Here is a 137,043-nt window from a genome sequence, read left to right as displayed (position 1 = left end):
GCATCTTGCAGTAGAATGTATTACATTCTTTAGTAACAAATGTAGAAGTGGGTGCACTGCAAAAGAAAAATACCGCACTGCTTACTGGCTAGAGAGAAAACTCCCTTGGAAGTAAATAAACTGAACCCAAAGTCATTAGAGCCTGTGCAGCTGATTCTTGAGTAACTAATTGGTCAATGAGGTTGCTATGTATCAGTGTCAAGAGGAACAGGGCCTCCTTCCTTGCTCATCTCAATTTCAATTGGCAATTCCAAAAAGTGTACATACATATCAATCTAGGATTTAGTAGCAACTGACCAGCAAAGTCGGAAAAATACAGAAGCAACCCCCAAAAAGCTATGAACCCAAGAAATACCCTGATATGTGAAAACAAGTAGACCTTTGTAATTTAAGCTATGCTTTCGATTTTATTGGAGGAAAAAAAATGTAAGTAATTAAAATCCTGAAGAGGGAAATCCAAATGTTGAAAGCAAAAAAATAAGGGATCCTCACCTCTGCATATGGTTCGGAGCTTCAGTTCTCATGAGTACAGGGGGGTGATTTTAACTTTGGGTAATGGTGTCAAATGGGTGATATCGAATTAGCCACTCATTATCTACCATATACGATTTTCCTTTCCATTGAAGTCAAGCAAGGGGAAATCTGGGAAGGTGTATAATGGGCGGTTAATTCGATGTTGCCCATTTTACACCATCAACCAAAGTTAGAATTAATCCCCAGGAGTTCCCACCTACAGTGTGCAATCAGGCATTCCTTCTAATAATGGCAGTAATGGGGAACAGCATGGAGAGGAGATGGGTCAGTCTATTAGTGGCAGCAGCTCTCAGGGACCAATGTTGTTATAAGAAACATAAGGCAGCGTTTTCAGAGGTTGAAAACTTAGCAGATGCTTCTTTCTTGAAATTTGACGTGGGTATATGGTGTATACCCCGATTTCACTCTTACAAAAATACAACAGTGTTACCTCCTAGTCGTTTCTTGTAGCAGTGACTTAGGGTCCAACTTTGCTCCTTCCCTAACAATGGTAGTGGTCCTATAGGAAATAACAAGGTTAGGAAACACAGTTTGCAGGCGAACCCTCATATTCGATCAATCAGTCACCAGCCTGGAGAAGAGAGCTTAACAAAATATGATCAAAAATCTGTGTAGCTGCTGCATAGATAAATTATATTAAAAAAATTATAAAAGCAGATTCCTCAAAAGCTCTAATTGTCATTTCCTATAGGGTGCACTGTGTCTCAATAAAAGAAGCAATCTTCTTTCACCAGCTGAGAAGTTGGGAGAGCATAAACAGTGAACAGCTAAGATAAACAGACACAAGAAGGTCTCAAGTTCACTCCCCAGAAGACACGGCTGAGTTAGCTGATCTCAGCCAGTACAATAGCAAGAGTGCTCCAATTGGCTTCAGTATCCCTGGGTTAATCAGTCAGTATTCCTGATCATTATTTAGCATCCCTGTTGGAATTGCACACAATAAAATGTCAATTGAGAACCGAATCAGGCTCAGCCGTGACGTTCCTGCAAGTGATTAGCCTACAGATACAATTTAGCACTTCTGGTGTAGATCTTCATGGGGTGGAAGTGTACATCAGGAGTTTGGACAAGATGGGGAGCATGCCCCTGTCGCAACTCATAGGATTTTCCATCCACTGACCTCCATGCCTGAACTTCTGCTCTCATCATATGGAGCTCTGCACTAAGGACAGTAAATTGTAAAATTGGCCCTTTACTGTTTATACAAATATTTGAAGAATGACTCTTAGACGAGGTACTGGAGGACAATGAGCAACTGTGGAACCATATCCCGGCAGTGAATCAATCACTTTGTGGGTAGGGTTGGTGGGGTGGGGGGCAGTGGGGTTGCAGGGGAAAGGAAATTGGCAGAAAAAAAGAAAAACACAAATACTTTGTGAGTGATCATTCCCAATGGTTTAGTATTAATGCTCAGAGATGTCCCTATCCAGCTCAGGAAATAAATGCTGCAAAATGTCTGATTGTTTTACATTATATGCTGAGTGTGTTCTTTGTCACTCAATAGTTCTGCAAAGATGGTCTCTGAGTGTAGTTAATCTAGTCTTGTGTGACAAATTCCTGAGATGAATTGAATTGAGCATTAGGTGCTGTATAACAAGATAACAAAGGTAATACCAATGTCAGTCCCAGAATGTCCTTATGACCTGAAAGTGACAATCCTTCTTGGGGGAAGATAGGGTTGGAAGATAAGCAGTGTCTCTGTGGGAATCACGTCCGGAATTTGCCGCTCTCTATACTTTGTATATCTTCCATTACAAAGCTTGCACATTTCATTTTTTGTGGCCCACAATGAAGAAATGCTTGGAGTGCTTCATTCTTTATCCATATTGGGAAATACAAATTTAAACATCTCAGTTGCATAATTTTTTACTTTCCTTTGCATGTTCTCATTATTTTGGCACAAAACACTTCATCAAATAGTCTCGTTTTTCCACAGAGTTTTGTCTTTGCATATTCTGCAGTTGTGAGTTCCATTTTATATCCCATATTTTACAGAAATTATTTTAAGCTGAATGTTGTGGTGTTTTCTGAATTGAAAGTAACAAAGACCTTCTCTGCATTTACATTTTATTGATGCTTTTTGTGATTTTTAGATGAGGGGTATTGGTGATGGGAATTGGAATAGAGTGTTACATTTTCCATTTTGTGCACCGTTAATTCTACGGTCTCTCTGAGTGATATTGTCAAATATTATAAACATGCAAAGAAGAGAGGCCTATTACAAAAAGTAAATTAAATAAACAATACCACATTGTACATGTACATTTACTATCCTCTTCAACAGTAGATGAAAGAGGAACAAAGGTAATACCAATGTCAGTCCCAGAATGTCCTTATGACCTGAAAGTGACAATCCTTCTTGGGGGAAGATAGGGTTGGAAGATAAGCAGTGTCTCTTTGGTATCAAGTTGGCTGCAAGGTGACATGCCTGCCAGTGGGAGATTGGAACTCAGTTGGGGCTCGAATTTAGCAGGCCTGCGGGTTCCCAGCGGGTGGTCCTCCGGGAGCGTGGAAAACGCGGACGGGTAATTGTGCGCGTCCCCCACGCGATCGCGGGATAATTGGACCCATTAAGGCCTGCTTCCGGGTTCTGCGCTCCCCAGCTGCGTGCCGGCCGGCTGCGCATGCGCAGTACCGTCGACGCGATGTAGGAGCTCCAGTTAAAGGGGCAGTCTCCCAAAGCCCCTCCTGCTGCAAGCAAGAGGTCTGGGAGAATGGCTCAACAAAGGGGAAAGGCTGCGCCCCGTTTTTCAGATCTGGCACTGCAGCTGATGCTGGAGGGCGTGAGGAGGAGGAGGGAAACACTCTTCCCTGAGGATGGGCGCAAGTTCCCTGCCGCCGCAACCAGGAAGGCATGGGCAGAGGTGGCGGCGGAGGTGAGCAGCAGGGGCAACACCCCAAGGACTTGGGAGCAGTGCCGCAAGCGCTTCAATGACCTGACTAGGTCTGGCAAGGTGAGTACACCAACGCACCCTCCCACATCCCGTCCCCACCATCACGCCAAGCAGATCACAACCCCCTCCTGCACAGCCACCACTGCGCTCCATCAGCAATCCTCACAGCCACTCATTCACCATCCTCGCCGTGCACGCAAGTACCCACCGTCCCTGACCCCACCCGAACACTACCACACACCCCAATCCCCATGCAATGGGATGGGCACGTGGCCCACACTTCCTCCCATCCGTTCCGCGCCACGCTCAACCCAACCACACCGATGCTCGATGCGTCTCACGATGCAAGACGCACCCACTCACACATCTGTGTTTTGCCTTCACAGGAGAAGAGGCGCAAGAACAACCGCGAAAGGGCACGCACCGGAGGTGGGCCGCCGCAAGTGGTGGAGCTCACCGACGCAGAGGTGGAGGCGCTCGACCTCGCCCGCACGCGACATTGCCTGTCGGTGGCCGATGGCGAGTGTGTCGCTGCCGAAACGGCCGGTAAGGGAAAGCTGACACTCAACACCCATGATCGCGAGTGACCGTATCATCACCTGCCATCAGGCGCACTGTCAAGTTGGTCCACATGCCTCAAAGTGCCCTCTGTTCTCTTGCAAGTCCGTCTTTGGATCAAGCGAGCGTGGAGGGCGATTCCTCAGAGGACATGGCGGTCTCTGAGGGTGCATCGTCACATCAGAGCCAACCATCCACCAGCGCAGAGACACGCACCTCGGTGGGTCCCCCTCGCCAACTAGTTGGGGTAGCACTTGGTGAGTCACTGCGCACGAGTGAGCATGAGCAGACCCTGGTGGCAGGGGCAGCCGCGGAGGGTCCGCGACGGAGGGAGCACTCATCTCCAGGCTCTGCTCAGCCGGACCCAGATGCTGAACCCAGGGGGCCACCAGAGAAAAGGAGAGTCGTCGAGGGCCACCAGCTAATTGCTGAGGTGCTGGCAGAGGTGCCGCGCGCATTGTCCACAATAGCGCAGGCGATGGAGGAGTCCACCTCCTGCATGTGGGCATTGGTGGTGCAGGCACAGGAGGGTACCGGCGACACAGTGTCGCGGGTAGGTGCGGGACTGTCTGCGGTGGAGGACAGCCTGGCCTCCCTCGAGCGTCACGCACAGCTCCACTTCGAGTCCTTGCAGGCCCTCACAACGTCTGTACGGATTCAGGGTGAGCAACATTCCGACGCCACCAACAGGCTGAGGGATACACTAGGGGTGGCCTTGCAAGGCCTCACACATGCCATCCAAACTGCCGTCCAGAAGGGTGGAAGGGGTGATGTGGGCCGAGGCCAAGAGAGGGATGATGGTGACCGGGGACATGGAAGCGGGGACGCCTCTCAAGGCGTCCCCACGTCCCACCCGTCGCCCACCTCTCGACCAGCACCCGCAATGGTGCCTCCTCTCCAGGTGGCCGAGTCTGCCCCTGCCCCGGTGCAGGAGGAGTAGTCTGTGGAGGTGCCCTCACGGGCACCGAAACCCAGGGGCCGTCCGCCAAAAGCATCTACCCGGTCAAGGCAAGAAGACGAGCAACCTGCCACTACCTCTGCTGGAGCCACAGGGGTAGCACCACGTAGGGGTTCCCGGAGAAGAATTCCAAAGGCCTTATAATCACAAAGGGAATACACCAGGGTGTTTATTATTTTGTACTTTGTTTCTTAAATGATGTCACATTCCAGATATTAAATAGTCTATTCTCACCACTCCTGCCACCTCTCGTCCATTCTTCCGCGGCTTGTGCAATAGTTGCGTTCCGTGGAGGCCATCATGACGGCGAACACCTGCTGCCACCCATTGGGCACACTGCTGTGGGTGCAGGATTACTGGCAGCACTCTTCAGTGGAGGGGGCTGGTATGGCCGCTCGCATGTGCAGGTGAGGAGATGCGAGCGCATCGCAGTGTCTGACTCTAGGAGAACCGTTGACGTATGAGTGCGTCCCTGGCCTGGCGACCATCCCGGTGAGTCGCGGCTCGGCGCATGGGTCGTCCAACATCCTCGGGCGCGTCCTCCTCCTGCTGTGCAGGTGGGTGTGCCGCAGCACCGTGTTGGGGGGCCCCACCTCTCCGAGGCGGACGGCGTGGACTGCGAGGCTGCTGGGGCTGGTCATCCTGTTCGTCCTCCGACGATGTCAACGCACCACCCATCTGGCAGGTGTTGGTCTGAGGGGTTGTGCAGGGTAGGTGGGTGGGTCCTCGGACTGGGGCTGCGGTTTCGTGTCGGTCTGTCCTCTGGCTTGGCGGGGGTTGGTGGAGGGCAGGGGTTGCCCTATGTGACGCGGTGGCCTCCTGCGTGGGTGAGGGCGCTCCCCCGTGGAGCGCACCTTGGCACCTGCCACAGGCTGCTGGCTGCAACACGCCTGGTTTGAAGGGTCCTGTTTCCCCCAGTGTGGGAAACTGACTGCTTTGAACGTAAAATCCCACACTTCCTCTTTTGACAGCTGCTTCAGCTCATTAACTGACCTCAACAAGCAAGTTAAGTGCTCTCAAGTGGAACCCCGCTGGCTTTAATTGCCTGCGGGATTCCCACCAGTGGGGCTTGCGCGCGCAGCCCCGCACGTCAGCGCGGTACCCGGAAGTGGCCGGGATTTCGTCCGAATCCGGTCACGTGATCGGAGATCGGAATTTTCGGGGCCCCCCCGCTGGAAACCCGCAGGTAACCCGACCCTAAAATCGAGCCCTTGATCTCTGTGGCAGATTCAACAGTCTGATATTTTAGCTAAGCAGATCTGCAGTACTGCAGAGCACTGTTGATGATTAACTAGTCAACCCTGCTCCTTCTAAGCCCAGTGGCTAATGTACTGGAAAGGACCCGCTTTTCTTCTTTGTACCAATCGAGGGTTGTCGCCTCTGTACACCGTTGCTTTGAACTCTTGTGAGAAATGGAGTTCTTGCCTACAGTATACAGAGGCATCAATCCGGACCATTTGTGCTGGAAGCACACAGAGAAGGGGTAGAACCTGACTGGTGCACTAGACTCAGGTAGCAGTGAGCACCGAGAAATGGATGCCAAAGAGAGGGGCGATGAGAGAAAGCATGGCAAGGGAAGGAGAGGGGTGTAGCGGGGAAAGATGCAAGAGAAGGGGAGTGGGCATAATGCATGGCGAGGGCAGAAATGAATAAGGAGGGGGGAAGTAGTTTGCATTGAAAAAGGGGGTGGACAAGATGGTAGTGAAGGGGGTAGTGGACAATGGTGAAGGGAAGAGGAAATCAAAGGGGTGAGGGAAGGAGAAATCAATGACAATGAAGGGGGATAGAAATGGATAGCAATAGAGGTAGAAGGAAAGTGAATGGTAATTAAGGGTAGAGGGAAGGGAGCAGAAGCTCTGAGCAGTGCTCTAAGATGGGAAGATGGGGGAGGAAGCAGAGTACAAGCATTAACTGGCAGGGAGTGAGGTGAGACAGTGCATGAACTGGGAGCGAGGGAAGGTTACCATGTTGAATAGAAGAAGGGCACTAACTTAACTAGAGAAACATATTAAGTTGAATTGACAGGAGACAGGGGGGAGAGTGTTAAAATAAACTGGAAGGGTTGGAGAAGATAATGGCTTAGGTTTTCCACCTCTCCTCTCCCAATTTTTGGCTTACATAAGGGCAGGCGGAGGAGAAAAGCAACTCAGGGATATGTTCCGCTGCATCTTTGCCTGCTCACTGTTTCCTGGTGGACAGTCTTGTTGGCTGAAACTACTGTGGATGGCCTTATGAGGGTGGATGCATGGAAAATACATGCAAATAAGGAAAACACAACCTCCACTGTGTTTCCCGCCATTTGCACTCTTTGAATACTGGATACAAGAGCTGCCTGTTATGCACTGGTTCCAAGTGTTCAAAAATTGGTAGAAGGGAACCCAGAGCAAAAATTGAAGTGGGATCTATGAGGCCTTATTGGTAAAATTCACATTTTTTAGGTACAAATAAACCAATTTACAGTCAGCATCATGTCAGCTACCCTTTTCTCCCACGGTGCCTCCCTGAGGCTGCCGCAAAATATCTCCAACGCCCCCATGGCAGGACTCCCGGAAGACCCCTTCTCCTGCATGTAAATGACTGCAGGTTAGAAGTGCAACCAGGATAAGTGGGGCATCTCCATGGTGGGTGGAGGACCCACACTGCCAGAGGTGCGTCCCGATCAAATTGGACATGGGAAGCCTCTGTGAAAGGGTGGGAGTTGGATTCAGTGCATTTACTCTGTGAACTAAGTCCAGAGGGATAGAGTGCTTTTTTGAACTGGGATAATGGCGGCGGTGATGGTGTTGGTGGGTGGTTGGGGTGGAGACGTTGTAGTTGCATTTACATGAATAACTGCTAAGGTAACTTTGGGGAAGTAATGGTCTGGTTAGTCTGTTGAAACTCCAAATGTCAGTTTGTTTTTCCTTTTTTGAAAATTAAAAATATATTAATTGTGAAGTATAAAAGTGCTTAAAATGAATCTCTTCCTGACACCTCCCCCATCCTTACCCCTATACCCTTAGTCAGAACAGCTCTTCTCTCCCCCTCCACTTTCTACCCCACTCCCTTTCTTCCTCTCAGTCTTTGTCTTCCCTCCTGTCCCTATCCCCTGCCTCCTCCACTCGCACAATCACCTTCCTGCCTGTCCATTCCCATTCTTCCCCTTCTCTTCCTTTTTCCCTGTACCAAATGCCAAACATTGGTACAATGCTACATTGCAAAGTAATACTGCATCATGGCACTACACTGTTTCATACCACACTGATGTGGGACTTGGAGAATGACTGGGATAAGTTATGAGATAAATTGCGGGGAGCTCGATCTTTTTTTAAATTGGAAAAGGTTAAGAACAGATACAATTCAGCTACTTATATATATGAAAGGAATTTATCAGCAACATATATTTATATAGTGTACTTTACAATCAGAAAGGGATATCAGAACACTTTATAGAGCTGTGGAAAACGATGTATGGTAAGCAGGAAGGAAAACAGAAAACAGTCAGAATGTAGGGTAGAGGCTGAATTTAGGAGTGATTTGTAGAATATGAAAAATCCTTTGTGCAGAACCAGCTGCAAATAGTTAGATATTACAAGATACCTTAAAGGCTTTGTAAAATATAATCTATAATAAAAAATAAAAATTATATTTAATTTTTTTATTGTTCATATAAATTAATAAATTGATGTAGATACTTTTTTCCAGAATATGATGTTACTGTGGTTGATCAGAGCATTCTGAAAAGTTTTGTCCCTCAAGGAAGCAAGGGCCAGATGGTCCGAGATGGGAATCAGTACTAACAGTTACAGTATTATAAACAGCATCCTCCCCCCCATCATCTCTGTCAGAGCGTACAAACAAAAGAATGCAGTAACAAATAGGGTCCGGGTTAAGAAAAAATGGTAATAAGACAAATAAGGCCATAGTACAAAAATTTTTTTAAGATGTCTAAAAATGTTAAAAAGACAAATCTAAAGGCACTATATCTGAATGCACGAAGCATTCGAAATAAGGTAGACAAATTAATAGCGCAAATAGATATAAACGGATATGATATAATTGCGATTATGGAGACATGGCTGCAGGGCGACCAAGGCTGGGAGCTGAATATCCAAGGGTATTCGATATTTAGGGAGGACAGGCAAAAAGGAAAAGGAGGTGGGGTAGCATTGTTAGTAAAGGATGAAATCAGAGCAATAGTGAGAAAGGATATTGGCTCAGAAAATCAAGATGTAGAATCAGTCTGGGTGGAGTTAAGCAGCACCAAGGGGCAGAAAATAATGGTGGGAGTTGTCTATGGGCCTCCAAACAGTAGTGGTAATGTAGGGGACGGCATCAAACAGGAAATTAGAGATGCATGTAACAAGGGTACTACAGTAATCATGGGTGACTTTAATCTACATATAGACTGGCCAAACCAAATTAACAATAATACTGTGGAGGATGAATTCCTGGAGTGTGTACGAGATGGTTTTTTAGACCAGCACGTTGAGGAGCCAACCAGGGAACAGGCTATCCTAGATTGGGTATTGTGCAATGAGAAGGGGTTAATTAATAATCTTGTGTGGGAACGTTTAGGGAAGGGTGACCATAACATGATAGAATTCTTCATTAAGATGGAAAGTGAAGTAGTCCAATCCGAAACTAGGCTCCTAAATCTAAACAAAGGAAACTACGAAGATATGAGGAGTGAGTTGGCTATGATAGATTGAGAAGCTTCATTAAAAGGCATGACGGTGGATAGGCAATTGCTAACATTAAGGAACAAATGCATGAATTGCAACATTTATGCATTCCTTTCTGGCGCAAAAACACAAAAGGAAAAGCAGCCCAACCATGGCTAACAAAAGAAATTAAGGATAGTATTAGATGCAAAGAGGAGTCATATAAAGTTGCCAGAAAAAGTAGCAAGCCTGAGGATTGGGAGCAGTTTAGAATTCAGCAAAAAAGGACCAAGAGATTGGTTAAGAGGGGAAAAATAGAGTATGAGAGTAAACTTGAAAGGAACATAAAAACAGACTGTAAAACCTTCTACAAGTATGTAAAAAGAAAAAGATTAGTGAAGTCAAATGTAGGCCCCTTACTGTCAGAAATGGGAGAATTTATAATGGGGAACAAGGAAATGGCAGATCAATTAAACAAATGCTTTGGTTCTGTCTTCATGGAAGAAGACACAAATAACTTCCCAAAAATGCTGGGGAACCAAGGGACTAGTGAGAAGGAGGAATTAAAGGAAATTAGCATTAGTAAAAAAATAGTGCTGGAGAAATTAATGGGACTGAAAGCCAATAAATCCCCAGGGCCTGATAATCTGCATCCCAGAGTACTAAAAGAGGTAGCCATGGAAATAGTGGATGCATTAGTTGTCATCTTCCAAAATTCTAGTGATTATGGAACAGTTCCTGCAGATTGGAGGGTGGCAAATGTAACCCCACTATTTAAAAAAGGAGAGAAAACAGGGAACTACAGACCGGTTAGCCTAACATCAGTAGTAGGGAAAATGCGAGAGTCTATTATAAAAGATGGGATTCGACAAAGTCAACATGGATTTATGAAAGGGAAATCATGTTTGACAAACCTACTGGAATTTTTTGAGGATGTAACTGGTAGAATAGATAAGGGAGAACCAGTGGATGTGGTGTATTTGGATTTTGAGAAGGCCTTTGATAAAGTCCCTCATAAGAGGTTAGTGTGCAAAATTAAAGCACATGGGATTGGGGGTAATAAATTGGCATGGATTGAAAATTGGTTAACAGACAGGAAACAGAGAGTAGGAATAAATGGGTCTTTTTTGGGGTGGCAGGCGGAGACTAGTGGGGTGCCACAGGGATCAGTGCTTGGGCCCCAGCTATTCACAATATATATCAATAATTTGGATGAGGGAACCAAATGTAATATTTCCAAGTTTGCTGACGATACAAAACTAGGTGGGATCGTGAGTTGTGAGGAGGATGCAAAGCGGCTTCAAAGCGATTTAGACATGTTGAGTGAGTGGACAAATACATGGCAGATGCAGTATAATGTGGATAAATATGAAGTTATCCACTTCAGAAGGAAAAACAGAAAGGCAGAATATTATTTAAATGGTGATAGATTGGGAAATGTTGATGTACAAAGGGACCTGAGTGTCCTTGTACACAAGTCAATGAAAGCAAACATGCAGGTGCAGCAAGCGGTTAGGAAGGCAAATGGTATGTTGGCCTTCATTGCATTGGACACGCATTTTATACCCCACCTGATTTCACTCTCCATTGACTGCAATGCTATTGTAGAATGTAACATTGAATAGAGTGTCTGCTGTTTTTGTGCAAAAACTCTTCAATGTTGTACTGATTTAACACCACAGATGGATTAAATATAGTTGTGCTTTGTCAAACACATTCCTTTTGTAAAGCTTTTATTTATATTATTTATATAATATTTACAACCATGCATTGTTTAGCTGCCGAGAGCTAAGCCAGTGTATAGATTTATAGTGCATTTTGGCTGCAGTTTCAAAATAAGTCAGATTGTTCAGCTCAGTGATTGATTGTGCAATATTTTTGAACCTACTGTATTTCTTCTCCCTGTTCCAAGAACACCACTCACAAATGGTCAGAGTGCAACCATTGGTCAATTTCACCCCACTAACCTCCATTATTTAACCTGATAGCTGCCAATTTAAACTGAATCTTTCTCCTTGCGAAGAAGCATTTATTTAAAAAGTGTGTATTCACCTACTGTACTATTAATTAAATGAGAAAAGTATTAAGATTAAAATAATAATTTCTAAAAGCTTACCAAGTCTAAACGCTCTAAAAATATAAAATATTCGGAGCATGAATGAAACATGGGGCTCGATTTTAGCGTCGGGTTTCCTGCGGGTTTCCAGCGGGGGGGGCCCCGAAAATCCTGATATCCAGTCACGTGACCGGATCGCGCCGAGATCCTGGCCACTTCCGGGTACCGCGCTGACGTGCGGGGCTGCGTGCGCAGGCCCCCGCTGGTGGGAATCCCGCAGGCAATTAAAGCCAGCGGGGCTCCACTTGAGTGTACTTACCTTGCTTGTTGAGGTCATTAAATGAGCTGAAGCAGCTGTCAAAAGAGGAAGTGTGGGATTTTAGCTTCAAGGCAGTGAGTTTCACACACTGGGGGAAACAGTCTCCCTTCAACCGGTCGTGTTCCAGCCAGCAGCCTGTGGCAGCTGCCAAGGTGCACTCCACAGCGGGTGGGAGAGCCCTCACCCACACAGGAGGCCACCGCGTCACGTAGGGCAACTTCTGCCCTCCACCACCCCCCGCCAAGCCAGAGGACAGACCGACGTGAAACCGCAGCCCTAGTGCGAGGAACAACCTACCTACCCTGCACAACCCCTCAGACCAACACCTGCCAGATGGGTGGTGCGTTGACATCCTCGGAGGACGAACAGCATGACCAGCCCCAGCAGCCTCGCAGTCCACGCCGTCCGCCTCGGAGACGTGGAGCCCCCCAACATGGTGCTGTGGCACACCCACCTGCACAGCAGGAGGGAGGGCAACCGCAGAGAGAGATGCGTCGCAGGAGGCACTACCCTCCGCACAGGGTGTACAGACCGAGGCTCAGCTTCATGGACCTCTCCGAGGAGCAGTGCATACGTCGGCTCAGAGTCAATCGGCAGGTAGTCGCCGACATCTGCAGCCTCCTTAACGACGAGCTGCTCCCTGATGGACCAAGCAGCATCTTCCTACCTGTCGCCGTCAAAGTCACCACTGCCCTCAACTTCTTTGCATCCGGATCCTTCCAGGGTGCCACCGGGGACATCACCGGGGTCTGTCAGTCCTCTGCACACAAGTGCATAAGGCAGGTCACCGATGGGTTGTTCCGCAGGGCCTCCCACTACATCAACTTCGCCATGGACGAGCGCAGCCAGATGGAGAGGGCGGTTGGTTTCCATGCCATGGCTGGCTTCCCACGGGTACAGGGTGTAATCGACTGCACCCACATCGCAATACGGGCACCTCCGCATGAGCCAGGGCTGTTCATCAACAGGAAGGGGTATCACTCCATGAACGCCCAGCTCATCTGTGACCACTGCCAGAGATTCCTACACGTGTGCGCCAGATACCCCGGCAGCTGCCACGGTGCCTTCGTCCTCAGGGAGTCCGCCGTCCCGCCCATCCTGCAGGCACCCAACGCCGGCAACGGCTGGCTCCTCGGCGACAAGGGGTATCCCCTACACACGTGGCTCATGACGCCTCTGAGGAACCCCATCACCGAGCCGGAGCGTCGGTACAATGACAGCCACACTGCTACCAGGTCTACAATTGAGCAGGCTATAGGGCTTCTCAAGATGCGCTTCAGGTGCCTTGATCGTTCTGGGGGAGTGCTCCAATACACACCATTCAGAGTGGGACGAATCATAGTTGTCTGCTGTGCCCTGCATAACGTGGCCCAACAGGGAGGGGTGCCGCTGGAGGAGGCCCCATCCACACCCGCCACCCACATTGAGGACGGCGATGAGGAGGAGGAGGAGGAGGAGGAGGAGGACGCGGATGCGCCAGAGGATGGTGGACGACCCATGCGCCGAACCACGACTCACCGGGATGCTCGCCGGGCCAGGGAGGCACTCATATGTCAATGGTTCTCCTAGAGTCAGACAGTGCGAGGCGTTCGCATCTCCTCACCTGCACATGCGAGGGGCCATACCAGCCCCCTCCACTGAAGACTGTTGCCAGTACTCCTGCACCCACAGCAGTGTGCCCAATGGGCGGCAGCAGGTGTTCGCCGTCATGATGGCCTGCACGGAACGCACCTATTGCACAGGCCGCGGAAGAATGGACGAGAGGTGGCAGGAGTGGTGAGAATATAGTATTTAATATGTACAATGTGAGATAATATAAACAAAAAGTGTACAAATTAACAGACACCCTGGTGCATTCCCTTTGTGCTTATAACGCCTTTGGATTTCTTTTGCGGGTACCCCTACGTGGTGCTACCCCTGTGGCTCCAGCAGAGGTAGTGGCAGGTTGCTCCTGTTCTCGCCCTGACCGGGTAGATGCTTTGGGCGGACGCCCCCTGGGTTTCGGTGCCCGTGAGGGCACCTCCACAGACTGCTCCTCCTGCACCGGGGCAGGGGCAGACTCGGCCACCTGGAGAGGAGGCACCATTGCGGGTACTGGTTGAGAGGGGGGCAACGGGTGGGACGTGGGGGCGCCTTGAGAAGCGTCCCCGCTTCCATGTCCCCGGTCACCATCATCCCTCTCGTGGCCTCGGCCCACATCACCCCTTCCACCTTGCTGGACGGCAGTTTGGATGGCATGTGTGAGGCCTTGCAAGGCCACCCCTAGTGTATCCGTCAGCCTGTTTATGGCGGCGGAATGTTGCTCACCCTGAATCCGTACAGACGTTGTGAGGGCCTGCACGGACTCGATGTGGAGCTGTGCGTGACGCTCGAGGGAGGCTAGCCTGTCCTCCACCGCAGACATTCCCGCACCTACCCGCGACACTGTGTCGCCGGTACCCTCCTGTGCCTGCGCCACCAATGCCCTCATGCAGGAGTTGGACTCCTCCATCGCCTGCGCAATTGTGGACAATGCGCGCGGCACCTCTCCCAGTACCTCAGCAATTAGCTGGTGCCCCTCGACGACTCTCCTTTTCACTGGTGTCCCCCTGGGTTCAGCATCTGGGTCCGGCTGAGCAGAGCCTGGAGATGAGTGCTCCCACCGACGCGGACCCTCCGCGGCTGCCCCTGCCACCAGGGTCTGCTCATGCTCACTCGTGCAGGGTGAATCACCAAGTGCTACACCAACTAGTTGGCGAGGGGGACCCACCGAGGTGCGTGTCTCTGCGCTGGTGGATGGTTGGCTCAGATGTGACGATGCACCCTCAGAGACCGCCATGTCCTCTGAGGAATCGCCCTCCTCAATCGCATCGCTCGCAGACGGCCCTGCAAGAGAACAGAGGGCACTATGAGGCATGTGGACCAACTTGACGGTGCGCCAGATGCCAGGTGATGATACGGTCACTCGCGATCATGAGTGTTGAGTGTCAGCTTTCCCTTACCGGCCGTTTCTGCAGCGACAGACTCGCCATCGGCCACCGACAGGCAATGTGGCGTGCGGGCGAGGTCGAGTGCCTCCACCTCTGCGTCGGTGAGCTCTACCACGTGCGGCGGGCCACCTCCGGTGTGTGCCCTTTCCCTGTTGTTCTTGCTCCTCTTCTCCTGTCAAGGCAAAACACAGATGCGTGAGTGGGTGCGTATTGCATAGTGAGACGCATCGAGCATCGGTGTGGGTGGGTTGAGCGTGGGGCAGATGGATGGGAGGATGCGTGTGCCACATGCCCATCCCATTGCATAGGGATTGGGGTGTGTGGTAGTGTTCGGGTGGGGACAGGGATGGTGGGTACTTGCGGGCACGGCGAGGATGGTGAGTGAGTGGCTGTGAGGATTGCTGCGGGAGCGCTGTGGTGGCTCTGCAGGAGGGGTTGTGATCTGTTTGGCGTGATGGTGGGGACGGGCTGTGGGAGGGTGCGTTGGTGTACTCACCTTGCCAGACCTAGTGAGGTCATTGAAGCGCTTGCGGCACTGCTCCCATGTCCTTGGGGTGTTGGCCCTGCTGCTGACCTCCGCCGCCACCTCTGCCCATGCCTTCCTGGTGGCGGCGGCAGGGCACTTGCGTCCATCCACGGGGAAGAGCGTTTCCCTCCTCCTCCTCACGCCCTCCAGCATCAGCTGCAGCGCAAGGTCTGAAAAACGTGGCGCAGCCTTTCCCCTCGGGTGAGCCATCATCTGTAGCCTACTGATTGCAGCAGGAGGGGCTTTGGGAGACTGCCCCTTTAAGTGGAGCTCCTACATCACGTCGACGGTACTGCGCATGCGCTGCCGGCCGGCACGCAGCTGGGGAGCGGAGAACCCTGAAGCAGGGCTTAATCTGTTCAATTATCCCGCGATCGCGCGGGGGACGCACGCAATTAGCCGTCCGCGTTTTCCACGCTCCCGGAGGACCACCCGCTGGGAACCCGCAGGCCTGCTACAATCGAGCCCATGATCTCAGTAGCTCACTGGAAAATGGTGCTTGATATTTATTAATCTGTTTTATGTCGTCTCTCCAAGGTTTCTGCGCGTTTCCGTCAAAGTCTTGGCAGACAAGCGAGAGAACCCTCCGGAAATTCCAGACTTTTAAAATTGGCGACTATGAAACTTTAACAATGAAGCAACATAAAGATTAACCGCAAGAGTTGTCTCCTCTTTAGAAATGGCTCTGCAATGTAAGGCAGTGATCGGTCAGATAAACTGAAAGTTGGAATACATAGCTAGGTGGACAGAGCTTAAGTTCAAGAATATGATAGGAGGCAGACCATATATGGAATACTCTGTAAAGTTCTGGAGAACATTAAAAAAGGTACATTTTAGAGCTCACTAAACAAGGCAATAAGTATAGTTCTAAAGCGTAGACCATTAGTTCACAAGCGTAGACCATTAGTTCACAGTAGAAAAAGATTTAACTCAAGATGTGATATTTTCTCCCCTACTGTACTGTCCCTGTGTTTCTCCTCCCCTGAAGGTGGCAGTTCATGTTTGGCTGTATCAGCAGTCCTCTGATACCTCACGCAGCTAACTATTCTTCGGTTGTGCACCTGGACAGTGGCCCTGAAAATCCAGGGCCCACGATTTTAGTAGTTACGTTGGGATGGTGTCCATTGGTGCCCTCTGGCGCTGACTCTGCTAAGATTGTGGGCTCAGTGGAAGGGCACTTCATTTGCGTTGGGCCGGCAGGTGCCTGTCCCACTATAAGCACATGCAGCCCGAAGATCCAGTGCCTGCCTGCTTGCCAGGTATGTCCAAGACCATTGTCCCTGACCCCACTGAGTACACTCTCAACCCCCAAAAAATACCAGTCTTTGGGTGGTCCCAACTGCATCTTTGGCCTGGACACTCCCCTCTCCCCCACCTCTGTGGGCCCTACTTATGTCATTCTGGAGGCCAATACATCTCATCTCACTCGACATACCACCCTCCAACCATACACTGGGTCCTGACTGAGCTGAGCAAGCGGGAACTCCAAGTACAGATAGTCATGGGCCTACCTCCAATGTTACTGGCCTTGTAAGGGTCAGACAGAGATCCAATCAGGAAATCCCAGAATCGGCAGAGATCTTACTGTTTCCTGGTGAGCCCTGTTGGATTCCCACCAGATTTATGGCAGGAATCCATTGGAACCCCCCAAGGAAATTCAAGGCCAATGAGTGATGACAGGATATTTGACTGTATGGTGTAGTTTCAGCTACTGATGAAATAAAGCACTAGAAACACTTGTATTTATATAAGGCCTTATAAAATCTTCTAGAACCATTCCAACACAAAATCCTGATGGTACTGCAGGGCGGACACTACTCCAGCACCAGAAGTTGCATTAAAGGGACAAAAGCACTGTAAAGATGGAGCAAAGCTCCCACTGAAGGCTTCAGCCGAGATCAAGGCCTTCAGCAGACAACTGCTGAGCCAAGATTGGAGGGGTAGGGGTCCAGATTTCTCCATTGGGGGAACTCAGGACCTTTATCATTACTTTCCGGGGCCTCCCATCACCTGCCACCTGGCCACTGAAAACAGTGGTAAGCGGGGAGAATGGGAGAGAAATCTGCTGGGGACCAGGACCTGGGCACGACTCCTCTGACTCCATTTGCATGCGATGTGTGAGAAAGGAGTGGTCAGCAGTCGACTTGGGTGGGGAGAGGGAAACTGCAGTTGGAGCAGTGAGGAGGAGGTAGGATTCACTGCCTGAATTTTCCCTCATTCTCTGCCATGGTACTGCTCGAAATCAGGTGCGACTGGGGAGGAGAAGCCCCTTCATTTAAATGAAACCCTTCTCCATATATCCTCATTTCCGTAGGAATTTCAGGCTATACGAAATCAGAAACAACAACGGGCAAACCCCAAAGATATCTTCCCCCCATTTTACCTCTGATACTCTTCAAAGGCCCTGTCCGCCAAACATTTACCCATTATCTTTATAAAATTTATGATATCCTGTTTTCATTGCCTCCCTGGGTAGACACATCTGAAAGGGAAACAACAAAGGATTTGTTTCACAGATTGGCAGGGAATGGCTAGTGAGGTGACCCAGGAAACATTGCAGGGATCATTTTTGTTCTCCATATGTATGAATGATGTGGGTTTAGACATAAGGGCCCCGATATTAGCGGGCAGGCGGGATGGCAGCAGGGGGGCGATTGGGCACGTGGGTAACTCACGGGTAAATTGGAGCCACTTAACGTGGCTTTCGGGTTTGCCGTCAGAAAGCTGCACAGCGGGCGGACTGCGCATCCGCATCACAGGCTGTCAGCTGGAGGAGGTCTATTTAAAGGGGCAGTCCTCCAATGGCTGCTCCTGGATCAAAAACCCAAACAGCACAATGGAGCAGAACAAGGGAAAGGCTGCTCCTAGATTTAGTGATGCCTCACTCCAGGTGCTATTGGATGGGTTGAGGAGGAGGAGGGATGTGTTCTACCTGGCGGACGGGAGGAAGTGGCCTGCCTCTGCCATCAAGAAGGCCTGGCTCGAGGTGGCAGAGGAGGTCACCAGCAGCAGCAACATCTCCCGCACCTGGATCCAGTGCAGGAAGTGCTTCAGTGACCTAACTAGGTCAGCCAAAGTGAGTACACTTACTCATTCCCCTACACTCCGTCTTCCACATCACCGCCCCCACCCCCTGACTCATTCTGTACTGCCAACACTACTCTATCACATCACTCCTCACACCCACTCAAACCTCACCTCCCCATTACTCACCCTACGACTACCACTCACCCCAATCCTCATACAACGTCATGGCTCTGTCTCTGATGCATCTCTTTCGCAGTCAACCACACCCAAACCAATGCATTCATCGATTGGCCGCGTCACCATCACTCACTCGCGCATCTGTAGTTTCTCCGCTTATAGGGGAATGGAGCCCAGAATGCATGGGAGAGAGCGAGGATCGGAGGGGGTCTGCAACAGATAGTCGTCCTCACAGACACGGAGAAGGAGGCGCAGGAGCTGAGCCGCACCCTTGAGTGCCTGTCCACCGGGGACGTAGGTGACAGAACTTTAACATTTAGCACACACAATATGAATTGATGTTAACATGCCTTGCCATCTTCAGCACCTCAACATCTGTCATCATGCTTAATATTGCCTTCTGTTCTCTTACAGGGCCTTCAGCGGAGGGCGATTCCTCAGAGGACCTGCCGGCCTCTGAGGGGGCACCATCACATCTGAGTGATCCATCCACCAGCGCAGAAATACACATCTCGGTGGGTCACCGTCCGCAGTTAGTTGGGGTCGCACATGGTGAGTCACCACACACACGTGATCACGAGCAGACACTGGTGGCAGGGGCAGCTGTGGAGAGTCCGCGTCGGTGGGAGCACTCATCTCCAGGCTCTGCTCAGCTGGACACAGATGCTGAACCCTGGGAGCCAGCCGTGAAAAGGAGAATAATTGAGGGGCAGCAGAACATTTGCGAGGTGCTGGAACAAGTGCCACGCGCACTCTCTACAATCGCGCAGAGGATGGAGGAGTCCAACTCCTGCATGAGTGGAATGGTGGCACAGGTACAGGAGGGAATCTCTGAGATACTGTCACAGGGACGTGAGGGCATCTCTGAGATAGTGTTGCGGGTAAGTGCGGGAATGTCTGCGATGGAGGGAAGGCTAGACTCCATGGAGCTTCAAGTACGGCTCACAAATGAGTCCATTCAGGCCCTGACAATGGCCGTTCGGACTTAGGGTGAACAACATTCTGCCGCCTTAAACAGGCAGGCAGATATACTATACTGGCCTTACAAGGCTTCACACATGTCCTCCAAACTGTCGTCCAGCAGGATGATAGGAGTGATGTGGGCCTGCCCCAGGGGAGGGATGATGGCAAAAGGGGACATGGAAGTGGGGACGCCACTCAAAGCGCCCCCGCGTCTCACCCATTGCCCCCCTCTCAACCAGTACCCGCAATGCTGCCTCCTCTCCAGGTGGCCGAGTCTGCCCCTGCACAGGTGCAGGTGGAGCAGTCTTTGGAGGGGCCCTCACCGGCACCAAAACCCAGAGGGCGTAGGGCCAAAGCATCTAATCGGTCAGGGCATGAACAAAAGCAACCTGCCACTACCTCTGCTGCAGAGACAGGGGAAGCATGACATAGAAGTAGTCGGAAGCGAAAGGCGAATGTTTTGTAAACACAAAGGGGATGCACAAGGGTGTTTGACGGTTGGCCATGTTTTTTATTTATATTTGCTTTTTGTTAAACGCACATTAAATATTATTATTGTCACCACTACTGCCACGTCTTGGCCATTCTTGACTGGCTTCTGTAATAAGGTCCTTTCATGGGGTTCACCATGGACGTCCACACTTGATGCCACCCATTGGGTCACTCTACAGTGGGCATATGTATAGTTGCAGGATTGTTTTGTGCAGGGAGGGGTGGGGGTGTTGTAATGGCCGCTGCTCTATCCAGGTGGTGAGGACTGGACTCTTCACACTGTCTGATGTTAGGGGAACCGTTCACACATCAGTGACTCTCTGCCCTCACGAGCAGCCAGGTGAGCCACTGTTCTGTCCATGGGTTGCTCACGCTCCTCCTCCTCCTCCTCCTCCTCAATATGGGTGGCAGATGTGGATGTAGCCTCATCAATCCGCACCCCTCTCTGTTGTGCCATGTTGTGCAGGGCACAACACACGTCTATAATGCATCCCATTCTGTCTGGTGCATATTGAAGAGCTCCCCTAGAAGGATCTAGGCGCCTGAAACGCACCTTGAGCAGCCCCATAGCATGCTCAATTGTAGACGTAGTAGCGATGTGGCTGTCGTTATATCGACACTGTTGCTTGGTGATGGGGTCCCTCAGAGGTGTCATAAGCCACATGTGCAGGGGGTATCCCTTGTCCCCGAGGAGCCAGCCCTTGCGGGTGTTCGGTACGTGGAAGAGGGGCGGTTGTTGGACTCCCGGAGGTTGAAGGAACCATGGCAGCTGCCAGGGTATCTGGCGCACATGTGAAGGAATCTCTTGCGGTGGGCACAAACGAGCTGAGTGTTGATGGAGTGATAGCCCTTTCTGTTGATGAACAATCCTGGCTCGTGTGGAGGAACTCATACAGCTATATGGATACAATCGATTACACCCTGCACCCGTGGGAAGCCAGCCACAGAGTGGAATCCCACTGCCCTCTCCGTCTGGCTGAGGTCATCCATGGGGAAGTTGACATAGTGCAAGGCCCTGTGAGACAAGCTGTCGTTGACCTGCCTTATGCACTTGTGTGCAGACGACTGAGAGACCCCGGTGGCACCCTGGAATGATCCAGAGGTGAAGAAGTTGAGGGCAGTGGTGACTTTGACAGCGACAGGTAAGGAGATGCTGCTCGGCCCAGCTGGGAGCAGCTCGGCATGAAGGAGGCTACAGATGTCTGCGACTACCTAGCCACTGACTCTGAGCCTCAGAGAGGTCCAGGAAGCTGAGCCTCAGTCTGTAGAACCTGTGGCGAGGGTAGTGCCCCCTGTAACGTCGCTTTCTCTGTTGTTGCCCTCCGTGCTGTTGTGTGCAGGTGCCTGTGGCGCAGCACTGTGTTGTGGAGCTCCACGTGGCGGAGGTGGATGCCGTGCCTGGCGAGGCTGGAGATGTTGCTCGTCCTCGGATGTAGTGGTGAATGCAGCCATGGCGCCTCCCATTCTGACGGTGTGAGTTTGAGGGGGTCCGCAAAGTGGGTAAATATGTTTGCACAGTAGAGTTTTGGGTGGAAAGTAAGAATTTTGAGTGAAAACACAAAGGTCTTGCAGCCAAAACTTTGTCTGAAGTGACAGAGTGCCCTGCTGCAATAAATGAGGTTTTCTCCCCACCTGTCAAATAATCCTTTGCATCTCCCACTGGCTGCTGGCTGAAACACGTCTATTGCAAAAGGGAATGTTTCCCACAGCACGGGAAACATGCTGAGGATCCTTCAAAATTGCACCCCTGCCAAAATGTCTACTCAATCAAGTATTTCAAATACTTCAACTATCTGTCAAACTATGTAAATTATCATCCTGCTGGCTTCAATTGTCAGTGGGACTCCTGCATTCGGGAGTTGCACTCAACGGAACATGTCACTGGGGAACTCGGAAGTCAGCGGGTTGGAGCCGGGATCTGAACCCGCTCCGGATTTCAGCGATTTTTGGAGCCCCCCTGCCCCCAATTCACCCACTCCGTCTTCCGAAAATGGGCCCCAAATTTTGTTGATGATAAAACATTATAACATTTACAATAAAATGATTAAACTTAACTGTTGAATAGCACTTTCTGTGATTCTAAAGACTCTAACAACATTTTCGATAGGGGGCCTGTTCCTCTCTGAGAAGCTTGAAGTTTGAGTTGATGGGCCTTTCCAGTGTTATCTCTCTTTCAGCTCAAAGGAAACCTCAACAAGGCAGTCGAGTACTGCTCCAGGCATGCACCAGCGTGACTATGTGTAAATAGTCTGTAGAGAAAAATCCTATCATACACTGAGGCTGCCTCCCTTCTACACCTAATGACCACAACCACATTTTGAAGCTTTGGGGATTTTTTATGATTCACAGCAAGATTGGCTATTCACATAGTATGCTAGGTGTAAGGAAACCTCTTAATCTTAATTAAATGATTCCTCGTGGTTCAGGCTCGAGCGTATTGTCCAAATGCAAGTTTATTACTCAGACATCAATAGTATAATAACTATTACGATTATACAGTAAACTCATACAACCTGGTTTCCTCCAGACCCAAGGTGATCAGGCTTAGCTTTTGTAGGTTGGACTTCCGACCATCTCGTCAGCTCAGCTCCAAAAGCCCACTTATATCTTCCCCTATATGTCCAAAAACTTTCTATTTAATGTGAGTCATCTCACATGATGCCCAGAATATATATAATGAAGTGAGGTTCCTCCAGACCCCGACATAATGGCCATGTTGATAGTTTAAATGCTAATCAGTTGATGTCTCCTTTCTGGCAACACAAAGGACTGGAGATGCCCTGGGCATCCCAGATAGATAATGTGATGATTAACTGGTCTTCATTGTTCCAGCTAACCTCTGATATTAACACATATCCTGATCTGATAATCACATTGAGATGTGATTAACTTTGATGGGACACAAAGCAAATTCTAACATTGCCCTCTAATGAACCTTAGTTTTAAACTCTGGTTTATCTTTTTTTTGTTTCTTTCCTCTCCAATCGCATTCACCTCCCAGTCTGATCGCCTTGAGTCTACAAACTTACAAATCACACAGTACCAACTTATTTACTAATAATTTTGTGGATTTTGCTAATTGCGTATGAGCTTTGCATACTCATGGGGACCCTCCCAAAAGGCCCACATAAATAGGCAGAGCCTGCAGCTGATCCTCCAACCTGTGACACACGCCGCGTAAATATATCAAAGTAATAATGACAGTAATGGTCAACACAAATTGAACAACTATGAAAGCATAAGAGGGCATACGAGGCCAGACGGGTTGCCTCACATTATATACTGCGTCCCACCATTTGTGGCCTCCTAAGGTTTTGATTCCTTTCTCACTATCTTTAGTATCCTGTTGTATACAAACCAAATGTTCTTCTGAGGTAGCTGTATGTTGAAGGATTGACTTCAGACTAAGTGCCGGGGTGGGTGGGGGGTGGGAATCGGGTGGCTGAAGTGGACCACCTTAGAGCTTCCTCCTGAAAGGGCAGCTCCAACTGTATTTCTGTAATGTTGTGCAGGTGAGCTGGTAATAACACTTTACCTCCAACTTTGACCGGTTCAACTGGGAAGAGCCAGAACATAGGGCTATTAATGGGGCAAAGGATTTCCCCATGACGTACTTGTGAGGCACTGGTTGTAACGCAGTACCTTCCACTGCCCACGTAGACAGTTCCCGCCTGGCCAGGACTCTATTGGCTTAAGGCGACCGTGCAGTTTGGAGAATGCTCGTCCAATGTGAACCCACATGCGGGTGTAGTATGCTGGTACCCACCCACTCCTTTCTAACTTGTGGGCAACGCTCCAGGTCTGGGGTTAACCACATGCCCTTTTTGTTAATCAACGATCGAGGATGGTCCCGAGATTCCTTAAAGATGGTATCATCATTGGAATGTTCAATGATTCCTCTGGATTCCACCTTATACAACCGGATGGGAGGGGCTGTGGAGTTCACGATGATCAGAACTGCCAATATCACTGGGATTTGGCCATCGCTGCCCTGAGAGGGGACTCGAGGGGCGAGAAAGGCCAGGCCATGCCACCTGATGCATTTATAGTCTTCCTCCGTGTTATTGGTCACTAACCAGGTGGTTAAATGGCGATTCTTGACAAAGGCAGGAATACAATTAGAATAGAATCATAGAATCATAGAAAGGTTACAGCACGGAAGGAGGCCATTTGGCCCATCGAGTCCGGGCCGGCTCTATGCAAGAGCAATCCAGCTAGTCCCACTCCACAGCCCTATCCCCGTAGCCCTGCAATTTTTTTCCTTTCAAGTACTTATCCAGTTCCCTTTTGAAGGCCATGATTGAAATTATCTCCACCAACCCCTCAGGCAGTGTATTCCAGATCCCAATCACTCACTGTGTAAAAAAGGTTTTCCTCATGTCACCTTTGGTTCTTTTGCCAATCACCTTAAATCCATGTCCTCTGGTTCTTGACCCTTTCGCCAATGGGAACAGTTTCTCTCTATCTACTCTGCCTAGACCCTTCATGGTTTTCAATACCTCTATCAAATCTCCTCGCAACCATCTCTGTTCCAAGAAGAACAACCTCAGCTTCTCCAGTCTATCCATGTAACTAAAGTCCCTCATCCCTGGAATCATTCTAGTAAATCTCTTCTGCACCCTCTCTAAGGCCTTCACATCTTTCCTAAAGTGTGGTGCCCAGAATTGGACACAATACTGCAGTTGTGGTCAAACCAGTGTTTTATAAAGGTTCAACATGAATTCATACTTTTGTACTCTATGCTTTTATTTATAAAGCCCAGGATCCCGTATGCTTTTTTAACTGCTTTCTTAACTGCCCTGCCACCTTCAACGATTTGCGCACATATACCCCACGATCTCTTTGTTTCTATATCCCTTTAAGAGTTGTGCCCTCTAGTTTATATTGTCTCTCCATGTTCTTCTTACCGAAATGTATCACTTCGCATTTTTCTGCATTAAATTTCATCTACCATGTATCCGTCCATTCCACCATGCGGCACTTCATTAAACACCATTTGAAAGTCCATATAGAGTAGCAGAGCAGTGCTGACTCATCTGAGTCACAAACAGTATAAATACAGGGGCCTGTGTGTGCAACCAGCACTGAGTGCAGCGGGCACAGAGTGACAACATGGGAGTTTGGTAAATGTGGGAGTTTGGTGAAGTGGGGGAAGGAGGTGCTCCTTTGCTTTGCCTTGCTTTTACTAATTTTTTCTGCAGAGCAGCAGCGGACCTGAGCAGCAGCAGACCGAGGCCCGAGAGCGGGGATAAAAGCAGCAGCAGACCGAGGCCCGAGAGCGGGGATAAAAGCAGCAGCAGACCGAGGCCCGAGAGCGGGGATAAAAGCAGCAGCAGACCGAGGCCCGAGAGCGGGGATAAAAGCAGCAGCAGACCGAGGCCCGAGAGCGGGGATAAAAGCAGCAGCAGACCGAGGCCCGAGAGCGGGGATAAAAGCAGCAGCAGACCGAGGCCCGAGAGCGGGGATAAAAGCAGCAGCAGACCGAGGCCCGAGAGCGGGGATAAAAGCAGCAGCAGACCGAGGCCCGAGAGCGGGGATAAAAGCAGCAGCAGACCGAGGCCCGAGAGCGGGGATAAAAGCAGCAGCAGACCGAGGCCCGAGAGCGGGGATAAAAGCAGCAGCAGACCGAGGCCCGAGAGCGGGGATAAAAGCAGCAGCAGACCGAGGACCGAGAGCGGCGATAAAAGCAGCAGCAGACCGAGGCCCGAGAGCGGGGATAAAAGCAGCAGCAGACCGAGGCCCGAGAGCGGGGATAAAAGCAGCAGCAGACCGAGGCCCGAGAGCGGGGATAAAAGCAGCAGCAGACCGAGGCCCGAGAGCGGGGATAAAAGCAGCAGCAGACCGAGGCCCGAGAGCGGGGATAAAAGCAGCAGCAGACCGAGGCCCGAGAGCGGGGATAAAGGCCGCAGCAGACCGAGGCCCGAGAGCGGGGATAAAAGCAGCAGCAGACCGAGGCCTGAGAGCGGGGATAAAAGCAGCAGCAGACCGAGGCCCGAGAGCGGGGATAAAAGCAGCAGCAGACCGAGGCCCGAGAGTGGGATAAAAGCAGCAGCAGACCGAGGCCCGAGAGCGGGGATAAAAGCAGCAGCAGACCGAGGCCCGAGAGCGGGGATAAAAGCAGCAGCAGACCGAGGCCCGAGAGCGGGGATAAAAGCAGCAGCAGACCGAGGCCCGAGAGCGGGGATAAAAGCAGCAGCAGACCGAGGCCCGAGAGCGGGGATAAAAGCAGCAGCAGACCGAGGCCCGAGAGCGGGGATAAAAGCAGCAGCAGACCGAGGTCCGAGAGCGGGGATAAAAACAGCAGCAGACCGAGGCCCGAGAGCGGGGATAAAAGCAGCAGCAGACCGAGGCCCGAGAGCGGGGATAAAAGCAGCAGCAGACCGAGGCCCGAGAGCGGGGATAAAAGCAGCAGCAGACCGAGGCCCGAGAGCGGGGATAAAAGCAGCAGCAGACCGAGGCCCGAGAGCGGGGATAAAAGCAGCAGCAGACCGAGACCCGAGAGCGGGGATAAAGGCCGCAGCAGACCGAGGCCCGAGAGCGGGGATAAAAGCAGCAGCAGACCGAGGCCCGAGAGCGGGGATAAAAGCAGCAGCAGACCGAGGCCCGAGAGCGGGGATAAAAGCAGCAGCAGACCGAGGCCCGAGAGCGGGGATAAAAGCAGCAGCAGACCGAGGCCCGAGAGCGGGGATAAAAGCAGCAGCAGACCGAGGCCCGAGAGCGGGGATAAAAGCAGCAGCAGACCGAGGCCCGAGAGCGGGGATATAAGCAGCAGCAGACCGAGGCCCGAGAGCGGGGATAAAAGCAGCAGCAGACCGAGGCCCGAGAGCGGGGATAAAAGCAGCAGCAGACCGAGGCCCGAGAGCGGGGATAAAAGCAGCAGCAGACCGAGGCCCGAGAGCGGGGATAAAAGCAGCAGCAGACCGAGGCCCGAGAGCGGGGATAAAAGCAGCAGCAGACCGAGGCCCGAGAGCGGGGATATAAGCAGCAGCAGACCGAGGCCCGAGAGCGGGGATAAAAGCAGCAGCAGACCGAGGCCCGAGAGCGGGGATAAAAGCAGCAGCAGACCGAGGCCCGAGAGCGGGGATAAAAGCAGCAGCAGACCGAGGCCCGAGAGCGGGGATAAAAGCAGCAGCAGACCGAGACCCGAGAGCGGGGATAAAGGCCGCAGCAGACCGAGGCCCGAGAGCGGGGATAAAAGCAGCAGCAGACCGAGGCCCGAGAGCGGGGATAAAAGCAGCAGCAGACCGAGGCCCGAGAGCGGGGATAAAAGCAGCAGCAGACCGAGGCCCGAGAGCGGGGATAAAAGCAGCAGCAGACCGAGGCCCGAGAGCGGGGATAAAAGCAGCAGCAGACCGAGGCCCGAGAGCGGGGATAAAAGCAGCAGCAGACCGAGGCCCGAGAGCGGGGATAAAAGCAGCAGCAGACCGAGGCCCGAGAGCGGGGATAAAAGCAGCAGCAGACCGAGGCCCGAGAGCGGGGATAAAAGCAGCAGCAGACCGAGGCCCGAGAGCGGGGATAAAAGCAGCAGCAGACCGAGGCCCGAGAGCGGGGATAAAAGCAGCAGCAGACCGAGGCCCGAGAGCGGGGATAAAGGCCGCAGCAGACCGAGGCCCGAGAGCGGGGATAAAAGCCGCAGCAGAACGAGGCCCGAGAGCGGGGATAAAAGCAGCAGCAGACCGAGGCCCGAGAGCGGGGATAAAAGCAGCAGCAGACCGAGGCCCGAGAGCGGGGATAAAAGCAGCAGCAGACCGAGACCCGAGAGCGGGGATAAAAGCAGCAGCAGACCGAGGCCCGAGAGCGTGGATAAAAGCAGCAGCAGACCGAGGACCGAGAGCGGCGATAAAAGCAGCAGCAGACCGAGGCCCGAGAGCGGGGATAAAAGCAGCAGCAGACCGAGGCCCGAGAGCGGGGATAAAAGCAGCAGCAGACCGAGGCCCGAGAGCGGGGATAAAAGCAGCAGCAGACCGAGGCCCGAGAGCGGGGATAAAAGCAGCAGCAGACCGAGGCCCGAGAGCGGGGATAAAAGCAGCAGCAGACCGAGACCCGAGAGCGGGGATAAAAGCAGCAGCAGACCGAGGCCCGAGAGCGGGGATAAAAGCAGCAGCAGACCGAGGCCCGAGAGCGGGGATAAAAGCAGCAGCAGACCGAGACCCGAGAGCGGGGATAAAAGCAGCAGCAGACCGAGACCCGAGAGCGGGGATAAAAGCAGCAGCAGACCGAGGCCCGAGAGCGGGGATAAAAGCAGCAGCAGACCGAGACCCGAGAGCGGGGATAAAAGCAGCAGCAGACCGAGGCCCGAGAGCGGGGATAAAAGCAGCAGCAGACCGAGGCCCGAGTGCGGGGATAAAAGCAGCAGCAGACCGAGGCCCGAGAGCGGGGATAAAAGCAGCAGCAGACCGAGGCCCGAGAGCGGGGATAAAAGCAGCAGCAGACCAAGGCCCGAGAGCGGGGATAAAAGCAGCAGCAGACCGAGACCCGAGAGCGGGGATAAAAGCAGCAGCAGACCGAGACCCGAGAGCGGGGATAAAGGCCGCAGCAGACCGAGGCCCGAGAGCGGGGATAAAAGCAGCAGCAGACCGAGACCCGAGAGCGGGGATAAAAGCAGCAGCAGACCGAGGCCCGAGAGCGGGGATAAAGGCCGCAGCAGACCGAGGCCCGAGAGCGGGGATAAAAGCAGCAGCAGACCGAGGCCCGAGAGCGGGGATAAAAGCAGCAGCAGACCGAGGCCCGAGAGCGGGGATAAAAGCAGCAGCAGACCGAGGCCCGAGAGCGGGGATAAAAGCAGCAGCAGACCGAGGCCCGAGAGCGGGGATAAAGGCCGCAGCAGACCGAGGCCCGAGAGCGGGGATAAAAGCAGCAGCAGACCGAGACCCGAGAGCGGGGATAAAAGCAGCAGCAGACCGAGGCCCGAGAGCGGGGATAAAAGCAGCAGCAGACCGAGACCCGAGAGCGGGGATAAAGGCCGCAGCAGACCGAGGCCCGAGAGCGGGGATAAAAGCAGCAGCAGACCGAGACCCGAGAGCGGGGATAAAAGCAGCAGCAGACCGAGGCCCGAGAGCGGGGATAAAGGCCGCAGCAGACCGAGGCCCGAGAGCGGGGATAAAAGCAGCAGCAGACCGAGGCCCGAGAGCGGGGATAAAAGCAGCAGCAGACCGAGGCCCGAGAGCGGGGATAAAAGCAGCAGCAGACCGAGGCCCGAGAGCGGGGATAAAAGCAGCAGCAGACCGAGGCCCGAGAGCGGGGATAAAAGCAGCAGCAGACCGAGACCCGAGAGCGGGGATAAAAGCAGCAGCAGACCGAGGCCCGAGAGCGGGGATAAAAGCAGCAGCAGACCGAGGCCCGAGAGCGGGGATAAAAGCAGCAGCAGACCGAGGCCCGAGAGCGGGGATAAAGGCCGCAGCAGACCGAGGCCCGAGAGCGGGGATAAAAGCAGCAGCAGACCGAGGCCCGAGAGCGGGGATAAAAGCAGCAGCAGACCGAGGCCCGAGAGCGGGGATAAAAGCAGCAGCAGACCGAGGCCCGAGAGCGGGGATAAAGGCCGCAGCAGACCGAGGCCCGAGAGCGGGGATAAAAGCAGCAGCAGACCGAGGCCCGAGAGCGGGGATAAAAGCAGCAGCAGACCGAGGCCCGAGAGCGGGGATAAAAGCAGCAGCAGACCGAGGCCCGAGAGCGGGGATAAAAGCAGCAGCAGACCGAGGCCCGAGAGCGGGGATATAAGCAGCAGCAGACCGAGGCCCGAGAGCGGGGATAAAAGCAGCAGCAGACCGAGGCCCGAGAGCGGGGATAAAAGCAGCAGCAGACCGAGGCCCGAGAGCGGGGATAAAAGCAGCAGCAGACCGAGGCCCGAGAGCGGGGATAAAAGCAGCAGCAGACCGAGGCCCGAGAGCGGGGATAAAAGCAGCAGCAGACCGAGACCCGAGAGCGGGGATAAAAGCAGCAGCAGACCGAGGCCCGAGAGCGGGGATAAAAGCAGCAGCAGACCGAGGCCCGAGAGCGGGGATAAAAGCAGCAGCAGACCGAGACCCGAGAGCGGGGATAAAAGCAGCAGCAGACCGAGGCCCGAGAGCGGGGATAAAAGCAGCAGCAGACCGAGGCCCGAGAGCGGGGATATAAGCAGCAGCAGACCGAGGCCCGAGAGCGGGGATAAAAGCAGCAGCAGACCGAGGCCCGAGAGCGGGGATAAAAGCAGCAGCAGACCGAGGCCCGAGAGCGGGGATAAAAGCAGCAGCAGACCGAGACCCGAGAGCGGGGATAAAAGCAGCAGCAGACCGAGGCCCGAGAGCGGCGATAAAAGCAGCAGCAGACCGAGGCCCGAGAGCGGGGATAAAAGCAGCAGCAGACCGAGGCCCGAGAGCGGGGATAAAGGCCGCAGCAGACCGAGGCCCGAGAGCGGGGATAAAAGCAGCAGCAGACCGAGACCCGAGAGCGGGGATAAAAGCAGCAGCAGACCGAGGCCCGAGAGCGGGATAAAAGCAGCAGCAGACCGAGGCCCGAGAGCGGCGATAAAAGCAGCAGCAGACCGAGGCCCGAGAGCGGGGATAAAAGCAGCAGCAGACCGAGGCCCGAGAGCGGGGATAAAAGCAGCAGCAGACCGAGGCCCGAGAGCGGGGATAAAGGCCGCAGCAGACCGAGGCCCGAGAGCGGGGATAAAAGCAGCAGCAGACCGAGTCCCGAGAGCAGGGATAAAAGCAGCAGCAGACCGAGGCCCGAGAGCGGGGATAAAAGCAGCAGCAGACCGAGGCCCGAGAGCGGCGATAAAAGCAGCAGCAGACCGAGGCCCGAGAGCGGGGATAAAAGCCGCAGCAGACCGAGGCCCGAGAGCGGGGATAAAAGCAGCAGCAGACCGAGGCCCGAGAGCGGCGATAAAAGCAGCAGCAGACCGAGGCCCGAGAGCGGGGATAAAAGCAGCAGCAGACCGAGACCCGAGAGCGTGGATAAAAGCAGCAGCGGACCGAGGCCCGAGAGCGGGGATAAAAGCAGCAGCAGACCGAGGCCCGAGAGCGGGGATAAAAGCAGCAGCAGACCGAGGCCCGAGAGCGGGGATAAAAGCAGCAGCAGACCGAGGCCCGAGAGCGGGGATAAAGGCCGCAGCAGACCGAGGCCCGAGAGCGGGGATAAAAGCAGCAGCAGACCGAGGCCCGAGAGCGGGGATAAAAGCAGCAGCAGACCGAGGCCCGAGAGCGGGGATAAAAGCAGCAGCAGACCGAGGCCCGAGAGCGGGGATAAAGGCCGCAGCAGACCGAGGCCCGAGAGCGGGGATAAAAGCAGCAGCAGACCGAGGCCCGAGAGCGGGGATAAAAGCAGCAGCAGACCGAGGCCCGAGAGCGGGGATAAAAGCAGCAGCAGACCGAGGCCCGAGAGCGGGGATAAAAGCAGCAGCAGACCGAGGCCCGAGAGCGGGGATATAAGCAGCAGCAGACCGAGGCCCGAGAGCGGGGATAAAAGCAGCAGCAGACCGAGGCCCGAGAGCGGGGATAAAAGCAGCAGCAGACCGAGGCCCGAGAGCGGGGATAAAAGCAGCAGCAGACCGAGGCCCGAGAGCGGGGATAAAAGCAGCAGCAGACCGAGGCCCGAGAGCGGGGATAAAAGCAGCAGCAGACCGAGACCCGAGAGCGGGGATAAAAGCAGCAGCAGACCGAGGCCCGAGAGCGGGGATAAAAGCAGCAGCAGACCGAGGCCCGAGAGCGGGGATAAAAGCAGCAGCAGACCGAGACCCGAGAGCGGGGATAAAAGCAGCAGCAGACCGAGGCCCGAGAGCGGGGATAAAAGCAGCAGCAGACCGAGGCCCGAGAGCGGGGATATAAGCAGCAGCAGACCGAGGCCCGAGAGCGGGGATAAAAGCAGCAGCAGACCGAGGCCCGAGAGCGGGGATAAAAGCAGCAGCAGACCGAGGCCCGAGAGCGGGGATAAAAGCAGCAGCAGACCGAGACCCGAGAGCGGGGATAAAAGCAGCAGCAGACCGAGGCCCGAGAGCGGCGATAAAAGCAGCAGCAGACCGAGGCCCGAGAGCGGGGATAAAAGCAGCAGCAGACCGAGGCCCGAGAGCGGGGATAAAGGCCGCAGCAGACCGAGGCCCGAGAGCGGGGATAAAAGCAGCAGCAGACCGAGACCCGAGAGCGGGGATAAAAGCAGCAGCAGACCGAGGCCCGAGAGCGGGATAAAAGCAGCAGCAGACCGAGGCCCGAGAGCGGCGATAAAAGCAGCAGCAGACCGAGGCCCGAGAGCGGGGATAAAAGCAGCAGCAGACCGAGGCCCGAGAGCGGGGATAAAAGCAGCAGCAGACCGAGGCCCGAGAGCGGGGATAAAGGCCGCAGCAGACCGAGGCCCGAGAGCGGGGATAAAAGCAGCAGCAGACCGAGGCCCGAGAGCGGGGATAAAAGCAGCAGCAGACCGAGGCCCGAGAGCGGGGATAAAAGCAGCAGCAGACCGAGGCCCGAGAGCGGCGATAAAAGCAGCAGCAGACCGAGGCCCGAGAGCGGGGATAAAAGCCGCAGCAGACCGAGGCCCGAGAGCGGGGATAAAAGCAGCAGCAGACCGAGGCCCGAGAGCGGCGATAAAAGCAGCAGCAGACCGAGGCCCGAGAGCGGGGATAAAAGCAGCAGCAGACCGAGACCCGAGAGCGTGGATAAAAGCAGCAGCGGACCGAGGCCCGAGAGCGGGGATAAAAGCAGCAGCAGACCGAGGCCCGAGAGCGGGGATAAAAGCAGCAGCAGACCGAGGCCCGAGAGCGGGGATAAAAGCAGCAGCAGACCGAGGCCCGAGAGCGGGGATAAAGGCCGCAGCAGACCGAGGCCCGAGAGCGGGGATAAAAGCAGCAGCAGACCGAGACCCGAGAGCGGGGATAAAAGCAGCAGCAGACCGAGGCCCGAGAGCGGGGATAAAGGCCGCAGCAGACCGAGGCCCGAGAGCGGGGATAAAAGCAGCAGCAGACCGAGACCCGAGAGCGGGGATAAAAGCAGCAGCAGACCGAGGCCCGAGAGCGGGATAAAAGCAGCAGCAGACCGAGGCCCGAGAGCGGCGATAAAAGCAGCAGCAGACCGAGGCCCGAGAGCGGGGATAAAAGCAGCAGCAGACCGAGGCCCGAGAGCGGGGATAAAAGCAGCAGCAGACCGAGGCCCGAGAGCGGGGATAAAGGCCGCAGCAGACCGAGGCCCGAGAGCGGGGATAAAAGCAGCAGCAGACCGAGGCCCGAGAGCGTGGATAAAAGCAGCAGCAGACCGAGGCCCGAGAGCGGGGATAAAAGCAGCAGCAGACCGAGGCCCGAGAGCGGCGATAAAAGCAGCAGCAGACCGAGGCCCGAGAGCGGGGATAAAAGCCGCAGCAGACCGAGGCCCGAGAGCGGGGATAAAAGCAGCAGCAGACCGAGGCCCGAGAGCGGCGATAAAAGCAGCAGCAGACCGAGGCCCGAGAGCGGGGATAAAAGCAGCAGCAGACCGAGACCCGAGAGCGGGGATAAAAGCAGCAGCGGACCGAGGCCCGAGAGCGGCGATAAAAGCAGCAGCAGACCGAGGCCCGAGAGCGGGGATAAAAGCAGCAGCAGACCGAGGCCCGAGAGCGGCGATCAAAGCAGCAGCAGACCGAGGCCCGAGAGCGGGGATAAAAGCAGCAGCAGACCGAGGCCCGAGAGCGGGGATAAAGGCCGCAGCAGACCGAGGCCCGAGAGCGGGGATAAAAGCAGCAGCAGACCGAGACCCGAGAGCGGGGATAAAAGCAGCAGCAGACCGAGGCCCGAGAGCGGGGATAAAAGCAGCAGCAGACCGAGACCCGAGAGCGGGGATAAAGGCCGCAGCAGACCGAGGCCCGAGAGCGTGGATAAAAGCAGCAGCAGACCGAGACCCGAGAGCGGGGATAAAAGCAGCAGCAGACCGAGGCCCGAGAGCGGGGATAAAGGCCGCAGCAGACCGAGGCCCGAGAGCGGGGATAAAAGCAGCAGCAGACCGAGGCCCGAGAGCGGGGATAAAAGCAGCAGCAGACCGAGGCCCGAGAGCGGGGATAAAAGCTGCAGCAGACCGAGGCCCGAGAGCGGGGATTAAAGCAGCAGCAGACCGAGGCCCGAGAGCGGGGATAAAGGCCGCAGCAGACCGAGGCCCGAGAGCGGGGATAAAAGCAGCAGCAGACCGAGACCCGAGAGCGGGGATAAAAGCAGCAGCAGACCGAGGCCCGAGAGCGGGGATAAAAGCAGCAGCAGACCGAGGCCCGAGAGCGGGGATAAAAGCAGCAGCAGACCGAGGCCCGAGAGCGGGGATAAAAGCAGCAGCAGACCGAGGCCCGAGAGCGGGGATAAAGGCCGCAGCAGACCGAGGCCCGAGAGCGGGGATAAAAGCAGCAGCAGACCGAGGCCCGAGAGCGGGGATAAAAGCAGCAGCAGACCGAGGCCCGAGAGCGGGGATAAAAGCAGCAGCAGACCGAGGCCCGAGAGCGGGGATAAAGGCCGCAGCAGACCGAGGCCCGAGAGCGGGGATAAAAGCAGCAGCAGACCGAGGCCCGAGAGCGGGGATAAAAGCAGCAGCAGACCGAGGCCCGAGAGCGGGGATAAAAGCAGCAGCAGACCGAGGCCCGAGAGCGGGGATAAAAGCAGCAGCAGACCGAGGCCCGAGAGCGGGGATATAAGCAGCAGCAGACCGAGGCCCGAGAGCGGGGATAAAAGCAGCAGCAGACCGAGGCCCGAGAGCGGGGATAAAAGCAGCAGCAGACCGAGGCCCGAGAGCGGGGATAAAAGCAGCAGCAGACCGAGGCCCGAGAGCGGGGATAAAAGCAGCAGCAGACCGAGGCCCGAGAGCGGGGATAAAAGCAGCAGCAGACCGAGGCCCGAGAGCGGGGATAAAAGCAGCAGCAGACCGAGACCCGAGAGCGGGGATAAAAGCAGCAGCAGACCGAGGCCCGAGAGCGGGGATAAAAGCAGCAGCAGACCGAGGCCCGAGAGCGGGGATAAAAGCAGCAGCAGACCGAGGCCCGAGAGCGGGGATAAAAGCAGCAGCAGACCGAGACCCGAGAGCGGGGATAAAAGCAGCAGCAGACCGAGGCCCGAGAGCGGGGATAAAAGCAGCAGCAGACCGAGGCCCGAGAGCGGGGATATAAGCAGCAGCAGACCGAGGCCCGAGAGCGGGGATAAAAGCAGCAGCAGACCGAGACCCGAGAGCGGGGATAAAAGCAGCAGCAGACCGAGGCCCGAGAGCGGGGATAAAAGCAGCAGCAGACCGAGGCCCGAGAGCGGGGATAAAAGCAGCAGCAGACCGAGACCCGAGAGCGGGGATAAAAGCAGCAGCAGACCGAGGCCCGAGAGCGGGGATAAAAGCAGCAGCAGACCGAGACCCGAGAGCGGGGATAAAAGCAGCAGCAGACCGAGGCCCGAGAGCGGGGATAAAAGCAGCAGCAGACCGAGGCCCGAGAGCGGCGATAAAAGCAGCAGCAGACCGAGGCCCGAGAGCGGGGATAAAAGCAGCAGCAGACCGAGACCCGAGTGCGGGGATAAAAGCAGCAGCAGACCGAGGCCCGAGAGCGGCGATAAAAGCAGCAGCAGACCGAGGCCCGAGAGCGGGGATAAAAGCAGCAGCAGACCGAGGCCCGAGAGCGGGGATAAAGGCCGCAGCAGACCGAGGCCCGAGAGCGGGGATAAAAGCAGCAGCAGACCGAGACCCGAGAGCGGGGATAAAAGCAGCAGCAGACCGAGGCCCGAGAGCGGGGATAAAGGCCGCAGCAGACCGAGACCCGAGAGCGGGGATAAAAGCAGCAGCAGACCGAGGCCCGAGAGCGGCGATAAAAGCAGCAGCAGACCGAGGCCCGAGAGCGGGGATAAAAGCAGCAGCAGACCGAGGCCCGAGAGCGGGGATAAAAGCAGCAGCAGACCGAGGCCCGAGAGCGGGGATAAAGGCCGCAGCAGACCGAGGCCCGAGAGCGGGGATAAAAGCAGCAGCAGACCGAGGCCCGAGAGCGGGGATAAAAGCCGCAGCAGACCGAGGCCCGAGAGCGGGGATAAAAGCAGCAGCAGACCGAGGCCCGAGAGCGGCGATAAAAGCAGCAGCAGACCGAGGCCCGAGAGCGGGGATAAAAGCAGCAGCAGACCGAGGCCCGAGAGCGGGGATAAAAGCAGCAGCAGACCGAGACCCGAGAGCGGGGATAAAAGCAGCAGCGGACCGAGGCCCGAGAGCGGGGATAAAAGCAGCAGCGGACCGAGGCCCGAGAGCGGGGATAAAAGCAGCAGCAGACCGAGGCCCGAGAGCGGGGATAAAAGCAGCAGCAGACCGAGGCCCGAGAGCGGGGATAAAGGCCGCAGCAGACCGAGGCCCGAGAGCGGGGATAAAGGCCGCAGCAGACCGAGGCCCGAGAGCGGGGATAAAAGCAGCAGCAGACCGAGACCCGAGAGCGGGGATAAAAGCAGCAGCAGACCGAGGCCCGAGAGCGGGGATAAAGGCCGCAGCAGACCGAGGCCCGAGAGCGGGGATAAAAGCAGCAGCAGACCGAGACCCGAGAGCGGGGATAAAAGCAGCAGCAGACCGAGGCCCGAGAGCGGGATAAAAGCAGCAGCAGACCGAGGCCCGAGAGCGGCGATAAAAGCAGCAGCAGACCGAGGCCCGAGAGCGGGGATAAAAGCAGCAGCAGACCGAGGCCCGAGAGCGGGGATAAAAGCAGCAGCAGACCGAGGCCCGAGAGCGGGGATAAAGGCCGCAGCAGACCGAGGCCCGAGAGCGGGGATAAAAGCAGCAGCAGACCGAGGCCCGAGAGCGGCGATAAAAGCAGCAGCAGACCGAGGCCCGAGAGCGGGGATAAAAGCAGCAGCAGACCGAGGCCCGAGAGCGGGGATAAAGGCCGCAGCAGACCGAGGCCCGAGAGCGGGGATAAAAGCAGCAGCAGACCGAGGCCCGAGAGCGGGGATAAAAGCCGCAGCAGACCGAGGCCCGAGAGCGGGGATAAAAGCAGCAGCAGACCGAGGCCCGAGAGCGGCGATAAAAGCAGCAGCAGACCGAGGCCCGAGAGCGGGGATAAAAGCAGCAGCAGACCGAGACCCGAGAGCGGGGATAAAAGCAGCAGCAGACCGAGGCCCGAGAGCGGCGATAAAAGCAGCAGCAGACCGAGGCCCGAGAGCGGGGATAAAAGCAGCAGCAGACCGAGGCCCGAGAGCGGGGATAAAAGCAGCAGCAGACCGAGGCCCGAGAGCGGCGATCAAAGCAGCAGCAGACCGAGGCCCGAGAGCGGGGATAAAAGCAGCAGCAGACCGAGACCCGAGAGCGGGGATAAAAGCAGCAGCAGACCGAGGCCCGAGAGCGGCGATCAAAGCAGCAGCAGACCGAGGCCCGAGAGCGGGGATAAAAGCAGCAGCAGACCGAGGCCCGAGAGCGGGGATAAAAGCAGCAGCAGACCGAGGCCCGAGAGCGGGGATAAAAGCAGCAGCAGACCGAGGCCCGAGAGCGGGGATAAAAGCAGCAGCAGACCGAGACCCGAGAGCGGGGATAAAAGCAGCAGCAGACCGAGACCCGAGAGCGGGGATAAAAGCAGCAGCAGACCTGCAACAACAAGGGAAAACTGCAGTGTGATGTCACAGGTGAGGCAGATAAATGATTGGTAGTGACTGTGGGCTAAGTTTTAAGTTAACATATAGCATATAACTAAATTTTAAAAACTAAACTTAATTTATTTTAATAAATTTAACGAGGTAAATAATTTGATTAACTCTTAACTAATTAATTAAATAAATAAAATAATGGGAGATGTGTTGCTGCTGCAATATGTGGGAGCTTGCGGACATTTTTGTTCAGGGCGACTCCATCTGTGGCTCGAGGAAATTCGGCTCTGAGTTGAGGAACTGGAGTCCAAGCTGCAGACACTACGAGACATCAGGGAGGGAGAAAACTACCTGGGCCTTTTGCTACAGGAGGCAGCCACACTCCTTAGATTAAATACTTTAGAACTGACACATGGTCAGGGACAGATAGGTGTCACTGCGGGTGAGGAAGGTTCAGAGATCCAGGAGGTAGTATTGCAGGAGCCTCAGTCCCTGCACTTGTCCAATCGATTCGAGGTTCTTGCAACCCTTGTGGACAAATGTGGGGACTGCAGGGAGGATAAGCAAACTGACCATGGCACCATGGTACAGGAAGTGGGGGGAGTAAAAAGGAGGGTGGTAGTTGTAGGCGACAGTATAGTTGGGGGGATAGACACTGTTCTCTGCAGCCAGGAGCGTGAGTTCCGAAGGCCATGTTGCCTACCCGGTGCCAGGATTAAAGACATCTCCTCCGAGCTAGAGAAGAACTTGGAGTGGAAAGGGGAGGATCCAGTTGTCGTGGTCCACGTAGGTATCAATGACATATGTAGGACTAAGAAAAAGGTTCTGCTGCGAGAGTTTGAGCAGTTAGGGACTAAATTAAAAAGCAGAACCACAAAGGTAATAATCTCTGGATTATTACCTGAACCACGAGCAAATTGGCATAGGGTCAATAGGATCAGAGAGATGAATGTGTGGCTCAAAGATTGGTGTGGGAGAAGTGGGTTTCGATTCGTGGGGCACTGGCATCAGTACTGGGGAAAGAGGGAGCTGTTCCATTGCGACGGACTACACCTGAACCATGCTGGGACCAGAGTTCTAGCGAATCGAATAACTAGGGAGGTAGATAGGGCTTTAAACTAAATAAGGGGGAGGGGAGGGTCCCAGTGGAGAGAAATCTAGAATGTTAAAGAGAAAAGACAAGGAAGTAGTGCAGGAAAGTGATTGGGGTAAGGATAACCAGATTGGACAGAGCGTACAAACAAAAGAGTGCAGTAACAAATAGGGTCCAGGTAAGAAAAAATGGTAATAAGACAAATAGGGCCATAGTACAAAAAATGTTAATATGTCTAAAAATGTTAAAAAGATAGATCTAAAGATAGATCTGAATGCACAAAGCATTCGTAATAAGGTAGATGAATTAACAGCGCAAATAGATGTAAACGGATATGATATAATTGCAATTACATAGACATGGCTGCAGGGTGACCTAGGCTGGGAGCTGAATATCCAAGGATGTTCAATATTTAGGAAGGACAGGCAAAAGGGAGAAGGAGGAGGGGTGGCATTGTTAGTAAAGGATGAAATCAGAGCAATAGTGAGAAAGGATATTGGCTCAGAAAATCAAGATGTAGAATCAGTCTGGGTGGAGTTAAGAAGCACCAAGGGTCAAAAACACTGATGGAAGTTGTCTGTAGCCTCCAAACAGTAGTGGATATATAGGGGATGGCATCAAACAGGAAATTAGAGATGCATGTAACAAGGGTACTACAATAATCATGGGGGACTTTAATCTACATATAGACTGGCCAAACCAAATTAACAATAATACTGTGGAGGATGAATTCCTGGAGTGTGTACGAGATGGTTTTTTAGACCATTATGTTGAGAAGCCAACCAGGGAACAGGCTATCCTAGATTTGGTATTGTGCAATGAGAAGGGGTCAATTAACAATCTTGTTGTGTGGGATCCTTTAGGGAAGAGTGACCATAACATGATAGAATTCTTCATTAAGATGGAAAGTGAAGTAGTCCAATCTGAAAGTAGGGTCCTGAATCTAAACAAAGGAAACTATGAAGGTATGAGGAGTGAGTTGGTTATGATAGATTGGGGAGCTCCATTAAAAGGCATGATGGTAGATAGGCAATGGCTAATGTTTAAGGAACTAATGTATGAATTGTAACAGTTATACATTCCTTTCTGGTGCAAAAACACAAAAGGAAAAGCAGCCCAACCATGGCTAACAAAAGAAATTAAGGATAGTATTAGATCCAAAGAGCAATCATATAAAGTTGCCAGAAAAAGTAGCAAGCCTGAAGATTGGGAGCAGTTTAGAATTCAGCAAAAAAAAACAAGAGATTGATTAAGAGAGGAAAAATAGAGTATGAGAGTAAACTTGCAAGGAACATAAAAGCAGACTGTAAAAGCTTCTACAAGTATGTAAAAAGAAAAAGATTAGTGAAGACAAATGTAGGCCCCTTACTGTCAGAAATGGGAGAATTTATAATGGGGAACAAGGAAATGGCAGAGCAATTAAGCCAATACTTTGGTTCTGTCTTCACTGAAGAGGACAAAAATAACTTCCCAGAAATGCTAGGGAACCAAGGGTCTAGTGAGAAGGAGGAATTAAAGGAAATTAGAATTAGTAAAAAAATAATGCTGGAGAAATTAATGGGATTGAAAGCCAATAAATCCCCAGGGCCTGATAATCTGCATCCCAGAGTAGTAAATGAGCCATGGAAATAGTGGATGCATTAGTTGTCATCTTCCAAAATTCTACAGATTATGGAATACTTCCTGCAGATTGGAGGGTGGCAAATGTAACCCCACTATTTAAAAAAGGAGAGAGAGAGAAAACAGGGAACTACAGACCTGTTAGTCTAACATCAGTAGTAGGGAAAATACTAGAGTCTCTTATAAAGGATGTGATAACAGGACACTTAGAAAATATCAACGGGATTAGACAAAGTCAACATGGATTTATGAAAGGGAAATTGTGTTTGGCAAACCTACTGGAGTTTTTTGAGGATGTAACTGGTAGAATAGATAAGGGAGAACCAGTGGATGTGGTGCATTTGGATTTTGAGAAGGCCTTTGATAAAGTCCCACATAAGAGGTTAATGTGCAAAATTAAAGCACATGGGTTTGGGGGTGATATACTGACATGGATTGAAAATTGGTTAACAGACAGGAAACAGAGAGTAGGAATAAATGGGTCTTTTTCGGGGTGGCAGACGGCGACTAGTGGGGTACAGCAGGGATCAGTGCTTGGACCCCAACTATTCACAATATAAATGATTTGGATGAGGGAACCAAATGTAATATTTCCAAATTTGCTGACGACAAAAAACTGGGTGGGATTGTAAGTTGTGAGGAGAATGCAAAGAGACTTCAAGGCGATTTAGACAAGTTGAGTAAGTGGGCAAATACATGACAGATGCAGTATAATGTGAATAAATGTGAAAAGGCAGAGTATTATTTAAATGGTGATAGATTGGGAAATGTTGATGTTCAAAGGGACCTTGTACACCAGTCACTGAAAGCAAATATGCAGGTACAGCAAGCAGTTCGAAAGGCAAATGTTATGTTGGCCTTCATTGCAAGAGGATTTGTGTACAGGAGCAAAGATGTCTTACTGCAGTTATACAGGGCCTTGGTGAGACCGCACCTGGAGTATTGTGTGCAGTTTTGGTCTCCTTACCTAAGAACAGATATACTTGCCATAGAGGGAGTGCAGCGAAGGTTCACCAGACTGATTCCTGGGATGGCAGGACTGTCGTATGAGGAGAGATTGGGTGGACTAGGCCTGTATTCACTTGAGTTTAGAAGAATGAGAGGGGATCTCATTGAAACGTATAAAATTCTGACAGGACTAGACAGACTGGATGCAGGGAGGATGTTTCCCCTGGCTGGGGGGTCTAGGACGAGGAGTCACAGTCTCAGGATATGGGGTAGGGCATTTAGGACTGAGATGAGGAAAAATTTCTTCACTCAGAGAGTGGTGAACCTGTGGAATTCTCTACCACAGAAGGCTGTGGAGGCCAAGTCACTGAATATATTTAAGAAGGAGATAGATAGATTTCTGGATACAAAAGGCATCAAGGGATATGGGGAGAGAGCGGTAATATGGTATTGAGATAGAGGATCAGCCATGATCATATTGAATGGCGGAGACAGGCTCGAAGGGCCGAATGGCCTACTCCTGCTCATATTTTCTATGTTTCTATGTTTCTATATACACCACATCAACTACATTGCCCTCATCGACCCTTTCTGTTACCTCATCAAAAAACTCAATCAGGTTAGTTAAACATGATTTGCCTTTAACAAATCCATGCTGGCTTTCCCTGATCGATCCAATATCATTCAAGTGACTGTCAATTCTGTCCCAGATTATCATTTCTAAAGGTTTCCCCACCACTGAGGTTAAACTATAATTGCTGGGTTTATCCTTATACCTTTTTTTTGAACAAGGGTGTAACATTTGCAATTCTCCAGTCCTCTGGCACCATCCCTGTACCTAAGGATGTTTGGAAGATTATGGCCAGTGCCTCCACAATTTCTACCCTTACTTCCCTCAGCAACCTAGGATGCATCCCATCCGGACCTGGTGACTTATCTAATTTAAGTACAGCTCACCTTTCTAGTACCTCTTCCTTATCAATTTTTAGCCCATCCAGTATCTCAACTATATCTTCCTTTACTGAGACTCTGGCAGCATCTTCTTCCTTGGTAAAGACAAATGCAAAGTACTCATTTAGAACCTCGGCCATCCCCTCTGCCTCCATGCGTAGATCTCCTTTATGATCCCTAATCAGCCCCACCTCTACTCTTACTATCCGTTTACTGTTTACATGCCTGTAGAAGACTTTTGGATTCCTTTTATCTTGGCCGCCGGTCTATTCTCATACTCTCTCTTTGCCCCTCTTATTTTCTTTTTCACTTTCCCTCTGAACTTTCTATATTCTGCCTGGCTCTCACCTGTGTTATCAACCTGACATCTGTCATACGCCCCCTTTTTCTGTTTCATCTTACTCACTATCTCTCTTGTCATCCAGGAAGCTCTGGCTTTAATTGCCCTACCTTTCTGCCTCCTGGGAATGTGCCTAGACTGTACCCGAACCATCTCCTCTTTAAAGGCCACCCACTGTTCAATTACAGTTTTGCCTGCCAATCTATGATTCCAGTTTACCCAGGCCAGATCTGTTCTCATCCCATTGAATTTGGCTTTCCTCCAATTGAGTATTTTTACTTTAGTGTGGTCCGTGTCCTTTTCCATTGCTATTCTAAACCTAATGATACTATAATTGCTGCTCCCTAAATGCTTCCCCACTGACACTTGCTCCACTTGGCCCGCCTCATTCCCTAGAACCAAGTCCAGCAATGCCTCCTTTGAGGTTAGACAATCCTTTTTGTAGTAAGGTATACTCAAAGTTTCCATACATACTACAGGTGATTGCTTTGGAGATGTTCTGCTGCGTGTACTCCCCAGTAATCTGCTTGACCTTATCCGAGATGTACTGCACGGCTGCCACTATCTCTTGGGTGGATAACAGTTTCCCCTTGTTCGTGGATTAGGTCCCCGCTTTGGTCATTTAATTTGGTCAAAAGCCCATTTAGTTGCCTCTGCATGACTTCATCATGTTCTCACATAGATTCGACGTCTATACGATTCAGGCTGGCCACACCAGCGGTGGCTCCTGTCCCCACCCATTCGGCTAGACCTCTACCTTTGCATCGGGCCTTCGGCCCTTCACCATGTCTGGGTCAGGGCTCCTCCAATCTGTCCTTTGGTTCCTCACCTGCGAGTCCCCCTATCACTTCCTTCAACATGAGGTGAAACAAATTAACATAGCTACAGTGGCACAATCCGTCAGGCATATGCAGAGAGGTTAAATTAAAAACAAACGGAACAATTTCAAAGCACACATCATCATATAACAAATCTCCTGATTCCATCACTTCTAACCCATTTGTTTGTGGATTAGGGAGTAACCTGGGACAAGGGGGACCTGGCAGTATTTTTACCTGGTTTCCCAATAGCCTCTAACCTCACGGGAGAGCAGCTATAGGCACTGTCATCACCCAGTTCACAACAGACGTTACCACTGTGCCTATGCCAGAACTGGGGCCCGTTTATCATTTGAATTAGTACCTGGCCATTCTTTCCATCAGGTTGTTGGGATATTTTCCCTTATAGGGCACCCTGATGTCCCCTACAGGAGGGTCAAACATGCCAAATTGGTCTTGAAACCACCGCCACCGGATCCCCACCGCTGTTCCATTCCCATTATAGATGCATTTTACCCGAATCCCAATCCCTTCCTCCACGTGCACTCCAATAGTTCAATTCCCATACAAAAGTTCTTCCATGTAACCAGGGCTTGCCACTTCCCAGCAACAATTCCACCATCGACTCAGTCGTTCCGCGATTTCTCTCACCCTTTCTTCTCTCGTCTGATTATACTTATACCATTTATCTTGAGGGCCATGCCGGTACCAACCCTTAATCACTGCTGAGTGTAACATTTGAAGGTGCCCAACTTGATTATCAAACGCATCCACCCAACGATTCTCGCCATACCTGGGAAGTGATCAAACACAGTATCTGGTTACTTATCAGTTTGTTTGCTGTTTCTTCTGGCCTCGTCTCCTGTCCTGTTTTGGCCAGTGTGAGGATAGCTGGGGTGAGGGAGAGGGTCCCAGGGCCATATAGTCACTGGACCCCACCCATGCGGGCTGGATAGTTGGACGGGGCTGCTGCTCCCTGTCAGTAACGGCCATTGGTTCATCATGTGGCCACCATTCATCGGCATTATCCAGCATGATAATCTTTAAACTGTCGACTTGTCCCTTAGTACCTTTATACGGTTTCAGCTGGTTAACATGGACCCACCGGTCCGCATTTTTCGACTTAGATCCTTGACAGTGTATTTTTTACACCTGTGGACTTAATTTGTCAATTATAGGATAAGGACCCTCGAACTTTGGGTTCCATTTCCCTCTTAACATTTGACCTGGGCCATTACCTGGTCTCCCATCTGATAACCTTCAGAATCGGCTGACGAACACCCAGGGGACCCTATTCTGGCCATACCTAAGTAACGGTCTGTGGACAGCTGCACCTGCTCCAAATGATTTTGGAGCAATTGCATTCTTTGATCCATGCGGACTCCTCTCACCTGGGGGCTGGACAGACATCCAGCCACCCACACTTCTGGCAGCCGCATTATCCTTCCAGTCATAATTTCGTAGGGGCTAAACTCTGTACTCGTGGAGGGAGTTCCCCTAAAAGCCATTAGAAAGAGGGGTGGCAGGCTGTCCTCCTTCCCTGAATCAGTCAGGGCTTTTCCTGCTACTTGGGGATTATATGGGTTGTGGAATCGTGATTTAATCCCCAACAATTTAAGAGTTTCTTTCATTACCTGACCTGTAAAATGGGAACCTAGATCAGATTTGATATTTTCTGGCAGACCCCACCGGATGAAAAAATGCTCAAACAGAACCCTTGCAGTTTGATTTGCAGTAGCCTTGATGACTGGGAAATCTTCTACCCATTCTGAAAAACAATCTACTACCACCAGGGCAAACGCTTTGCCTCTAGAGGTATGAGGCAGGGGTCCAATATAGTCAATTTGGAGTGTTTGCCATGGACCACTTGTTGTTTTTACGTGAGCTGGTGGGACTTTGATTTTTGGGCCAGGATCGTGCTGGGCACAGACAATACACTGATCCACCACTTTGTCACCATTTGCTTTATGTTAGGCCACCACATATTTTGGAGTAACCTCTATTTAGACTCACTCCCTTCTGATGTCCATTGGACAATTTCGGTTCATAGAGAGTTGGGGATTATCACCTGGTTTTGGAATCATAGTAATTGACCTGGTTCCCATGTGATGTCCTCTGTTTTTGGGAGACCCTGGGGGCCATGGCACTGTGCCCTTCATGGCTTGCTTGATTGTTTCAATCCAAGGGCCCTGGATCTGCACTTCTACCAACATCGGGCTATTCTGACGAGTGGATAGCACCAGAGCCATAGGAGCTTTAGGCACGGTCGGGGCCCATTCCTCCCTATTGTCCCAGAAGCCTCTGGCCAATTCATCAGCCTTTCGGTTCTCATCTGCCCAGAGGGTGTTTTTAGAATCTGCTTTAACCTTCACTATGGCTACGGGATGTTGCCGCTCCCTCGCTTGGCTAAGGACATATTGCAGTAATCCAGCCACGGGGAGTGGTTTGCCATCTGCCTCTCTTTTCCCAGATGGGTAGATAATCGGTCAGGGATAGACAGGTAAAGTGACTATCAGAGAAAATAGTTGAAGGCTTTTCCCCTACTGGCATTTGGAGGACATAGGCTACTGCCACAAGTTCAGCTTGCTGTGCCGATCAGCCTCCTAACAATTTAACCGATTTTCCGAGGCCCTCCTTGGGTTCATAAACTCCAAATCCTGACACCGGTCCCTCTGGTGTAAGGATACTAGTCCCGTCCACAAAGACGTGCAGTGAATCAGCTATAGAGTGGGTGCCAAACGGCCCTTCACCCGGTTCTGGTATCACCAAAGTGCACTCGTGCGATTTCCCTGGTATCAGATGGTCAGCCGCTAAATACAAGGCGGTGGCCGTATGTCTGACTATCAGGTTACGATGCTGCAAACCTAACGTCCATCACGCAACCCTGTTACTGGATACCGTTCCGTCTCGCAACAACTCGAACAGTAACAGTTCAGTGGGAGTATGAGCAGTGAGAAGAACCACCTCCTCCAAACCAGTAATGTATGTGAACTTGTTAGTGGCCCAGTACACAGCCAGTAGGTGTCGCTCATGTGCATTATATGTTTGTTCCACAGGCAATAGGCCACAGGAATCAGTGACCCATGTCTTTCCTGCAAAAAGGACCGCTGATAGGGATATATCACGATCGCGCCCAGGAAAGGCTGCCTGAGAGTGATTCCATAATTGGTCTGCGAACACATTCGGGGGCTCACTGGCCTCCTGCTTACATTCCAGCAGGCCTTTTAGGGTATCACAATCGGATACCAACCCATGACCAATGGCTTTCCACACTGCCTCTTTCACCCCTCTCCAGGTCCCAGTGCTTTTCTTAACTGAGGCGAGAAGAGTCTTATACATGTCTGGATGACACACATGGAGCACCAATTTCACACTTTTCCCCCTCGTCGCAATTTTGTAGGTCAGCTACTTGTTCTATTGTGGTTATACTAGGACTTGGGTCCTCCCTAGGCTTAATCTGTGGGATATTCTGGGCTATTTCTTTTAATTGAAGAGCGTCAAACAATACCTTGGTGGTTCCCACATCCTGACCTCTTGAGACTTTCTTTGTTACCATAAGGGTCATAATCACCCCTTTTCCCTCTAAGCCTATGCCTCCACCGACCTCATCCAGGTTGCCCTGTGCTTCCTTTCTACATTCATATTCCCACGCAGCCCATGCGAGATCGTTGCACTCTATTTCTCCCGCTGAATCTTCCTGTTCCCCAATCCGTTGCCCCAATACAGTGAAGATAAGACCCCGTTGTTGCTTCAACTGATCTTTCAATTCCCGAATCTGTTTCTGACATACCTTATGATTGTCTCCCTTTCCAGCAATTTTCTGGTCCTCCACTGTTGCTTAAGAACACCTTTTAGGGCAGCACTCAGATCATCAGTTTTACTTTGGTATCGTTCTACCAGCCTCTTCTTTTCTCCCAGCTCTGCCTCACACTGCATCAATTTTATGATCTTATCACTAATCTCAATCTGTAAATAAGATAGTGATCTGGGCAGAGACTCGCAATGCTGGTTTTTGTCCTCTAACTTCTTCCCAATCTCGCTCAACCTACTCTGATTCATCTCCGCCACTCCTTTTTGTCCTTCTAATTCTTCTTTTAATTTGGTTATTTTCTGCTTTTGCCACGGATTAATCATGGCTTTCCAATCACACTGTTTAATTTTCTTTTCTTTCCATAACCTTTTCTGCAATTCTGACATCTGTCCCAGACTGTCTACCTCAGATACTAATGATTTGCACATTCCTAGCTTCTTGTGCACGTATTTCTGAATAATACTGACTAATTCTTCAGCCATGGTGCCACCCTCCTGTGCTCAACTTGTGACCGAGAGACCGCCCACTAATTTATTTCACTTAGTTGCAAACATCTCTCTTTTTATAACCCGAAGGGTAGTCCACCAAATTATTTCACTTGGTCGCAAGCTATTCCCCTTCCGTCAGAACCGTGTCTAGCAATCCAACTTACGTTTTTTTTCAACACTTTAACTTTTTTTTTTATTCGTTCACGGGATGTGGGCGTCGCTGGTGAGGCCAGCATTTTATTGCCCATCCCTACTTGAGTCCACCCGGGGACTCCAGTAACTAGGGAAACCTCTTAAACTCAATTAAACAATTCCTCGTGGTTCAAGCTGAAGCGTATTGTCCAAATGCAAGTTTATTACTCAGATACCAATAGTATAATACCCATTACGGTTTTACAATAAACTCATACAACCTGGTTTCCTCCAGACCCAAGGTGATCCGGCCTGGCTTCTGCAGGTTGGACTTCAGACCATCCCGTCAGCTCAACTCCAAAAGCCCACTACTTGTTCTTATATCTTCCCCCTACATGTCCAAATCATTTCCTTTTAATGTGAGTCATCTCACATGATGCCCAGAATGTATATTGAAGTGAAATTCCTCCAGACCCCGACATAATGGCCATGTTGATAGTTTAATTGCTAATCAGTTTAACCTGATGTCTCCTTTCTGGCAATTCTAAGGACAGGAGATGCCCTGGGCATCCCAGATAGATAATGTGATAATTGACTGGTCTTCATTGTTCCAGCTAACCTCTGATATTAACACATATCCTGATCTGATAATCACATTGAGATGCGAATAACTTTGATGGGACACAAAGCAAATTCTAACATCAAGGACTAACTTTTTTTCTTCAGGATGCCCTCGCTACATCGAGGGCATCCTGAAACCCATCGTACAGGGAACCCCCAGCTTCTGTCGCGACACTACAGACTTCCTACAAAAACTCAGTACCCACGGACCAGTTGAACCAGGAACACTTCTCACCACGATGGACGTCTCGGCACTCTACACCAGTATCCCCCACGATGACGGCATCGCTGCGACAGCATCAATACTCAACACCAACAACAGCCAATCTCCAGACGCCATCCTACAACTCATCCGTTTCATCCTGGATCACAATGTCTTCACCTTCGATAACCAGTTCTTTACCCAAACACACGGAACAGCCATGGGGACCAAATTCGCACCCCAATACGCCAACATTTTCATGCACAAGTTCGAGCAGGACTTCTTCACTGCACAAGACCTCCAACCAACACTATACACCAGATACATCGACGATATTTTCTTTCTATGGACCCACGGCAAGGAATCACTAAAGAGACTACACGATAACATCAACAAGTTCCATCCCACCATCAAGCTCACCATGGACTACTCCTCAGAATCAGTTTCTTTCTTGGACACACGAATCTCCATCAAAGACGGGCACCTCAGCACCTCACTCTACCGCAAGCCCACGGACAACCTCACGATGCTCCACTTTTCCAGCTTCCACCCTAACCACGTCAAAGAGGCCATCCCCTATGGACAGGCCCTGCGAATACACAGGGTCTGCTCAGACGAGGAGGAACGCGATGGACACCTACAGACGCTGAAAGACGCCCTAGTAAGAACGGGATATGACGCTCGACTCATCGATCGACAGTTCCGACGGGCCACAGCAAAAAATCGCATAGACCTCCTCAGGAGACTAACACGGGATGCAACCAACAGAGTACCCTTTGTCGTCCAGTACTTCCCCGGAGCGGAGAAACTACGCCATGTTCTCCGCAGCCTTCAACATGTCATCAATGAGGACAAACACCTCGCTATGGCCATCCCCACACCTCCACTACTCGCCTTTAAACAGCCACCCAACCTCAAACAGACCATCGTTCGCAGCAAATTACCTAGCTTTCAAGAGAACAGCGTCCACGACACCACACAACCCTGCCACGGTAACCTCTGCAAGACATGCCAGATCATCGACACAGATACCACCATCACACGAGAGGACACCACCCACCAGGTGCATGGTTCATACTCCTGTGACTCGGCCAACGTTGTCTACCTCATACGTTGCAGGAAAGGATGCCCCAGAGCATGGTACATTGGCGAGACCATGCAGACGCTGCGACAACGGATGAACGGACACCGCGCAACAATCGCCAAACAGGAGGGTTCCCTCCCAGTCGGGGAACACTTCAGCAGTCATGGACATTCATCCACCGACCTTCGGGTAAGCGTTCTCCAAGGCGGCCTTCGAGACACACGACAACGCAAAATCGTCGAGCAGAAATTGATAGCCAAGTTCCGCACCCATGAGGACGGCCTCAACCGTGATCTTGGGTTCATGTCACGCTACACGTTACCCCACCAGCGAACAAATGTTATCTGTTTTTAATATAACGGGTCAGTTGCTGTCTTTTCTATGTTTCTACCTCTCTATCTCTGTTTGTTTTTTGTTTGTTGGTTTTTTTTTTTTTTTTTTTTGGTGATTTGTATATTCTGTGAGACCTGGCAGGTAACACCTGTCTGTCTGCACACTGATTGCCTTGGCAACGGGCAGTTGAAAAAACTGTCTGTACTCACCAAGCATTGTTCTGTGAATTATAAATGCGATTTCATTTCGAGGACTTCATTTCACATCGTTCACCTGAGGAAGGGGGAAGCCTCCGAAAGCTTGTGAATTTAAAATAAAATTGCTGGACTATAACTTGGTGTTGTAAAATTGTTTACAATTGTCAACCCCAGTCCATCACCGGCATCTCCACATCATAACTTTTTTTCAACCTCCTTTCTTTCTCCTGTTCAGCAATGAATTAAATATCACTGAGGAATGATCACAATGAAAAGCAAGCAATTACTTTTATTTGAGCCAGTGGATATTTTAAAGGTGACTGAATTTGTGTATAATATCACAACCCATTGTAAAGCCTCCATTTTGAACTCTTTCTGAGGTAATGACATTCAAGTTATGTTTATTTATGTAGCTACAGCTATTACAACTATGTAAGCAGAAGATATTTCCTTATTATAATCTACCTGCAGCAGGCAAGGAAAGCACAATTTATTTTGTTTCCAGAAACCAATCAAAAGCACTTACGTCACTGTCTCTCACAAACGTCTTTACGTAGCAATATGCGCCCTCCCCTACCCCAGCAATCCTTACCGCAGCAGCACCTCCAGCTTACCAGGAGCAACACCACAGGAGATCAATTGGTGCATAGTGAATAATCTTTGCTCAGCTGAAGGTCCTGATGTCTCAGTATGTTTGGCCTGTTCTCAGCCGCGGGCCTGCTCTTGGCAACACAGTGCTTTCACCGCCCCCTGTTCTCAACTCTCATTTGGTTTTGTGGCTTTCTGGACCATTCTTTCCCAGCAGTGTTCCCATCCCACTCAGTGGATACTTTACATCTGTTGAGGGGGTGGGAGAATGGGGCCAGGAGTAAGAAAGACCTTGTTATTATTTAAATTCTGGATACTGCAGAGTTGGCCAGGGAAAGAAGTGAAGGTTTTGATTTGTTTCAGATTCCAGTTACTAGGAGCAGAGAATTCTGGAAGGAGCCTTTTGTATTCATTTCTCCTCTAGTACTTGCCTTCACCTACCCCTTACAAGACCAAAAACTTCAGGGTGAACTTTTCAGCTAAGTCAAGACCTGGCGCAGAACTAACGGAGTGAGATGAGGCGTACAGGCCTCCAAATGGGTCAAGAGGAGGGAAGCAACCTGGACTTCTGAAGACTAGCAAATTTTTATAAACACATCTGGATCAGTGCCCTTTCACAGGAGACCAAGAGGGCACTCAATGAGATCAGTGGGCAACCTTACCTTCATGGCTGGCAGGCGCCGAATTTTCCGGCAGCATGTGGCAGGTGTTTGCCAGAGATATGCTCAAAGTTTCATGGGTGCCTGCTGGCTCCATGCAGATTAGATAATCAGACCAAGTGATACATTCAATAATCTAGACAACATAAAAATAAGGAAAACAAATCTATTTTATTCAGTGAAACATGAACACTGATGGCAAACAAGGAAATGAAATATTGAAGATAAGCTAAGAAGCTTGCATTACAGATTCAGCAGTGGAAAGTAAAGAAGTGGAAAGAAGAAGTACGGGAAGAAAGAAGGAATACTTCAATTGGCTTTGGCATGCAACAGCAAGGATATAAACCACTAGTCAAGACAAGGTTCAGAGCAGAGCCCAGCAATATATAAAGAAAAGGACAGCGACTCTAGCAGGCTGATAAAATCCAGAGACAAAGAACAGTGGGGGTTAACCTTGACAAGCACATCACCCAGACACATGTCCCGCTTTCTTGCAGGAGAAGGTGGCACGTAACAGGAGGCAGCAAGTGGCAGTGGCATTTAGCCCCTTGAGCCTCTTCCGCCATTCAATGAGATCATGGTGGACCTGTGATCTAACTCCATATACTCGCCTTAGCCCCATATCCCTTAATACCCTTGGTTCACAGAAATCTATCAATCTCAGATTTAAAATTCACAATTTGAGCTAGCATCAACTGCTGTCTGCAGAAGAGTGTTTCAAACTTCTCCCACCCTTTGAGTGTAGAAGTGTTTCCTAACTTCACTTCTGCATGTCCTGGCTCTAAATGTTAGGTTATGTACCCTCGTCCAAGTATTCACGTATAGGAGACCTCCAAAAAGAGTTACAAATGCATCAGCAGCCAGAAGCAATAATCCAGCAATTAATCTGTAAATCCTGCATGGGCCCTTTAAATAGTGCTGGTGGGGCACCCTCCAGGCACTCTAAGACATTTTCAGATGGTTGCGGTTGAGACAGTATGTTGAGTGAAGCGTTAAGTCCCAAATGGTGTCTTCACCTTAAATCAGCGTTGCACACTGATCAAATGCATTTTCTCCTTACTTTACACACTGCCGGTGTTCATTATTTGCGCATCCGCTAGAAACGAATGTGCGCAGCCAAGACTTGGCATTCCTGGAGGCCGCATAGTGCCAAAACAACAGGCACTCGATGGCCCAATTTCTAGCCCATAGCGCTGGATGGAGAAAGACTCTGTCAACAGATTGAAAGGAAATAGGATTCTTGTCAGAATCAAGTACTGTCAAGCACCATGATAGCAGCAGGCAGATATTTTCTCAGGGAAAGGATGGAATTGTGTAATCTTTAAGAATTATATATTAGCGAGAACAATTTCAAACATAAACATATTAAATAAGCAGAACATCTGTCAGGAGTGCATGGCTTACAAAAAATGGAAGCTGTCATATCCTGAATTGACCCATGCATTAGAGAACGATTCCTTCTGTTCCAGATTTCCACAGACATGAAAAATAGTAGTAGAATCATAGAAAGGTTACAGCACGGAAGGAGGCCATTTGGCCCATCGAGTCCACGCAGGTTCTATGCAAGAGCAATCCAGCTAGTCCCACTCCACCGCCCTTTCCCCGTAGCCCTGCAAATCACATTAAATTTCAACTGAATTCCAATTTTTCAGGCTATCTTCCTGGACTTGTCCAAAACTGTACCTGGAGTTTTGATTAATTATAGGAACATAGGAATAGGAGAATGCCATTCAACCCCTCGTGCCTATTCCACCATTCAATTAGATCATAGAATGGTTACAGCACAGAAGGAGGCCATTCAGCCCATTGAGCCCGTGCCAGCTCTTTGTGAGAGCAATCCAGTTAGTTCCATTCCCCTGCTTTTTCCCTGTAGTCCTGCAAATTTTTTCCCTTCAATTATTTATCCAATTCCTTTTTGAAAGTCACAATTGAATCTGCTTCCACCACCTTTTCAGGCAGCGTATTCCAGATCGTAACTACTCGCTGCGTAAAAAAGTTTTCCTCATGTCGCCTTTGGTTCTTTTGCCAATCACCTTAAATCTGCGTCCTCTGGTTTTTGACCCTTCTGCAAATGGGAACAGTTTTTCTTTATTTACTTTATCTAAACCCTTCATGATTTTGAACACTTCCATCAAATCTCCTCTTAATCTTCCCTGTTCTAAGGAGAAAAACCCTAGCTTCTCCAGTCTATCCATGTAACTGAAGTCCCTCATCCCGGGAATCGTTCTAGTAAATCTTTTCTGCACCCTCTCTAAGGCCTTCACATCCTTCCTGAAGTGTGGTGCCCAGAATTGGACACAATACTCCAGTTGTGGCCAAACCAGTGTTTTATAAAGGTTCAACATAACTTCCTTGCTTTTGTACTCTATGCCTCTATTCGAGACAACGCAAAATCGTCGAGCAGAAGTTGATAGCCAAGTTCCACACCCATGAGGACGGCCTCAACCGGGATCTTGGGTTCACGTCACGCTACACGTAACCCCACCAGCAAAAAAGGGGGAAAAAAATTAATGTTTTTTAATATTCTCTCTCTCTCTGCCATTTTGAGTTTCTTTCTGCCTGCCTGTGTAATCGACACAATGTATATCCAGTGTACTGGGACGTGCTGTTCTCCGTGACTGGCCTGTTTGAATAACAACGACACCTTTTGATTGGTGTGATGCTGTCCCAACATAGTATAAGATATGCGATTTGAGAACCTTTTCACTCATTCATCTGACGAAGGGGATAATCTCCGAAAGCTTGTGATTTTAAAATAAATTTGTTGGACTATAACCTGGTGTTGTAAGATTCCTTACATCTATTTATAAAACCCAGGATCCCGTATGCTTTTTTTTAACCGCTTTCTCAATCTGTCCTGCCACCTTCAAAGCTTTGTGCACATATACCCCTACTTTGCACTTCTCTGCGTTAAATTTCATCTGCCATGTACACCCATTCCACTACTCTGTCTGTGTCCTCTTGAAGTCTATTACTATCCTTCTCACTGTTTACTACAGTTCCAAATTTTGTGTCATCTGCAAATTTTGAAATTGTGCCCTGTACACCCAAATCATTAATATATATCAAAAAAGCAATGGTCCCAGCACCGTATGGCCAATCATGCTCCTATATCTCATGTCCTTATGTTCTTAAAAGCCTCCGTCCACCCTTCTTCATCCAACCCTATCAGCATATCCTTCTATTCCTTTCTCCCTCATGTGTTTATCTAGCTTCCCCTTCAATGCAGCTATGCTAGTCGCTGCAACTATTCCTTGTGGTAGTGAGTTCCACATTCTAACCACTCCCTGGTTAAAGAAGTTTCTCCTGAATTCCATATTGGATTTATTAGTGACTATCTTATATTTATGGCTCCTAGTACTGCTCTCCTCTGCATGTGGAAACATCTTCTCTATGTCTACCCTATCAAAGCCTTTCATTAGCTTAAGGACTTCTATCAGCTCACCCCTCAGTCTTCCCTTTTCTTGGGAAAAGAGCCCCAGCCCTGTTCAGTCTTTCCAGATAGGTATAACCTCTCAGTTCTGGTATCATTCTAGTAAATCTTTATTGCACCTTCTCCAGTGCCTCAATATCCTTTTTATAATATGGAGACCGGATCTGTTCATATTACTCCAAATGTGCTCTAACCAAGGCTCTATACAAGTTTAACATAACTTTCCTACTTTTCAATTCTACCCCCCCCCCACTTGGACACTTATTTTCCAAGGAGTCTGTGGCCTCCTTATTCTTCCTGCCAAAATGTACCACCTCACACTTATCGATATTGAAATTCATTTGCCAATTACATGCCCATTCTGCAAGTTTATTAGTGTCTTCCTGTATTTTGTCGCAGTCCTCCTCAGTATTAACTATACCCCCAATTTGGTGTCATCCGAAAATTTTGAAATTGTACTTCCGATTCTCAAGTCCAAATCGTTTATGTAAATGGTGAACAACAGCGGTCCCAGCACCGATCCTTGTGGAACACCACTTCCCACCTTTTGCCAGTCTGAGTAACTACCTTTAGCACCTACTCTCTGTTTTCTGATTTGTAGCCAGCTTGCTATCCATTCTGCTACTTGTCCCCTGACTCCACATGCTCTGAGCTTAGTCATGAGTCCACTATGCGGTACCTTATCAAAGGCCTTTTGAAAATCTAAATATATTACATCTACTACACTACTCTTATCTACCCTTTCTGTTATTTGTTTAAAGAATTCAATAAAGTTGGTCAAGCATGACCAATTAGATCAGCCCCTAATGTTCTATACTCAAGGGAATACAAGCCTAGTATAGTGTCATAATGGGTACAGCACAGGAGGAGGCCATTTGGCCCATAGTGCCTGTGCTGGCTCTTTGAAAGAGCTATCCAATTAGTCTCATTCACCTGCTCTTTCCCCATAGCCTTGTAATTTTTTCCCTTCAAGTATTTATCCAATTCCCTTTTGAAAGTTACTATTGAATCTGCTTCCACCACCCTTTCAGGCAATGCATTCCAGATCATTAAAACTCACTGCGTAAAAAAATGTTTCCTCATGTTGCCTCTGGCTCTTTTGCCGATCACCTTAAATCTGTGTCCTCTGATTACCGACCCTTCTGCCACTAGAAACAGTTTCCTCTTATTTACTCTATCAAAACCCTTCATGATTTTGAACACCTCTATCAAATCCCCCCTTAATCTTCTCTGTTCTAAGGAGAACAACCCCAGGTTCTCCAGTCTCTCCACATAACTGAAGTCCCTCATCCCTGGTATCTTCCTAGTAAATCTCTTCTGCACCCTCTCTAAGGCCTTGACAGCCTTCCGAAAGTGTGATGTCCAGAATTGGACACAATACTCCAGCTGAGGCCTAACCAGTGTTTTATAAAAGTATAGCATAACTTCCTTGCTTTTGCACTCTATGCCTCTATTAATAAAGCCCAGGATCACATCAGCTTTTTTAACAACTTTCTCTACTTGTCCTACCACCTAGCCTATGCTACCTGTCCTCATAGTTTAACCCTTTTGACCCCCTATCATTCTGGTGAATCTGCACTGCACTCCCTCCAAGACCAATATATCCTTCCTGAGGTGTGGTGCCCAGAACTGAACGCAGTACTCCAGATGTGGTCTAACCAGAGCTTTATACAACTGTAGTATTCCAGCCTGCTTGAGAGATAAAGCCCAACATTCCATTAGCCTTTTTTTGAACCTGTCCACTAGTTTTTATTGATTTCTGTACATGCTCCTCCACAGCTCTTAGCTTCTCACCATTTAGAAAATACACTGATATTTCTTTCTTAGGTCCAAAGTGGATGACCTCACACTTCCCCACACTGTAATCCATCTGCCATAGTTTTGTCCACTCACTTAATTTATCAATGTACCTTTGCAACTTCCAGCTCCCATCACACTACTTACTGTGCCACCTAACTATATACGTAGTGATTCGTTTCTTCTTATATTTGACACTACTCTGACCTAACTTTTGAAAGTTCCAAACAAATCTCCCTGATTTGAATAATTTAACTTATATGCTCGATCACAATAGCCTGATTTTGATACTGACAACTCAATTCAAAAAGGATTGAAAGCATACCTGTAATCGAATGCCATAACGCTCTGTATATTTCCTCCTTTCTCTATTGCTTTCTCTCTGTTAAAGGATCCTCATGTCCACTGGCAGGAAGTACACCAAATGGCCCTTTATAGAAAAAGACATGGGCCCCAAATATTCATGGGCCGCAATCCTGCTGGTGCCTTCCAAGGATAATCCTGTTGGAGTGTGTGGGGTCAGCCGGAGGTCACCTCATTTACATGGGGCCAGTGGAGACACATGTTACTAAGGGTGTATCTCCAGCACATGCCTGACAATGACACCGGAAAATCTGGTGCCTGCCCGATTCCTCAGCCCCTCCCCCCAAGAGACTCCAGCCATCTTCCCTCTGATCCAATAAAAGTAAAAGAAAATCTTGACCATCTCTTCAGGGGTCCTGGCTGTTATTTCCAGATTTTTCTTCCCCTAAATTGGCCTTGGGTTTTTTATCTCCCAGGAGATTACATGGTTGCTGGTGGGTGGTGATTGGTAGGAATCACGATGCTAAAGGCATCATGACTGCATGGGGTATGCTCGATGGAGATGCTTGTCTTTTCCTGTCCATTATTTTGACATGTTCTTATGTTCGTACATTCTCCACTTACCATGTATAAAATATTCCATATGCTAAGTAATATTTAGGGCAGTATTTCGGCATGCAGCCCATGATAAATCCAGCAAATTTCTACATTTAACACAGGAAGCCTGATTATGTGTTTGTCCGCTAATGACAGACAGTAATTTCTAGATTTATATATTTACAAATATTGGTGCTTGTAGAACGATAGCAGCAGGTTGGGCTCGATTTTACAATGGTGGTGGGTTGGCAGCGGGGGCTGAAGGTGCCAAACCGTGGCAAACTTGCATAAACAAAACTTCCATGCGATCGCATCGTAATTGATGGTGATTAACGTGCTTTCCGGCATTTCGCACCTGGCAGCCAGCCTGATTGACAGGATAGCTGCCGTCAGGAGCTGCATTGTGAGGTGGGGGGGAGGGAAAGAGAGAGAGCGGGATGTCATCCAGCGCTGGAATGGAATACCGGGGAAGGGGGGGGGGGGGGGGAGAGTGGAAGATTGGGGGGGAAGGGGAAAATCGGGAGGGAGAGGGGAAGATTGGGGGGGAGGGGAAGATCAGGGGGACATTGGGGAGGTGAAGAGGGGAAGATCGGGGGGACATCGGTTGCTGAAGAGGAGAAGATCGGGGGGGAGTCATCGGGGGGGGGTGAAGGGGGGAGATGGGGGGGACATCAGAGGAGTGAAGAGGGGGTGATCGGGGGCATCAGGAGGGGTGAAGAGGGGAAGATTGGGGGGACATCGGGGGGTGAAGAGGGGGAGATCGGAGAGGGAGACATCGGACGTCGGAGCAGGGTAGGAAGATAGGTTGATCTTGTGTGTTAACGTTGTGCAATGGTTTTTTATTGAATTTATTTACTTCATTTTTGCCTGATCCGGCCATTTAGGCGTGAATCAAAAGCTGTGGGAAAGCCGCCCAGGTAAGTTAAAAATCGTTCCAATGACCTAATATGCCACAAGTAAAGTGCCTTAAGACCTCAACGAGGTACATTTGGCTCTTTAACCATCATTCCGCTGGCTTTATTTGCCGGTGGGACTTCCGAATTCAGGACGCCCGCGCGCACACGGGTGCATCCGTGGGGAACTCGGAAGTCGGCAGGTTGGAGCCAGCTTCTGAACTCGAACGGGATTTCCCCAATTTTTGGAGCCCCCCCCCCCAACGCACCCGCAATTTCCCGGGAAAATCGAGCCCATTGTGTTCAACGTGTAGTGCAACAATATCATTTCACTACTTGACAAAATGTCATCCGCATTCACTGCCGGGATTTTATTCAGTTAGCATGGTCTGTAGTATAACTGCAGTTTATGTCAAGCAATCTGAACACAAATTGATTTATCAGAGGCAATGTGAAATCACTTCAAGGAATATAGTCTCACATCAGTTCAACTTCAGATCAACTGCAATAGATCTGTAATCAGAAATGGTCAATTTGGCCTATTGGACTGTTTTCAAGTGCCTAATGTTAAGACATAACAAACTGTTCTTTTAGTTCTCTGGTAGCAATATTTTTTTAACCAGCATTAATGAGAGCTGAGGCCATGTATCTATGCACAACGCTCTGCATTGCCTAAATGTACTGGTGAAAGCAGGACAGCTTGTAACGGTCTAAAAACAAGTACCAAGGTTAAACTGGTAGCTGCAGTGTAGTCGCAGTGTGTACTAAATCTATAAGGCAGCTATCAGCCCTGACCCAAGGAAATGGGTTAGATTGGAATGGATTCTTGAGGACTTTTGTCTATTGATTGTGTCTTGTGTAGGGTGTTTTGGGGTTGTTCTCACCCTATTGATCGGTGCAGATATCTGGTCCCCGGTCTAGCCAAGGAACGCTTATACCTCACGGATCGGGGGTTCAGGAAAACGCACCTGGTGATGGAACACGTAGCCGAATAGCATAGAGAACACACAAACTCGGTGTTTGAATTGAATTGGAATGTTGGTTTTATTATACCGTCAACACGAAGAAGATAACGATACAAACGGTCCTACACAGTACATTGAGATACACACACCCACCACAGTACTTTATCCCGCTAAACTAAGAGGTTGGTGGGGACCCTGGAGACACCTATCACTCACACACACACACACACACACACACGTATGGTCGAGGCTCACCAATCCTTTGCACTTGCAGGTCTGGCTGACCAGTTCTCTCATGTAGGGTTCATTGGTTTCGCTGGAAGCTGCTCTCCTCCCTGGAGAGTTCGGGTGATAAAAAAAGAAAGAAGAGCAAAACAAGAGGAGCAGAACATGAGAAAAAGCAAGAGCAAGAGAGAGAGAACACAAGAGAGAAGAGAGAGGTTTTGAGTTTCCACTTATATATCCCTCCTCTTACAATGTCTTCATCACTTAAATGAGGTGCTAGATGTCTGTTTAAACAGTTCTTACAAAGTCCTTAAGAATCTTTGATGACTTTTGATGGTCTCTCATCTTGTTGCAATTGCTTTCTCGATGGGATATTGTTAATTCCGATTTGTAGAGCACTTGCCACAGGGCTCCTTTTGTATCCTACGTCCTAGGTGTTGATCGGTTTTGCTTTAAAACAAAGACATGGCCCCACCATGTCTGGAGCAGTTGCCTCTTTCAATGACCTATTGCCTTTCTGATCGTTGACCACCTGCTGTGGGTTTTGCATTAAAACAGAGACATGTCTGAAGCAGTATTTCTCCCACATTCCACTGTGTGTGTTGTTGATTCATCTGGTGACCTCTCACCTATCCTTCCATCTTAGGATTTTAGTCAATGGCCAAAGTTTACATCCTCAGGGAAAAGGTGGAATTCCCAGAATTCTTAAACTTGTCTGTTTTGGAAAAGCTACAAGATAGTTTATACGTTTGTAAATCTGTTTTGTTGCATTGAATGTCCATTGGAGTGTTTATAGAACCCAGATTATGGAACCTGCGGGCCTGTAAAATCCACGGATATTTGCTGCACATGTGGCATAAGTAACCAGAGGGGAGCGAAATCAAGACCTGGATGTGCCAGGTCCCAGCCTCCCCTTTCAGTTTCCAGAAGGACCTGCACCTCCGTTTGCCCAATAACATGGCCCCTAACTTCAGAGGAGGCAGGTGTTGTGTGGTGGGCGGGCAGGAAATTCCTGGGTCCTGGAATGAAGCCTCGCAGAAAATTTCTAGCAGCGCCCTGAAATTTTCCCCCTACTTCTGGTGGGCACCCAAGATGTGGCCATAGTGGCCTGCTACTGACACTGAAATTACGGGGCTCAATTATAAAGGGTGGCGGGATGGCAGTGGGGGCTCAATGGGTGCACGGCAAACCCGAATTAAAAAAAACTTACCTTTCCCCATGCGATCGCGAGGTAATTGATGCTCATTAATCTTGTTTCCTGGTTTCGCACCCAGCAGCCAGCCTGATTGATAGGGCAGGGCAATCAGGCTGGGGGAGAAAGAGAGAGAGAGACGTCATCAGGTGCTGGAACAGAGAATGGGGGGTGGGGAGGAACAAAGATCAGGGGGGGTCAAAGGTGGGGGGGACACAAAGATGGGGGGAACATCAGATATCGTCGGTGGTGGGGGGAGACATTGGGAGGTGAGAAACGGAGAAGAGACATCGGGGGGGGTGAGACATCGGAGAAGAGACATCGGGGGGGGTGAGACATCGGAGAAGAGACATCGGGGGGGTGAGACATCGGAGAAGAGACATCGGGGGGGGGTGAGACATCGGAGAAGAGACATCGGGGGGGTGAGACATCGGAGAAGAGACATCGGGGGGTGGTGAGACATTGGAGAAGAGACATCGGTGGGGTGGGGGGTGAGACATCGGAGAAGAGACATCGGGGGGGGTGAGACATCGGAGAAGAGACATCAGGTGGGGGGAGAAATCGGAGGGTGAGACGTCGGAGAAGAGACATCGGGTGGGGGGAGAAATCGGAGGGTGAGACGTCGGAGAAGAGACATTGGACATCAGAGCAGGGGGGTGCAGGTTACATTATTTTTTTAACTTTGTGAAATGTTATTTTATTTAACTTATTTAGTTTATTTTTACCTGATCCAGCCCAGGTGAGAAATGGAAGCCCTGGGAAAGCTGCCCCGGTAAGTTGAAAATCATTGCAACTACCTACTATGCAACAAATAAAGTACCTTAAGTACCCTGAGGTATATTTGCTTCTTTAAATATCATCCAGCCGGCTTTAATTGCCGGTGGGACTTCCGGATTCCAGAACCCCGTGCGCACACAGGTGCGTCCGTGGGAGACGCAGAAGTCGGTGGGTTGGAGCCGGGTTCCTTACCCGCTCCAGATTTTACCGAATTTTGCTTCCCCCCCCTACACCTCCCCCCTTCCCCAACATTTGAAAATCGAGCCCTATGTGACTGTACCCTGACTTGGGGTCAGAAGCAAAGGCAACCTGCAGATGCTCCATGACACTTACACCGCCGGAGCGATCCTGCAGATTACCAGTGCTATAATGACAATATTTGAACTCAGATTAGGGCAGATGTTATAGTACATTACCAGTTTGAAATCAGTGTCTTTAGAGTGCAAAATACAGCCAGCAATACCTGGGTTATTTTTCAGGCTGCCACCGGTTGTGAATTGCACTCTTACTGTAACGCAGTATAATTGCAACCTTAGTCCGTGTTCAATAAATTGAGGTTAGCATCTTTCTCAATATTAAAAAGGAGTCTGCTTCAGTTTATAAAAGGCTCAGGAGGTCTGCGGATTGGCTGTGCACTTTTTGGTTTGCACTTGGGGCCTGTAAATCCTGGGCCCTCACCATTTAATGACCAAAAATCCCAGGATTCTGAAAGTGACATAAGAGTAAGAACAAAGTTCACCCGAGCATTGGGAACAGTGTTTGAAACTTTTCTCTTCTCTTGTGACTTCCGATTCTGACATGCCCCACTGGCGGCACCTGATTTCCTTGCAGCTCAATGACAATGGCTTGCAATCTGTCCCTCTGAAGAAGGTGCAAAAAGTTAGGACTCTACAATTCCTGACCTGCCCACCACAACCCCAAATGTTTTCTGGATAGTGCAGATGAAACAGTCGGGAAAACAAAAACAAAATCTGACACTTGTGAACTGTCCACATCCTTGCCCACCGTTCACTGAGATTATTACAGCTGGTGTAACCGTTTAGCCCACTGTACTCTTGAGCAAATGTATGTAAATTCACTAATACCAAATGACAATGACTGAAGTGGTATTATACGTTGGCATGCTGTATAAAGTTGGGAACTCATATCTAGTAGATTCCACAAAACACCCTAAAGTGGAAAATGTACTCACCCAGAGAGTTTTAACCTTTTGGATTAACTAACCACCCATGTCTTTCTACAGTAAATCAAAATCCCGATCGCTAACCAGGATCCTGAGATTTGTGAGAACAAATTCTGGAATTACAATGTTTATCCAGGATTGCACACTTTAAATGCATTGCAGTTATAGTCCACATGTTGTCAGGACCTAAGGCACAAGTATGGAGTGTGATGGAATACTCTCAACTTGCTTGGATGAGTGCAGCTCCAACAACACTCAAGAAGCTCGACACCGTCCAGGACAAAGCAGCCCACTTCATTGGTAACCCATCCACCACCCAAAACATTCACTCCCTTCGCCACCAGCGCACAGTGGCTGCAGTGTGTACCATCTACAGGATGCACTGTAGCAACTCGCCAAGGCTTCTTCGACAGCACCTCCCAAACCCGCGACCTCTACCACCTAGAAGGACAAGGACAGCAGGCACATGGGAATAATACCACCTGCACGTTCCCCTCCAAGTCACAAAACATCCCGACTTGGAAATATATCACCGTTCCTTCATCGTCGCTGGGTCAAAATCCTGGAACTCCCTATCTAACTGCACTGTGGGAGAACCTTCACCACACGGACTGCAGCGGTTCAAGAAGACGGCTCACCACCACCTTCTCAAGGGCAATTAGGGATGGGCAATAAATGCTGGCCTTGCCAGCGATGCCCACATCCCATGAACAAATAAAAAAAAAGTTGAAGAATCAATCCTTAAGGTTATCTCACACCATTAACTTTAGCATGTTCTGGAGTCTGATAGGGCCTGACCCTCGAGTTATACTGCCACGTTTGTGTCAATGCACACCCAAAACCACTTTATATCGATGCAAAAGTTCCCTAACAGGCTAAGATATACTGGGACATGGAGAGCAGAATATGAATCCAAATTAAAGAGTTCCATTTTGAATCTAACCTTAAATTTATAAGATTAACACAAAGTAATGAATTGAAAACAATTTGTCTATTGTGTCATAGTAACACAATTCCGTATCACAAAAGCACTTGAGAGAATAATATTTATAATGATTAAATATGTTTGTCTTTAATATGACTAGACAAGTGAATATTTAGACCTAAACATAGGTTGTGGTTATCACAAACGGAGAAATACTTGATGTGAAGTGCTCAAAGCAACGAACTGAGAGTATATGTATTTGGTAAATTTTATTTGTTTCGAATAAGACAGCTAAAAATGGAAATGGCATTAGAGAAAAGGCTTGACATCTCATGCTGCAAAATGGTGTTACTACAAGAAAACATAATAATGAAACCCATACCTAACTTATGAAATATGACTAAAATTGGCTTACAAGCTGAAAAGACCAGACTGACAAAATGGTGCTAATCTACAATACTATGAACAATTTTACATTGGACATGGGCATTGAAAAACCTAATGGAATACCAATACAATAGCAGAGATAGGAACATATTATCACCTGATAGCTTTCAAAACTTCTTGATCAGCCTTGGAAGCATGTTCTTAATCTACTACCATTTTTTAAAAGAACAAAATAGACCAGAAGAAGTAAGTACCAAGTAACCAGTAATCTGTGAATATTTGAGATTTCTTTCAGATTCGTATGTCAGTAGCTAACAACGTGCACACTCATTTGTAGTGCTCATATCTCGATCACCCTTTTGCTTTAAATGAGCAGTACAGTATTTTCTTGCAAGCATGAATCTGATACCTGTTACTATCCATGATGAGGTAATTGAAACGAGGCAAAGATCTGCTCAGTTAGACCTTCATCTTATTAGAAAAATAGTTCAAGTTTGAGGATGGAGCCTTCTGCGTGAAGATTTTTCTTGATAGTTCAACCTGTTGTGAGTTAAAACTAAGCACCATACAAACAGAGTAACTTGTGCATCAAAATTATTTTGCTACAGATTTTCCATACTGATGTTTCCCATGATTTTACAGATACAATAAAAATCAGAAGTTGTCCCAGCATAAAGAAGTCACAATATAAGCATGTAGATAGCTGCAGTACAGAGATTCATCAGTTTATTGTTGACTTTTATAAACCTGATAATGATGATGTTCTTTGACCTTATGAGAAACAAACTGGTCCAATGTCAACACCAAATTCCTGGTCCTCAGCACCAATATCTATTGGTGCAATGTCCACAATAGGCAGACGAATAGTCTTCCGTGTTTTATACTCAAAGACAGTCATGTCCCACTCTCCTGTGTGTTTCTATAAGCAAAAAGAAATAAGGTTCCTTTCAATGACAGTTAAATCAATGCTTCTTATTGGTTAGCTTGGAAAGTGTGGCCATGTAATCTCACTGGTCTTTGTGCAGCCTTCAACAGTAGGAATCTTATTGAACAAAATGGGGATGTAACATCAGCAATGAAGCAGTGCAATAAATGTCTGATATCAAAGGTCTAAAGTTACAGGAAAGGTCTTTTATTTGTACATTTGTAGAAAAGGCATCTATTATAAAGGTTATAGGTATTTAATTGTCAGAAAATATAAATTGATACACTATTATTAATGCTAAAGCCTTAATCTGGTGATTTAGGAATAACAACAATTTGAACTTATATAGCACCTTGAACATAGAAAAACATCCCAAAGCAATTCACAGAGTTATAAGCAACAAAATGGACAGTGAGCCAAAGAAGGAAATACTAGGGGGGTGACCAAAACCTTGGTCAAACAAGTGGGTTTTAAGGAGGGTCCTAAAGGAGGAGAAAGAAATGGAAAAGCGGAGGGGTTTAGGGAGGGAATTCTAGTGCATGCCACCTAAGTGGCTGAAGGGAAAGCTACCAACGGTAGGGTGAAGGGAGGGGGGATGCAAAAGTGGTCAAAATCAATCAGAGGAATGGAGAGTTTGGGGGGTGGGGGGATGTAGGGCTGGACGAGGTTACTGAGATAGGAATGCATGAGGCCATGAAGGAATTTAAATAAGAATGAGATTTTAAATTTGAGATGTTGGGGGACAGGGAGCCAATGTAGGTCGGTAAGGACAAAGGGAATGGGCAAGCAGGACTTGGTGCGATGTAAAATATGGGCAGCAGAATTTTGGATGAGCTGAAGTTTACTGAGGGAGGCTGGCCAGGTCAGCATTGGAATAGTCGGGTCTAGAGGTGACAAAGACATTGACGAGGGTTTCAACAGCAGATGATCTGAGGTAGAGGGAGAGACAGGCAAGGTAACAGAGGTGGAAGTAGGCAGTCTTTGTAACTTAAACTTTCTGTTGGATGTTGGTGAATCAGTTTTATGCTCATTTTTCTGCTACTTACAGTGCAGCCATCTTCAATGACATTGTACATGTATTTTCTGTTGCCTTCAGCTTTAAGCTCAATGTCATCCCAGCCCATCAGCTTTAAAGCTTTCTTTACATTTCCGGTCTTAGCATCCAGGTAGGCCATGCTGTTCTTACAGTGGTAGGTGACATTCTGGGATGCTCGAGTGGAAAGCATTCGAAGGAATCCCATTTGGACTTCAACAGTATTTTCCGATAGGATGTTGTCACCATAGCTGAACTGTGGACGCAAGCATAGGTTTCCTTCAGTTTACCTGTTTATAAAAATATCTTTTCAAGCGATAGGGTACATGTTGTAGAGTTTGGACAAAATAATCAAGATTCAAATATCTTTTTATTTTTAAAATATCCTCACCAAAATGAGAAAGTACTTTGCATGTTGAACAATTTTAGAAAAGGACAGACGGACATTGAAAAGATCTTTACTCCTTACTGCCTAAAAGGTAACAGGGTGAAGAAAAATGTGGACTTTTGCTAATGAATGAGCATTAGTTGTAAAAGGGAGCCTCATACACATTTATAGAACTTGCTCAAAAATTCATCATTGTTCTAACATTATGAAATTTGTCTTTGGGATAACTATTCTCACAGTTAATGAATTTAATATCTATTCAATGTACATCTTGTTGTCTATTATGATAAAATATTAACCTAATTTCAATATTGATTATTAAATCCATTACAATTTGCATCTATTTTTATGCTACATTGTGCAATGATTTATTAAATAAAAGTCATCTATACTCACTTGGAAACCACCATTCATGGACTCTCCAAACCATACATGTTTCTCCCCAGGACTGTTCTTGTTTGTCCACCAGTTCCTGCGCGGGATGCTGCTGGGTTTGGAATACATACAGGTCTCACCAGTTTCCATGTTGCAATAAACCTTAATGGCATCCAGTTTGGAACCTTGATTAGGATCAATCCAGTACTCTCCTGGGAAGACAATTTGCAAGTTTACAACAATTTGTATTTAAAATTAGAATTTAAATTGTATATAACATATTGAAAGTCAAATAATCAAGTGCTTTCATTGCCAATTGCAAGAGAATTTAATCTTTGATAGAGCAGTCAAAAATTAAATATCCTGTATATTCTGCAGAGGACAGTCAAGTTTAGTAACATAGCCAGAAGATAGTGTTATAGTAGTGGACTGGTAACCCTGAGTTCAAATCAGTTGTAAAAAATAACAATAAGAGGTAGAGGTTACAGTCTGTGATGGGTCAAGAAGACCCACCACCACCTTTTCAGGGCAACTAATAATGGGCAATAAACGTGGACTTGCCAATGTCACCCACACCCCAAAATCAAACAAAATTGTTCATAGATTTAGTTAGTATTTGCCACATGCAATTTATTAAAAGGACATTCAGTAAAATAGTAAACCATCATTTTCATGCTAAGTGCCTAACTTCCTTACCACTCTTGAACTCTGGCTGGCAGTATTTTAGGTTGCGGCAATTTCGGGCTGGATTCTTCTGTGATCCGTCTGGAGTAATAATATCCTGTACCTGGCTGCTAAGTGACTTCACAATAGCCATTAACTCTGTGTCTTGTTGCATCACAGATTCACTGGGCTGATCTTTTTGGTAGTATGGATATGTTTGCAGTGGCCCTTTATCATTAAATGGTGTTCCACAGCAGGGACCAGGAGGACCAGCAGGGCCAGGCGTTCCAGGAAGACCTAATTCACCAGATGGCCCCTGTGAAGTTTAAAGCTGAATGAATGACAATCTCATGCTCTCAAAATAAGTAAATATATTTGTTTTTAATTGCAATATATGATATTCCAGGAATTAAAACAGGTAACCTACAGAAGAACCAGGCTCTCCAGGAGAGCCACGTGGGCCAGGAGGACCCATGGTGCCTGGAAAACCACTGCTACCATCTTTGCCTGGACTACCAGCTGGACCTTGAGGACCCTTAAAAGAAACAGGGTAATATCAACGAAAGCGTCTATAACTGAATCTCATTAGCTATAAATTACAAGAGTCACAATAATTAGAAATATGCTGTATTTGAATAGTTTAAATAAAATCTATGTAAAGTGACCTGATATTTATATTCAACACTTAATATTGTAAGAAATATAATTTGGACAGAATTTGCAAGTATTGTATTGAGAATGGCACAAAGTATTTTACAATGCAAAGACTTGGGGTGAATTTTCGAGGGTTTCTTCTGCTCATCCACCGTAACTCTGGAGGAAGAGCTGCAGAAACCGTGGTCAAATAGTGTGAACAGCATTTAGGCTGTTTACTATGGTTTCTGCGGCCTTTCTCCAAAGTTACAGCAGAGGATTGGGAGGACCCCCGCCTAAATTCACCTCCTCAATGTCAAGCAAAGGATAAGTGAATGGGCCTCACTCGTCTCACATGAACTGACGGAAGTTCAATGATCCTGGCGTCAGACCTGAACTGCTCAAATGGCATTGAAATTATTTGTTGCCCAGCTTCATGTTTCTGCTACAATTCCATCCAACTTACAAATCCAAAATAAAAAGTTTGCAATCAAACCATCAAAATATTTAGAATTAGCACAGACATGTTTGAGACCAATCCTAAAGGTCCTGAATGATTTACAAATCAAGATGCTTGACAAATTTAGATTTAAATTTTAACAGCATATTGCATTGAACAATATTCCACTAGATTTAGAGTTTAACATGCCCGAAGACAAATGTTTAAGGTTTTAAAAATGTTACTTTCAGCATCATCTATAGATACCGAGATGATCCAAATGATTAATAAAAACAGGAACTGAGTAAGGAACTGAGTAAAATCACAAATTAATATCTAAATAGAAGGCTTTACAAAGTCTTTCACAGTAACATTTTACTTTACTCACTTTGGCACCTTGAATTCCTGGATCTCCAGGTTGACCTGGTTCCCCAATGGCACCCTGGAGAATATAGAAGAGTTGTCACCTTTTTCAGCAAAACAAATGATAACCGTTTGCCACAAAGGTTGACCAAGACGCAATAACATTTATTTTTGTAAATGTGCCCATTTTTATCTCCTATTTCAGTCTCTCTGTCACCATTGGCCTCCTTCAGGCAATAGCACAGCATGGAATGGGTCAATAGTTCCATGAATAGGCCAAAACTCAAGCACAGAGAAAAGACAACTGAGACTCAGCCCAAAATTTTGGACTTTTGAACTGGAGTCCAGTGCTTTACAACTAGCTACTGGGCTGCTATAAGCAAAACTTTGATAAAATAAAACAACTGTACAGTTGGCAGAATCCTTTATTAAAATAAAGTCAATGTATGAGCAAGGTTCTCAATAGAAAGTATCTTGGCCTTTTTATTTTGTTTTTCTCTGCTTCATATCTTTAGATTATTGTCAAGCACAAAATACTCACAGGGGTCCCTGGCACACCCCCTGGACCAGGATGTCCTTTATGACCCTTCATACCAGTTGCTCCATTCTGCCCAGGTTCACCCTTAGTTCCTCGAGGACCTTGAGGACCCTGAATAAGATCAAAAAATGTTTTATTAGAGATTTTGAAACATATGGCACAGTTATTTTTCTTTATGCGAGCATGTTGTTTATACTTAAGAGTCCAATCATACTAGCTACACAAGAATTTCCAAGACTGGCTAACATCAACTTACTGGAGTTCCAGAAGACCCAGCTGGACCTGGAGGACCCCGTATTCCTGGAGTGCCCTAAAGAGAAAAATAAATACATTTTATTTGAGAGTTCTTATTATGGAGGCTTCGACATGCGTGAACCTCAAGAAAAGAATGAACTTGTATTTATGTAGCATCTAAGAGAGCAGCAAAAAAAGTAAAAGAGCGGGAAGAGAAGGAAAATGAAATTAATGAAGAAAGAAACAGAAATACAAAAGTGAGACAGAAAAACAAAGGAAGAAATCAGGAAGGGAGAGAATCAACAGAAATGGAGGACAAGAGGTAGAGAGAGAAAGAAATACAACTTCTGTAGTGAACTACATAGTAAACATTCCAAGAAACTTCATAAATAGAGAACAGGAGTGAAAAAGAGAGACAAACTGTTCCCAAAGAGAGAGACAGAGACCATTCTTGCAACTGCCAGAGGTTTTGCTTCTAGGTCTGCACCAGGTCTCCTTGACATGAAAGGAAAATGAGAAAATACAAGACATAGAACAATATAGACAGATATACAGAGAAATAGGAGAAAGTATGTGCGAGGCATACAGAGTGCAGAACATACAGAATAAATGATAATGACAGAAAGAAAGAAAGAGAGAGACACGCAGTGAGAAAACAACAAGTATGTTAGAGATGGAAAGAGTTGATGGGAACAAGGAGAAACTTACATAAAAGTAAGAAAGAGTTGTAGGCAAACACAGAGATACTGAAATAACAATAGCAAAAGTGTGAGAGGCATACAGAGGGAATCGTGCAGAAAGTTAGCATGCACGAGTCAGAAATACAAAGAAAAATAGAAGACACACAGAGACAAAGTTATACGAACAGAGACATATTTTTAATTTTTGTTTGTGAGCAATGACTCAGGAGATCAGTTAAGTATATTGTAAAAGGCTCACCTAGAATGGACTATTCTAAAGTTATATTATAATTAAAGTTCAATAGTTTAAAAAGACTTCAGCCTAAATTTTAACCCCATGAATGGGTGGGTTGGGGACGGGTGGGAAGGTTAAAAATTGTAAAAAAAAATAAAACCCGATCCCAACTCACCTCCAAACCGCCCACTTCCTGTTTTAATGGAGGCGAGTCGAGGGGCTGGCGACCAACCTGCTCTCAGGAGGCGTGTAGGTCAGTGAAAGCTTTTAAGGAGGCTGCAGGCCTCCATTTTGACAGTTTTTTTATTTTTAACTCCTGTGGGCTGGGATTCCTGACCCTTCTGCTTCACACCATGTAAGAGGAGGTGAGAAGGCCCGGATCAGCAGGTAAGTGCCTTTATTGCACTGCTTGTGGGCCACGAGGAGTAGGAGTGCTTCCCCCAGGTCCAACAAGATTACCTTCAGCAACCGCGCCCCTCCCACAATCTCCGACCTCCGCAACAAGATCTCTGACCCTGCCCCATGTCCGACACCCCAATAACCGACTCCCTGATGACCCCCGACCCCTCCATGACTGACCCCACCGATGACACCCCCCGATGACCGACCCCCAGATGACTCCGACCCCCGATAACCTCCGACCCCCGATAACCTCCAACCCCCGATGATTCCCAACCCCAACCCCCACCCCACATGACTGACCATTCCCCCCTTCTCCCCATCTAAGACTTACCTGCTCGCATCCACTTCCTTCCTCTTCTCCCGTCTGACTGACGGCCAGCCTATCAATCAGGCTGACCTGTCGGGCGGGAAACCAACAAAAAAAAAAAAAAGGCGTCCTTATGTCAAAATTGTAAGGACATCTGGAAAACCCATACTTTCGGGTTTCCCATCAGGAATGTCCCCCCGCCCCTGCCTTCTTCCCAGCTCTGGGTTAAAATTTAGGCTTTGATATCTATACCAGTAATGCACACTAATGGCAGCCATAGTGCAGTGAAATACTGTGGCATGTGCCAGTTCCCAAACTTACCGATTGGCCTTTGTCACCTTGCTTGCCAGCTGGACCAGTTTGACCAGGGGGACCAAGATTACCCGAAGGACCTCGAGGACCTGGAGGACCATGTTCACCACGATCACCCTGTCATTACAAATATACGAATCAATGATAAGAACAGAAGCAATTTCAATTATTTAAGTGGCACTGATATTTCCAGTTGTGTTACACTTTTTGAAAATGTTTACCTTTTGACCTGTTGGTCCAGTAGATCCTGAGACACCTTTGGAACCAGGACTACCCTAAAAGAAACAATATACTCATTATAAAAGAACGTAGATCTATTCACGTTTAATGAATGAATCCTCTATAGTACATTTCAAATGAATATAAAATTTAGTGCAGGTAAAGTTATTTCTTTGAAAATACATGCTTTGTGTTGGCTTTGAAAAGCTGGTGAACATAGCCTCCTGTGCCTACAAATTTCTATGTTGCAGCCTGTCAAATATCACATTTTTATGCCCAAAACTGGCACCATGAACTGATCCATTATATTCCATTAAATATGACACATGAGGCTTTAATGTTGTGCTGTTCCATCAATACAAGTCTGTCATTATCAGTCAGTACTATTACTCTCACTCTCCCTCTGCAGAAGGAAGAACCAATGAAAACAGTGAGAAATGACCAAAAGTATTCAAAATTGAATGTAATCTTTGAAAGTGTGCAGCACTTACGGTTCCAATAGAATAATGCATTGTTGTTGGAAATTAAAACTATTGTCACATAATTCATTTGCAACATTGGAGCTCATAGGATCTTGGACACTTAGGAAATACATTCCATAAACTGCATATACAGCCTCTGTATAACTGTGCATGGAAATGTCTAAGTAACTGGAGGGCAGCAAATGAATTGCTTCCTGTACCAGATAGAATAATAATAGAATAATGTCTACAATTTAAATGAGAACTTCTATAATTTAAATATTTAAGTGAAGCATGAATGAATATACTTACATCTCTGCCAGATTCACCAGGCGGACCAGGTGGGCCAGCTGGTCCCATTGGACCTCTAGGACCTCGTTCACCATTCCGGCCGGCTGGACCTACTTTGCCACTCTCACCCTGAATAACATATCATGATGGTCATTATCATCATAATTTATACACTGTGCTGAACAGATCTAATTCTAGTTTACTTTATAATGTTCTTAGAAAAACCTGACAAATGTGCCACTGCACCTCTTTACCTTATTCACTATCCAACAATTTGGGGAAAAACTTTGACCCTAGCAATAGGTTACATATGGGTTGCAATCCTGATTGTAAATCAGTGTACCGCATTTAAAAGTTAAGCATTTTCAACATGACTAATAATCATTAATTAACCATGTAATATGACCCTTTGTGGTGAGTTCTAACTAGATCTGTCTCAAAAAGATGGAATCTTACGAGAAGATTAGATAAACAGATTTAAAGTTTCAGCATTCCCGTACAATAGACTCTGCACTGAAGAGCTCTGTGGATCATTTCCTCAAATAAAAATCATGTAATGGAAATGTGTTCATTCTTGAGCTCCATGCAATTTACAGATTATTTATCAAAAGGGGATAACTGCACTACACTTAACATGATTTGCTTAATAAGAACAGTGGAATAAAAGGAACATTTTGCTTGCTTTTGGGGTGTTCTAATTTAGACCCATCCATCATAAGCAGATTATTATCTGAGTATCCTGAAATAAAATGGTATAAAGTGCATTACATCAAATCACAATACTTCTTTGCTTATTTTGTCCATTGTCATGATTCAAAAGGTAATTTACCGACATCTCCTTTGACTGTGTATACAGTATGATATATTTATTTTACTCTATTTGATGAATGCACTAAAGAAGTCATTCAAATTTCTCATAAAAAAAATAGAAATTGCTCTTTTTGTTGAAAACAACAAGGTGTAGTATTAGTAAAATGTCCCAGGGCACTACACAGGAACGTCATCAAATAAAATTTGACACTGAGCCACATAAGGAGGTATTAGGACAGGTGATCAAAAGCTTGGCCAAAGAGGTACGTTTTAAGGAGTGTCTTAAAGGAGGAGACAAGGTTTAGGGAAGGAATTCCAGAGCTTAGGCATGACCGCCAATAATGGAGTGATTTAAATCGGTGTCATGCTTAGGCAAGAATTGCAGCAGCGCAGAGATCTCGGAGGATTGTAGGGATGAAGTAGGTTACAGAGATAGGGAGGGGCGAAGTCATGGAGGGATTTGAAAACAAGGATGAGAATTTTAAAATCGAGGTGTACCCGGACCGGGAGCCAGTGTAGGTCAGCGAGCACAGGGGTGATGGGAGAACGGGACTTGGTGCAAGTTAGGATATGGGCAGCAGAGGCTTGGATGAGCTCAAGTTTATGGAGGGTGGCAGTTGAGAGGCCAGCCAGGAGAGCATTGGAATAGGCCAGTCTACAGATATCAAAGGCATGGATGAGGGTTTCAGCAGCAGATGAGCTGAGGCAGGGGCAGAGACAGGCGATGTTACGGAGTTGGAAGTAGGCGATCTTGGTGATGGAGCGGATATGTGGTCGAATGCTCATCTGAGGGTCAAATAGGATGCCAAGGTTGCAAACGGTCTGGTTCATCCTCAGACAGTGGCCAGGGAGAGGAATGGAGTTGATGGCTAGGGAACAGAGTTTGCAATGGGGGCCAAAGACAATGGCTTCAGTACTCCAAATGTTTAGTTGGAGGTAATTTTTGCTCATCCAGTAATGGATGTCGGACAAGCAGTGTGACAAATGAGACTATGGAGGGGTTGAGGGAGGTGTTGGTGTGGTAGAGCTGGGTGTTGTCAGCGTACATGTGGAACCTAGCTTTGTGTTTTCGGATGATGTCGCCAAGGAGCGGCACGTAGATGAGAAATGGGAGGGGCCAAGGATAGATCCTTGAGGGACTCCAGAGGTAACCGAGTGGGAGGGGGAAGAGAAACCATTGGCAGGTGATTCTCTGGCTATGACTGGATAGATAAGAATGGAACCAGGCGAGCGCAGTCCCATCCAGCTGAACAATGGAGGAGAGGCGTTGGAGGAGGATGGTGTGGTCAACCATGTCAAAGGCTGCAGACAGGTTGAGAAGGATGAGGAGGGATAGTTTACCATGGTCACAGTCACATAGGATGTCATTTATGATTTCGATAAGGGCCGATTCAGTACTGTGGGAGGGGCAGAAACCTAATTGGAGGGATTCAAACATGCAGTTGTGGGAAAGATGAGCACGGATTTACGAGGCGACAATATGTTCAAGGACTTTGGAGAAGAAAGAGAGGTTGGGGATGCGGCGGTAGTTTGCAAGGACAGAGGGGTCAAGGGTGGGTTATTTGAGGAGGGAGATGACAGCAGATTTGAAGTGGAGGGGGACATTATGTGAGGAGAGGGAACCATTAACAATATCAGCTAACATGGGGGCCAGGAAGGGAAGTTAGCTGGTCAGCAGTTTGGTGGGAATAGGGTCGAGGGAGCAGGAGGTGACTCTCATGGACAAGATGAACTCGGAGAAGGCATGAGGGGATATAGGAGAGAAACTAGAGAAAGATGCGTGTTCAGGGTTAGGGCGGGGGGTACCGTAGGGGAAGTTTGGCTTGGTGGATGAGGGGAAGGGAGGGAAGCGGCAGCTTAAGCTGAATGGATGGTCTCAATCTTAGTGACAAAGAAGTCCATGAGCTCCTCACACTTTTTGTTGGAGTTGAGGGTGGAGGGGGCAGGGAGAAGGGTTTAAGAAGATGGTTTGTAATGGAAAAAGGAAGCAGAGGGTTATCTTTGCATTCCAGGATGATCCTGGAATAGTGAGCAGTTTTGGCAAAGGAGAGCAGGACCTGCCAGTGCTTTATGTGGTCCAGCCAGATCTGGCGACAAATGGCTAAACCAGTTGTCCACCATAAACGTTCAAGTCTGCCTCACTTGGACTTAAGGGAGCGGAGATGAGGGCCATACCAGGGGGAACGACCAGGGTGAGAGAGAGTAATGGTTTTAATTGGGACAAGGACATCAAAGGTGGGGTTGAGGGTGTGATTGAGCAGATCGTAGCTGCACGAATGCCGTGGTAAATGAAGGGCCAAAGGATAGACAATTGGGAATTTGAAAGTGCCGTTGTAAGTGACTCGGGGGAGAGTATTTTCCAGGGGCGGACACAGAAGGAAGTGGGGTACATAAACAAGAATGTAGAGTACAATAAGCAATTGAGAGAATGGTATATGACTATCACGAATCACCACAAGGTTTCGAGATAGTTTTATAATAAAAGTTGAGATGGTTAGTGTTAAGCAATTATGATATATTATCAAAATGTATTACATCAAGTTAATACTTACAGGTTCACCTTTTGAACCTGGAGGCCCTGGAGGGCCTGTTGCACCTGGCAAACCAATTGGACCAGAGCTTCCAACAATGCCCGAAGGACCGGGTGAACCAGGTATACCCTAGACAACACAACAACATTTGGAAAATAGTTTATTAATAGGTAACTTTATTAATGTGCAGAATCTGTATAATAATTGAATCAAATTATTATTGCTAGAAACTGGGAACAAAAGCAAAAGAAGCATAGCACAATAAAATAAATCTGATATCTGATTCAGATTTTACACCAAGGTTTCTGAATATTTATGGAACAAAGTTGTTTGCTGAAATTGAAAAGAAGCTGAAAAGGTGTGAGTGTGTAATTCAGAGCTGAATTAGTTAGGTAGCAGACGTTAACCAATGCTCAAGGAACCATGCCCCAGCAAGGAGTCAACAGGGCCGATTTTAACTACTGGTGGATAATGGGCAGAGCATGCTGGCTGCTGCCGGACCATTCTTGCTCGCAGAAGGCTCAAGCTATTTAGAGGCCCAGGCCTCATTTCCATTCCGCTGGTGAGCTACAGGTGCCAAATGGGCATTTCACTGCAGCTCACTGTTTCTGGGAGGGCAGGATTTGGTTGGCTCCACCAAAAAAAAATATTTCCTGGGCCCTTTGTTAGTGGCTTCTAGGGGTATATTTAAGGACCACTTGTCAGGCCACTCAATCCCCAGTACATTTGTACCTCGAAATTGCAATCAGGGTCCCATTTATGTCATAGGACCCCAATTTCCATAATTTAATGAGGCTCCCATCTGATTCAGGTGGGTGGCTGGGCTGCCCTTGTGAAAACCTTAGGCCAAATGTCAGTGAGTATGTTTGGAGTGGGAGCAGGGTAATAAGTGCAGCACTCTGATTTTAGTGCTTCTACAGCCCCATTCTTTCTTAGTGGCCTGAGCTAAAATGGGCCCTAACACCTTCAGGAGACGGGGAGGGGAGAATATTGGTGAGGAAATAAATAGAACAGGTTTTGGAATTAATTATTTATATGGATTTTTATTAATATTCAGAATCTGTAAAAAAAAAAGTGAAGTAAAAGAATATTAAAAAGTATGAAATAAAACCACAGTAAAGAAAATTATATATCTGATTTATATTTTACACTCAAATTAGTAAATATATATGGAGAAATCATTGGCCTCTTGATCAATGCTAGGCACAGGTATACAGGTACAGCCTAATTGATTACATGATCTACTTTATTGTTATTACTGATTTATTCTTATAAAATGTACTTTAGTTTTCAGCTTTGATATCGTTACGAAAATCAAAAAAACACTTTCCAGTTGTAAACTCCTTGAGCCATTAATTATTATTAATAGTTTACAAGGATTACTCATTAGTAATATGGATATGATTTCCCAATAACATCCAACCTCCTAAGTTTATTAATTTAATATGAGTTGATCAATGTTTCTCTTATATTTGTTTTAAATGCATTCAATAAAAGTCTGCATTTGAAATCATCGCTTTATTGTGTTAAAAACACAACAGTTTGACCTATTGCCATCTTCCTACCATCATGGAGGCACCACTGATCCAATCATGTGGCGCGGAAGCATTGTTGCATAGTGTTTCAAATAATATTTAAATTGTAAAATTTTTCACCATTTGTAAATATTTTGCAAATTTATTACCACAAAGCTATTTGATCTGTTGCATTTCTGAAATAACATCAAGTATTAGAATCAGGCTAAAATCAAAATGTTAACAATTATTTTTTGTTTACCTGAGGACCAGCTTCGCCAGGTGGACCTTTTTCACCAGGATCACCATGATCACCTTGGGGACCAGGTGGTCCACCAGTACCAGCTGGGCCAGTGTTACCAGATGGACCACGAGGTCCATCTTTGCCAATCGGGCCTACAGTTCCAGCAGGACCAGGGTTACCCTGTTCAAAAAAATTGAGAGATGAATATTGATTACAAAAGGAGTTCACTGTTTGGAACAAAGTAAATATATTTTGGCCCATGTCATGGATACACATGGAAGGCTTGTAGCAGCAATTGTGGCTGAGGTATTTTCATGGGCCTGATTGGTACAATACTGAAAAACTATTGTGTTAACTGTGCAGAAAAGGCATATTGGGTGGGAAAGAACTTCTAACCAAAAAAAAACAGTTATTTCCTGGGCCCTTTTGTTAGTGGCTTCTAGGGTATCTTTAAGGACCGCTTGTCAGGCCACTCAATGCCCAGTACATTCATACAGCAAAATTGTAATCAGGGTCCCATCTACGTCATAGGACCCCGATTTCCATAATTTAATGAGGCTCCCTTCTGATTCAGGTGGGTGGCTGGGCTGCCCTTGTAAAAACCTTGGGCCAAATGTCGGTGAGTATGTTTGGAGAGGGAGCGGGGTAATAAGTGCAGCACTCTGATCTTAGGGCTTCTACAGCCCCATTCTTTCTTAGTGGTAAAAGAAGAAACATGAAAAAGTGTAATAATTTACATTTTTTAAATTATAATGAATGAGGCATCACAAAATAAAGCATTTTGTGCTGCTATATAGAGGATATGCAATGAGTATTTATATATTATTCAACTGGCTGTGCTTATTTAATCATTATTGTGTCATGAACAGGTGCAGAAAATAATCAATAGGGCTAATGGAATGCTGGCCTTTATATCTAGAGAACTGGAGTACAAGGGGGCAGAAGTTATGCTGCAGCTATACAAAACCCTGGTTAGACCGCACCTGGAGTACTGTGAGCAGTTCTGGGCACCGCACCTTCGGAAGGACATATTGGCCTTGGAGGGAGTGCAGCGTAGGTTTACTAGAATGATATCCGGACTTCAAGGGTTAAGTTACGAGGAGAGATTACACAAATTGGGGTTGTATTCTCTAGAGTTTAGAAGGTTAAGGGGTGATCTGATCGAAATTTATAAGATATTAAGGGGAACAGATAGGGTGGATAGAGAGAAACTATTTCCACTGGTTGGGGATTCTAGGAGTAGGGGGCACAGTCTAAAAATTAGAGCCAGACCTTTCAGGAGTGAGATTAGAAAACATTTCTACACACAAAGGGTGGTAGAAGTTTGGAACTCTCTTCCGCAAACGGCAATTGATGCTAGCTCAATTGCTAAATTTAAATCTGAGATAGATAGCTTTTTGGCAACCAAAGGTATTAAGTGATATGGGCCAAAGGCAGGTATATGGAGTTAGATTACAGATCAGCCATGATCTTATCAAATGGCGGAGCAGGCACGAGGGGCTGAATGGCCTACTCCTGATCCTATTGTTCCTATTATTTGTGCTCTATATAAATTATTTCAGGACAAAGCTCTGGATATTATTCAACCTTGGCTATGCAGGAGTGAAAACTGTTCAGTATTAAGGGCCAGCTGGAAACCAGCCATAATTGTCTGTCATATTTCTTGTTCTAGCACCTTAATGTATATTCATAGTGTGTGAATACTGAACAAGAGGAGTTGATTTGAATGATACAGATTGGGTAACTTTGCTATGATCAATAGTATTCATAGAATCATAGAAAGGTTATAGCATGGAAGGAGGCCATTCGGCCTATCGAGTCCGCGCCGGCTCTATGCATGAGCAATCCAGCTACTCCCACTCCCCCGCCCTATCCCTGTAGTCCGTATTGAGAACAAATACAACTTACAGCTGGTCCAGGTGGTCCCAATCTGCCATGAGCACCGCGCATACCATTTACACCCTAAAACAGAGAAATGGTGTTAGGTTTTCATACAGTTTACTATATTTGAATTAGATACGCACATTTTTTTTATTTATTTGGTCCCATCATGGGTAAATATCTTTGATTATTTTAACCCTGTAGGTTAAAGGAAACCCAGAATGATTGCGAGAAATTGAGTTGCCAGTGGTAAAGCTACAGATTTCTATAGCCTGATGCAAGCTCCAAAAAGCAATGATTTGGCTGTCAGGTGAGCTAAGTTCCTGGGTCAGTGACCTGAAAAGAATGTTGGCCATGAGACTGAACATACTCTGCCACAGGTATCTGTCTGCTGGAGTACAAATGTTTGCAGTGTATTTTTTTAGTTTTCTTCCTTCATCTTCTTTCTCAGCACCCTTTTATGATTTCCATTGATCCAGCCTCCATCATTGGGCCTACCTGTACCTCCAGTTGCCAGGAACAGCTTCTGTACAGTCCTAGTAATACCAAAGTTACTACAATTAAAAAGAAAACTTTAATGGATTTTGGTAACCTGGACTAGATATTCTTGTAAAATGGATTTGACAGAAGAGCATAGAACACGGAAAATAAGGAATGACATAAAGCCAGTTGGCCCTTCCAAAGAACACATGTCATGGAGTCCATCCATCTTTTGTAATCTCCTGAGGGAGATGAATAGCCACAGATAAAATTCCCAAGAATATTAAATTTCTCAATGACCCACAAGGTGATCTAACAAAATTCCAGGTTATCAGTTTAGCATTATAGCCTTCCTTAGTCACCTCGGCCAGGGGTTTCCACAGTTGAAATTTCCATGATTCGAAAAGCACAGAAACTCTGTTCCAATGAGTTTTTGATTGTACAAGTCTATACTTATCTTTATTGTCTTAATTTCCATCTTAACCAGATATTTATCAATGAACTTTAAAAAAAAAATTGTAGGTCAGTAATCACTTTTGATGGGACTCTATTCAAAAAATATACTGTTCTGTGGAGAACATCTTCTTCTGATTTCACCTCTTGCATGAATCTTGTTAATGTGGGCCTCATATTATATGCTTCTCTCCAGAGATGTTGAATAATGACGTATTAAAGCACCATTTGGACAAACAATTACTAATGCTTGTGATGGTGAAAATGGATGGTTAGGATACCTATGCCACCAGATGGACACTTCCCTTATTTAATAGGACAGTTTTCTGTAAATGGCTGAATCTTTAGTTTTTTTACATTTCTAAATTTAAATCATATATGTAAAAAAGCATAGTAGATTCTATTAAAGTTTCAACACAACCAACTTGACAAGGTGTTCAGTAACCCCATCAATACTCACAGGAGGACCTGATGGACCACGGTCGCCTTTTGGGCCTGATGAACCTTGGGGACCCTAATAAAAGTGTAAAATCTTTGAGATCACAGGAAATGGTATTCAAACGTTTTGAAAAACAACTACATATGTGACATATATATTGTACATGATTTTGTTCAAGTATGTTTCAAAGAGACAATACATAATTTATTTCAATAGTTGTAGTGAGAATGTGGTTTGAATAAATGTGTTTAAATATAATCAGTGGTGAATGTGATCATGCTGGATGATGCAGTTTGGAAAACATATTTTCATTCTGTTATGTACCAGGGTTCTTTACTTACTGGTGGGCCAGTAGCACCAACTTGACCCTGAGGACCTTGAGTACCAGGTTCACCGTTTGGGCCAGGACTGCCATCTGAGCCTTTAGGGCCAACTTGTCCATCAAGTCCCTAGGTCTCATAAAAATGGCAGATTAGTTCACGTAAATAACTTCAACAAAACATTACATTAAAGAGTTTCACATCTACTTATGTGAAACTCCTGACTAATCATTTTCTTTTAGCTCATTTTCATTCAATTAAGTATTTGCAATCCTAAGGTAGAGACTTTAAAAAAAGCTATATTAGAAAATAACATACTATCCAGAATTAAAAGACTTAAGAAAGGAAAAGATTAAACAATGTAAAATTACAAAGCCGGTTGATGGTTGATCTCAGCACGGAAATAAATCTTTGATTTGTGTTTCTTATAATATACTGCAGTGGTGTATCTCTCATCTTGGTGTCTTAAAGAGGGGCAAAGGTGCATCAGAAATGTGAATAAGCCTATTGTCTAGTTACATATTACTGCTAATGAACAGATTTCAACTATATGCATAACATTTATGTATGGAAGGTAGAGATTTGATTAGGTGGTACATTCTTCATTTCAAAAATGGTCAATCATGTTAATCAACTTTGTCAGAAAATTGGTAGTTTTGGGGAAAAAAAAGAGTTTATGCCTTTGGAATGAAGGAATGCACATACCACAGTAGTTAACTAAGCGAAAGATGAGGTGCTGTTCCTCGAGCTTGCGTTGAGCTCACTTTACAACCTTCCAGACTCAACATTGATTTCAATAACTTCAGCTCATAACCACTGCTCCCATTTTTTCAGTCAGCCAGTGCTGATAATGGTTCTGCTGCTGCCATTTATAGCTACTCCTGATCAATCTTTTGTTTCTTAACCTGTCCCATTACCACCTTCCTTGCCTTGCACCATCATCCCTTTTATCATTTAATCACTCCTGCCCTCTACCCTATCACAGACTTTCCCTTTTGTTCTCTCCTTCCCTCCCCACCCTCCTCCCCCCCATTTCCCTCAAAAACTTTAACTCTTTTAACATCTTCCAGTTCTGATGAAAGGTATTCGACCTGAAACGTTAACTCTGTTTCTTTCTCCACAGATGCTGCCTGACTTGCTGAGTTTCTCCAGCATTTTCTGTTTTTATTTCAGATTTCCAGCATCCACAGTATTTTGCTTTTGAACATCAATGGTGTATTTGATTCATCAATCTTAATGATTTGAAGGAAACTATTGCACAGAATCTTTGCAAAGTCCAGACTCACAGGAGGCCCAGGAAATCCACTAGATCCTTTAGCACCGGGTTCCCCTCGTTCACCCTGAAGAAAAAAAAAACAATTTATTATTGAAATGATTGACAACTTCTTCTGTAGAAGTTCTGTGCCAGTTAATTATCCTTTTAACCATGCTGAGTTCATTATCCAGTATCTCTACCAAAAGTGTCCTACACAAGTTTTGCTTCTTAATCTTAACAATCCATTTAAGAATCAAATGATTTGTTTACTAAACTATATCATCATAGAATCATAGAAGTTTACAACATGGAAACAGGCCCTTCGGCCCAACATGTCCATGTCGCCCAGTTTATACCACTAAGCTAGTCCCAATTGCCTGCACTTGGCCCATATCCCTCTATACCCATCTTACCCATGTAACTGTCCAAATGCTTTTTAAAAGACAAAATTGTACCTGCCTCTACTACTGCCTCTGGCAGCTCGTTCCAGACACTCACCACCCTTTGAGTGAAAAAATTGCACCTCTGGACCCTTTTGTATCTCTCCCCTCTCACCTTAAATCTATGCCCCCTCGTTATAGACTCCCCTACCTTTGGGAAAAGATTTTGACTATCTACCTTATCTATGCCCCTCATTATTTTATAGACTTCTATAAGATCACCCCTAAACCTCCTACTCTCCAGGGAAAAAAGTCTCAGTCTATCCAACCTCTCCCTATAAGTCAAACCATCAAGTCCCGGTAGCATCCTAGTAAATCTTTTCTGCACTCTTTCTAGTTTAATAATATCCTTTCTATAATAGGGTGACCAGAACTGTACACAGTATTCCAAGTGTGGCCTTACTAATGTCTTGTACAACTTCAACAAGACATCCCAACTCCTGTATTCAATGTTCTGACCAATGAAACCAAGCATGCTGAATGCCTTCTTCACCACCCTATCCACCTGTGACATATCACTGAAGGAGGACGAGTGGTTCATGTCCTATAAATAGTCAAAATTTGAAAAATAATTTTGACAGCTCAGTGATTCCATGCTTTACAGCTTCCTCAAAAAACATTGCTTCAAATGCAGTAATTAGTATGATGGATGTATGTTTGTGTTTAAACCAGCAACCAGCTGTCAGGGATGGATTTAAACCTAAGTCTTAGAGGTGAACTTAATGGACTAACCAATTCAACACCCACTCCTTCTTAAATGCTTATATCATTAATGTTGAATTAACTTCAAGGGTTTAAGAATTTTTTATTTTTGGCATGAAGCTATGCTCGATTTAGTCCTTGATGATTACTTTATAATGGTAGAGGTTATGCTCCAGAAAAGATCTTAGCAGAATCTTCAAGAGGTTCATTTGTGAATATTTATCCAGTGAATATCAAGTCTATTTAATTTACTGTCATGTTTTACTTACAGGAGCGCCACGAGGGCCAACAGAGCCTGAAGGACCAGCAGGACCAGGCTCGCCCTGGAAGAAAAAAGGAAGCAATCAACATCCGAAGAGAAGGGCTATTTTCAAACCGTAATTATCAAAAGTAATAATGAATGAAAAAACCATCACTGACTCATCGATAAATATACCAATACTGATTATTAGATAATAACAGCGGCATAACATGAATCTAACATTTGCTATGTGGTAAGTTTATATTATCATAAATAAAAACAGAAAATGTACTGAGCTCTGATGAAAGAACTTTGCCAGTAATGTTAACCTGTCATCTCTTTTCAGATGGTGATGGACCTGCTGTGCACATTCAACATTTTTGAATTTAAAGATTTCCAACAGTAACAGTTTTTACCTCAAGCAAACACTATCAATAAATACTTTATAAAAGAGTGAAACAGGAAATTACCCTTTCTCCCGAGGGACCTGCTTGACCTTGTCGACCCATAAGGCCTTGAGGACCCTGTGTGAGAACAGAAAATAAAAATACTAGAAATATAAAACTTCGAACGTTGTAACCCAAAACAACTGTTGAGTAAAATGGTAAGTGAGTCTTGACAGAATCATATACACTTACTTTAGAGCCATCTTTACCAGGTGTGCCATCACGACCTTTAGGACCAACATCTCCCTGTCAGAGTAAAGATGTGCATATGAGATATAAAGTTTATCACATTCAAAATATTTAGTATAAAACGGCAATATGTTGAGTATTTGAATGAAAATGACTCTTACTTTGTCACCTTTTGTACCAATACCACCTGGACCACCTCTTTCCCCTGGCACACCTTGCATTCCTGAAGGCCCCGCTGGACCTGGAGGACCTGGAGGACCAGTAGGGCCCTAAAGTTAAGCAAAAAGGTACTATATCATGGTGTGTCTTCATATTTTCTACAATTATTTTTTAAAAATGAGGAAAACACAGTCAAAAGCATTTACCTTGGCTCCTTCGGGTCCAGGGCTGCCAGAAGGGCCTTGGGGACCCGGAGAACCAGCAGGACCTTGGGGTCCACTTTCACCTGGAGTACCAGACTCACCCTGGGTGAGACAAAGATCTCAAATATTATGCAGTATTAAGGTTAAAGGACAGAAGCATTTTGAAATATAAATTGTTGCTGAACTTACCTTTGGTCCTGGTACTCCTGGGTTTCCAATTGAGCCGGTGGGACCCTATTAGAAGGAAAAATAACAAAAAAAAGTCAGATCTATTAACATCACTTTTGTACATGTTGATAAATTGTAAATGACACGAATGACATGGAAATAGAAGTAAAATATTAATAAGGATTGATATATAGAAAGACTGATTAAACGCTTTCCTACCGGGTCACCAGGTTTGCCATTTTCACCAGGGATACCTGGTCCACCGTTTTGACCCTTACATGGAAAGAGAAGCAACTATAGTCAAATGCAAATCAAGCTGATTTAAGTAAATCCATATTAAATTCTATTTTAATCCTGACTGTCAATACTGGTAGTAACCATTCCTGCTATACACAAATCTAGATAAAAGCAATACCCAACTACTTAAAGTTTTACCGTCTTTACTAATGGTTCTAAATTAGCCTATTAAATATGGATCCCTTCTATTTGTTTTAAGCCCAAACAATAAAATTAAAACAGAACTTTATTTTTGGTCAGCTGGGTGTCTAACACGCATGGAAACACTTCAATATGCTTCAAATCCTCCAAACTCTACTTGTGAGAGATTCATGCAGATAGAGAGAGTTTCTGGTTGCTCGACATACACATACTCTACTTACCTAAATCCAGAGAGTTTAGGCACAAGATTTAGGGACCCCTAAGTGTCTGCAGAGGTATTGCTAAATCATGCAGTCTACCAGTAATCATGCAGTAAGCTTCTCATTGCTTGTCCGGCAAGGATTACCTTACCCATTAGGACACTGGCTTGTTGGGTTAGTTGGAGCTGTGGGAAGAATCCCAGCACATAGAATGAGCTAGATAGTTACAGTGGTGTAATGGTTATAGTATTGGACGAGGAACCCAGAAATTGCAAGTTCATAATCCCTATTTAGCAAGTTGTGAAATCTAATAAACCTCGTAGTCTGTGGACCGGCATTTTATGAAAGCTGCTGATTTATCATAAAAACTCAACTAGTTCACTAATGTCCTTCAGTGAAGGGAATCTGCCATAAGCATAGTGAAGTGTTTCCATTCGCGTTAGACACCCAGCTGACCAAAAATAAAGGATTGAGTTTTAATCCTTGATGAAGTGGCCCAGCAAGGAACTCAATAGTACAAACAATCACATCAAGTAGGTGGCCCACTATCACCTTCTCAGGGTAACCAGGGATGGACAATGAATGCAGCCTCAATAGAATTGCCCACATGGGCCCATAAGAAATGCCACCATTTTTCTTAAAAAAACACATATTGGCTGCATAATGCAGGAGGCTGAAGAGGACACAGCCAGGGCTGGGGGATGCGCTGGTAGCTCCACCTCCCCATGGAGGGTGGATACCAAAGATGTGCCCATAATGGTGCTTCCATCCACCTGCCCAATGCAAAAAAGATGATCTCCCACTGACCCTGCAAATTCCGGTGCTGGAGGGCATTGTTAGATATGATCCTGGCAGTTATGCCATGATTGTCTGCTGAGGGATTTTTAGGTCAGTGTCACAGATTATTCAATTAAATGCACAGGACTTTTACAATAAGTACATCAAACCAGTTATACCTGGAAGCCTTGAGGACCTGGAAGACCTTGCTCTCCTTTTTCACCTGCTGAACCCTGAGTAAAGAGAAAATCACTTAACACATTGCATTTTAAGAGAAAGCAACCACATGAAAGTAATTATATAATTAGCCGAAGAAGTTAAGGTGTACTGTATCAAGAAGAAAACCAAGTTTGAAAATTGTTCGTGAAGCAATTTCTGATTAGCCATATAATTATCTTCTTGTCCGTGTATAAGTTTTAAGGTGACCATTAATGCAGTGACAGCACACTGTTATTGTTTTGTATCAGTTATCGAAGTGGAGATTAAACAGTTCACCACAGGGAGGAAGACCAGCTCTTAGTGATCATTTACAGAACAGCATGGCCAGAGGCCAGGAGATACATGCCCCAGAAACACCCTCAGCAGGAGAAGAGGGCAGGTGTAGTGACACCAAAACAAGGCTAGTGGAATAGGCACTAAACATCATGAGGGAAAAGAAATACATTTACAACACATGTGTGATTATACAACAGAAATTTTTATCTTTCCTACTTTACATATATATCAAATTAAAAATCTTAGCCCATTTAGCAGTTTTAATTTAATGTCATACTTACAGGAGAACCACCTGGACCGGAGGCACCTTGCTCACCATCTTTACCAACTGAACCCTGTTAATTTGTTCATGTGAAGGAATTAAAATTAAACTGTAAATACTTTTCCAATCCATATTATGCTTATTCTTGATATTATCTTTTATGCTGTGAATAATATGCTAGTTACTTACTTGGGGACCAACAGACCCTGGAGGACCTCTCTCGCCATTCTTACCAGGTTGACCCTTATGAGAAAAAAACTTGAATCAAACAATTGAGATTTAAAATAAACATTCATCATTTCCACGATTTAATTAGCAGAAAATAAAATTCATAATCGTAAAAGAAATAAAAGCAATGGTTACTCAAATAACCACAGACGATTCTCCACAAACACTCTAAAATGACATAAAATGGATCCATATGTTGGAGAACACTTACATCATTACCCCTTGGACCAGGGAAACCTTGAGGACCTGTTAGACCTCTTGGACCAGTTGGTCCAGGAGGACCTTGCAAACCTCGTTCTCCTGGAAGACCCTGGTAATAAAAGTGAGATAAAATGAATTGCTATTTTCTCTCACTGTTTCTTCTTTCTGAAACCATGTTGAGATTAACTCATGCTTATACAGACAAATGAATTTAAAATACATAACTACCACAGAACAAAAACAGGGACAGGTTTCAACGAACCTTTGGTAATTGTTGGTGAAGGTAACACGATGAAACAGTGACCACTGTGTTTCTACTGTAAATATTATCCCAGTAATTAAATTCTAATTTAAACATAGTAAACATTAATGGTGAAGTAAGATGACTAACAGGACCCAGCAATATAACATCTTCATATTAAAATAATTCATAGATGGAGAAGAGAGGTAACCTAGTAACTTGGTCTGCCACAATTGAAATATGTTGTATGTCTGAAAATTACCTGAGGGCCAGGTTTACCCTCCGCACCAGGGTTTCCTGGACTTCCAGTGGCTCCCTAAAACAAAAGAAAGGTTGTTGGAAATTAGAACATGTCATTATTGTATTAGCACCATAGGCTAGAAATTACTGAATGCAATGTTATTGTCTAAACACTTAATGGACTTGTATCAAATTCTGCTCTTGACTACTTGAATAAAGCATTAACCCATTTATTTTATATGATGGCATGTAGTTTTATAAGTGAAGTTCTTACGATATACAGTATTTTCTTACATTTTGACCAGCAGGACCAGGATCGCCACGATGACCTGAATCACCCGTACTACCTCTAGGACCAGGAGGACCAGCTGGGCCAGTTTCTCCTAAACTACCCTGTTGTAGTGAGAACAATATATAAATAAATATTTTAAAATATCAACCAATAGAAAAACCATGAGCATGAATTAATGATTTTATTTTAAATGGGCTCAATTGAGGGTATAAAGCTTTTCTAACCTTTTCACCAGGACGACCCGGGAGACCCTGGGGTCCTCGGAAACCAGAAGGGCCCTAGTAACAAGAACAGAAACAATAACATTACATTGATGAGCTTAGCCAAAAGATAGGGAATTTGCAGTTCTAGACTGTGGTAGCTGAAATTCCTGTCATCATTAATTTTAGCAAAAAAAAGCATGAGAATAAAATAATGTCTTATGCTTAAAACTCACACTGGTTATTTTACCAAAATTTGCAATGACAATGTTTCAAATGATTAGAGTTATGTATAAAGCAAACTTCTACCCAAATTGCAGCCTATAAATTGATACAGCAAAGCTATGCACAATTTTATCTAAATCTCCAATATGGTAACAGGTATGTAATTGTTGTTTCACTATACTGATAAAACGAATCAAGAAATAATTCACTACAGATAACAGCAACAGAATTCAGGACTGTGCAGCAATTTTGTCACTTATCAACATCAACAGTTCTGCAATAGAAGACTCAAATCTTGAGGGTCATCTATGCATCATTTATCAAAACAGATGCAACTCCATATTCAGACTATAATTTAGTGCTCTTACTGATGCAGTATATTTAACAAGGTTTAAATGTCAGTTTTATTGAGCTTTCCTCTGTGGACGGAACTTCGCTCAACTATAAAGAGTGTTTGATGAATACTATCAATTAGCTAACAATGACAATTGATGAGACCATTAAAGATTACATTTCTGGTGCATTGCAAATGGGAATGTTGGCTCCGATTCAATATGCAAAGAGCTCAGCTGGCTTTTTTCCAAAGAAACTTTACAAAACTATGGAGGTGCTGGTGCCAGCAGCTTATTATGGATTACAATCACTCAGAGTAAAGGATGTACGATAGACATCTAAATTGAATTTCTGAAGCTGTATGGAAAGTAATAGTTTTCACTCATTTGGTTAGTGGCTTAATGGTAAATATACCATACTAAGCCAAACAGGCCAATCTTTCCCTGGTCTGCGATGAGTTAGCTGATTGTAGTGAGGTACTAGCTGATGCACTATAATTGGCCTCAGCAACCCTAGAGGGGAAAAGTAGCCAGAATGCATATTTCTGATCTCAATCCAGTGCCCCTTGCTGAGGTGCATGCCAAGTAGTCTGCTGGTACACACTGTCTAGAGTCACATATGAAGAACAAAGAGGGGGTAAATGACAACTTTATTGTACCAGTTCTTCAATGAACATCACATTTTTTTTATTCATAACATGAAATTTTTGTGTGGAATTCCTCTGCAAAATACAACCAACACACTATGGGGTTTAAATTGGTTAACCTCTGAAAACAGGCACGGGGATCACAGTGCGTGATTAGCCCATGCCCGGTCATTGAGATGCAGGCAGCAGCAGGAGGCCCTGATATCGGGAGTGGCTAGCGCTTCATAAAGGCAGCCTACACCTCTTAAAGGGGAGGTGCACTGTGGATGCAGGGAGACCTGGAATTGGTGCGGCAACTAACTCTGTTCTGGAATATACTGAAGAATGTCTGGGCCTACAAGAGAGCGTTCACCAAGGTTTTCGGACAACACACTAGAAACCTTGGAGCAAGAGGTGGATGCACAAAGGGCCATCCTTTATCTGTGGGGGGCAGGAGGCCCTCCAGACACAAGCTGAGGAGGCAATGGGAGGAAGTGGTGCACGAGGTGAATGCCAGGAGCATCGCACCATGCACATGGATGCAGTGCAGGAAAAAGTTCAATGATTTGACACAAGTGGACAAGGTGAGTGACTTCAAATGTCTAGTGGCATATCCTACCAACTGCACCACTAGCCTCATCCACTGCTCCACGCACTACACCCCCGGTCACCCACCTACCAAGAAACTCTTTCCATTAATGCGCAACTCTTCAAAACGGATTGTGCACCTCACCCTCACACAGTACCACTCTTGCAAGCCGCACACCCAGAACTCACAGGTCACACACACTGGCAGTTATCCAACCATGACAGCCACATCACCCAAACATCTTGCAGGACACTCACTGACACATTTTCCTCTTTCTTGCAGGGGAAGATGGCGCAATACAGCAGGCAGCAGGAAAGACCTGGGGGAGGAGAGGCATGCCTACACATCCTCACCCCCATGGAGGAGACATAAGAACATAAGAAATAGGAGAAAGAGTAGACCATACGGTCCTCGAGCCTGCTCCACCATTCAATAAGATCATGGTTGATCTTTGACTTCAACTCCACTTTCCCGCCTGATCCTCAAATCCCTTGATTCCCATAGAGTCCAAAAATCTATCGATGTCAGTCTTCAATATACTCAACGACTGAGCATCCACAGCTTTCTAGGGAAATGAATTCCAAAGATTCACAACCTTCTGAGTGAAGAAATTCCTCCTCCTAAATGCTCGACCCCTAATCCTGAGACTATGCCCCCTAGTTCTAGACTCTCCAGTCCGGGGAAACAGCCTCTCAGCATTTACCCTGTCAAGCCCTCTGAGAATTTTATACATTTCAATGAGATCACCTCTCTTCTAAACTCCAGATAATGTAGGCCCATTCTTCTCAATCTCTCCTCATAGGACAACGCTCTCATCCCAGGAATCAATCTAGTGAACTTTCTTGCACCCCCTCTAAGGCAAGTATATCCTTCCTTAGGTAAGGAGACCAAAACTGTACACAGTACTCCAGGTGTGGTCTCACCGAGGCCATGTACAAATGTAGCAAGACTTACTTACTCTTGTACTCCAACCCCCTTGCAATAAAGGCCAACATATCATTGGCCTTCCTAATTGCTTGCTGCACCTGCATGTTAACCTTTTGTGTTTCGTGTACTAGGGCACCCAAATCTCTCTGAACACCAACATTTAATAGTTTCTCACCATTTAAAAAATATTGTGTTTTTCTATTCTTCCTACCAAAGTGAATAACCTCACATTTCCCCACATTATACTTCATCTGCCACCTTCTTGCCCAATCATTTAACCTGTCTATATCCCTTTGCAAACTCTTTGTGTTCTCCTCACTGTTTACTTTCCCACCTAGCTTTGTAATGTCTGCAAACTTGGATACATCACACTCGGTCCCTTCATCTAAGTCATTGATATAGATTGTAAATAGCTGAGGCCCAAGCACTGATCCTTGCGGCACCCCACCTGCCAACCTGAAAATGACCTGTTTATTCCTACTTTCTGTTTCCAATCCGTTAACCAATCCTCTTTCCATGCTAATATATTACCCCCAACCTCATGAGCCCTTATCTTGTGTAACAGCCTTTTGTGTGGCACCTTATCAAATGCCTTTTGAAAATCAAAATATACTACATCCTTTTATCTATCCTGCTAGTTACAGCCTCAAAAAAACTCTAATAGATTTGTCAAACTCGATTTTCCTTTCATAAAACCATGTTGATTCTGCCTAATCATATTATGATTTTCTAAGTTCCCTGTTACCACTTCCTTAATAATAGATTCTAGCATTTTCCTGACCACTGATGTTGGGCTAACTGGCCTATAGTTCCCTGTTTCCTCTCTCCCTCCTTTCTTGAATAGAGGGGTTACATTTGCTACATTCCAATCCACTGGGACCATTCTAGAATCTAGGGAATTCTGGAAGATCACAACCAATGCATCCACTATCTCTGCAGCCACCTTTTTTAGAACCGTAGGATGTAAGCCATCAGGTCCAGGGGATTTGTCGGTTTTTAGTCCCATTAATTTCTCTAGTACTTTTTCTTTACCAATATTAATTACTTTAAGTTCCAAACTATCATTAGACCCTTGGTTCCCCTCTATTTCTGGTATTTTTTTGTGTCCTGTATGGTGAAGTTAGATACAAAGGGCCGATATTAGGAGGGCGATATTAGGAGGGTGAAACTAGAACCAGGGGGCATAATCTTAGAATAAGGGGCTGCTCTTTCAAATCTGAGATGAGGAGAAACTTCTTCACTCAGAGGGTAGTAGGTCTGTGGAATTTGCTGCCCCAGGAAGCTGTGGAAGCTACATCATTAAATAAATTTAAAACAGAAATAGACAGTTTCCTAGAAGTAAAGGGAATTAAGGGTTACGGGGAGCGGGCAGGAAATTGGACATGAATTTAGATTTGAGGTTAGGATCAGATCAGCCATGATCTTATTGAATGGCGGAGCAGGCTCGAGGGGCCGATTGGCCTACTCCTGCTCCTATTTCTTATGTTCTTATTTGGCATACAATCGCAGGCTAATTGCAGCCACTTACCTGTGCTTCCGGGTTTCGCGCTGGAAAGCTACGCAGCGGGCGGACTGCTCATGCGCAGCATAGGCTGTCAGCTGGAGGAGCCCTGTTTAAAGGGGCAGTCCTCCACTGACTGATGCTGCAGAAAATAGGAAAAATTACAGCATGGAGCAGCCCGGGGGAAGGCTGCTCCCAGGTTTAATGATGCCTCACTCCAGGTCTTATTGGATGGGGTGAGGAGGAGGGGGAGGACAGAGATCTTCCCCCCGGCGGGCGGGAGGAAGTGACCTGCCTCTGCCACCAAGAAGGCCTGGCTCGAGGTGGCAGAGGAGGTCACCAGCACCACCAACTTATCGCACACCTGCATACAGTGCAGGAGGCGCTGCAATGACCTAAGTAGGTCAGCCGAAGTGAGTACACTTACTCATTTCCCTACACTCCGTCTGCCACATCACCGCCCCCACCCCACATCTCCTTCTGCACTGCCAACACTACTCTATCACATCATTCCTCACACCCACTCAAAGCTCATCCTCATCTTACCTGCACTTACTCACCTCGCCAGTACTCATCCCACCACTACCACTTAACCCAATCCTCATACAATCTCATGGCTCTATCTTGTACTCACCCTCTCATGCATCTCTTTCATGGTCAGCCTCACTCAACCTGCCACTACCTGCGCTGCAGCCACAGGGCATGCATCACATATGTGCAGTAGGAAGCGTAAGGCAAATGTGTCGTGAGCATGAAGGGGATGCACAAGGGTGTTTGAGGGTTTGTCATGGTTTTTACTTATATTTAATTTCTGATCAACTCACATAACATATTATATTGGCACCACTACTGCCACGTCTTTGCGAATCTTGTCTGGTTTGTGCAATAATGCCCTTTCCTGAGGATCACCATGAAGACCCACAACTGATGCCACCCATTGTGTCACTGCAGAGTGGGTGTAGGAAACTTCCAAAAACACATGCAATTGCACCAGCAGCCAGAATAACTAATCCAGCAACTAACCTGTAACTCCTGCATGATCCCTTTAAATAGCGTTAATGGGGTCCTGTTGAAGTCCTGTTCAGCTGTGTGAGATTGAGACAATGCGTAGGCTGGAGCTTGGAGTTCCAAAATGCTGCCGACTGCTTCGAATCAGCATTGCACACTGATTTACGTCATAATCTCCCTACTCTACATGCTGCTGGTGTTCATTTTCCGACCACCTTTACTAAAATTGCGTCCTGCGCACATCATGTCGGAAGTGTGCGTGTGCATCTCAGATGACATTTTTGAGGCTTAGGTGTCCGTGTAGCGCCTACCAAACTGGTGCTACACGGCCCAATTTCACCCCCATATTTTTTAAAGGGGGTAACTTTACGAGTTTTCAACATGTGCTGGCAATGGGTGAGGTTTTCCACCATCATTGGATACATGAATATATACTCCTTCAATGTACATTTAGGTTTAAGCTGTACTTAATTGATTAAGTACTGTAGCTGGTAAGGACGGTTAGCATCATCACATTAATTTATGTTTTAATTGAGGAATCCAAATAAAGGGTCAAGATCTGTAAGTGCAGGACTTCAACAAGATGAAATGAGTAGAAAGCAATGTAAATCAAGAAACAGTGATGAAGTGACACCAAGTTTGGGTTCTAAAGGTTTGAAGAAGAGGGGAGGGTGGAAAGACTAAGAGATAAGATGCAACTCCCCTTATTTTGACAGTGACACTTTCACATAACATCCACCTTATTTTTTCAACATTACTTTTACAATCGATGACTATCATCTTTCATATGAAACAATGTTTTCTCTTACCACACTTCCAGGTCGACCCTCTGGACCAACTGATCCTTTTTCACCTGTTGGGCCTCTTTTGCCTTCTTCTCCAGCGGGACCAGGAGAACCTGGATTTCCATTTCTCCCCTGCAGATAAACAAGATAAATAGTGCGACTTTACACTCTGTCAAAAAGGTGATGGGCTGCAACTCGACTATAATGTTGCACAAATATTAGAAAATATTAGAAATGCATTGCATGCCAGTCAGCATCTGAAAGTAGAAAGATAACATTTTGGGTGTGATCTTCCCTCCCAAATTATTACCTGAGTATTGATGCTGACTGACCTGCTGTGCAGTGTAGCTGTGTAGCATGTTCTTTTTTTACTTCAGATTTCAAGTTCACATTTTTTCCTTTTATCTCATTCATTTTATGTTCTGTTTTAGCATCCGGATTATGTTTTTTTTCCTTTAGGATTATTCAAGGAAACAGAACCATAAAAATTCTTTGCCATCTTGGGGCTATTTGTGCATTCCATTCAGATTTGCCCAGCCATTGAAATTACATATATATTGGATTTTTGTGGCAATGTTACCAGTTTTTAAATGTCTTGAAATGATTTTACAATTGACCTCTGTGCTAATTAAGAACTGAAACCATTCAATACAAAACTGAGAGGAATGGCAGCATACCGTTCTGTATTATGGGATGCCATTCCTACCTACTCCAATGTAAAATATGGATGTTTCAGCAATTAAGTGTACTGGAAGGCATATAATTCCATTTTCATGACAGCTGCAATAATATACTGAGTAACCAAACAAATAGTTTTGTCCAAATATTTTTTTTGCTACAATGCAAATTCAACAGTATTCAGCTTTGTAACTGAAAAAATGTAATGTAATTCAAATCAAAACTGTAAACACATTTGTTGCATCATTGGTTTCACATGATAATACATTAAAGAAAATGTAACTATTACAAGATTGAGAAATAAGTTTGTTGCTATAAATAGAATTACATAGAATGTTACAGCAGAGAATCAGGCCATTCGGCCCAACTGGTCTATGTTTATGCTTCACACGAGCTTCCCCCCACCCTACTTCATCTAATCCTATCAGCATATCCTTCTATTACTTTCTTCCTCATGTAATTATTTAGCATCCCTTCAATGCATCTATGCTATTTACCTCAACCACTCCATGAAATACAACAAATTTCAATGGGCAGGCACATATTATAGGAAGATGCATCGTAGTGATCATAGAATCGTAGAAATTTACGGCACAGAAGGAGGCCATTCGGCCCATCGTGTCTGTGCCGGCTGAAAAAGAGCTATCCAGCTTAATTCCACTTTCCAACTCTTGGTCTGTAGCCTTATAGGTTATGGCACTTCAAGTGCATATCCAAATACTTTTTAAATGCGATGAGGATTTCTGCCTCTACCACCCTTTCAGGCATTGAGTTTCAGACTCCCACCACCCTCTGGATGAAAAAAATTCTTTTCAACTCCCTCTAATCTTTCTACTAATTACTTTAAATCCATGCCCCCTGGTTATTGACCTCTATCTAGCCCCCTCATATTTTTATATAACTCAATTAAATCTCCCAATAGCCTTCTCTGTTCCAAAGAAAACAACCCCAGCCTATCCAATCTTTCCTCATAGCTAAAATTCTCCAGTCCTGGCAACATCCTCGTAAATCTCTTCTGTACCCTCTCTAGTGCAATCACATCTTTCCTGTAATGTGGTACCAGAACTGTACGCAGTACTCTAGCTGTGGCCTCACCAGTGTTTTATACAGTTCCAGCATAACCTCCCTGCTCTTACATTCTATGCCTCGGCTAAAAAAGGAATGTATTCCGTATGCCATCTTCACCACCTTATCTACCTGACCAGCTACGTTCAAGGATCTGTGGATATGCACTCCAAATTCCCTCTCGTCCTCTACACCTCTCAGCACTCTCTCATTTATTCAGTACTTCCTTGCCTTGTTTGCCCTCCCCAAATTCATTACCTCACATTTCTCCAGATTGAATTCCATTTGCCACTTTTCTCCCCACCTGACCAGTCCATTGATATCTTCCTGCAGTCTACAGCTTTCTTCCTCACTATCAATCACCTGGCCAACTTTTGTACCATCCGCACATTCCTTAATAATGCCCCCTACATTTAAGTCTAAATCATTGCTATATACCCCAAAAAGCTAGTGACCTATTACTGAGCCCTGCGGAACCCCATGGGAAACAGCCTTTCAGCTATAAAAACCCCACCCGTCGACCATTACGCTTTGTTTTCTGCCACTGAGTCAATTCTGGATCCAACTTGCCACTTTTCCTTGGATCCCAAAGGCTTTTACTTTTCTGACCAGTGTGCCATCTGGGACCTTGTCAAAAGCTTTGCTAAAATCCATGTAGACTACATCAAACACGCTACCCTCATCGACCCTCCTTGATACCTCCTCAAAAAATTCAATCAAGTTAGTCAGATATGACCTTTCCTTAACAAATCCATGCTGACTGTCCTTGATTACTCCATGATGTCTGCAAGGATGCGGTTGATGGCAATGAAGGAGATTATGAAGTAACCAGTAATGGCTTAAAATCTATAGATCTACTGAGACTTGTAAATGAATCACTGTGCATGTAATGACCAGTATTATCAAGTTATTTTTATTGGAGGATTATAGAACTAATGATTATGATCTGCAGTTCCAAAGGACATCATTTGGAAACCACACATAGTTTTTTTCCAATCACAATATAGTTCTTCTTTATCTTCACTAGCACTCCAGTGGGTTTTCTTAACTTTTAGTTTTATACATTTATTGACAATGTTAAATATATACATTTCTTTATTGTTTCTAGATTACCACTGTCACCCTTTGATATGTTTTTTTCTATTACGCTATGAAATGAACCAACACCTTATCAATCATTCAGCAAATGTGAATTATTTAGAAATGTCTAGAGGTCAATTTCATTATTTTTACTTTTCCAAAATGTGATATTATTTGGCCATCACTTATTAAAATTATTCTCATTCAAAACTTTATTCATATATCTTTTTCTCCTGGCTTACATTAAAAAGTCTAAGCAAGAAAACTTACAGGGTCACCCTTGGGCCCAGTTTCACCTTTTCCTCCATTTTTACCTGGTTCACCCTAAGAAAGAATACACTTCTTGTTAGTAACGAAATGGATTGAAAATGGGAACATCCGTTGAGCAGAAAAATCAAAATAGACCATTTTTAAATTGGAAGCCTGCAAAATAAAATCAACAATTTTGGATATTGTTAAAACAATTTCCTATCTAAAAGAGTTGTATCTAAACAAAAATAAGAATTATTTTTGCAAAATCTTACTGACAGTTTGAGGCGGGAATCACTAAGAATTTAGAAATAGATCTTCACAGTTTATCTCTTTACTTTTCCAACACATGGCACTGATATGTTTTGATAGTCAGGATAGATAAATTAAGGAGAGAAAAATATGCCAAAAAGTTAAGACAGTACAATATACAATGTTGATAATTTTGTTTCATAATTCTTGAGAGTAGTAATTATGTGTTAAATTATGATAAACGTTCTTCATATTTTTTTAATAATAGTCTACCTAAATATTCTGATGCTACAGCAAATCCGTCACAGCACTGAACTGTAGCACCATTTTTATGGTGTGATGTTAGTCACTAGGAGACAAAAGTATGAGCAACGTTAGTTGCATTACCTGTGGACCCATAGAACCAGGAATGCCATTAGTGCCAGCTGGACCCGGTGGGCCAATGGGACCTGGACCACCAGGATTGCCAGGTTGACCAGGAAGACCCTAAAGTGTGAAGAAAAATAAAGTAACTAAGGTTGCCTTAAAAGACCAAGTTTATAATCAAAACTTATATGACGGAGAGAATTTTGGTTTGTGTGAATTCTCCATGGATTCAAATGAAGCATATATTTTGAATTTTGAATATACTGGAAAAAAAAATTATACACTTTGAATGATGAGCAAAAGTTCTTTTCCATTTCCTTTTCAAATTCCTGATAGGAATTTTGAGAAGTGGAGTTCAAATAAAATAAAAGTCCTCACAAGGGGTGAAAGTTGGTTGAGTCACAAGATGCTAAACAACAACAACAACAACTTGCATTTAGAAAGCGCATTTAAAATGTAGTAAAATGTCTCAATCTGATTATGCTCCTGTGAGCCACATAAGGTGACATTAGGACAAATGACCAAAAGCGTGTTCAAAGAGGTTGGTTTTAAGCATCTTACAGGAGGAGAGGTAGAGCGGAGAAGAGGTTTAGGAAAGGTGTTTCAGAGTTTAGGGCCTATGCAGCTGAAGGCCTGGCCACTAATGGTGGAGCGATTAAATTCAGGGATACGCAGGAGGCCAGAATTGGAGGAGTGCAGAGATCTATGAAGGGCTGGAAGAGATTACAGAAATAGGAAGGGGAAAGTCTATGGAGGGATTGGAAAATAAGATGAGAATTTTAAATTCGGGCGTTGCCAGACCGGGTAGTCAAGGTAGTTCAGCAAGTACAGGAGTGATGGGTGAACTGGACTTGGTGCGAGTTAGGATATGGGCAGCAGATTTTTGGATGAGCTCAAGTTTATGGAGAGTGGAAGATGGGAGGCCAGCCAGGAGAGCATTGGAATAGTCAAGTCTAGAGGTAACAAAGGCATGGATGAGGGTTTCAGCAGCAGATGAGCTGAGGTGGGGCGGAGACGAGTGTATTACAGAGGTGGAAGTAGGCTGTCTTGGTGATGGAGTGGGTATGGGGTTGGAAACTCATCTCAGGGTCAAATAGGGCGCCAAGGTTGAAAACGGTCTGGTTTAGCCTCAGACAGTGGCCAGGGAGAGGGATGGAGTCGGTGGCTAGGGAACGGAGTTTGTGGTGGGGACTGAAGACAATGGCTTTGGTCTTCCAAAGGTACATGGGTAAGATGGGGATAGAGGGATATGGGCCAAGTGCAGGCAATTGGGACTAGCTTAGTGGTATAAACTGGGCGACATGGACATCTTGGGCCGAAGGGCCTGTTTCCATGTTGTAAACTTCTATGATTCTATGATTCTATGATTCCCAGTATTTAGTTGGAGGAAGTTTCTGCTCATCCAGTATTGATGTCAGACAAGCAGTGTGACAAATCAGAGGCAGTGGAGGAGTCGAAAGAGGTGGTGGTGAGGTAGAGCTGGGTGTCATCAGCATACATGTGGAACCTGATGTCATGTTTTTGGGTGATTTTGCCGAGGGGCAGCATGTAAATCAGAAATAGGAGGGGGTCAAGTATAGATTTTTGGGGGACTCCAGATGTAATGGTGCGGAAGCAGGAAGAGAAACCTTTGCAGGTGATTCTTTGGCTACAATTGGATAGACAGGGTTGGAACTAGGCGAAGGCAGTCCCATCCAACTGGATGACAGAGAGGCGTTGGAGGAGGATGATGTGGTCAACCGTGTCAAGGGCCACAGACAGGTCAAGAAGGATGAGGAGGGATAGTTTACCACGGTCACAGTCACATAGGATGTCATTTGTAACTTTGATAAGGGCTGTTTCAGTACTGTGGCAGGGGTGAAAACCTGATTGGAAGGATTCAAACATGGAGTTGCGGGAAAGATGGGCATGGATTTGGGAGGCGACAACACGTTCAAGGACTTTGGATAGGAAAAGGATGCTGGAGATGAGGCGGTAGTTTGCAAGGACAGAAAGGCCAAAGGTGTGTTTTTTGAGGAGAGGGGTGATGACAGCAGATTTGAAGGGGAGGGGGACAGTACCTGAGGAGAGCGATATCAGCTAACATGGGTGCTGGAAAGGGAAGTTGGGTGGTCAGCAGTTTGGTGGGAATAGGGTCAAAGGAGTAGGAAGTGAGTCTCATGGACAGGATGAGCTCAGAGAGGTCATGACAGGAGATAGGAGAGAAACTAGAGAAAGATGCGAGTTCATGGCTAGGGCAGGGGGGAACCTTGGGGACATTTGGCTTGGTTGGTGAGGGGAAGGGAGAGAAGAGGCAGCGTAAGCTGAACAGATGGTATCACTCTTAGTGACAAAGAAGTCCATGAGCTTCTCACTCTTGTTGTTGGAGGTGAGGGTGGAGGAGGGTGGACAGGGGTTTAAGAAGGCGGTTTGTAGAGAAGAAGAGAAGTCGGGGGTTATCTTTGCATTCCAGGATGATCCTGGAATAGTGAGCAGTTTTGGCAGAGCAGAGCAGGACCTGCCAGTGCTTTATGTGGTCCAGCCAGATCTGGCGATGAATGGCTAAACCAGATGTCCGCCATAAATGTTCAAATCTGCGTCTCTTGGACTTAAGGGAGTGGAGTTGAGGGCCATTCCAGGGGGAACAGCAAGGGTGAGAGAGAGTAATGTTTTTAATGGGGACAAGGGCATCAGAGGTGGAGGTGAGGGTGTGATTGTGTGTAACTGAGAAGTTCCATTGACTTTCTATAAATGATTTGAGTTTTACTTGAGTGAAGACAACTGTACGCAATTAATACCATCAAAGAACATAATGTTCCTTTCATGGTGTATTAAAAGGCCTGGCATTCTGGTCCTACTGTCTTGTGATGGATCAAAAATATAAGTCGTCATTCAACACTTTGGGGATGATTTTCCTGACCATTTTCCCTGGGAAATGCACAAAGGCCAGGAGAAAGGAATGAAAACTTGCTGCGCCAGGTCTCCACCCATTTTATCTTGCCCTGGGATTTCTGGGACATCCTGGGGAGGGGGGCAGAGCTCGGCCTGTGTTTGTAGGTCCAATGATGTCACATAAATCAGGTGGGAGGGACTGCTGCCTCTATTGCCAGCGCTCCAGAGAAACTAAATGTTGGGGTTAGCACTGCGATCCACAGAAACCAGAGGTCTGCGGCGGTCCCAGGGGAAGCCTGAAGAGAAAATAGGCCAAGAAAGGTTCATGCTGACCTTTCTCAAGCCAATTTTACGGCATTGTGACCTTTAGGCTGCCGCTCTCTAGCAGCAGGCAGAAGGCCCTGAAACTAACGACGTGCAGACCGACCATCGGCTTCTCAAGCTGACAGCCAACATTTTGCAAGAAAAATCAGCTTTCTTCCCTGGCATTGGGCTGTCAATATCAACCAATCAGATCAATTGGACGGTGGGCTTGGAGCCTGTCAGAACGAGATTGGTTCCATTTTCTTGACCTCCAACCTATCAGATGTTATTTTCTCTCACAGTTTGCTGTGCACAAACTTAAGACAGAAAAAATTTAAACATGCTGTTGGATTCTGATTGTCCCATTTAGAGGTGTACAGGGGTTAAATTCAATAACCCACGAATCCGGGTGCGAGGGTCGCAGTGTGCGATTAACCCCGCGCCCAGTCGTTGAGATACAGGCAGCACATGCGATTCGTGTTGCCTGGTCATTTACCTGATATCTGCGAGCAGTCTGGCTTAGCTGCGCTGTTGACTGGCTGCTTGCCAGCAGGGGGGCCCTGATATCGCCAGTGGCTTCAAGGCAGCTTGCACCTCTTAAAGGTAGCCTGCACCTCTTAATTGAAAAATATCAGATACGGGTTCGCACGGAGTCTGAACGGAGATCAGACATCGTACACGTAAAACACAGATGCAGGTCCTGTCCCTATGTTTACAAACTGTTGAGTTATGTTAAAACATTGAATAAAAGTTGCGCACTACTAATTCCCACATTCTCCGATCTGCACGCCAGATGTCGCCTATCTGCCGATCTGAGTTTGTACCAGGCCTGTGAGGGAGTGTGCACCAAGGTTCTCTGATGGTGCACTAGAGGCCTTGGTGCAAGAGATGCACAGAAGAAGGGACATCCTACGTCTGCGGTGGGGGGGGGGGCGGGGGTGCAAGAGACCCTCCAGACATGTGCTTCCGAGGCAGTAGGGGACAAGGTCAATGTCAGGCGCATAGCATCATGAACATGGGTGCAGTGCAGGAAGAAGTTTAATGCTTTAACACGAATGGTCAAGGTGAGTGAGGTCAACTGTCAAGTGGCATCTCCTACCAACTACACCACTAGCCGCATCCACTGCTCCACGCACTACACCCCCCATCACCCACATACCAACAAACTCTTTCCATCAGTACTCAACTCTTCCAATCAGATGCTTCCTCTCACCCTCACCTATTACTACTGTTGCAAGCCGCATAGCCACAACTTACAGGTCACGCACACTGGCAGCAATTCAACCATGAGAAGCACATCACCCAAACATCTTGCAGGACACTCACTGACACACGTCCCGCTTTCTTGCAGGAAAAGGTGGCGCATAACAGGAGGCAGCAAGTGGCAGTGGCTCCACAGAACATGAACCTGCTGTCCTCTCTCAGGATGACAGCATTTCTGTCCCACCCCACCCCTGCCACTCTGCCAGTGCCCTTGCTGTTGCCTGTCAGCTAGCCAGCCCACCCAGTGTAGAGTATTGAAACTTTATTATAGGAACCTAGGAACAGGAGTAGGCCATTTAGCCCTTCGAGCCTGAGCTGCCATTCAATGAGATTATGATTGATCTGCATCCTAACTCCATAAACCCACCTTAACCCCATATCCCTGAATACCTTTGGTTAACAAAAATCTATCAATCTCAGATTTAAGATTAACAATTGAGTTAGCATCAGCTGCCGTTTGTAGACAAGCTTTCCAAACTTCGACCACCCTTTGCGTGTAGAAGCATTTTTTAACTTCACTCCAGCAAGTCCTGCTTCTAATCTTTAAGTTATGTCCCCTAGTCCTAGTATTCAAGTATAGAAGACCTCCAAAAACAGGTACAAATGTATCAACAGCCAGAAACAATAATCCAGCAACTAACCTATAAATTATGCATGATCCCTTTAAATAGTGCTGGTGGGGGGTCCTCCATCCTGTTTACAACCTGTTCAGCTGTGCGAGGTTAAGACAGTGCGTTGGCTGGAGCGTTGAGTTCCAAAGTCGTATCTGTCCCTTTAAACCAGCATTGCACACCGATCTATCACATATTCTCCTTACTTTACATGCTGCTGGCATCCATTACCTATGCCTTTATTAAGATGGCGTCTGGCGCACGTCATGCTAGAAGTTAGCGCGCGCATTCTGGACACGCATTTGGGTCCTTAGGAGGCAGCGTAGTGCCTATAAAACGGACACTACGCGGCCCAATTTATAACCCTACTTCTTTAGTGTTTGTTCCCAGAAAAGTTATATGTAATGAATACACTGTTAAAATATAGTTTTTATAAACTTTTTATTTTCCTCAAAAAAAACTTTCTGAGGCATGCCTGGTTGTTGTCTTGTATGAACTTTATTTAATTCCCTACTGATTGCAACTGCTTTTTTGAGATAAAGGTTGGTGGTCTCTTTATGAATGTACTAGCTAGCTTTATCTGACAATTTCTGATGCTATAATTGCAAAATTGCCAAGGTTTGGAAATAAAATAGGAAGTAGGTTTGGAATGGTAATGTGGTCTATTTAATTTTTAAAAAACTATACTGAGATACGCATTCAGAATTACGGTAGATTCCAAAATGACAATAAATGCACCAAATCAGAGGTCAAAATCAAAATGTTCTCGGTGGCCATGCTCTTATAGAAAATAATTGTCATGCCATCAGCACTCATGAGAGATCATTTTAACTTTTGGCGATAGTATAAAACGGGCAATATCGGATTGGCTGCCCGTTATACACCTCTCCCGATTTTCCTTTCCAAATGCCAAAAGTTAAATTACTCGCATAGCCTCTTTGAGTAATTTCTTAATCTGCTGCAAACTACTTTTGTGTCTTGTAGTAAAAGTGATGGAATGTATATCTAAAGCTCAGGTAATGACATACCCAAGTCCCGCTGCACTTTCAGTCTATTCTTTATCGTCACACGTCATAGATCTATATTCAGAGCAGCTTTTTGAGCTGTCAGCTTTCTTTGGGTGTGTCAACTTTTGAAGCTGTAGGTCAGCTGTTGCTGGTTTTCTAGGTTGGTAAATATGCAACAGTCAGGAGCGCAGCTGTAGCCCTTTATTTCATGCCCTTTTTTCCAGCGGGAGGCCTAGCCAAGGGGCAGGCCTATTCTGGGGGTGTCTCCAAGTCATGTTTGGGGTAGGAAATGGAAGCACCAGAAAAACAGGTCCCATTATTTTAATCTCTGTCCATATTTAATGCAGACTTAACATCACTGTGTATTTAGGTGGGGCACTATTACTATGAATGAGTCAGAAAAACAGTACATTTTTTCCAGTAACTTACTTGGGGACCTCTGGCACCTGGCAATCCATCTTTTCCATCCTTACCCTGGAAGATAGAACAAAAAACATAGGTGTGTAGGTCATTTGGTGGTTTCGGAAAAATAGACACAAAAGGTCTCAATAGTTTCATAAGTAATTGGTTACATTGGTTACACAATCTGTAACCTCATGGCCCGGCATATTCCTCACTCTACCATTACCAACAAGCCAGGGGATCAACCCTGGTTCAATGAGGAGTATAGAAGAGCATGCCAGGAGCAGCACCAGGCATACCTAAAAATGAGGTGCCAACCTGGTGAAGCTACAACTCAGGACGACATGCATGCTAAACAGCGGAAGCAACATGCTATAGACAGAGCTAAGTGATTCCACAACCAACGGATCAGATCAAAGATCTGCAGTCCTGCCACATCTAGTCATGAATGGTGGTGGATAATTAAACAACTAACGGGAGGAGGAGGCTCTGCAAACATCCCCATCCTCAATGATGGCGGAGTCCAGCACGTGAGTGCAAAAGACAAGGCTGAAGTGTTTGCAACCATCTTCAGTCAGAAGTGCCGAGTGGATGATCCATCTCGGCCTCCTCCCGATATCCCCACCATCACAGAAGCCAGTCTTCAGCTGATTCGATTCACTCCACGTGATATCAATAAATGGCTGAGTGCACTGGATACGGCAAAGGCTATGGGCCCCGACAACGTCCCGGCTGTAGTGCTGAAGACTTGTGCTCCAGAACTAGCCGCGCCTCTAGCCAAACTGTTCCAGTACAGCTACAACACTGGCATCTACCTGACAATGTGGAAAATAGCCCAGGTATGTCCTGTCCACAAAAAGCAGGACAAATCCAATCCGGCCAATTACCGCCCCATCAGCCCACTCTCAATCATCAGCAAAGTGATGGAAGGTGTCGTCGACAGTGCTATCAAGCGGCACTTACTCACCAATAACTTGCTCACCGATGCTCAGTTTGGGTTCCGTCAGGACCACTTAGCTCCAGATCTCATTACAGCCTTGGTCCAAACATGGACAAAAGAGCTGAATTCCAGAGGTGAGGTGAGAGTGACTGCCCTTGACATCAAGGCAGCAGTTGACCGAGTGTGGCACCAAGGAGCCCTCGTAAAATTGAAGTCAATGGGAATCAGGGGGAAAGCTCTCCAGTGGCTGGTGTCATATCAAGCACAAAGATGGTAGAGGTTGTTGGAGGCCAATCATCTCAGCACCAGGACATTGCTGCAGGAGTTCTTCAGGGCGGTGTCCTCGGCCCAACCATCTTCAACTGCTTCATCAATGACCTTCCCTCCATCATAAGGTCAGAAATGGGGATGTTCGCTGATGATTGCTCAGTGTTCAGTTCCATTCGCAACCCCTCAAATAATGAAGCAGTCCGTGCTCACATGGAGCAAGACCTGGAAAACATCCAGGCTTGGGCTGATAAGTGGCAAGTAACATTCGCGCCAGACAATTGCCAGGCAATGACCATCTCCAACAAGAGAGAGTCTAACCACCTCCCCTTGACATTCAGCGACATTACCATCGCTGAATCCCCCATCATCAATATTCTGGGGGTCACCATTGACCAGAAACTTAACTGGACCAGTCACATAAATACTGTGGCTGCAAGAGTAGGTCAGAAGCTGGGTATTCTGTGGCGAGTGATTCACCTCCTGACTCCCCAAAGCCTTTCCACCATCTACAAGGCACAAGTCAGGAGTGTGATGGAATACTCTCCACTTGACTGGATGAGTGCAGCTCCAACAACACTCAAGAAGCTCGACACCATCCAGGACAAAGCAGCCCGCTTGATTGGCACCCCATCCACCACCCTAAACATTCACTCCCTTCACCACCGGCTCACTGTGGCTGCAGTGTGTACCATCCACAGGATGCACTGCAGCAACTCACCAAGGCTTCTTCGACAGCACCTCCCAAACCCGCGACCTCTACCACCTAGTAGGACAAGGGCAGCGGGCATGTGGGAACAACATCACCTGCACATTCCCCTTCAAGTCACACACCATCCCGACTTGGAAATATATTGCCGTTCCTTCATCGTCGCTGGGTCAAAATCCTGGAACTCCCTTCCTAACAGCACTGTGGGAGAACCGTCACCACACGGACTGCAGCGGTTCAAGAAGGCGGCTCACCACCACCTTCTCAAGGGCAATTAGGGATGGGCAATAAATGCTGGCCTTGCCAGCGACGCCCACATCCCATGAACAAATTTTAAAAAAACATACGTTTCTGCCTGAATCGCCTTTAGGACCCTGTGGACCATGTTCACCCTTTGCTCCTGGAATACCATCAGAACCATGAGGACCTTGTGGACCAGCTTCACCCTGTAAAGTACATAATCAAAGGAACAAAATAGCAATGAGAGATCAGTAGGACTTTACCCAATCCAAAATTATATTATGGTCGTATTACATAAATAGCATTGAAAGAAATATTTTGAGAGCTGTACTTGAGTTCGTTCCCTTTTTCCCAGCTAGCTCTACAGTTTCTGCATTGATTATACAATGGCTGAAATGTTTTGTTATCTCATTTTGTTTTCTAACCATAAACACTAACCAAAAGACAGAGGGGAATTCCATCTCATCATTCTGGTCTGAATTTAACACAAGACCTCAACGTAAAAGGCCATTGTCTAACATTGAAGCGATCAGTCACTAGCTGAGCAATTAGAGTAATAAGATCATCTGCAAAGTAGTGATGTAAATCTGACCAGAGGTACACACATTGGAAAATGGCAGCTCCATGAAGATCCACCCACTTCATCAATGGAACAAGCCCACTTCCTTTCCAGTTAGATGAAATATCAATCATTTGAGTTCCTCGACTAGATCTCTTTAACTAAGGACTATTGTACAGTTCCAAAAGCCTTTTAAAAATGAAACTTTGGGACGCAGATGGAGGTAAGCAATTCATGTTGACAGTACTTTTCCCTAGCACACTATAGTTGATAATTGGAAACATCGGTTCCCATTGACCTGTGGGGTAACTGCTGCTTAGAGGATTAATAATGAAAACTTCTATTTGTAGTTCAACTGTAGAAAAACAAAATTGTTTCATTAAACATACCTTAGCACCAGTTTTACCGGCTGAGCCTGGAGTGCCAGATGAACCAACAGGACCCTATTAAATAAATAAATACAACATTAGCTCTTCAATAAAAGTGCTCACAGATGCTTGTCTCTCAGCTCAAAATAGTGAATCTAGTGCACAATATAACACACATATAATACTGTGATTTTTGTTTTCTTTCGGATAGGATGTGCTACTATTTTAGACTGCGATATTGTTAATTAGCTAAAGAATTAAAACTGCTTTCTCACTTTCTTTTCCTTTATAATACTAGTATGTTGGTTTATATTTTTTATTTATATATCCTGCTTAACTATTTTAACTTTTTACTCCTTCTATCTCAGTTAAACTTCTTTTTCTTCCCTTGACATCTTCTTGACTGATTTGTTTCCATTCATTCTATTTATCATTTCTCATTTTGCATGGTATATTACTTCACTGTACACCACCTTATTTTCTTCTTACTGCTTCTCTATACTTTAACATTTCCTTTTCTTCATTTTAATTTTATTTCTTTCATCATGTTCATTCCCAGTGAAATGCATTAAACTAAAACAGATTGCAGCATGTGAATTTGGACAGAGATAAAGATCTTGGGCCTGAAGCTCCATAATAGCTACAATGGTGGCACCAGTGTATTTCATGCTGCTGGCGCAATGAGGGACTTTCCCAGGTTTTGTGCGGTCCCCTCATTTATGTATTACGAGTGTGATACCAGCGTGATTGGTGTCCTGTGCTGTGACTGCAAAGGTCGTTAGTAGGGGAGGAGGAACACTAGATTTCCTGGACAGAAGCATAAATGTACAGGCCTAACTCCTTAAAGTAGCATCTGCAATTCCTGTTGTTGGCAAAATTTGAAATTGGGCATTTTCTCCTGTGTATTCTGCTGAGATGAGGCAGGAGTCTGTCAGATGAGGCGTTAAACTGAGGCCCCATCTGCCTGAACATAACAATGGCAACTTGCACAATGCAGCACTTCCTCAATACTGCACTGAAGTGTCAGCCTAGATTAGGTACTAAAGTCCTGCAGTGTGGCTTGTACCACATCCCTCTGACTGAGCTAAGCTACAAGGCTCCATTTGCTTCCTATTGTACTGCAGATATGATTCTATACACAATAATAGTCACCCATTGGCAATTTTGTACAATTATTGTTCCATTACAAAATTGGAAATGCCAATAAGATGTCCACCTAGATCTATTGACATCAGTGGTGCATTGTGGACCCAACAAGTGTTGTTATGTAGGGAATAGTAGCTGGTTATTGTAGCTTGACCTAAATTAAAAACTTGTGAATTTTGTTATAATTAAGCATATGATTATAAAGATATGAAACAATGCAGATTGTGTGATATTCAAAATCAATGAACAAAACTTTATAAAAAAATAATTTCTTATATCGTGGTTATTTTGAATTGTGTTCATCAATGTGAGGATGTTAATGCTCTATAGGGAACACACCTTTCCTCTGATACCCAAGTCAGGTATTTCAGGGACAAGATGCATTGGTGAGTTGCCTTTGTCCTGCTCCAATGTAATAATCCCAGCTTCAGAAGAGCATTTATTAGTGCATTTTCCATAATCATAAGCCATCCTCATTAGCATCTAAATGAGATTTTATGTCCTTTAGGAAATATTCTGAAAATGTCCAAACTGTGGAGCCCAACAGCCAGCAAAGAAGGTGGGGAAGGAGAGGCAGACAAATACAGATTTCATCTTATCCATTATAGTTTAGTCACTGCACCTCAATAGAACTTATTTTTGTTGAAAAGATCCCTTCGGTATCTACACTTTCTAAAGATTATTTTGAATGAGATATTGATATTAAGTGGCCACAAGATAACCATTGCCCTTATGACAATATGATAAAGTATTTCTAGAATTAAATTAAACTGGGTAAAGATATAGACTGAAGATATAAAACAAACTCACAACACTAAAGTTCACTTACTGTTAAACCATCTTTGCCAGGCTGACCATCAGTTCCACGAGGACCCTGAAAAACAAAACAGTCCAAATGGTTTCTTCTTGCAGAGACATGCTTCATTCAGTAGGTCAGGTAATGAGTATACTCACAACAGGGCCAGGAGATCCAGGAGATCCTCTCTCACCAGTTGTCCCACGAGGCCCCTAGAATATAGAGATAAAAATGGCTATTTTACTGGATAAAAAACAGAATGAGAGCGCATCACAATATTGCTTTCTGTTGTGATACATTTTAAATAGTTGCTCAGTCGCTGGTGATTCTTGTGCATGAAACGGAAAGATTGAGAAAGTAATTATCATGAGTAAATGTCTCTTTTCTTTCTTTAATCCTTTCCAGGGTAAATACAGTTTAAATATTATCAGTTTTGCAGCAATAAGCCTTGAAAGGCTTAATACACAGTGGGGGTTAGGGTTAGGGTCACCTTCACCTTTCACCTTGGGTAGTAAACTGGCAAAATGGATTGTCTGCCCGTTATAGAACCCACCCAATTTTATGGGGAGGGGGGTAATCTGCTCCACCTGTTCACCATCCAAGCAGTGGAGGTGAAAATTACTCCCATTCTTACCATTTAAGGAAATCCTTTGTAATTATCTCTACAGCTTCATATTAAATCTACATCTTCTCTTTCTTATTGTGAACATGTTTTTTAGATCCAGGTATTAAAACACTGCTGAAATTTGCAGGAGCAGTACCAGCCTTTGTTCTGTAGCTAGATATGCAAGGTCCAAGTTCCATCATTACCAGTCAGTCAAAGCCACCAGCCAATAGTTAGGGTGGGCTTCACAATTCTCAGCTGGCTTTCCAGATGGTGCACCTCACACAAATGAAGTATCCATTTCTGGAATAGCATTATAAACATTCGCTCCCATCAGTTGGCATAAATTGAAGTTGGAAAAAATGATGAATGTTTACCATTGGTCCAGGCGGACCATTGTCCCCAGGATTACCAGATTCACCCTGTAATAGATTGAGAAGAAAATATATTAAAATTATAGGTTATGTTCCTGACATTACTGTACTATTGCTTATCAATAGTGAAGAATTTACTGGAACTGTAATTGATTAACTAAACAATTCTATAATAAAGAATTAAGAATCACCTTTAGGCCAGGAGTACCGCTCTCACCTTTAGCACCATCACGCCCATCACTGCCCTGTCAGAGACACAAATAATTTGTCTCAAATAGTAGCAGAGATAAAATTGTTGGCATCTGATTCAGTGCATTATTTAAAATTTAACTTGATAACCCTATAAAGTTAACTGTAATACTAACAATTATTAGCTTATTATCTTTCCCGTAAGGATATAGCTTTTTAAAAAAAATGAATAATACAGATACTTACTCGGCTTCCTTTCATACCAGGGGAACCGGGCCTACCCGAATGGCCTTGAATACCCTGAAAAAATAAATACTTTTATTATTCTGTGTTTAGAGTACCGATTTGACTGATCTCTGAAATGTGTATCCCTCAAAATGTATTTAAAATAATATTGTTAGACGTGAAATCATACTCAGCCCATCTTATATTATCTCTGTATTTTAATTAGAACTATACCTATTTGCATCATAAAGCAGAAGAGAGAAAATGTTTGCTCATCTACAGTTGTCACATTCATTTTCCATATCATCTTTACTTACTGGAGGACCTTGTGTTCCACGCTCACCAGTTCTCCCTGGCCTGCCAGGTCCACCCTGATTTAAAACAAGCAAAAACAATCATAGAAAGGTTACAGCATGGAAGGAGGCCATTCGGCCCATCGAGTCCGCGCCGGCTCTATGCAAGAGCAATTCAGCTAGTCCCACTCTCCCACCCTTTCCCCGTAGCCCTGCAAATTTTTTCCTTTCAAGCACTTATCCAGTTCCCTTTTGAAGGCCATGATTGAATCTGCCTCCACCACCCCCTTGGGCAGCGCATTCCAGATCCTAACCACTCGCTGTGTAAAAAAGTTTTTCCTCATGTCACCTTTGGTTCTTTTGCCAATTACCTTAAATCTGTGTCCTCTGGTTCTTGACCCTTCTGCCAATGGGAACAGTTTCTCTCTATCTACTCTGTCTAGACCCCTCATGATTTTGAATACCTCTATCAAATCTCCTAGCAACCATCTCTGTTCAAAGGAGAACAACCCCAGCTTCTCCAGTCTATCTACGTAACTAAAATTCCTCATCCCTGGAATCATCCCTGGAATCATCCCTGCAATCATCTCTTCTGCACCCTCTCTAAGGCCTTCACATCTTTCCTGAAGTGTGTGGCCAGAACTGGACACAATACTCCAGTTGTGGCCGAACCATTCTTTTATAAATGTTCATCATGACTTCCATACTTTTGTATTGTATGCCTCTATTTAAAAAGCCCAGGATCCCGTATGCCTTTTTAACCGCTTCCTCAACCTTCCCTGCCACCTTCAACGATTTGTTCACATATACCCCCAGATCTCTCTGTTCCTGTACCCCTTTTAGAGTTGTGCCCTCGAGTTTATATTGCCTGTCCTCGTTCTTCCTACCGAAATATATCACTTCCAATTTTTCTGCATTAAATTTCATCTGCCACGTGTCCACCCATGCCACCAGCCTGTCTATATCCTCTTGAAGTCTATCACTAACCTCCTCACTGTTTACTACCCTTCCATGTTTTGTGTCATCTGCAAATTTTGAAATTGTGTCCAGTACACCTAAGTCCAAATCATTAATACATATCAGGAAAAGTATTGGTCCCAGCACTGACCCCTGCAGAACACCACTATACACCTCCCTCCAGTCTGAAAAACAACAGTTCACCACTACTCTCTGTTTCCTGTCCCTTCGCCAATTCTATATCCACGTTGCTACTGCCCCCTTTATTCCATGGGCCGCAATCTTGATGATAAGCCTACCATGCAGCACTTTATCAAACGCCTTTTGAAAGTCCACATACACCACATCAACCGCATTGCCGTCATCTACCCTCTCTGTTACCTCATCAAAAAACTCTATCAGGTTAGTTAAACACAATTTGTCTTTAACAAATCCGTGCTGACTTTCCCTAATCAAACCACACTCGTCCAAGTGACTGTTAATTCTGCCCCAGATTATCGTTTTTAAAAGTTTCCCCACCATTGAGGTTAAACTGACTGACCTATAGTTGCTGAGTTTATCCTTACACCCTTTTTTGAACAAGGATGTAACATTTGCAATTCTCCAGTCCTCTGGCACCATCCCCGTATCTATGGATGTTTGGAAGATTATGGCCAGTACCTCCGTAATTTCCACCCTTACTTCCCTCAGCAACCTAGGATGCATCCCATCTGGACCAGGTGACTTATCTACTTTAAGTACAGCTAGCCTTTCTAGTACCTCTTCTTTATCAATATTTAGCCCATCCAGTATCTCAACTATATCTTCCTTTACTGAGACTCTGGCAGCATCTTCTTCCTTGGTAAAGACAGATGCAAAGTATTCATTTAGAACCTCGGCCATCCCCTCTGCCTCCATGAGTAGATCTCCTTTATGGTCCTAATCAGCCCCACCTCTACTCTTACTACCCGTTTACTGTTTACATGCCTGTAGAAGACTTTTGGATTCCCTTTTATGTTGACTGCGAGTCGATTCTCATAATCTCTTTGCCCCTCTTATTTCTTTTTTCACTTCCCATCCGAACTTTCTATATACTGCCTGGTTCTCAGTTTAATAAGTTTAATATCTGCCCTAAATGTTGTAGTTGGAGGATCTGATGAAATGATGAGATAGTGCTGGGGTGTAATTTAATATACTGCAAAACTGTCCATATGTCTGCCGGGAAGCACTGAGTTAAGATGCTTCTACACTCATTAAAAGTAGTTCTGTTTTCAAAGCAGAATTCTACACCTGTTATCTGCCTTCCACCAACTTCATTTAAGACATTATTTTATAGTGTAGTACAAAGTAATGAACCAAATCTGTATTATTGCCATTTGTGGATGCCGGTGGAGTTTTTAGTAATTTTAATGTAGGATGTATTCCATAACCAGCATGCAACAAATACTCCAGAAGGAAGTACTGGAAGTAAATAGGAAAACTATTTACACCTTAACCCAATGAGTCAGGTGCTCATATTTTCTTTTAATCAAGTTCTTCCCTTAGTCATACAGTAATAATGCAGTCAAATATAGATAAAATGAAAATGAATTATATATATGTCACCGTTAGTTAATCAACTTTGTCATTCCAAATATGATGTGAGCTCATCACTGGATTCCATAACATTGTGGCATCTCAATGACACTTTTATATGAAAATGACAATGTGAACAATATTGTTAATTCACTTGGATCTCGTTGATGAAATTAATTATTCAGCGATCTTTATTGCAAGTACTCCCTAGTTTAGCTACTTATTAATTCTGATATGTCATTATGAACCAACAGAAATTATGTTACCAGCCTTTGAGGCCACAAATGACACCAGATGATTCCATATGTACCTAGCTTTTCTGTATCTCCATATTACAGTTCAGGTTTTTAATGGAATTTTGTAACATCCCTGAAGGGCAGAACAAAGAGTCACAGGATCTTCATTATAGGTATCATATAATCTATTTTAAGAATCTCTGAATCCTTTACCATTGTACATGTGACTGTGTTAACAATGATTTTTTTTGAAATGTAAGAGCAGATATGCTACTTACATCTTTTCCAGCAGGCCCAGTTGGACCCATAGCACCAGGAGGGCCAGGCGGACCCTACATTAAAGAAAGTAGCATTAATATTTTACTCCTAGGTTTATAAGTCTTCACATAAATAATGGTCATGATACCAAACAGGCATTGCTGTGTTTCATAGATGTTCACAGTAACAGGAAATATTAACACAACTAATCAGTGACCATTTTATTTGAAGTTCAAACAAAGGTCTATGAATTAATTGTAACTAATTTAATTTCAGTAATTATCAGAAATATATAAAAATGATTGCATGCAATTCCAGTAGTTTTATAACACACCAACCGGATGAAAATATTTTATGTTGCAAAATATATCTTAAAAATACTTTGAATCTGCTAAACGTGCATTCTTAGGAAAAAACAAAGGAAAACAATCGGCTGAATTTTGCTGTGAGCAGCGAACGAACAGCGCTAGCCATTTGTTAGACTTGCACTTGCCCATAGACTTTCTATGGGTTTTGCACGGCAAGTTGTTGTCAGCCAAACATCGCGACGCCCTCTCCAGGGCATCTGGGACCTGTGTGAACAGGGCAAGCAACTGTGTATCTCCTCAACCAATCAGACTGAAGAATCGTTAATGAACAGCACAGAGTCTGAACCAGGAAGTGTAAGTTAGAATAGTGAATTCAATGTCAAATCAGGTACAGAAAACGAAATAAAAGTTGGGAAAAAGAGAGAGGTAAAAAAGACAGAAAGATAAAGTAAAAAAAAATGTTTTTATTTACCTTTTAAAAAAAATCTCCAACAATAATTAAAAGCTGAAGGAATGAAGCTCCACAGTTGTAAAAGTTAATTTTCAATGCCAGAAAGGCTGTTTGGCAGTAATTAAGACTTACCACACCATTAAAAGGGTACTTAGACTGGAATGGACAAGCCCTAACTTTTTGTGGTGAGTTTAGTTTGTATGTATGACGTCAGTACAGGAACTTCACTCCATTCAATACATTCCAGGCGGTGAGATGCCGTTTTCGCGCAGTTTATGGAGGAGCGGCGCTTCTCGGACAGCAACTTCCAGATTTTCGTGTTTAACTGCGCATCACTGCTCATTGGAAGTTGCTGTCCAACTTGCGCATAAATAACGGTGAGCGCTGTTACCCTCACTGTTATTTTCACTGCAAAATCCCGGTAAATCTGACAATAATGATTCTCATTTTAAACTATTTTTATAAATTACAAAGCATCAAACTGATGGTGCTTTGTTCTGGTATCTGTTGATTTCCACTTGATAAATCTGTAGTGACTGCTTAGTAATTGTTGGTTCTTCAGCAGGATAGCATCAAGTAGATGGAAAACTTTAAGTACACACGAGATAAAATGGGGTATGATGACTGTAACCTTTGGGACTAGACTGATGGATGGATATGGTGTTTTCTGATCCTATGTTCCTAAGGATATTGGGACAATCGTGTGAACTAAGGGTAAGTTAAGATTGTGTCATAGGTAACTAAGGTCTCCTATAGCTTGCTTGACTGTCTTGATCAATTGTTCTGTGTTAATTTTATTGTCTGATTATGCTCCTGTGAAGCGCCTTGGGGACATTTCACTACGTTAAAGGCGCTATATAAATATATGTCGTCATTGTTGTTAGGAATTTCCTAACGTCCATTTTCCTTCTTTTCTTTACTTCCTTTAGGATTTTGCATTACTAGTCATGGGGTGGTGGGGTGGGGGGGAAGCTGGAAACTGCATTGTCTATTGGATAATGGCCTACTTTTTATACGTTCATATGGAGCACTATTAGAGTCTGCTTTGATATCTGCCATAGACAGAACAAAACAGATTGAAAATAAAACTTCCCTAATTAATCTGATAACAATCTATGTACAGAATATATTAAAAATGGCGTGTCTAGTGTGTGCAGACGTCACACTTCAGATTTTGTCATTGGATCAGAACCATCTTAAAATGCTGAACTGAGTCTGAAACTGACAAGTGCATTTCAATCTCCAAAGTTCTAGCACCACACAACAATTAAACTCTGAGTGAACTCATGCTGTATGCACTCAATGAATTTAGTGACCAGTAATCACTTTATTTATCATACTCTAGATAAACAATATGGAAGATCACGGCTTAATTCGAGTCTTAATGACACCGGGCATCTACATCAAACACATACCGCAGTGTCATGTCATTTATTTACTAGTTTAATTTTCACAGTGTTATGGATTGAGGATCTTTGAATATCTTGCTTCAGATACTCACCTTGGGGCCAACTTGTCCAGATTCACCAGATGGGCCCTGGTAACCTTGAGGACCCTTTTAGTACAAAAAATTAAAATGTCGATCACCTTCCCAGAACAAACATGCAGCATAAAACAAAATATACACTACAAACTTAAGTGGCATATTGGTTTTCAGCTTTTATATAATAGAAATTACTTTAAAAACCCTGAAATTGCTATTTTCTTAGGGGCAGGGCTGTTGTGTTCTTTTCAGTTTGTGGTCTTTGTACATTTGTTATCAATTAAAATGGCCCATTTAACCTCCAATTGTGGAAAGTTCCTTACTTTAATCTCATTTACATACTATGCCTAATTTATGCATTGTTTAAAAACTATGATTAAAACCATAATCTTTTATTAATATTGTATAAATTTTGAAAACTGTTTATAGAAAAAAAAGTTTGAAAGCATTGTCACCTTCCACTTGGTGAAAATTGTAAAGAAAAATAAAACAAATAACTAAGAGTGAATACTTACAGTTGGTCCAGAAGGTCCTGGGGGTCCTCGGGGTCCTCGTTGGCCCTAAAATTAATACAATGAATTTATTAGCAAATTAATAAAATTTGTGCAGTTTGATGTTTTGTGCATATCTGTGTACATAGGAAGTATTCACCAAATGAAAAAAATGAAAAAAATCTTACAGCAGGGCCAGGAAGACAAGTAGAATCAATAATAATGCCTTTTGTATCATAAGAGCCTTTTCCATCATATGACATTTTAGAATCAACTTTACCAGCCATCTGAGAGGAATAATTCTAGATGGGGGAAAAAAAAATCTATTTGTGAAAGTAGAAAGCATGTGCAACTTACAATATGTAAAGTCATAAAAATCTATTCTTCACACTTAAATAACTCAGACGTTTTGTTTCAATGCTTTTTTGAAGTGAAATGCATTGATCTTATTTTGACACTATGGAAACATTTAAATTTAAGTGAAGACAAAGTCACATACAGCTTAAAATTAATTGAACATCTCAGATCAGATTAAAGCACTGTACTTGGTACTAAGAAAGTGATAAAAACAGAAATTCGTATTCTATTACAAAGTTAAATGATATTTGTTTCTAATTTTACACAACAAAGATTATTTTAAAAATATCACCCTAAATTTGATTTTTTTTTTGTATGGAGATTGTTTTGTTCTTTCCAGCTCATGCTCCTTGTAAATTTGTAATGAACTAAAACGGTCCATTAAACCTCCACTTGTGGAAAATCCATTGCTTTAATCTGACGTCATTAAAATATCAAGATATTGGTGGTCACAATAGTTTTTCAACTCCTTGAGTAATAGACATATTTTGTGAACTTGACCTATGAAGGTTTTTGGTCTCTTTGGAAAAGAAATAGTTAAAAGCACTCAGAGAACATTTGCACAAAGTACAAAAAAAAGCATCTCAAAACTGCCTCAATTCATTAAAATCAAAGTGTACAGCTCTGATTCATATAGTATGCAATAAAGCTTAAGGTTAGTAATCACTCTGATTAAAAGGGATCTATGCGGACCTATCCTAAAAATCAACATGATACTTGCTGCTAGATTGAAAGAGTGGTTAATAAAGCATTTCATATCTTGCATATTCCTCTTGGTGGGCAGTACTGAGTTAACAACCAACGAGAAACCTGGGGGTAGATTTTCACCCCGAGCAGAGTTCGGGTGGCTGGCCAGCGGGGTGTGCCAGTTAGCCGCTGAATAATCCCGGCGGGCTGCTCAGTCCATTGTGAGGGTCGAGCCTAGTTAGCATTTTCCCAGTACTTTCCTAAAATGGCAAACTGGGTTTTATGTACGTCATTTTAAATGGGTTCATCGTATGACTTTGGCAGGCATTCCATCTGCCTGATGGTAGGCCCGATCATAGCGACGGCGGGAATGGGGCAGTAAGCCATTCCCCACCATCTTCCATGTGCTACCATCCCATTTGCATCTACCGGAAAGCCTCAAAATCTACCCCCTGCTTTCCTTTGCCTGAGACATCTTATACTCTCCAGATAGTCAATTGGCAGTAATATGGTAGAGTTTAGATCAGAGGTACATCTACTACTGAGTGTAATGCATGGAAATTCCAAGACTGCAATAGGAAGAACTTCTTTGTTCTGATCTCTAAATGCCATTTTAGCTGAAGTGTTATTTCCAAGAGGAAAGTACTACAATTGTGAGGAAAGGATGATAGATTTATATTAACAAAAAGGACTCTGGTTTGGAGTTAATGCAAGTCTGTGCTTTACCTTCACTTTATTTTCACTGAGATTTAAAAGTTTCCAAATCAGGAGAAAGTTCAGTTGTGCCACCAATCTGCCTGCATTACCTTATTCTACCTTTTCAGTGATAAATGATTAAAGTCACCATCAAATCATATATCTTGTCACCAGTGATGCTAGATCAATTAAAACACAAATAATATACTCAGTACCAACATGAATACTCAGATCCATACCAACAATAAGATCATGTTTAAAAATGCTATAAGGATACTTAGTCTGTTGACCATACATTTAACTTACCAGATTGGGGCTCTCACCAGGTGGACCTGGAGGACCAGGAGGACCAGGCAAGCCATCGTTTCCAGGAGAACCAGGTGAACCCTAACAGATAAGACATAATCAGAATTTGTAGCCAATAGACAATGACTAGTTCCTTAGAAGTATTGGCAGAAAATAAATTGTGGTCCTCAATAATGTTTTCAGAAGAATTATTCCTATTTATCATTTTGGAGTGCACATATTGATTTCTACGGTGATTGAGACACATGCAAAGTTAATTGCATAGAAGCTATCAAAAGCATGATATGAGAAAAGACCATTAGGCTCATAAAGCCCACTCATCCACAAACCATGTACAAGGTATCTTTATCAAGGACTTTTCCTCACTCATTTAATCTCCCGAGGGAACATTGTGCTTAAATGATGCCTACTCCCCAAAGATTATTAAACAAAACTCACTTATTTAAACTTAGACTGAATTCTTCCATAGATAACATTCCCTCTGCTCCAGGAGTCCAGTCTCATGGAGTATTGGACCATCTCTGTTTATAACTGTCCTTGGCAAATGGTCATTGTATTCTTTAACCATGCCACAAATGCATAATAATCATCACAGTGTGAAGAAAGATAATTAGGAAAGAATGAAATTTGATTTTCTATCACATAGTGGACTGATGATTTATTTTCAGTGGCTTATTTTTAGGCAAACATTAATTTTAACATTTGTAGATTTGTAGATTAGCACTAACAGCTGTCTCTCTGTTACATGTCTCTCTCCAGGCATTTCTCTCAAACTATTGCTTTCTGTCTTGCAACCCTGTTGACCTGTTCTTCTCACGGTCATTGCTCTGCCATCTGTCCTGCACCAGTCATTTTTGCCACTCCTACTGGCAGCCTATATCAATGTTGGTGTTTTTCTCCCTCATTTATATTGTCATGGTTCTGCCCCATTGATCAGATGGCAAGTCTTTTTTTCCCCACAGTAATTCATATTCTTTGTTTATGCTGCTTTCAGAGATACCAATACAGCAAGAAAAAATTTGAATATTTCTTCACATGTTGTTAAATCAAAACTAAGAAAAAAAGGAAAAATAAATGACTGTTAAAAAAAACCAAGAGACTACTTCTTATTTAATATGTTTTTTTTAGAAGCCATTTTCGAAATCTTGCAGCATTTTAGTAGACAACAGCATGGATGAAGCTCTTCTAATCTTGATCTTTCTATGTAACTTGGTTTGCGTTCTTCAAGGTTAAGACAGGTTCGTACTTCAATTCAGGAATACTAGTTAGCCAGAGATTTATATTTAGTTACAAAGTATTCACAAACTCACTTCACAGGTTACCTTCGCTATCATAAAACAATAAAATCTGAAATAGGTAAACAATATATTTTTTAAAAGTTGCTGACATTTTACAGTCATGCGGACAATATTTGTTGATAATTCAGAACTATGTAGAAATTTGTGCTAACAAAAATGGACAGTATTCATTCAGATAATCTACAACAATATAGCTGTATATATGATCAGCTCTGAAAATTTCAATTGCGTGGTAGTAAATGACCAAAGGTTAATCTGCATTGCTCCCCTATGCTGTCTTAATGCAAAATGTTGTTGTAAAACAGACACCAGCTTTTTACCTTTCTCCATATTAACATTTTAAGAAACTTTACACTTACTGTATCTCCCGTAGGTCCTTTTATCACACTACTCTGTAAGAAAAGTAAATGCACATTTTAGAAATAATCAATATACCGGAAAAGATAAAGGGGTAGAATTTCCACTTGTTTACGCCAGTAATATCAAAGCAATCTGGGCGGTATCGGCCGAACCAGTGCAAAAGATTGAGGACTTTTAAATGCCCAAAACCACTTACCTTCAAGTTTTCCACAATCTTTTAGGCTGGTTCAAGATTCAATTTGCCCAGATCAGGTCCCGCCCACACATCTGGCCTCGCCCCCAGGTCGAAATTACGTGATTCCACCAATTTTGCTAGTTCGGGAAGGCTCTTCAAATTGCACTCATTTTCTGATGCGCACAGGCAGTAGTCGGCACGTTTTAAAAGTTTTTCCATATCAAAAAATATTTAATTTACTAAGAAACTGACTAGTGTACACCAATGAAACTACTAAATGGTTCTGTATAGTTCTTTTAAAGTCAATTTCAGTAGATGTAAATCAGGTTACTTATAGGCGGGGGAATGAACACTCATATTAAAAATGCTTATTTTTGGTGATAAACCCATTTGCAGTTGTATTAATAAAACTGCACCAGGTTGCCACTCTTAAATACATCAAGGAATTACTTTCTTAATGGAAAGAAATAAAAAGAAACAATTACGCTCTAATACGTTGCCTGTTGCATTGGTTCATTGAAGATTTTACGTTTGTGATTAGGCGAATTAGTTTTATCGGAAACTTGAACTATAATCTAACCAGCGCAATTTCGAGCGCATTGTGGGCACAATTTCCCGATTGCACCCAAAGCAGAAACTCTACCCCAGGATATAGAGAAAAGGACGATTAATCTGATGTGGAAAAGAACTTTCATCATATTATCATTCCACCTTTTAGTGACATGGGGTTCGATTCTGGAATCCAAGTGCAGGTGCGTTGGGGGCGGGGGGTGCTCCAAAAATCGGGGAAATCCCGAGTGGGTTCGGAACCCAGCTCCAAATCGCAGACTTCCGGGTTCCCCACTGATGCGTCTGGGTGTGTGTGCCTCACGAATGCGGAAGTCCCAACCCCAATTAAAGTCGATGGGCTGACAGTTAAGACAGTTAGTTAGATATTTGAAGTACTTAATTTTGTGCACACTGAGGCAGGGGTCCGATTTTCAAACATCCTCAGCATGTTTCCCGTGCTGTGGGAAACATTCCATCTTCTACCAGATGTGTTTCAGCCAGCAGCCAGTGGGACATTCAAATACTTGTTTGACAGATGGGGATAAAAAGTGAATTATTGCAGCAGGGCACTGAGTTGTTCAGACAAACTTTTGACTGGGAGATCTTTGTGTTTAGACTGAAAATTCTTAGTTTCCACTCAGAATTCTTCTGTTTACAAATATTTACCATCTTTTCGGACTCCTCAAACTGACACTATCAGGATGGGGAGGCCCCATGGCTACATTCACCACTACATCCGAGGACGAACAACATCACCAGCCTCGCCAGGCACGGCCTGCACTTCCGCCACTTGCAGCTCCACCACACAGTGCTGTGCCACAGGGACCTGCACAAGAGCGCAGAGAGCAATACAGAGAGAGCGTCGTCGCAGGAGCCACTACCCTCACCACAGGGTCTACAGACCGAGGCTCAGCCTCCTGGACCTCTCTGAGGAGCAGTGCACATGGAGGCTGAGTGTCAGTCGTCAGGTGGTCACAGACATCTGCAGCCTCCTTTATGCCGAGCTGTTCCCGGCTGGGCCGAGCAGCATCTCACTACCTGTCGCAGTTAAAGTCACCACTGCCCTCAACTTCTTCACCTCCGGATCACTCCAGTGTGCCACTGGGGACATCGCCGGGGTCTCTCAGTCGTCTGCACACAAGTGCATAAGGCAGGTCACTGACGGCTTGTTTCGCAAAGCCTTGCAGTATGTCAACTTCCCCATGGACGACCTCAGCCAGACGGAGAGGGCAGTGGGATTCCACTCTGTAGCTGGCTTCCTACAGGTGCAGGGTGAAATCAATTGCAACCATATAGCAATACGAGCACCTCCACATGAGCCAGGACTGTTCATCAACAGGAAGGGCTATCACTCCATCAACACTCAGCTCATTTGTAACCACCACAAAAGATTCCTTCACGTGTGCGCCAGATTCCTTGGCAACTGCACTCACAGAATCTTATATGTTTCAATGAGATCACCTCTCATTCTTCTAAACTCCAGATAGTATAGGCTCATTCTACTCTATCTCTCCTCATAGGACAACCCTCTCATCCCACGAATCAATCTAGTGAACCTTTGTAGCACCGCCTCTAAGGCAAGTATATCCTTCCTTAGGTAAGGAGTCCAAAGCTGCACACAGTACTCCAGGTATGATCTCAACAAAGTCCTGTACAATTGCAGCAAGACTTCCTTACTCATGTACTCCAACCCCCTTGCAATAAAGGCCAACATACCATTTGCCTTCCTAATTGCTTGCTGAACCTGCATGTTAACTTTCTGTGTTTCGTGTACATTATACTCCATCTGTCACCTTCTTGCCCACTCATTTAACTAATATTGAATGGGCCAAAGACAATTTTTGAGAAAGATTGGTAACCTTCTCCAGCCCTACGTCCCAGTCTGTGCCTTCCAGTCCTCCGAAACTGGCTTTCCAGAAATTTCCTTTCGCTCTCCACTCCACAATCAGTAGCAGGGATTTAAATTGTCTTAGCCTTACTCTCTGGAACTCTCTTTTTTAAGCCCCTCAACCTTGCTACCTTTCACCCATCCTTCAAATGCCTCCTTCAAACCTACTCCTGCTACAAACTTTAAATCACCTCTCCTAATTCTTACCCTGCTTAGCCTCTGTGAAGCACCTTGGAATGTTTACTATGTTAAAGATTCTATATAAATGCAAATTGTTGTTATAGTTCAAAATATCAATAAGAAATCCTATTATTTTTCTATTGCACAAAATAAGGAAATGTTCATTTGTATGTTTCCCTTGGTCACAACATAAAGTGAAAGTTAAGCGCTCTTATTATCCAAAGAATGCAAAATACAATAATAAAAGCACTCCTACGGGGAACTCTGTTGGTGAGAGGTCATTTGGACACATAGGACAGCATTCTCCAAGGGGAATCTCAGTGTCAGGGCAGTCAAGTTGGTCACAGATTATATCATCACAGAGGACAATTCCATTATCGCAAACACAGATTCTGCAGGGCTCTGGTTTCCAAACATCTCGGTGATTAAATATGTTGTTACTCTCTGAGCATGGTGAATCTGAAAATAAATAAAATCAGCCTTTTACAGCAAGTCCAAATTGCAGCCTACTTATAATTTCAGAAGGAAAAAAGTTATAAGCATATCTGGAAGTTTGTTCTGGATGCACAGAGGATTACAAGTTTGACTTTAAGTATGTGTCAATATCACTGCAATTTTGTGTATGTGTGAATAGCCAAGTAATATTAACAAAAAAATGTAATAAAAACAGACAATAGTGGTAATACATAGATCTGTCACCATCTTAAAGAAAAGAAGACAAAATCAGATCAATGAATTGTGTATAACGCAGATCAATCTGATCTCGATGTGGTTTTCTTATTTCTTATAAGTAAGTAAAAGTACTTTAACATTGTAAACAGCAAATCACCTGTCCTTTCTAAATTTTTGGTGTAAACAATCCCCCAGGACAAGGTGGTACATACCTTGAATAGTGAAGGAGAGCAGGGACAAAACAGATAGGGCACTGACTATTATCATGAAACCATCACCAGGCACTGGTGATATTTAAATAAAGAGTGATAAATCTCATTCAGGCAACAATCAGCCCATTATTAAACATTAATAGAAAGAAGAACTTGTGCTTATCTAGTTTATTATCACCTCCTCTGGATGTCCTGAGGTGCTTTACAACCAATGGAATACTTTTAAGATGCAGTCACTGTTATGTAGGCAGATGTGGCAGACAATTGCACACAGCAAAATCCAACAAATCAGCAAATGAGTGGATAGCCAGATAATCTGTTTTTGATGGTAGTGATTGATGGAAGCATGTCGGTCAGAACATGCCCTGCTCTACTTCAAATAGAATTGTGGGATTTTTTACATCCACCTAAACACGCTGGCAGGGCCTTGGTTCATCATCTCATCCGAAAGATAGCACTTCTGATAATATACCCTCAGAACTGCACTGAAGTGCCAGTCTAAGTTATGTGCTGAAATCCTGGAGAGGCAAGCCTGACTTAGAGGCAAGAGTGATACCAACTAAATCAAGCTGACAATAATAACAGGTAAACTAATGGAATCTATTCTGAAAGGTAGAACCGCAGAGTACTGTATACCAGGTATTTTATATTATATATTATGCCTGTATATCAGTTGGTTAGTTTAGAAACAGCCAGTTACAAATTAAAAAGGAAATGGATGATATAAATAATGTAGATAGTGGTATTCTTGATTTTATAGTTACTTGGATTTAAGAATGCTTTTGGTAAAGCTCCATGTGAAAAACATCTAATAAAACTAAAAGCTACAGAAATCCACAATAAAGCATGGGACTGGATAAGAAGGTGGTTAAAATGGGAAACAGAATGAAAGGTGCAACGTCAGACTGGTGGGAGGTGGGTAGTTGTTGAGTTGAGTCTTGTAGGTGTTAGTGCTTGGATCCATGTTGTGTCCAATCTGCTTAAATGGCCTGGATGTCAAAAATAAATGTAAACTTGTCAAATTTGTTGATAACAGTAAAATGAGGATGATTAGAGAGAGGGGGTGAGGATGCAGTTAAACATTTGCAAAAGGATTTAGATCATTTATACTTGAACACAGAGGTTGGTAAAGACAGAGAGTGAACCTTTAATGGAGTGAATTGCTAACAGAGTGAGGACTTTCAAATGGGAATTTGATGAGTGTGGGAATTAAGTGCGGAGGGGGAAGGAGGTGCTAAGTGATTTAAACCAAGGGACTATAAACTAATCTATCAACTTTTAAAGCTTAAATATTTTTTTTAAAAATTAAGTAATTACTAATTATTTTGAAATCAAGCTAAATCCATTTACTAAACATAATCTAGATCTCAAGTGATCCTATTAGGGATGAGCAATAAATGCCGGCCTCGCCAGCGACGCCCACATCCCATGAACGAATAAAAAAAAGTTGTCCTCGAAATAAACTACTGACTAAATAAATAAAAACTAGAAATGGCAGTACAGGCTGTGTCTCGGGACTGTAGGAGTTTGTGGATAGTGAGAATGTCCCTGATTGCCACTTCTGCAGTAAACATTTCTCGCTTGAGACACTCCGGCTCAGAGTCTTTGAGCTGGAGTGCGAGTTAGAGACACTATGACACATAAGGGAGGGGGAGGTAGAGAAGGAGACCCCGCAGAAACTGGTTCTTTCCTACAGGTACAAGGTACTCGATACCTGTGAGGATAAGGATCAAGGCTGCAGGGAGGCTGCACAGAATGCTAACCATGGCACTGTGGAGCATAATGCAGTCCAAGGGGGATGGGGGGGGGGCGGGGGGGGCGGGGTGGTGGGGAGTGCTGAAGGAGGGTGTGTTGCTACCTGATGAAAGGGTAAAAGACATCTCGGAGCAACCGGAGAGGAAGTTGGAAAAGGAGGGGGAGGATCCAGTTGTCGTTCGGCACCAATGACATAAGGAAGAACAAGGAGGAAGTCAGAAGCTAGGAACTAAATTAAAAACCAGGACCTCACTGGTGGTAATCTCAGGTTTACTACCCAAGCCACATGCTAATTGGCAGAGGGAAAGGCAGATCAGAAAGATGAATGCGTGGCTGAAAGAGTGGTGTGGGAAGGAGAGGTTCCATTTCATGGAACCAGTACTGGGACAGGAAGGAGCTGTACCACTGGGATGGTCTCTACCTGAACCGGAGTGGGACCAGAGTCGTAGCGGAAAGGATAAATAGGGTGGTGCATAAGGATTTAAACTAGCAAGGTGGGGTGGGGGGGGGGCAGGGGAGGGATCTGGTGGCAATAACAGAAGGCTAAAGATAAAAGAAACAGGAGATGAGTGTAAAGGTCAGACCAGAGTAAGAATAAAGATAACATAATATTTATAAAACAGCAGTATAAAAGTACAGTTAAAAATAAAGTAAAAGGAACAGCTATTAAAGATGAATTAAACTGCCTGTACAGCAATGTACACTGTGTCCAAAATAAAATGGGGGAACTGGAGGCAATAATCTGTAGCGCGGAATCAGATGCAGTAGCAATAACTGAAACATGGCTACATAAAGAACAGGACTGGCAACTAAATATTGCAGGTTATTACATAATCAGAAAGGATAGGGAAGGAAGAAGGGGGTAGAGTAGCTGTACTAATTAGAGATAACACAATGGCAGTAGCAAAAAGGGACACAACTAACAGAAGGATAGAAACAGAATCCATATGGAGTGAAATAGAAGATAAGAAGGGATCGAACACGTTAATAGGGGTATACTACAAACCACCTAATGTTGAAAAGATGATGGAAGAAGAAATATGTAAGCAAATATGTGAAATTAATAAAGGACATAGAATAATAATCATGGGAGATTTTAACAACCCCCAAATAAACTGGCAAGAAGAAATAGGTAAAGGAGTACAGGGAATGGAGTTTTTACAATATGTGCAGGACTCCATTCTTAACCAGTATGTAAAAAGCCCAACAAGAGAGGAAGCACTGCTGGATCTAGTAATGGGAAATGAACCAGAACAGATAAGAGAAGCGTAGGTGAACAACTAGGCAATAGCGATCACAACACAATAAGGTTTAAGATTGAGAAAGACATAAGTAAGACAAGGACCAAAGCAATAAATTGGAAAAAAAACCTGATTTTCAGGGGATGAGAATGGAACTGGAAAGATTTACTGATAAACAAAAAAATAGAACGGCAGTGGGAAACATTTAAAACAGAGTCCAGGAGAAATATATCCCACCAAAAAGCAAGAACAAACTAGCCAGTAATGGTACACCATGGATGAATAAAGAAATAGGGCAAAATTGAAACTAAATAAACAGGCATACACTAAACACGTAGACAACAGAGAGGATGACAAATGGGAATAGGAAAAAGTTAGGAAAGAAGTTTAAAAAAACAATTAAGAAGGCAAAGGGAAACTACAAAATTAAATTATCAAGGAATATAAAAGGAAATGGTGAAGTATTCTACAGATACATAGATAACAAAAGAAAAATCAGGATAGAGATAGGGCCACTTAGGGATACACACGATAAACTCACAGGAATTGACAGTGAAATGGCAGAAATATTAAATAATTACTTTGCCTCAGTATTTACCAGGGAGACTAACATGATGGGCATAACATTAGAAGAAGAGATCAAAAAGATATTAAGATGGAAATGGGGGAGATAATTGATAAACTAATCAAACATAGAGAGGATAAACCCCTGGCCTGGATGGATTGCATCCGCACATATTAAAAGAAGTTAGGGAAGAGATAGCAGAGGCACTATAACATATGTATAAAAATTCATTAGAAAAGGGAATAGTGCCAGATGACTGGTGGACTGCTAATATGATTTCAATATTTAAAAAGGGAGATAGAACCAGTCCAGGGAACTATAGGCCAATTAACTTAATGTCGGTGGTAGGAAAGATAATGGAATCTTTACTCAAAGATGTAATAGAAAAATATCCAGAAACAGAAAATATAATAAAGAATAGTCAGCACGGATTTCAAAAGGAAAGGTCATGCTTGACCAACCTTATTGAATTCTTTTGAAGAAGTAACAGAAAGAGTAGACAAGGGTAATGTAATAGATGTAATATATTTGGATTTTCAAAAGACTGAACAAAAGTGAATCATTAGATTTGGAATAATGGAAGATACTTTTGATCCAAAAATCCTCAGCCTTAATGTGTCTTGTTATTAATCTGGGGCATAAGTCAGGTGTAGGAGGCCCAGTGGGAACAGCAATTCTGGCGTGATTCAGGAATGCTGGGTCTTCATTCAGAATTCTGCTGGCTACCACTTTTTGATGGGGCTTGAGGCAGACAGAACTTCCATTCACTCCAAACAAAGCCTATGATACTGGAGGGGCAATTTCCTCAGCCCCAGCCTTCATATCACTCAGCAACCTGGACACCTGAATTAACCCAGTCTACAGGTCTGTGAAGGGATGGCAATGAGACCCACCAAGATCTTTAGTCTAAGGTCATGGCCTGGAAGACCCTGGAAATTAGGGGTATTACTGTCTGGACTGAAATCATATCAAGAGGGCTTTTGTATCACAAGGCCAGCCAACCATCTCTCATAATATTGGCCCTCAGGATGCACCTAGCAGGAGCACAATAATAGGAAAAAGAAAGGCATGTTTAGACACCCAAGGGAATCACAGTATGAGGAAAGAATAGATCGATTTATGGTCACTTTCAAGTCCTTTGTCTTAAAGGAGAATGCGCACTTATGTCATGCTTTATTATTCATGGAGATTAGAAAGAGTGCATTTATTTTGTGCTGATTTATTCAATGAAGTGATTAAGACTTGCATGGTTATATAGGACCAAAGAATGTTAATGTTATGTGAAGTCATATTCTAGAATGGGTGCTGGATTGAAGGATCAGTCATTTATTTGAAGGTGGAGTAGAAGGAATTAAGGCAGTAATGACAAAGATAGACTGGGCGCTCAATTGGGCCGTGTAGCGCCCGTTGTTTCGGCACTACATGGCCTCTCCGACATCCAAGATGGCGTCTTGGATGCGCACGCACGTTTCCTGCATGACGTGCGCCAGACGCCATCTTGGTATAGGTGTTAGCGCATGCGCTAATGCTGAATGCTGGAAGCATGTAAAGTAGGGAGAAAATGGCTGCAATCAGTGTGCAATGCTGATTTAAAGTGATACACACCATTTTCGAGCCTAACGCTCAACTCAATGCACAGTCTTATCCCTGACCATCTAAACGTTTATCACAGTGCCTGAAGGACCCCCCACCAGCGCTATTTAAAGGGCCATGCAGGTGTTGCAGGTTAGTTGCTGGATTATTGCTTCTGGCTGCTGGAGGAGTAGCAAGTGTTTTCTGAAGCTCCCTATTCTTATTGACGATGTGAAAATCGTTCACCTGACGAAGGGGGAAGCCTCCGAAAGCTTGTGAATTTAAAATAAAATTGCTGGACTATAACTTGGTGTTGTAAAATTGTTTACAATTGTCAACCCCAGTCCATCACCGGCATCTCCACATCTGTTCTTATTGAGAGTTCTTACACTACTTTTGAGAGTGCTTTGGCAGGTACTGCCTTACGGGTCGGAAAGTTACAATCCTGGTGGAACAACATTCCTGCCAACCATGGGCGGTCTGCTAGGGATCCCGTTGGGCATTGAGCATAACTGGGAGCATGCAGGGAGGCCACGCCTAGTGGGTCAAGCTGCGAGGAGAGGGAGGACGAGGAGGCGCAGGGCACTGAGCCAGAGGCCCTACCCAATGAGGGCCTTCCGGGGTTAATTCTCTTACCTGAACATGACCGAGGAGGATTGCATCCGACACCTGAGGTTCACCAAGGAAGCCGTCACCGAGATCTGTCAACTGGTGTGGCCACAACTGCAGCCTCAGAGCAGGGCGAGGACAGCATTGCCTGTGGCTGTGAAGGTCACCGTGGTGCTGAATTTCTACAGCTCAGGATCATTTCAGGCCTCTGCTGGCGACATGTGCAATATCTCGGAGTATGCAGTGCACTGCTGCATAAGGGAGATCACAGACGCACTGTACCACATGAGGAACAGGTTCATCACCTTCCCTCTCAACAGAGACAATCAGAACGAGTGAGCACGGGGATTCGCCCGCATTGCTGGCTTCCCCATGGTGAAGGGTGCCATGGACTGCACACACACATCAACTCGGCCGTCTTCGTCAACCGAAAGGGCTTCCACTCCCTCAACGTGCAGCTGGTGTGCGACCACACGCATCGCATCTTGGAGGTCGATGCCCGCTACCCTGGGAGCAGTCACGACGCCTTCGTCATGCGGCAGTCCAACGTGCCAGCTATCTTTCATCTGACTCGGCAAGTCAAAGGTCGGCTACTGGGCGATGAGGGCTATCCCCTCACGCTATGGCTCATGATACCGGTCAGGAATCCACGCCCACGTGCACAGCAGGCCTATAATGAGAGCCATGCTGCCACACGCAACATCGTAGAACACACCATAGGCCTCCTCAAACAACGCTTCCGCTGCGTAGACCGATCTGGAGGAGCCCTGCAGTACTGCCCTGAGCGGGTGGACAGATTTGTGGTGGTCTGCTGCAAGCTGCATAACCTCATCATCATGAGGGACCAGCCTTTGCCACCAATGACTGCAGAAGATCCTGAGCCAGAGGTGGAGGAGGTGCAGGAGGAGGAAGAGGCTGAGGAGGAGCAGGAGGAGGGGGTGGAGCCGGAAGAGGAGGTGGAGGAGGACGCAAGTGTGCAGCAGGAACCACACGCCTTGTCTGAAAGGGCTCTGCGTGCTCGCCTGATCCGTGCCCGGTATCAATAATTGGAACTACATCCCCCAACTCACCAACAGTCCTACATTCCCCACCTTTCCCCTCCCACAAGACAATTAAATCACCCTTCATCACATTACACATTGGTGTCCCTCTCAGCTCATTGCATGAATAAAAACCACCACCAAATGCAAAATCAAACTCTCATTTATGGATTAATAAATGAAATTATGCAAACATAACAGAACTATTCACCCTTGTGCATTCCCTTAGTGCCTGTTGTTCATGTGCCTTTACCTATCCTAGTGCTCCTACCAGGTGCTTCCCCAGTGGATGGACCATGGCTGGCATTTAATGGAGGAGCGTGCAGATGGCCTTGGAGGACGACCTCGAGCAGCTCTGGGCCTGGAGGGCCCGGCTTCTGACTGCACCATCTCAGCATGGGCTGCAGCAGTCTGGCCTGGCTGGCCGAGAGACAACACCAGGGGCACTGACGGAGTGGCAGGGGTAGAAGCAGGGATGCTGTCGTCCTGAGAGAGGACAGCAGGTCCGACTGCCATGGTGCCACTGCCACTTTCCCGGGGCGACGCCTCAGCACTCCTGATGATCGGCTGGAGAACGGATTGCTGGAGTGCTGTGATGCCCTGGAAGCCTCATTCCACAGTGGTCCCCAGAGCCACGATAGCAGCAGTCTGAGCTGCAAATGCAGCAGTCAGACCTTGGATGGCAGATGTTTGTGCTGCAATGGAAGCTGTGACATCAGTCATCAGGCGCTGCATCATGGTGGGTTCCATAGGTGCGCTGATGGAGGTGACCACCCATTCCATGTTGGAAAGGATGGGCTCCAAGCTCTGCGCAAAGCCCTGTACCAAGTTGGAGCTGGACTCCTCCATGCCCCTTCTCATTGTGCGCAGGTTTTCTGGCAGTCTTTCCAGTGCCCCAAGCATTTGGTGGTGTACGCCCACCAGCCGTCTTCTGTAGCCTGGCCCATCGAATTCCTCAACTGACTTCTCTGCAGCAGAACTAGTGAGTGACCTCGCCCTCTGGCGAGCTGGCACCTGTGGTATCCGTTCCCTCTGCCCCGGCTCTTGCGCACTTGTGCTCGGTGTCTCACCACGTGCAGATCCCTCCTCTAACCTAACCTCTAAAGGACGCGCAGGGTCAGTCTTTGAGCTGGTGGAAGCAAGTGTCAGATCGAGTGACGGTGGGCTTCGGTGTCCTCCTCCTCCTCCTGCTCGAGTGCCGTCACGTGTACTTGGGTATCTGCAATGACAAAGGGAAACAGGTTGTGGAGTGGGGAGAGGACCAAGAGGTGTGTGCTGACAGCATGTACAGCACGTGAGTCAGAAAAGATTATGGGAGGACGGAGATGTAGAAAAGGAGAAGGAGCATTGGTATGCAGAGACTCCCTTGACCGGAACCTCCAGCGCGGCACGTTGTGATGGCTGCTGAGACGGCCCGCCCAATGATCTGCAGCACCATCTCCTCTAGGGGGGTGAGGACGTGCAGACGTGCGCATCCAGCCTCAGGTCCCTCCTGCTGCCAGGTATTATACGCCACCTTCTCCTGAAAGACAGAGGACAGTGTGTCAGTGAGTGTTCTGCAAGGTGTATGGGTGATGTGTCTGTCATGGTCGAACAGTTTGTGTGACTTGTGAGTGGTGGTTGTGTGACCTGCAAGTGTGGTACTATGTGCGGGTGAGATGCAGCATTGCATATGGATGGGCGGTGTTTTGTTGGTGGGTGGGTGGGTGACGGGAGTTTTCGTGCATGGAGTATTGGTGCAGTTGGTAGGATGTGCCACTTACACTTGCATTCACTCACCTTGACCACTTCTGTTAAATCATTGAACTTCTTCGGCATTGCACCCACGTGCGTGCTGCAATGCTCCTAGCATTCACCTCTTGCGCCACAGCCTGCCACTGCCTATGCAGCTGTAGTCTGGAGGGTCTCCGACCACCCTACTGGTACATGCTTGCCCTCCTTTGGTCCACGCCTTACACCAGGGCCTCCAGACCATCGTCCGAGAATCGTGGAGCCCTCTCTCCTGCCAGTGCAGCTACTCGCAATGCCATTCTCCCGTCTCCTAGATGGCTGTGTGTCTGCCATTGGAAATGTGCTTGCACCTTTAAGTAGTGCAGGCTGCTGATGATGTGCGCTGTGCACGCCCCATTTCCAACTTCCTCATTCTCCGTGCAGCCTCTCAGTAGTGAGGGCTACGCTTGCTGCACAGAGATTTCATGGTAAATAGCAGGCAGCACGAAGTTTAAGCTGCACTGTTGTAGGTGCCACCTTTCAGGAGAGATGTTATAACTGCGGCCCTGTCTGCCTTCTCAGGTGGGTGCAAAAGATCCCATAGCACTATTTCAAAGAAGAGCAGGGGAGTTCTCCCTGGTGCCCTGGCCAATATTTATCCCTCAACCAACACCAAAAATAAATTGTCTGGTCATTGCTGTTTGTATTTCCCTACATTATTTCAGTGGCTGAAAAGTTCTTTGAATGTCCTGAGGTTGTGAAAGGTGCTATATAAATGCAAGTTCTTTCTTTTTTTTAACAAATTAGATGAGTGCAAGGACACTTGAATAACTTCCCGTTGGTGCCAAAATAACCTGCTGTTATAATGTTAAGATTGCCTATTGATCAGAGGAAACTACATATAAAATTATTTTAGTGAACAAAATTAATCATAATCCTAATATGACTATCTATATGTGGAAAACTGTGATCAGCCCATATTCTCTGCTCAGTGGGACCTCTGTGAAACAGAATAGTGATCAGTCAATGGTTTTTACTAAGGCTGCTCCATCAGCTACTGGGAAGATTCAGTTCCTAACTGATGCCTTCCCCAAAATTCATGTTTTTCTATACATATTCCACATGCAGTATCCTGAAAGGTTTCTTAAATCAATATAACTTGCTTTTAATAATTAGGGTTAGGGTTAGGGTTAATGTTGTCACTTGGAAAACCCTTAAACCTTGTCATAGCATTTTACATCAGTCCATATCACACTTCCAGTTCACCAGTGAGTTACCCACTAAATCAATAGAAAGCCACCACCTAATAATCTTGATAAAGATTTGAACCTCCACACCAATGGCAGATAGAAGAGCTCACTGCAATATCCAGAAGCTCGTAATCACATTTTGGATTGATGCAATGGATATTAAAATACTAATATCGGTTAGAATCACATTAAACAAGGAACATTATCTAAAACCGTTACGAGGTTTACTTTCAGAACTAGAACAACTGTAACTTTCAGTGAAGCAATGTACTTGTTTGTAGCAATGCTGGCAATTTAGTAATTACAGTTTTCTTTAGAATTAATCTGATGATTTTATGAGAAAGGCCACTTTTAAACTTCAGCTAAAGAGCATACATTATAAGAACCAAGTTCATAACACAGGTAAATGATACAATATTTCATTAGCTTAGTCTTATTATTATTTTATTATACAAGATGCACCAACTTAAGTGAAAAAAGATAATTTGTGATGGTATCCTGTAAGCAAAGTCAGAATATTTATAGTAATGATGATAATAATAATGAAAGCAAAACACTTTTACCAATTATGAACAAGATGTAAATGGAACAATATGAGAGTGTGCTTTAAAGTAAATGAAAATATATGAAAACTTTAAATAATAACAAAATTGTTCGATCACCATAAGATGCACAAAGTGAACACCATAATTGTAAATATTTTAGAAAAAGCAATTCTGGCGACAATTACACTTTCTTTCATGAGCACTGACTCTAATGCGGCCATTGAACACAGGTAATTTTAATGTTTTACAGCGCAATGTTAGTCACATGGCGGCAAAATGATTCCTTATGACAATCATTTCTGCTTTTGCTGTGGTTTGCTGTTTCATCTCTTTCCTGGCTCTCTCATTTTCCTTATGAATCTAAGTTAGAGATTTAAAATTCCTAATGATTTTGATTCCAGGCTTTGGACTACATCATTTCTAAGGCAATGGGAACTCAATGCTTTTAAGAATTTGTGTATAGTACATTAAGTTTTTTTTGTTTGTTACCTCACAGTTGATAAGAATTTGTACCTGAAATTGAATTTGAAGAAAACTACAGTGAAACAAAGTTCAAAATACAGCAATTTCCAAATATTCTCACAATCATTTTTGAACTATGTGTGATTAAGTAACCATTGCAGGTACAGTAAAGAAAAACTATTAATTAAGAAGTCAACATTTTTAAAGTTTGGGCTCTGTTATTCTTTTAACCGTGACTATGTTATACTCCCCTTAAAATTCAGTTACAAGTTGGGACAAATACAAATGCAGTGGAACAGTCTCCTTCCATAGTGTTGTCATTAGCATTTGAACCATTCATAACTGGCAATATAACAACAGCTACTTAGATGAGAATGCAAAAGACATTTCAAGTAAATGGAGCAAACTAATAAAAAGAAAATTTATACTGATACCTGATTTGAATATGAAGTAACAATAAACACTAGTGATTAGGCACTAGGACATATTCTCTGTTTCAAATATCTCCCTTGTGGGATACACAATTTTTATTTAATGGTGCAAGTTTAATGCATTTGAAGATGAAAGTTGCAAGGTAAAGCACCATGCCTCTGTACTAGTAGAAGAAAGTTTCACTTTTTTGTACAATATACAGTGATGTTTTGTGAAAGCTCACTGAAATATTGTTGTAGCAGTTGATTATACAGAAGTGTAAGTTGCCCTCAGATGATGTGCAACCATATCACATCATAATAATCGGAATGAGCGAACAAATTGAAATTCATCATTGCAATTATATGACAAACATTGCCTGAATCTGTAAAAAAGGACTGAACGTGATTAAAATTGATTTACAGATTTTTCAGTGTACGTTATAAGTAAATAGAGAGACAGTATTTCAAGCAATTTCATGAAAGATACGCTATATGCACATAAACTAAAACATGACAGTATGAGAGAGAAAGAGAAGGGAGGTAAAAAGAAAGATTTCTTTTAGTGAGATAAATATAAGAGATTAAATTTTTCAGAATTAAAAGTGTCCTTGACCTGACCTCACCACTGCTTTCAGGAAATCAAATTTGAAACAAAAGAATTCAGAATGACACTTACCTATTTCCTGTTGTGCTATTGATAATGACACTTGTATTATGACAAGAAAGAGAAAAGGTCTCATTTGCACAAAACTCTCCATGTCTAAATATTAGACACAGGACTCTGTGCAAATCAAAGGGCAAGTAATTCTTAAGACATTAGCACCAAGTCAATTTGTCCCTTTTCGCTTCAGCACCAAGTGCAGCTCAAACTGCTGGTAATGCTTTAAATAGAAATACTGTTGGCAACTCTCGCTTTCTTGCCTCTTTCTTGAAAACCATTTCACAATTTGAAATCCTCATTACATATTACAATAATTGGTCATAGGTCATAAGTTCAACTGAATAAACTTTATGAGATTCATCACTTCATGTCTGTTGAAACTCAAATGTCTTATCTTTTGTTTCAAACTTTTGATTTGTCATATATTTGGAAAACAAAAAAAAGTAAATTGCCAATATATCAACAACTGCTGAATAGTTAAATATTCATCTTGATCCCTGTATGTACTTTAAGATTTTCTCAAAATA

General features: G+C 45.4%; 1 protein-coding gene across 1 annotated transcript; it reads right to left on the bottom strand.

Annotated features, from left to right (window-relative positions):
- Positions 1-64,072: 64,072 nt before the first annotated feature.
- Positions 64,073-136,762, bottom strand: LOC137323782 (collagen alpha-1(III) chain-like). The gene is made up of 51 exons (XM_067987705.1): positions 136,532-136,762; positions 124,066-124,268; positions 121,017-121,049; positions 119,360-119,440; positions 117,502-117,615; positions 117,338-117,382; positions 116,841-116,894; positions 114,601-114,654; positions 111,600-111,653; positions 111,304-111,357; positions 111,060-111,113; positions 110,872-110,916; positions 110,049-110,102; positions 109,924-109,968; positions 107,970-108,023; positions 107,129-107,227; positions 104,893-104,937; positions 98,430-98,528; positions 97,812-97,865; positions 94,743-94,850; positions 88,750-88,803; positions 88,528-88,626; positions 88,256-88,309; positions 87,763-87,861; positions 87,513-87,566; positions 87,343-87,396; positions 86,746-86,799; positions 85,371-85,424; positions 85,173-85,217; positions 84,987-85,085; positions 84,783-84,890; positions 84,625-84,678; positions 84,457-84,510; positions 84,015-84,068; positions 82,635-82,688; positions 81,370-81,477; positions 81,050-81,103; positions 79,684-79,737; positions 77,794-77,955; positions 76,039-76,146; positions 72,698-72,805; positions 71,927-71,980; positions 71,715-71,822; positions 69,792-69,845; positions 69,539-69,646; positions 69,023-69,076; positions 67,990-68,097; positions 67,596-67,878; positions 66,921-67,111; positions 66,150-66,392; positions 64,073-65,097 (listed from the first exon to the last, which is right to left on the bottom strand). Exons 1-51 carry the CDS (start codon positions 136,611-136,613, stop codon positions 64,951-64,953), a joined length of 4,365 nt encoding a protein of 1,454 aa, XP_067843806.1. The 5' UTR covers positions 136,614-136,762; the 3' UTR covers positions 64,073-64,950.
- Between the last annotated feature and the right edge of the window lie 281 nt (positions 136,763-137,043).

Source organism: Heptranchias perlo, chromosome 7, assembly GCF_035084215.1.
Source record: "Heptranchias perlo isolate sHepPer1 chromosome 7, sHepPer1.hap1, whole genome shotgun sequence".
Taxonomy (NCBI): Eukaryota; Metazoa; Chordata; class Chondrichthyes; order Hexanchiformes; family Hexanchidae; genus Heptranchias; species Heptranchias perlo.
Note: the sequence above shows the minus strand (reverse complement) of the source record. Positions and strands in the feature narration are given on the sequence as shown.

Coding starts and splice junctions, on each gene's coding strand:
- LOC137323782 (XM_067987705.1), bottom strand. CDS start 136,613: ATGGAGAGTTTTGTGCAAATGAGACCTTTTCTCTTTCTTGTCATAATA. Junction 124,269..136,531: donor AATAGCACAACAGGAAATAG/GTAAGTGTCATT, acceptor ATTTATTTTCAG/ATTCACCATGCTCAGAGAGT. Junction 119,441..121,016: donor AAGGACCTACGGGAGATACA/GTAAGTGTAAAG, acceptor CTTATCTGTTAG/GGTTCACCTGGTTCTCCTGG.